Raw genomic sequence first — 130,386 nt, 5'->3', positions numbered from 1 at the left:
TACCTCGTTTGAAGAGGTCCGTAAACACACACCGTACTCCACCCTCTGCCCCAGCTGCGGGCTCTCCACACTTGCCGAGGCCCCCTACTCGGTACAGTCTTGATATTCTCAGCTCAGCCTCATAATCTCACCCTGGCTGCTGCAGGCCTCCTAAGTCCCTGCCCGTCCAGCCGCTCTAAGTCACAGAGTGTGAATGTGGCACGTCCACCCTCTGTGTCCTTGAGCGTGGTGGTCACTGTGTCCTCATCAGGAAGATGGGGATAACATTTACTTGCTGTAAGGCTTAAATAAGATCATCCTTTTAAAGAGTCTTAGCTCAGTCTTTGGTACAGAAAACTCAGCCAATTATTCATTCAGTGGGTACTTATTAGGTACTTTTGTACCTGTTCTAGGTCCCGGGATGCAGCTGCAGATGGAGATCCCGTGCTCTGCAGCTGCAGCTGCCTTTCTAGTTGGGGGAGATGAGTAGGATGGAGAACAGAAAAAGGAAGACAGGAGGGTGCGGGTGCCAGGGTGGGAAGGGAGTGGATGCCCACTTTCGAAGAGCACCAGGGTGAGCCCCTCTGAGAAGGGGACATGTGAGCAAAGACTCGAGGGAGGGAGGGCAGGAGGGAGCCATGCAGAGATCCAGGAGGGCATCACAGGAGAGGGGCAGCAAGTGCAAAGGCCCTGGGGCAAGAGCGTGGCTGGCCTGCTCCAGGACCAGCAAGGATATCAGGATGGCTGGAGCGAGAGTGGGGTTGGTGAATAGGAGGAGGAAAGGCTGCATGGCGGGGCCCTTCTCACTCTGAATGGAATGGGGAGCTTTGTCGGATTTTGAAAGAAAAAGTGACGCAATCTGAAGTTGATTCGGACGGACTCCTCTGGCAGCTGTCTGCGAGCTGTAGGGGCCAGGGCAGAAGCGGGGAGACCAGGTCTGGGAGGCGACAGTAGGGTGGTAAGAGGTAGCAGACTCTGGAGAGCTTTTGTAAGTGGAGTCAACAGGATTTCCTGGTGGCTTAGGTGGAAGCAGCGAGAGGACAGGAGGAGTTGCCCTCAGCTGAGAAGTCGAGGTTGTGGGCATCAGGCATCCATAAATAACGAACATGGGGACTGGCAAGGGGCCCTCGCCTCACAGCCATTGACATCCTTCACAGATCCTGACTAATGTGAACATTTGGATGGAATGGACAAACTTTTAGGAAAACACAACTTACCAAAATGGGCTCAAGAAGAAAGAATCAGAAGAGTTGAAGTCGCTGAACCTTTCATGTCAAACCTGCCCACAAAGAAAGGGTCCCTGTTCCGTTTCTGACCTTTGCCCAGGTTGACATTGATTCTGAGCCTGTCATGTCTTTCTTTCTTTCTTTGTTTCTGACATGTCTTTTTTTTTTTTTTTTTTTTGACGTGGAGTCTTGCTCTGTTGCCCAGGCTGGAGTGCAGTGGCACGATCTTTGCTCACTACAACCTCTGCCTCCCGGGTTCAAGCAATTCTCCTCAGCCTCAGTGTCCTGAGTAGCTGGGACTACAGGCATGCACCACCATGCCCGGCTAATTTTTTCTTTGTATTTTTAGTAGAGACAGGGTTTCACCATGGTGGCTAGGCTGGTCTCGAATTCCTGACCTCAGCTGATCCACCTGCCTTGGCCTCCCAAGGTGCTGGGATTACAGGCGTGAGCCACCACACCCGGCCATTGCCTTGTATTTTTAAATTGGTTTTTCTTCTTTGACTTGAAAAAAGTCTTATTTCCAAATCTGATCCACCTTTACAATCTAGTCCAGAGAATTTCCACTGTAATTAAACTATTTACTGTTTAGTTATAAAGAGCCTTCAAAAAGATATATCCCCCAAAGCCTGTCATAAAAAAAAATAACTGATTCCATTTATATGAGGTTCCTAGAGCAGTGAAATTCAGTGAATAGAAAATCAAAAAGTGTGAGCTAAACTCCAAGCAGGCCCACCAAGTATTTGTTTGGCTTTGAGCCAGTGCCAGTCACGTCTTCTCAACCAAATGGAATTTTTTGTCGTTGCCCACCGGAGGCCCAGATGGACTCTCAGCTGGGAGCAGGTGGGTGGGAGGGGGACTCGCCTTGAACCTCCCATTGAGAGCCTGCCTGCTGGGTCTGTGCTCCCCTCCCCATGGCAGGCTTCTCTTCTCACGTCGTATTATGTTCCAACTGGGTTGTTCATATCGTAGGACAAAGAAAATAAGGAATTTGTGACTGGGCCCAATGGCTCACGACTGTAATTCCAGCACTTTGGGAGGCTAAAGTGGGAGAATTGATTGAGCCCAGATATTGGAGACCAGCCTGGGTAACATAGTGACACCACATCTCTACCAAAAATTTAAAAACTTAGCTGGGCGTGGTGGTGCACACCTGTGGTCCCAGCTACTCAGGAGGCTGAGGCAGGAGGATTGCTGGAGGCCAGGAGGTGGAGGCTGCAGTGAGCCATGATCCTCCAGCCTGGGCCATACAGCAAGACCCTGTCTTGAAAAGAAAAGAAAAGAAGAAAAGAAAAGAAAAGAAAAGAAAAGAAAAGAAAAGAAAAGAAATTCAAATTCACTTCATGGTCCTGATCTTCACTGTAAGCGGAAGGAGAGAGACATAATGGGCCATGTTAATTGAAAACTGCATGCCTAGATTTCTTTATTAAACGCATGTTTCCTAGCACTGTCCAAAAAAAAAAAAAAAAAAAAAGTGTGAGGCGAATCCGGAGCAAGGCTGCGGCTTCGGAAACGGCTGGGCAAATGGCCGTGGGACCCGGAGCCCCAGAACAGCTCCCAGCAGGGAGCTGAACGCCTCTGCGAAGCCCCTGCCTCGGGCCCTGTGCAACGCTTTTTCCGGTGAGCGGCGGCAGCAGCTCGGTCCTCTTGCTCTGTGGGTCGCTTTGCTTTGTCCAGTGCCTTCCGCACTTTGACCTTTGTGGATTCTGGTTCTCACTGTTGACAGGTGGGCGCCTTCTGTCTGCCTTAGCACGGGGACCCCCGGGAACGCGGGAAGGCCGGGGTTTGGCCTCCTGTTCGGCTCCCGGGCGCCCTCTTCTGGCGCCGCCGCGCCGCTCTCGCGTCAGGAAGCCCCCGGCGGCCGCCGCGGGCCCTCGGGAGTTCTCCTGGGGCTCGCATCTGCCCCCATGCGATCCTGAGCGGGCCTGGGCCATGTCCTAAAAGGGTGGATCCTGGTCGGGACCGCTGGGGCCCTTTGTAGTCCCCCTCCCTGCTTTGTCACATCCTAGCGCTTTCTGATGGCACAGGTTCTGGTTTCCTCCAGTATATCAAGGAGGGGGGCTCATTCATTCTTCCTGTGTTTGGACTTCTTTTAGGAGAAGTGGGGGAATTCGGGTTTTCGCTGCCTTCCTAATCCTGCCTGAACCCAGAAATCTTATTAGCCTTTTTTCTTAAAAACTTTTTTTTAATAGTGGTAAAATACCCATAACATACAACTTACCATCTTAACCATTTTTAAGTATACAGTTCGGTGGCATTAGTGCATTCACATTGTCTTCAGTATCATTTTTGTGTTAAAATCATTAATTCAGTGTGTGGTCCAGCCAAGTGTTTGTTTTTTTAATTTTAACTCTTACAGACAGTGGAAATCAGACAAAAGCTTAATTTATACGATACATATGCAATTAAAATACCAAGATTTGCACATACAATGACATGATTCCCTTTAACTGTCTTTCATTGCTAGGGAAGAAATTTCTAACAGAATCTTAGTGCACTATTAGACAGCACTATTTCCTGTCATTCAGGGACCCAGGTGTTTTTCTTCAGCGCATTTCCTGTGTATTTCCTTTATCTGTTATTGTGTGTATTCCGTTGATCTGTCTCACATTTTGTACACAATGCAACAAGAGATATTATTTGCTTCCATTGTTCTAAAAAGCTTTCTACTGCCTTTGAACAGAAAACTTGTCCCCACTCTGACGGCAGCCCCTGTACATCTGGGTAAGGCTGTGACCCTCCAGGTCATCAGTGTAAGCTCTAGCACATTCTCTCCCCTCTCAAGTTCCATCTTTGTTCTGCAAGGCTGGGTGTCTTAGAGTCTTGGATCTGATGATTTGAGCTTTGCATTTACAAGTGACATTTCTGGTGACATTGTACTTACAAACTCGGTGTTTCCAATTATAGCATGGGAGGCAAGAGGACCAACTTGGATTCACTGATGCAAATAACCGCTTTGTTCTGAAGCCAAGCAGCCCGTGGGCAGTGGCACGGCACAGACTTTAGATGTTGGTCACATTCCCTGCCCAGTCATAAACTCACTTGAGGTTAGTCATTGATGTAATCATTTGAACGAATAAAAGTCAAGATGAATATGATCTCAACCCAAACTCCTCTATCAAAGAGAGCTGTGGTTTTCTAAAGCGTAACCTATTTGCTATACAAGCATTTTCTTTTGTTTTTCTTTTCTTTTCTTTTCTTTTTGAGACGGAGCTTCACTCTGTCCCCCAGGCTGGAGTGCAGTGGTGTGATCTCGGCTCACTGCAACCTCCACCTCCTGGGTTCAAGCCATTCTCCTGCCTCAGTCTCCCGAGTAGCTGGACTACAGGCAAGCACCACCATGCCCAGCTAATTTTTGTATTTTTAGTAGAGACGGGGTTTTGTCATGTTGGCCAGGCTGGTCTCGAACTCCTGACCTCAAGTGATCTGCTCGCCTTAGCCTCCCAAAGTGCTGGGATTACAGGCGTGATCCACCTCGCCCAGCCTATACAAGCATTTTTTACATTGTGATACTATCTCTTGCCATGGAGGCATCTAGGATCTAATGTGGTCCTCGATGTCCCAGCTGCACTATCCAGCCTGCACAGACCTAACCTGTTAATTGGAGAAATAGAGAAAGGGCAAGAGGACAAGACGTCATTGTATGACTATTAGAAATAGTACTCTAAGGATGATGCCAAAAAATATTCCTGGACAGATAGAGAACAAGAACTGTCTCTTCCTCATCCATTTCCCTTGTTCCCTGCAAATCCTTTGTCATTATTACTTACTCTGCTGGGGGAATAAGTAGGGGCCAGCAGTCTTCCTCCACGAGTCGAGTCCGCCAGGCTTTTCAGGTTGCGACCTGCTCCCCAGAGCTTACCATACTCTCTCCATTTGGTCTGGATCTCAAGTGTAGAGCTGCCTAACAAGCCCCCCCCAAATTTAGTGGCATAAAATAACAACAATTGATGAGTTCTTATGAGTTTATGTATCGTCTGATCTGTAAGGCACAGTTCTTCTGCTCCACCTCGTGTTGGTTGGGGTCACTCATGCCATGTCTGGCAGTTGGTGCTGGCTGTTAGCTGGCTTGTATTACTCTCCTCCACATGGCATCTCATCCTGCAGGGCCTCTCTCTCCATGCGGCCTCTCAAGCAGGATAGCCCAGACTTCTTCCTATGGTGCTGGCTTCCAAGAGGGCAACGACAGAAACTGCAATGCCTGTTATGGCCTAGGCCTGGAAGTCACCTAATGTTCCATCTGCCACATCCTGGTAGTCAAAACAAGTCACAAGGCCAGCTCTGATTCCAGAGAAGGGGAAAAAGCCTCTGCCTCTTGTTGGGCAGAGTGCCAAGTAATGCTGTAGAAGGACATGCAGAATGGGAGCCATGGGAGCAGCCATCTTTGGAAACAATCTACCTCATCCAGTGAGAGGTGTTCCATCCATTCCCATGTTTAAGAGAAAACCCTAGGCTGGGCACTGTGGCTCACGCCTGTAATCCCAGCACTTTGGGAGGCTGAGGTGGGTGGATCACCTGAGGTCAAGTGTTCGAGACCAGCCTGGCCAACATGGTGAAACCCTGTCTCTACTAAAAATACAAAAATTAGCCGGGTGTGGTGGTGGGTGCCTGTAATCCCAGCTACTCTGGAGGATGAGGCAGGAGAATCGCTTCAACCTGGGAGGCAGAGGTTGCAGTGAGCTGAGTTCGTGCCATTGCACTCCAGCCTGGGTGACAAAAGCGAGACCCTGTCTGCCCAAAAAAAGAAAGAAAAAAAGAGAAAACCCAAGGAACAGGAAGAAGTTGGTACAGCCTTGGCACTGGGATCTCTGATGGGAAAGTGGGGGTCTATGACAGTGGCGCTGCCACTTTCCAAGTATTGGTGTCCACATTGTCACCACATGATAAACCTTGGTGTTGATGCGTTCTAGCCCCTGCATTCACACCAAGGTACAGCTTGGCTGTACACCATGACCCTGTCCTGCTAGGCCACTTGTTTCTAGCTATCTTGGGTCTGGAAATCTCCATTTTGTGAGTCACTAAAACTATTAATGGACAAAGAGATTTTAAAGCTCACAATACAATCTTTCAGAAGGTAAAAAGTCATCGTGCTGAGAGCACTTGTGTTAGCTCTTGCATAAAAAATAAACATTTAAAATTCATCCCGAGAAGTTATGCATTACCAAAATATTTTGTGTTTTTGTTGTTGTTAGAGACAGAGTCTCACTCTGTCACCCAGGCTGGAGTGCAGTGGCACGATCTCCAATCACTGCAGCCTCTGCCTCCTGGTCTCAAGCGATCCACCTCAGCCTCCCAAGTTGCTGGGACTACAGGTGTATGCCACCATACATGGCTAATTTTTTGTGTATTTTTTGTAGAGATGGGGGTTTCACCATGTTGGCCAGGCTGGTCTCGAACTCCTGGGCTCAAATGATACTCCTGCCTTGGCCTCCCAAAGTGCTGGGATTATAGTTGTGAGCCACCACGCCTGGCCAATATGGTAGTTTTTAATTAAAGTGAAAATCACATAACATAAAATTAGTCATCTGAAAGTGTACAGTTTAGTGACATTTAGTGCATTTACTAATGCACGTTGTGCCACCATCACCACTATGTACTTTCAGAATATTTCATCATCCCATACAGAAACCCCGTATCCATTACGTGGCCGCTCCCCATCCCCTAATCCCTCAGCCCCTGGCAACCCCTAATCTGCTGTCTGTATCTATGAATTCCTCTATTCTGGATATTTCACATAAAGTGGATCATCTGATATGTGACTTTTCATGTGTGGCTTCTTTCACTGAGCACAGTGCTTTTGAGGATCTATCTGAATTTCAGCATGTATCGGTACTTCATTCCTTTTTACCGAAACACATTGAAATTAGTGATATTTTTATACATTTACAGGATAGTTTTTGTTTGTTTGTTTGTTTGTTTGTTTGTTTGTTTTGAGACAGGATCTTGCTCTGTGACCCAGGCTGCAGTAGTGGCACGATCACAACTCACTGCAGTCTCGACCTCCTGGGCTCAAGCGATCCTCCTGCCTCAGCCTCTCGAGGTACCTGGGACTACAGCCACACACCACCATACCCAGCTAATTTTTGTATTTTTTCTGTAGAGACAGGGTCTCGCTACATAGCCCAGGCTGGTCTCCAACTCCTAGCTTCAAGCGACTCTCCTGCCTTGGCCTCCCAAAGCACTGGGATTACAGGTGTGAACCACTGCTCCCAGGCTGCAGGGTAGATTTTATAATTCCATTGAGTCACTTTTCATAACTACAAGCCTCATTCTTCTTGGCATCAGCCTTTATTCGTGTGCACCATACAGTGGGTTACCCAAGCCAGGCAAAGGGGCAAACCTGGATGGTCCCAAGCAGCCAGCTACCAAACACGGTGGTCCGAAGACCCTTGTCAGTGTTGTTATTAATTTGAGGACTGATCTTGGAGAAGTCCAGTACCAAAGAGAGTTGCCAGGAGAGACGGGTCAGTTGCTTAAGAAAGGAGCACAGCTGCCCTAGAACAAGAAAGGCCCATGGCCTTGACAGTGTAACCAGAGTCCCAATATTTGATAACACACAGGAGAAAGTAACATGATAAGCAGTGGGAATTTTAGCTCCTCCACAAAGGAAGAGCCTTTGCTCTTTGTTCTGTTCGATTGCTTGTTCTCTTATAATTGGCTGCAGTTATGAAATAACCATGCCAAGGGGCAGCATAAAAGCACCTCTGTTAACAGATTTGCAGTGCTGTGAGCTCCTAGTAGGGTGAGAAAAAAAACCTCTGGCTCTAGATAGGATACTTGAGGTTGAAAATATATTGATTACTTAAAGACCCTTTACTCCCTTGCGCCCAGGCCTCTGCACTCCATCATACAGAAACTTTAAAAAACATTCATTGATGTAATACACCTCTATGTATGTTTATGTAAACATACACTTATATGCAGTCACAGTAAAAGATGTTCACGGCCAGGCGTGGTGGCTCATGCCTATAATCCCAGCACTTTGGGAGGCTGAGGCAGGCAGATCACCTGAGGTCAGAAGTTTGAGGCCAGCCTGGTCAACATGGTGAAACCCCATCTCTACTAAAAATACAGAAATTAGCCAGGCATGGTGGTGTGTGCCTGTAATCCCAGCTACTTGGGAGCCTGAGGCAGGAGAACTGCTTGAACCTGGGAGACAGAGGTTGCAGGGAGCTGAGATCACGCCGCTGCACTCCAGCCTGGGCAACAGAGTGAGACTCCATCACACACACACACACACACACACACACACACACACACACACACAGATGTTCAGGTAGTGGTATTATTTACTGCTTTAAAAGTTTAGGTTTTATAGTAAAAATTTAAAAATCAGGCATAGGTTGGGCATGGGGGCTCATGCCTGTAATCCCAGCACTTTGGGAGGCCAAGGTGGGAGGATTGCTTGGAGGCCAGGTGTTCGAGAGTAGGCTGGGCAACACAGCAAGGCCCCATCTCTACAAAAAGTAAAAATGCAAAAATTAGCCGGGTGTAGTGGCACCCGCATGTGATCCCAGCTACTTGGGAGGCTGAAGTGGGAGGATCACTTGAGCTCAGGAGTTTGAGGCCACAGTGAGCTAGGATTGCACCAGTGCACTCCAGCCTGGGTGACAGAGTGAGACTCGGTCTCTAAAAAAAAAATAAATAAGTAAAAATTCAGGCATAGCACAAAACAATGTTTAGACTACAGTGATTTTCTGATTTATGAGTGTTGTGTGGCACCATTGTGTTTATGCATAGACTAGAATACATATATGTCAGAAATAACTGTGTGTGTTTGCATTTTGTCTTTATGAATTTTCATTCCTTTGGAGATTATCCAGGTAAATATACTTGCTAATTACCTCAATTTATTGTCTACCCCAGGTATCAAAGTCAGTAGATGAGGGAATCTTAGAAATTATACTAGGCTGCCTGGGCGTGTTGGCTCACACCTGTAATCCCAGCACTTTGGGAGGCCAGGTGAGCGGATCACGAGGTCAGGAGTTCAAGACCAGCCTGGCCAACATGGTGAAACCCTGTCTCTACTAAAAATACAAAAATTAGCTGGGCGTGGTGGCGCACGCCTGTAATCTCACCTACTCGACAGACTGAGGCAGGAGAATCGCTTGAACCCAGGAGGCGGAGGTTACAGTCGGCCAAGATCATGCCACTGCACTCCAGCCTGGCAACAGAGCAAGACTCCATCTCAAAAAAAAAAAAAAAAGGAAAAAAAGAAATGATAGTAGGGTGACATCGAAGCACAATATGATCACACTTCATGAATAAAATTTGACAAATATGACACTAAAATTTATTCCCTTTACAAGGTGGAGTAACTTTGTAGGGCTACACAATTACTGCTATTGTTGGAAGTTTAAAAGGTTGATTTTAAAAACAGAGATATTCATTATTATAACTCAGTTTAGCTCAACTCGTGTTTACATTTACAAAACCTTAGATATTTAGTGTAAGAAATGCTGACATACGTGATCTGCAAGGTAAGTATTATGGGTTTAGAAAGGTCAACATAATAAAATTTCTCATGAGAAAATCGTAATGGATACATCTCAAATCTTGCAAAAACCAAAGCACAGTGTTCCCATTGTCACTTTTACATACTTCGTACTGTGATAAAACTGGAGAGAAGACAAAGACGTAGAGCTATTTCTTAAATGAAGAATAAAACAATTTAATCTATTCAAGGATTTTTCTTATAAAGAAATATTGAGGAAACCTGGAGTTTTAGATTATTTTCTTGGCTTTGTTTTTTCTTGATACATTGTAATCATGCACATTTATGGTGTCAATTCATATCACGTTGCACAATGACCCAATCACGGTAGTTAGTGTACCTATCACCTCATGCAAGTATCATTTCTTGACAATGCGAACGTGCAAATACCTCTCTTCTAGCTATTTTATTTTATTTTTTATTTTTTATTTTTTGAGATGGAGTCTTGCTCTCTTGCCCCCAGGCTGGAGTGTAGTGGTGCGATCTCAGCTCACTGCAACCTCTGTCTCCTGGGTTCAAGCGATTCTCCTGCCTTGGCCTCCAGAGTAGCTGGGACTACAGGTGCCCGCCACCACACCCGGCTAATTTTGTATTTTTAGTAGAGATGGGGTTTCATTATGTTTGCCAGGCTGGTCTTGAACTCCTGACTTCAGGTGATCCACCCACCTCGGCCTCCCAAAGTGCTGGGATGACAGGCCTCTTCTAGCTATTTTAACAGTAATATGCAATATCTTACTGTTAACCATCATCATCCCACTGTGCACAGAACACCAGAACTTATTCCTCCCATCTAATTGTTATTTTGTACTGTTGACGAACCTCTCCCTGTGCTTCCTTCTCCAGTCTCTGTGCTTCTAAGATATCAGCCTTTTTTGTTTTGTATGCAGACAGGGTCTCACTCTGTCACTCAGGCTGGAGGGCAGTGGCATGATCCTAGCTCACTGCAGCCTTGAACTCCTGAGCTCAAATGATCCTCCCACCTCAGCTTCCTGAGTAGCTGGGACTACAGGCTCACACCACCATGCCCAGCTAATTAAAAAAAAAAAATATATATATATATATATATTGTAGAGACAGGGTCTCTCTAGGTTACCCAGGCTGGTTTCAAACTCCAGGCCTCAAGGGATCTTCCTGCCTTGGCCTCCTAAATCACTGGGATTACACTTGTGAGCCACTGCAGCTACCCTCAACTCTTTTAAAAAAAATTCCACATATAAGATCACACAGTATTTGTCTTTCTGTGTCCAGCTTATTTCACTTAACATGATGTCTTCCAGGTTTATTCACGTTGTTGCAAATGACAGGATTTCATTCTTTTTATGGTTGAATGGGATTCCGTTGTGTATAGATACCACATTTTCTTTATCCATTCATCCATCAATGGACTCTTGGGTTAATTCCATATCTGGCTACTGTGAATAATGCAATAAACGTGAGGGTGCGGATCTCCTTGACACACCATTTCATTTCCTATGGATATATACCCAGCAGTGGGACTGCTAGATCAGATGGTAGTTAGCTCTATTTTTAATTTCTTTTTTCTTTTTCTTTTTCTTTTTTTTTTTTTGAGACAGGGTCTCACTGTGTCACCCAGGCTGGAGTGCAGTGGCACTATCACGGCTCATGCAGTCTCAACCTTCTGGGCTCAAGCAATCCTCCCACCTCAGCCTCCTGAGTAGTTGGGACTAAATGTGTGCACCACCACGCCTGGCTAAATTTTTTAATTTTTTTTTTTTTTTGAGATTGAGTTTCACTCTTGTTGCCCAGGCTGGAGTGAAATGGCGTGATCTCGGCTCACCACAACCTCCGCCTCCTGGGTTCAAGCAATTCTCCTGTCTCAGCCTCCCTAGTAATTGGGATTACAGGCATGTGCCACCACGCTCGGCTAATTTTGTATTTTTAGTAGAGACCGGATTTCTCCATGTTGATCAGGCTGGTCTTGAACTGATCCGACCTCAGGTGATCCACCCACCTCGGCCTCCCAAAGTGCTGGGATTACAGGTGTGAGCCACCGCGCCCGGCCTTAATTTTTTTTTTTTAATTTTTTGTAGAGATCGGGTCTTGTTATGTTGTCCAGGCTGCTCTCAAACTCCTGGGCTCAAGTGATCCTCCCTCCTGGCCTCCCAAAGTGCTGGGATCACAGGTGTGAGCCACCGTGCCTGGCCGATTTTAAATTTCTTGTGCCTCATATTGTTTTCCACCAACACCAAGTGTTCCCTTTTCTCCACATCCTCATCAACACTTGTTTTCTTTTGTCTTCTAAAAAATAGCTGTTCTAATTAGAGGAAAATGGTATCTCATGGTGGTTTTAATGTGCGTCTTCCTGATGATTAGTGATGTTGAGCATTTTTTCATGTATCTGTTGCCCATTTCTGTGCCTTCTTTTAAGAAATGTCTATTAAGGTCTTTTGCTTTTTTTCTGAGACAGAGTCTCACTCTTGTCACCCAGGCTGGAGTGCAGTGACGCGATCTTGGCTCACTACAACCTCGGCCTCCCGGGTTCAAGCAATTCTCCTGCCTCAGCCTCTGGGAGGCAGGATTACAGGCGCCTGGGATTACAGGCGCCTGCCACCACGCCAGGCTAATATTTGTATTTTTGGTAGAGATGGGGTTTCACCATGTTGGTCAAGCTGGTCTCGAAATCCTGACCTCAGATGATCCTCCTGACTCGGCCTCCCAGAGTCCTGGGATTACAGGCGTGAACCACTGCGCCAGGCCCCATTTTGTTTTGTTTTGTTTTTGAGACAGAATCCCATTCCATCACCCAGGCTGGAGCACAGTGGTACACACATGGCTTACTGCAGCCTCAAACTCTTGGGCTTGACTGATCCTCCCACTTCAGCCTCCCAAGTAGCTGGGACTTAACATGTAACTATGGCCTGTGTTTTTTTATGTACTTACTATTACCACTGAATTTTATACCTTCAAGTGATTTCTTATTGCTCATTAACATCCTTTTCTTTTAGATTGAACTGCTCCCATTAGCATTTCTTGTAGGACAGGTTTGGGACCGATGAAATCCATCAGCTTTTGTTTGTCTGGCAAAGTCTTTATTTCTCTTTTGTGTTTGAAGAATATTTTTGCCAGTTGTACTATTCTAGGGTAAGCTGTTTTTCCTTCAGCACTTTAAATACGTCATGCCACTCTCTCCTGGCCTGTCAGGTTTCCACTGAGAAGTCAGCGGCCTCCATTGCATGTTATTTGTTTCTTTTCTCTTGCTGCTTTTGGGATCCTTTCTTTATCCTTAACCTTTGGGATCTAAGTGTTTGGTCACTGCAGCTGTATCTGCTTTAGGGGGCACCCCAAGCCAAGTAACCCTGTGGTTCTTGCAGGTGGCAAAGGCAGCCAGGCCAGTGTCCTCCCCTCCAGGGTGGCGAGCTCCCCCCAGTCCTGGGCGGATCCAGAGATGCCATTTGGGAGCCAGTGCCTGTAGTTGGGAGTCTTAGGAATCTAGTTGGTGCTGTATTCTACTGTGGCTAAGCTGGCACCCAAGCTGCGAGACACAGGCCTTCCCACTCTTGCCTCCCTTTTCCACAGGCAGAGAACCCTCACCCCACAGCCACCACCGCCCCAGGCCCACGGGGAGTACTGCCAGACTATCGCTCGTGTTCACTCGAGGACCAACGGCCCTCAGTCAGCTTGTGGTGAATATGCTGCCATGCCTGAGCCTCTCTCTTCAGGGCAGTGGGATCCCCTCTAGCCCTAGGGCAGGTCAGGAGCCCAGGCCTGGAACTGGAACTGGGGACCCCAGGAGCCCACTTGGTGCCCTACTCTGCTGTGGTCGAGCTGGTACCCAAGCTGCGAGACAAAGTCCCCTTTACTCTTCCCTCCCTTTTCCTCAAACCGAAGGGGTCTCTGCCTGTGGCCACCGCAGCTGGGGGTGTGCTGGGCCCGCACGGCTCTGAGTGTCAGCCGAGGCCTGCAGCAAGTACGGCCTGGGTATGGCTGCTGGTTCCTCAGTGCCCAAGAGCCCTTCAGTCAGCAGGTGATGAGTCCCGCTAGGACTGGGTCCTTCTCTTCAAGGGAGAGGGTTCCCTTCCGGCCCAGGGTGTCTAGAAATGTCTTCTGGGAGCTAGGGCCTGGAATGGGGTCCTCACGACTCTGACCAGTGCCCTTACTGTGGCTGAGCTGGTATCCAAGACACAAGACAATGTCCTCCCCACTTTTCCCTCTCCTCTCCTCAAGCAAGAGGAAGGAGGGGCTCCTGGAGCTGTGAGCGGCACTGCCTGGCCTTGGGGGAGGGGAGGTGTAAGCATGGCCTGAGCTACCCCGGCTGCTAGCTCACTAAGTCGCTTGTACCCCAAGTCCGCTGGCTCCGAGCCCAGTCCAGCACCAGGACTTGCCCAGGACTTGCCGTCCTTGTTGCCTAGACTGCCTTTCAAGTATATTTCAGGCCCCTGAATACTTTAGGCCGCAGTGGTGAGGCTTTGCTGGAACTCAGGCTCCATCCGCTGAAGATGGGCGATTCCTCTCCGGCTAGGGCTGATGTAAATCCTCCCTTCGTGGGCGACCGCTAACTTCTGCCCCGTGTTGCTTTCTGCTGGGACAGGGCAGCAGCGCTGAGTTCCGACGCAAAGCCCCACAGTCACCGTGCCCTCCCTCCCCCAAGTGTACAGCTTCTCTGTCTGCACCACGAGGCTGCTGCGGGGCGGGGGCTGGGGGTGGGGGGTGCCGGGGCTGAGGCTGGGGCGCGGGGCGGGGAGTGATTCAAGACTGTCCTTCCTGCCCTTGTCAGGGCCTCTTTCAGTGATGTGAAGTTCAACCAGGTCCTGTGATCGCTCACCTGATTTTTGGATCTTAGGAAAGTGCTTTTTTGTGTGGCTAGTTGTTCAATTTGGTGTTCCCGCAGTGCGGATGATCACTGGAGGCTTCCATTTGGCCATGTTGTTCTGCCTCTCTCTCTATCTTCTGTGTTGATAAAGCCCTTTCAATATTAGTAAGTGTATTTAACACAGTAGAGATTCCTGAAGCTTCTTCATGACTGTTCAATTTGGGCCTGATAGCAATATGCGTTTCCTTGTTTCTTATCCTGTGACTGAGCAAGCAGGACATTGTAACAGTGGAGGAAAAATCCCCAGTTTTCCATGTTCTCTCATCCAAAAACTTTTTGAGAGAAAGAGTATATTTAGGAAGCAGGACGACCATTTAGATTTTTACTAATAGCCTGGTTTTATATGGTTGGTTTTATATGGCTATTTATAAATGTTTTGATTTAACTTGTTAAAGTGTAATATCCCAAAATTCTATGATTTATTTTTCTCTTTTCCCATTTCAATATTTATTTATTTATTTATTTATTTTGAGACAGAGTCTTTCTCTGTTGCCCAGGCTGGGGTGCACTGGTGCAATCTCGGCTCACTGCAACCTCCGCCTCCCGGGTTCAAGTGATTCTCTTGCCTCAGCCTCCTGAGTAGCTGGGACTACAGGTGCACCCCACCATGCCCGGATAATTTTTGTATCTTTGGTAGAGACCCAGTTTTGCCATGTTGGCCAGGCTAGTCTCAAACTCCCAACCTCAGATGATCCACCTGCCTCAGCTTCCCAAAGTGCTGGGGTTACAGGCATGAGGCACCACACCCCGCCCCATTTCAGTATTTAAAAACTACTTTTGTGCACAGAAAAGAGATAACATGATGATTTGTTCCCCACAACTTCAACTTATTTAATTAAAATTTCTAAACAGGTTACCATGTATATAGGAAGGAAAACCCACGTTGTATAGAGACCAAAATTTATATAACTTAGGGTTCCTCTTTAAGAATACTAAATCACTTGCAAATGTGTCCATTCATTTAGAAAAAGATAAGAAATCACAACAAATTACAAATTTTAAAAAGCTGACAAATACAACAAAAGGCAGCAAAGTACAATGTTTTTGTTCCTATTATATTTTGTACTGAAGCTACCTGTGTTATCTTTTTCCCCACATTTTGGCTGCATAGTGTTAGATCGCATCTTCATCTGACAATGATATTGTGACATAATTCTCACTAGAGGGAACAGAAAGATAAAGCAGTCTTCCTTCCACTCTGCTTGACTGAAATGTTTTCTGATTGCTATCACACAGTCTTTGTTTGTTTCCTTATCAGTAAAGCTGCACCAGAAACTTCCTCTGTCATTTCCTGCTCAGAGGTGCTCCCTGCCCCAGGACTAGCTCTCTGGGTGTGGCCTGTGGTCTGTGGTGTGGCCTGTGGTGTGGCCCATCAGTCCGCCCAGGGGTCACTCGCCCTCTGTGTGGCCAGTTGCTGGGTTGCTGTTCCTGCAGCAGCTGCCCTACCCTGGCCAGGCCCTTACTGTCCCTGGTTCTCGCCATCCCAGGACCATCCTAATAACCGTTTTTCCTTTTTTCTTTTTCTTTTTTTTTTTTTTTTGGAGACAGAGTCTCTCTCTGTTGCCCAGATTGGAGTGCAGTGGCATGATCTCGGCTCACTGCAAGCTCCGCCTCCCAGGTTCAAGCGATTGTCTTGCCTCAGCCTCCTCAGCCTCCCGAGTAGCTGGGATTACAGGTGCTCACCACCACGCCCGGCTAATGTTTGTATTTTTAGTAGAGAAGCAGTTTCACCATGTTGGCTGGGCTGGTCTCGAACTCCCGACCTCAAGTGATCCGCGCACCTTGGCCTCCCAAAGTGCTGGGATAACAGGTGTGAGCCACCGCGCCCGGCCCATCCTAATAACCTTGAAGCCTGATTGTAGCCTCCCCTCTCCCACCTGTCCTCAACCATGCAGGGAGTGGAGCAGTGCCTCACAGGGTTCCTCCTCCTGGAAATCAAAGAAAAGTCAAGCTTTTGATGAGGTCTGGCAGCCCCTGTGCTACCACTGACCAGGGTGTGAGGGTGGCCCAGGCCTCTAGTGCCCAGCTGGGGTAGCTGCCCAGTCCCCAACTGTGTGGAGAGATTCTCACCGTGGGGAAACTCTAACTTTGAGAGTTTGTCTTAAAAGGCCAGCACTTTTATAATATCAGAGGTTTGGCCCTACATTTTAAAATGTTTTTCTCTGGTGAGTCTTTGAAGCCAATCAGTCAGAATAGTGGTTCCATCAGCTGGGAGAGCCTCAGCATCTTCGTTCATTCATTTCCTTTGCAAATGGGCAAAAGTATCCTTTGGAGGAAACTCCTCCCCTTTACTCTAGTTCTAGCTGTACAGAAAAAAAGCCACCATCACCCAGCAGGATCGTCTTTTTTTTTTTTAATTAAAAAAAAATTTAGGGACAAGGTCTTGCTCTGTCACGCAGGCTGGAGTGTAGTGGCATGATTATAGCTGACTCCAGCCTCAAACTCCTGGGTTTAAGTGATCCTCCCACTTCAGCCTCCCAAAGGGTTGGGGTTTACAGGCGTGAGCCACCACGCCCAGCCACCCAGCAGAAGGATCTCATCAAACCCTCCAGCATGCTGGAGAGTGTCAAGCAGGCCTCCCCTGAGGACATGAGTCCCTCCCCTGTGACTGTGCCCAGACTGAGGGTCTTTGATGGCTACAGAGTTTCACAGTGTCCCTACAGAGTTGGTCAGCTCAGGAACCCCCAGGTAAGGACAGGCAGGCAGAGGGGCTGCTCCCTACTGTGCACAGCACTACAGAAAGTGTGGATGGAGGATGAGCTGCTATTCAGTGCTGAAGCTTGAAGCTCACACTGGCTCCCACAGCTTCTTCTGCCATCCCATCACCTTATTCCATGCAATCCAATGTATGTATTTTCCTGGGATTTCTCTAGTTATTCAGAGCAGAAGGACCAGCCTCAAGGAGTTCAAGTAGAGGTCAGTCTCATGGGGGCCAGACAGGCCGAGCTGGCCACCACTCACTCACTTCCCTCCCAGTACAAGACTCAGACCCCCATGACCATGATTGAGATGTCTCGGGTGCCCTCGAGCCACCCCCCCAGGAGCCAAATTCTTCCCGAGAGTCCATTATCCCGGGGACAGCTGTCTTGTGATCCTGTTCCCTGGAGAACACAGGCACGGAACAAGCCCTGATCCCCTTCGGTGACGACTCAGTAGTGTGCACAGCCAGGAAACCACAGAAGACAGGCAGAACCAGTTCTCCAGCTGTAGCTACAAGTTAACTATTAAAAGACCCCTGGGTCCACAGGGCAGGGCTACTCGGCTGGCTCTGGCCCAGGCTCTTGGGCACAATTCTGGCCACAGACGGGAAGCACAGAGAAGATAACCAATGGTGTCACAAACAGGTTTTCCAAGATTTCAATCTGGGAGACAGGACACTTCATCCAGGCTTCCGGTTTCAAAATTGGAAGACAAATGTCCTAAGGGGTCTTGTCAGTTTTGTATACTGGCACACAGCCATGATTTACAGAAACAGGACTTTTGGTCTCTCACCCTGGAAGACAAGAGGAACTAATCAAAATGGGCCAAAGGACCAGAAACTTCCAGTGGACATCACACTTGGACAGATGAGAGCTTGGAAAGCAGCTCAATTGCTGTGACCAAAGTTTGGCTCCCCCCTCAGTGACAGTCCTCCTGGGAAGGAAGGTAAGAGACTCAAGGAGCCTCTGGGGTCCTGCTGGGACTTCCCAGGCCAGGGCTGTGCTCCAGTGGCAGCTATCCTGAGGCCAGGGACATTGAGGGGAACCTCTAAACAATGGAAACAGCCAAAGAGATGATGAGTGTAGGTCCAAGTGCAGCCAGGCAGCCTGAAAAGAGAAAGGGAAGGCGGAGTTCTCAGGGACAGGCTTCAGAGGAAGAGGAGGGTTTAGATGAGTCTCTTCAGTAGGGCCAAAGCAAGTTCATTTCCCAAGGGCTAAAAGTCTGCCATGTTTTTATGAGTTGTTTGGGTTAAACCTGGGTCATGTTGACCTAGATACATCTCCAAGAAACACCAGATATGGGAATCTTAATAAGAAAGAATGAGCAACATGGTTGTGATCTTCCAACAGAAATACAGTGCAAGAGGCCGGGTGCGGTGGCTCACGCCTGTAATCCCAGCACTTTGGGAGGCCGAGGCAGGTGGATCATGAGGTCAGGAGTTCAAGACCAGCTTGGCCAACATGGTGAAACCCTGTCTCTACTAAAAATACAAAAATTAGCCGGGCGTGATGGTGGGCGCCTGTAATCCCAGCTACTTGGGAGGCTGAGGCAGGAGAATCACTTGAGCCCGGGGGGTGGAGGTTGCAGTGAGCCGAGATCTCACCACTGCACTCCAGCCTAGGTGACAGATTGACACTGTCTGAAAAAAAAAAAAAAAGAGAAAGAAAGAAAGAAAAAGAAACTGTAAAAAAAGGAAAAGGAAGGAAGCTGTACCTCTACTTCACACAATTACAAAAATCAATTTTACATAGATTGAAAACCTAAATATGAAGGGCAAAACGATGAATCTTTAAGAATAAAATGAGAATAGTTCCATTACTAGGGGTAAGCAAATGGTTGCATGAGTGTTCAATTTAGAATTGTTCTTTAAACTGTGCAATATATTTGATGCACTCTATTTCAAACAGCCTTATCAAGGTATAGCCTACATAAAACAAAGTGTGTGTTGCTTAAAGTATACAGAGGCTGGGTGTGGTGGCTCACACCTGCAATCTCAGCACTTTGGGAGGCTGAGGCAGGAGGATTGCTTGAGGCCAGGAGTTTGAGACCAGCCTGGGCAACAAACATAGGGAAGCCTAGTTGCTACAAAAAGTTTAAAAACTCGCCAGGCATTGTGGCATGCACCTGTGGTCCCAGCAACTTGGAAGGCCAAGGCAGGAGGATCACTTGAGCCCAGGAGTTCAAGGTTACGGTAAACTCTGATTGCCACTGTACTCCAGCCTGGGAGACAGAGTGAGACCTATCTCTAAAATAATGATAATAATAAAGTATATGATTTTGCTGGGGGGCACCGTGGCATGTGCCTGTAATCCCAGCTACTCCGGAGGCTGAGGCAGGACGATTGCTTGAGCCCAGGAGTTTAAGACCAGCCTGGGCAACAAACATAGGGAAGAGACCCCCATCTCTAATTTTAAAAAATAAATAACATAAAGTATACCATGTGGTCCATTTTGACACAGGTATGCACCCTTAAAACCACCACAATCAAGGTAATGAACATAGCCATCAGCCCTAAGAGCTTCCTCCTGCATCTCTGTAAATCCTCCCTCCCAACACTCCCCGTATCCCAATCTCCGGGCAACCCCTGATCAGCTTTCTGTCACTATAGATTAGTTTGTATGTTCTAGAGTTCCATATAATCATACAGTATATCCTCTCAATGTGGCCTCTTTCAGTGTAATTATTTTGACATGCATTTAGGTAGTTGCCTGCTTGAATATCATATTCCTTTTGGTTGCTGAATAGTATTCCTTTGCATGGATGTACCACAATTTATCATTCACCCTCTGAAGGACATTTGAGTTGTTTCCAGTCAGAACTACTACAAATAAAGCTGCTATGAATATAAAAATTCACAGAGAGGTTAATTCTGGGTCGACAATGCAGATTGAACAGTAAAGCTGTAGTAAAGCAGCTTTGGGGAGAAAAAAAGGGGCATAACTCGACATGAATGGGAAGGGCAGGGGATGACACAACAGGAACAAGGTTTGGAGAGCCGGACAAACAGCTCTCCGAATGTCAGAGGGCAAGCTGCAGAGAGGGAGCCCAGGGCCCAGGAACTGGAGCTGGGGGCGGAGGGGGCACTAAAATAAAGAGGACTGGGTGAAGGTTGGCCGCAGTGACTCACACCTGTAATCTCAGCACTTTGGGAAGCTGAGGCAGGTGGATCACTTGACCCCAGGAGTTCCAGACCAGCTTGGGCAACATGGCAAAACCCCTTCTCTATCAAAAATACACAAATTAGCCAGGCGTGGTGGCACATGCCTGTAATCCCAGCTACTTTGGAGGCTGAGGCACAATAATTGCTTCAACCCGGGAGGCGGAGGTTGCAATGAGCTGAGATTACGCCACTGCACTTCAGCCTGGGAGACAGAGCAAGACCCTGTCAAAAAAAAAAAAAAAGGAAAAGAAAAGAAAAGAAAAAGGACTGGGTGAAAGCTGGTTACTAATGGTTACTAAGCACTCTGAGCTCCGGGTGCTAGGGTAACCTATTGTCCCAGCCACTTTCAGTGCTACCAGCCCCATGTCCTCTGAATGCCCTCAGTCCCAGGCAAACCTCTCTGCCCGTGTGCCCCTGGGCAACTGTGCCTCCTCCATCCTGACAGAAATGGGGGACTTTATTCTCTAGAGAGGGCAAAGGAGTCAGTGAACTGTGGGACACCAGGTCCAATTGAAGGCAGTGAAATTGTACCCGGAGCAGAGCGATGCTGTGAGCCGGCACTGCCTGCAAGCACTGAGCGACGTCCCCTCCCCTGCTCTGCTCCCAGAACTCTGCAACCAGGTCCCGGCCCTCCAGGCAGCTTGTTACAAGTGTCTTCTCTAGGGAATCTGATGTCCCCAGAGCTTCTTGTCGTTCTCCCAGACTGAAAGGCAGGAGCTGCCAAATGGAAAAGGCCCACAGTATGCCCTGCATGTGGCTGACAACAGAGCCTCCCCCAGGCACATCACCATGACATCTCAGAGCACGGAGGACATGAGGAAGGTTCAACGAGCTTCCAAGGAGAGTTCAGTGTAGAGGCAGGAAGCAGAATGGCCGGCTTATATTTTTGTAATGAAACGGTCAGTCAAGTGAGAAACAGCACAGGCTCAGGAAAAAAGAGTCGATTATCCTCACAGGTCCTAGACATGGGAGACACGGCCCGGCACACGAGGCCCCATGGGGAAGCACCAGGGGGTCGGGAGGCAGAATACAGGGGCGACAGGAAGACTGAGGCCAGAGCCTTTACTGGGGTTTCCACAGCAAAGGCAAGGCCAGCAGTTTAGAGAGCTTAAGGGCACAGGGCTTGTCTCTGGTTGCCTGGCGCCTGGCTCTGGGATGATGAAGGCAGAGGGAGGACGAAAGGGCCTGGGATGCTCAGTCTGCACACCAAAGGCCTGTTAGCAGCAGGGCCCTTCCTTCTCTCTAAGAACTGGCTGGCCCTGGGAGGACAGTCTCTCCAGCCAGAAAGAGGTTTTTTGTTTTCGTTTTTGGAGTTTTTAGAAAAGATGTCTAAACATTATAATATACAGGTAATGTATGTGCACACACACACACACACAGATGCAAACACACACACACAACACACACACTGCAATGGCAACACCTGGAGCTAATGGAGCAATTCCCTCCAAACGCTGGAGGAAAATCATTTCCAGCCTAGAATTCCATATGTAGCCACATCATCAACGGCATCAGTGGACAGAAGGTTGTCAGACATGCACGTTCTCAAACATTTCTCTCCCACACACTCTTTCTCAGTGCGCCAAACTCAGGGGGTAGACAAGAACAAGACGACAAGGGCTACAGGGACACCAGTGCCAACAGACAGGAGACACAAAGGAGACCCCGGGAGGAGGGTTCAGTCTGACCAGCTCCCAGGCTTGAGGGCAGCCAGCCTGGAACGGCAAAGTGTGACTTAGAGACAGAGGTGTGCAGTCTCTGGTTCCCATCCCAGCCCTGTCAGGTGCACGACTGCAGACCCCTGTTTCCCAGGAGTCGCTAACAACCTTGCCCACTGGCTTTCCCAGAAATGAACTGTCAGGGAAGCCGAGGCCAGGCCGTGACCCAGAAACTCCGTCCAGCTTCCTTCTCCTGGGAGCCTTGGCCTAGAGAAAGGGCAAGCGGTTGCCCTTTCCTTACTCACCGCTTGGTTTTCTATGCATCACCTTTCTTGTGCATTTCTACAAAGCGAGACTTCCCTGTCACTCCATCTAAACTCACAACCCTCCCACTGCCTGTCATGCTAGACTCGGGCTAGAACACTGAAGAAATCCGCAAAGATGCCATTTCCTCCTTGACACCGATAACAAAGGCAAGAGAGGTGCGAGTGTGTTTGCGGAAGTTATTCATTCAGTGAACTGACATGTGAGTGCCGAGGATGGGCCAGGCACTTCCAGATGCTGGCTTGAGCCCTGTTCTTGGAGCACGCTCCTTTGAGCGGAGAAGACCAAAGTGAAAACACCTCTAGAATCTGGAATGTTCAGTAGCGATAGGTGCTTGGAAGGAAGGCAGAGCCAAGGCGGAGAGCAGGACCAGGTAGCAGTGGCAGTGGCAGCTGCTGTTCCATATGTGCTGGGTGGAGAGGGTTTCTCAGCGGCCAAGGCCATTTGAGTAATTGATTCTGATTTCCTTTGCGGCATGCTATATTATCCTCCTTTGTAAATTTGTCCTTGGAACTAGATAGCGCACATTCTCTGTAGCGTACACAGTTTGACACATAGTTTTAGCCAGCTTGTTTCCTTCTCTTGGTTTTGCCGCAAGAAAAAGACTGTGTCATACTTCTGCCCATTTCTTCTTCACCTACTTCCAGCAAATTGTGCTTTCTCTAATAAATGCTGCCTGGTTCATAAAGATTCATTACAGTTACCTCTTTATGGCAAAGTGGTCTCCTTATTGACATAAAATTATACTTTTTTGATACCATTTAATGTTCTTTGAGTTCTGCTTTGCCAGACACCATTACTACTTTTTTCATTAATTTACATTTATTCACCCAAACTGAAAGAGGTTGCTGAGAGCAGATGGGTCTCTGAAGAGTTCAGACAGTTGTTCAATTAACTGGCACTTCTGAGGGACAAACCAGTGACCCTTTTCTTGGAATGGCAGGGTCATAGGGCATAAGTCAGTAGCTGGTTCACAGGGAATCATCCCCATTTTCGAAATATGTGATTATCTGGAAGGAAACATTCTGGAACCAAGTCTAGCAAACTCAGATGCAAGGAGCAACAGCGGTCTGAACAGTGGCGGTGAGCAGGAAAGCCACGTAGATGGAGAACTGTGAGAAAGCCAAAATGTCTAAAGCTGTGGGGTAACAACAAGTGAAAAGCTGAACAAACCGAAAAATCAACAGCTTTTCTTAGACCTATAAGAAAAGCTCACTTCCACTGCCCCGGAAGTTGGAGAGACAGACAGGTGGATACAGAGAATCACGACTGGGCAGAAACATCCATGGGAACCACTGCTGGAGGGGAGACCTGAACTGTAATTGACGAATTGCTGGAGGCTAGGTATGGACAAATTTCAGAGCTAAAAACTTCAGGGGTGGCCACTGATGGGGTGAGCACACTTTTGTGAGTTTTACCTCCAGGAGCTTGACCAGGTTCTCACGGTAAATATCAGAGAATAACTTCCTCATGCTTCTGGCAGGGGGAGGGAAAAGGAACCGTTTTGAAATCATTACCTCCAACTTCTCAGAAACCCTGGAAGCAAGGAAGGAGCAGAGTGAAATGTTTCCAGTGTTGAGAGAGACACTGCACCAACCTAGAATTCTGTACTCCCGGAAGTTATCCTTCAAGAGTGATGGAGAATAAAGACTTTCTCAGACAAATAAATACTGAGAAAATGTGTTGCCAGTAGACCTGCATTGTAGGAAATGGTAAAAGAAGTCCTTTAAAGAGAAGGACAATGACATAGGGTAGAAACTTGGATATATGTAAGGAAAGGAGAGCATCAGAGAGGGAATAAATGAAAGTAAAAGAAAAACGTTTATTTTTCTTATTCCTAATTGATCTAACAGCTAACAGTTTCTTCAAAATAATAATAGCAACAATCTATTTGATTATGTAGCCTAATATACAGGTGAAATGAATGACAGCAATGGCACAGGGATGAGAGGGAAGCATTAAGATTATTGTGTTATTATAAGGTACTCACACTACCTGGGAAGTGGTACAGTGTTATTTGGAAGTGGGCTTGGATTAGTTGTAAATGTATATGGCAAACTCTAGGACATCTGCTAAAAAAGGTATTAAAAAAGAAGTATAGCTGATATGCTGAGAAAGGAGAGAAAATAGAATCATATGAAATGCTCAATTAAAACCACAAAAGGAAGAAAAGGAGCAGAAGACAAAAATAGAAACAAAAGCAAAAATTAGAAAACAGCACCAAATATCATTAAATGTCAATAGTTTAAGTACACCAATTAAAAGACAGAGATTGGCTGGGCATGGTGGCTCAGGCCTGTAATCCCAGCACTTTGGGAGGCCAAGGTGGGTGCATCACCTGAGGTCAGGAGTTCGAGAGCAGCCTGGCCAACATGGGGAAACCCCGTCTCTACTAAAAATACAAAAATTAGCCAGGCATGGTGGCAGGCACCTGTAATCCCAGCTACTTGGGACGCTGAGGCAGGAGAATCACTTGAACACGGGAGGCAGAGGTTGCAGTGAGTGAAGATTGCGCCATTGCACTCCAGCCTGGGTGACAGAGTGAGACTCCATCTCAAAAAAATAAATAAATAAATAAATAAAATAATAAAAGACAGAGATTGTCAGAGGAAGTCACAAAACATGACCCAATTATATGTTGTCTACAGGAAACCCATTTGACGTGTAGACACCTGTAGATTAAAGGTAAGTGGATGGAGAAAGATATATCATGCTAACAGATAATCAAAAGAAAGCAAGCAGCAGCTATATTAATTTCAGACAGAGCAGACTTCAAAGCAAGGAAAGTTATCATGGATAAAAAAAGGGCATTACAGGCTGGGAGCGGTGGTTCACGCCTGTAATCCCAACCCTTTGGGAGGCCGAGGAGGGTGGATCACCTGAGGTCGGGAGTTTGAGACCAGCCTGACCAACATGGAGAAACCCCGTCTCTACTAAAAATACAAAAAATTAGCCGAGCGTGGTGGTGGGTGACTGTAGTCCCAGCTACTCAGGAGGCTGAGGCAGGAGAATTGCTTGAACCCGGGAGGTGGAGCTTGCAGTGAGCCCAGATCGTGCCATTGCACTCCACCCTGGGCAACATCTCAAAAAAAAAAAAGGCATTACATAACAATAAAGGGGTCAATTCTCCAAGAATACACAACAATCCTCAATATGTAAGTGCCTAAGAACAAAGTGTTCAAATACGTGAGGCAAAAACTGGTAGAACGACAAGGAGAAATTGATGAGTCCATTGACAAAGTTAGAGACTTCAATACCCCTCTGTCAGAAATTAACAGATCCAGCAGGCAGAAAATCAGGAAGGACATAGTTGAACTCACCAACACCATCAATCAACCTAATATAATTGACATCTATAGAATACTTTATCCAACAGCAGCAGAGTACATGTTCTTCTCAAGCTCCCATGGAACATTCACCAAGATGGACCACATTCTGGGCCATAAAGCACACCTTAACAAATGTAAAAGAATAAAATTACACAGTGTTTTCTCTCAGACCACATTGGAATTAAACAAGAAATGAATAACAGAAAGATAACTGGAAGTCCCCAAATACTTGAAGATTAAACAACATGTGTCTGAATAACACATGGGTAAAAGAAGAAATCTCAAGAGAAATTTATAAGTATTTTGAACTAAATGAAAATGAAAACACAGCTTACTAAAATGTGTGGGATGCTGTGAATGCAGTGCTTAGAGGGAAATTTATAGCATTGACTGCATATATTAGAAAAGAAGAAAGATCTAAAATGAATAATCTAAGCTTCCACCTTAGGAAACTAGAAAAAGAAGAGCAAGTTAAATTCAAAGTAAGCAGAAGAAAAGGAATAATAAAAATTATGGCAGGCCAGGCACTGTGGCTCATGCCTGTAATCTCAGTGCTTTGGGAAGCTGAGGCAGAAGGATTGCTTGAGCTCAGGAGTTTGAGACCAGCCTGGGCAACATAGTGAGACCCTATCTCTACAGAAAATAAAAATAAAATAAAATTTAAAGTAAAAATTATAGCAGAAATCAATAAAATTAAAAACAGTAAATTAATAGAGAAAATCAATGAAATCAAAAGCTGGTTCTTTGAAAAGAATAATACAATTTGTATGGCTCTCGCTAACTAGGAAAAAAATAGAGAACACAAATTATTAGTATCAGAAATGAAAGAGAGAACATCACTGTGGATCCCATGGACATTAACAGGATAATAAAGAAATCCTATGAACAACTCTATGCCCACAAATTTGGAATCTACATAAAATGAATCCATTCCTTGAAAGACACGATCTGCCAAAACTCACACAAGAAGAAATAAACAATCTGAATAGGTCTATATCTTTTTTTTTTTTTTTTCGAGACAGAGTCCCACTCTGTTGCCCAGACTGGAGTGCAGTGGTGCAATCTCCTCTCACTGTAGCCTCCGACTCCCAGGTTCAAGTGATTCTCTTGCCTCAGCCTCCCGAGTAGCTGGGATTGCAGATGCCCACCACCACAGCCGGCTAATTTTTTTTGTATTTTTAGTAGAGATGGGGTTTCGCCATGTTGGCCAGGCTGGTCTTGAACTCCTGAGCTCAGGTGATCTGCCCACTTTGGCCTCCCAAAGTGCTGGGATGACAGGCATGAGCCACTGCGCCCAGCCTGAATAGGCCTATACCTATTAAAGAAATTGAATCAATAATTAATAACCTTCCAAAAAAGAAAGGACCAGGCCCAGATGGGTTCATTGTTGAATTCTACCAAACATTTAAGGAAGAAATTACAGTCATGTGGCACATCAGAGCCTTTCACTCAATGACAGACCACATATATGATGGGGATTACAATGCTTAGGATATGTTTAGATACACAAATACTTACCATTGTGTTACAATTGCCAACAAAATTAGTACATGAACATGCTGTACAGGTTTGTAGACTGGGAGCAATAAGCTAATCCATATAGGTTACAATTTAAGTTTGTATAAGTACACTCTGTGATGTTCACACAATAATGAAATTGCCTAATGATGCATTTCTTGGAACATATCCCCATCATTAAGTGATGCATAACTGTATACCAGCTCTTTATGATCTCTTTCAGAAGAAGCTGAGAGAATACTTCCTAATGCATTCTATGAGGCTAGCATCGCCTTGATGTCGAAACCAGAAGACATACCAAGAAAACTATAGACCAATATCCCTAATGAACATAGATGCAAAAATCTTCAACAAAGGATTAACAAATAGAATTCAACAATGTATACAGAGAATTATGACTATGACCAAGTAGGATTTATCCCAAGTAGGCAAGGCTGGCTCAACATTCAAAAATCAATTAAAGAGGCCGGGCGCGGTGGCTCACGCCTGTCATCCCAGCACTTTGGGAGGCCAAGGCGGGTGGATCACTTGAGGTCAGGAGTTTGAGACCAGCCTGACCAACCTGGCGAACCTCTACTAAAAATACAAAAATTAGCCGGCTGTGGTGGTGGGTGCCTGTGATCCCAACTACTCGGGAGGCCAAGGCAGGAGAATGGCGGAGGTTGCAGTGAGCCGAGATCACGCCATTGCACTCCAGCCTGGGCAATAAGAGCGAAACTCTGTCTCAAAAAAAAAAAAGAAAAAGAAAAAAGAAAAAAGAAAGAAAGAAAAATTTGTCCAAGCGTAGTGGTGTGCTCCTGTAATCCCAGCTACTCGGGAGGCTGAGGCAGAAGAATCGCTTGAATCTTGGAGGCAGAGGTTGCAGTGAGCCGAGACCGCGCCATTGCACTCCAGTCTGGGCGACAGAGTGAGACTCTGTCTCAAATCAAACAAACAAACAAAAAACAAACAAACAAGAAAATTGGGTCGAAAATCTTTAGAGAAACCTCCCCAAAGAAGATAGACAGATGGCAAATAAGCATATCAGAAGATGCTCCATATCATACATTATCAGGGAAATGCAAATTAAAGCAACAATGAGACGCCACTACACACCTACTAGAATGGCCAAAATCCAGAACACTGATAACACCAAATGCTGATGAGGATGTGGAGCAATGGAAACTCATTCCTTGCTGGTGGGAGAGCAAAATGGTATAGCCACCCTAAAAGACAGTCTCTTATAAAACTAAACATACACTTGCCAGATGATCCAGCAATCACACTCCTTGGTATTTACCCAAAGGAGTTGATAAGTTATGTCCACACAAAAACCTGCACATGGATGTTTATAGCAGCTTTATTCATAATTGCTCAAACTTGGGAGTAATCAAGATGCCTTTCAGTAGGTGAATGGATAAATAAACGGTGGTATATCCAGTTGATGGAATATCACTCAGTGCTAAAAAGAAATGAGCTCTCAAGCCATGAAAAAACATTGAAAGAAGCTTAAATGCATGTTACAAAGTGAAAGAAGGCAATCTGAAGAGGCTACAGACTGTAGGATTTCAACTCTATGACATTCTGGAAAAGATAAAACTATGGAAACAGGGAGAATATGGGAATTCTCTGTACCTTCCTCTCAATTTTGCTGTGAACCTAATAGTGCTCCAAAATATAAAGTCTTTAAAAAGAAATCTGGCCTTCCCTCTCCCTCACCCTGCAGGGGCAGGTCCTGTTGCCTGCCTGTCCCAGGATCCAGGCTCAGCTGGTTTCTGGCTGGGTTTGACCATAGGAGACCCGAGCCGGAGACTAGAGGGAAGAAGAAGTGGGGGGAGCAGCTCGGTGGCAGCTGCAGCTCCTACCAAAAGGCCCCTGTGGTTCTAGGCCTTCTCTCTGTGGCCCCCCAACCTCGGGTGGGCTGTGCTGATCCCCTATCAACCTCCAAGTAGTCCTGGGTACCCTTTCCCTGGTATTTAGTGTCCTAAGTCGAAGTGGTTTCTGTTTTCCTGGGGCGACTCTAAACTGATGAAATAGTCACTTGGAGACTGATATGATTTGGATATGTGTCCCCACCCAAATCTCATGTTGAATTGTAATCCCCACTGTTGGAGGTGGGGCCAAGTGGGAGGTGATTGGTTCACGGGGGTGGGTTTCTCATGAATGATTTAGCACCATCCTCTTGGTGCTAGCCCCACAATAGTGAGTGAATTCTCACCAGATCTGGTTGTTTAAGAGTGTGTGGCACCCTGGAGTCCCAGCTACTCAGGAGGCTGAGGCAGGAGAATCACTTGAACCTGGGAGGCATAGGTTGCAGTGAGCCGAGATAGCACCATCGACTGCACTCCAGCCTGGGCAACAGAGTGAAACTCCGTCTCAAACAGAAAAAAAAAAAAAAGTAACCCCGACAATGTAAAATTAAAGTGTAGCTGATGCAAAATGGTCAAAGATAACTTTACTAGTGAAAGCTAATGGAACAAGAGATTTAAATGTATTATTTAAACATACAAAGAACCAAAGATAACAGTGGATGGTGTTACATACATGGTCATATATCAGGTGTGGGGGTCCCCAATACCACCTGCAGGAACACCCAGGCCTGCTGGAGTTAACTCTTGCTACACATAAAGAGGAGAGAAATGTGTCCCATCCAGCAACAAAAACCTGTCCTTCCATGTTTTGTGTATAGGTTGACGCTAAAAGCTGAAAAGCAAAAACAAAAATTCACATTAGAAAGTCTATGTTAATATTTTCAGTGCCAGGTCAAGAAGAGGAATGCTAGGATTATATTTCTTTCTTATACGTCTAATTCGATAGTCCCTGAGTCATTTGAAAAGAGAACTTTCCTAGCACCCAGGTCCCAATGATTCTCTTCTTACCATCAATTAGGAAAATTATGATCTATTTTACTTTACTTCTGGCTTTTTTCTTTTTTCTTTATTTTATTTTTATTTTTTGAAATGGAGCCTCGCTCTATCACCCAGGCTGGAGTGCAGTGGTTCAATCTCGGCTCACTGCAACCTCCACCTCCCAGGTTCAAGCAATTCTTGTGCCTCAGCCTCTTGAGTAGCTGGGATCACAGGTGTGCACCACCACACCCAGCTAATTTTTATATTTTTAGTAGGGACATGTTGGTTTCGCCATGTTGGCCAGGCTGGTCTTGAACTCCTGGCCTCAAGTGATCTGCCCACCTCGGCACCCCAAAGTGCTGGGATTACAGACTTGAGCCACTGTGCCCGGCCTGCTTCTTGTTTTGATCATAACTTTCTTTTCTTTTCTTTTTTTTTTTTTTTTTGAGATGGAGTCTCACTCTGTCGCCCAGGCTGGAGTGCAGTGGCGCTATCTCGGCTCACTGCAACCTCCGCCTCCCGGGTTCACGCCATTCTCCTGCCTCAGCCCCTGAGTAGCTGGGACTACAGGCACCCGCCACCACACCCGGCTAAATGTTTGTATTTTTTAGTAGAGACGGGATTTCACTGCGTTAGCCAGAATGGTCTCGATCTCCTGAACTCGTGATCCGCCCGCCTTGGCCTCCCAAAGTACTGGGATTACAGGCGTGAGCCACTGCTCCTTGCAGATCATAACTTTCTTGTATAGTTCTTTCCTCCTGGTATTTCTAATTGCTCTTCCTTATTTTCTTGTACTATTTGCCATCATCGTATCCAACTTCAAACTCCCAATCACACCATCTAATATGTTGAATTCACATATACACAATTTTTTTTTTTTTTTTTTTTGTTTTGAGACGGAGTCTCACTCTGTCGCCCAGGCTGGAGTGCAGTCGTGCAAGCTCGGCTCACCGCAACCTCTGCCGCCCAGGTTCAGGTGATTCTCCTGCCTCAGCCTCCTGAGTAGCTGGGATTACAGGCACCCGCCACCATGCCCGGCTAATTTTTGTATTCTTAGTAGAGACGGGGTTTCGCCACATTGGCCAGGCTGGTCTCGAGCTCCTGACTTCAGGTGATCCACCCGCCTCAGTCTCCCAAAGTGCTGGGATTACAGGCGTGAGCCACCACACCCGGCTATACATATATATTTAATTCTTGGAGTCCTCTCTCCCAGAGCCTACCATTCTCCTACTCCAACCTGGACTGATTGCCAACCAGGCTTTCTGCCCAGTTGGCATCCCTGGTATTTCCCATCACAGCTCTCCTGGATTAGATCCATTGTCTTATGGATCCCACATTTTCCTTTTTCTTGGCTTGCACCCTTGATTTGCTGCAGAGCAAATCAAGTAGCTTCCCAAGAAAGTACATTTCAGAGGCAAATTTTCTTAGCTCTTGTGTATCTAAAAACATTTTTATTCCATTATCACACGTAATGGATATTTTGGATGGTGTACTTCTATGTGGAAAATCATTTTCCCTTGGAATTTGGAAAGCATTGCCCTATTATCTTTTTCTTTTCTTGTTGTCCTGTGATCTTTTATCATTCAGTGTTGTTATGAACTCTGGTGCTACTCTGATTCCTGTTCCTTTTTCTTTATTTCATTTTTCCATAATTCTTGTTAGTTGCTTGCCGGACTTCCTAGATCACTCCTCAAAGTCCTCATATTTTCTCTCATATCTTTGTCTCTATTGTTTTGTTCTATTTTCTGGGAGACTTCTTCAGTTTTATTTTCCAATATTTCTATTGAAATTTGAATTTCAATAATTCCTTCTTGTTCTCTGATTGCTCTTTTTACATAATATTCTGTTCTTGTTTTATGAATACAGCATTTTCTTTTAGTTCTGTAGATATGTTAATTAAATTAAATTTTTTGATACATTCCCTGAATTTTCTTGAATTCCAAGTTTATATTTTTTCTACAGGTTTATCTTGACTCTTTTTCCTGTTGAAGGCTTTCATCAAATTTCTGATAATATTTACTGACTGGTTTATATTTAATAAGGAAGGACCGGATAAGTATTGTGGATTTAATCTGCTGTTGGGCAAATAGGTCTGTTTTCCTGCTGTGACTCTTCTCTGTGTAGGACAGGGAGGTGAGGAACAGAGTATCCCCCAGATGCTGGAATGAGGAAACAATTGTTCAGGGGTTGTCAGCATCCATGCTGGAAGCCTTAGCTCTCCACCGACATTTCAATCAATTTCTTTACAGAACTGTCAGGTGTTTTCCCTGTAGGTCTGTGCCAGCTCCCAGCTCAGCTGTCTGGTGGGGAGAGGAGGTTCCAACTGGTACAGTCATTCTGTACTGGGGCCTTCAATTAATCCCCATATGTTCAGTCCTATTTAATTCTATCGTTTTCTACCACATGCCTACTTATTCTGATTGTCTGGTGTTATATCTAGCAAACTCACTCCCACTTCCTCTGTGGCTCCCTTGTCAAATATTCTCACCTGGATTTTTACTGCCTATTTTATTCATCAATCAATTCCCATATGCTTTATATAAAGTTGTTGTCCTTTGATGATAACCTCTCATCCTCACCACATTCTCTTCACTCTGGTGGGTTTATTCCTTTCCTTTTTTGTTTTTGTTTTTTTTTCAGACGGAGTTTTGCTGTGTCGCCCAGGCTGGAGTGCAATGGCACGATCTCGGCTCACTGCAACCTCTGCCTCCTGGGTTCAAGCGATTCTCCTGCCTCAGCCTCCCAAGTAGCTGGGATTACAGGTGCGTGCCACCAGGCCTGGCTAATTGTTTGTATTTTTAGCAGAGGCAGGGTTTCACCATGTTGGCCAAGCTGGTCTCGAACTCCTGACCTCAAGCAATTCACCCTCCTTGGCCTCCCAAAGTGCTGGGATTACAGGCATGAGCCACCACACCCTGCCTCCTTTCTGTTTCTTGACATTCTTCTTTTAGTGCACTTCTATGAGTAAAGAAGGAAAACTGTGTGTGTGTGTGTGTGTCTGTGTCTGTGTGTCTGTGTGTATGTGTGTCTGTGTATGTGACTGTGTGTGTGTGTCTGTGTGTCTGGGTGTGTGTGTGTTCATGCACATCTGTGCCTGCTCATAGTGTTTTATATCAGAATTTATTCATTTCTTATCTATTTTCTAACAAATATGGTTAAGGCTATTAATTTTTCTAGGTGACCTCTGTAGCCTTATCTCCTAGGTTTTAATATGTAGGGCTCTCAATGTTGGTCATTTCTTTTGTTTTTAGAGACAGGGTCTTGCTCTTTCTCCCAGGCTGGAGTGCAGTGGCATGATCCCACCTCAGCCTGCTGAGTAGCTAGGACTACAGGTGCACATGTGCCCAGCTAATTTATTTCATTTTTGGGAAAAACGGGGTCTCACTTTGTTGCCCAGGCTGATCTTGAACTCCTGGGCTCAAGCGATCCTCCTGCCTTGGCCTCCCAAAGTGCTGGGATTACAGGCATGAGCCAGTGCTCCTGGCCTGGATTAGCTCTTCTGAAATATATATATTTTCTATCAGTTTAAGAGATTTTTAGACAAATGGAGTAAAAGTTTGTGTTGTTTGTCATATTGATAAAATCCTTCTGGTTGTGGGCTTTCTGTCAATTACCATCTGTACTAGATTTTCCTGGTTTTTATCTTCTACAGTCCTGTTTTTAAGAGGACCTTAAACTATTACAGTCCCATTTTTTAAATGACCGATTTTTAATTCCAATAGTAAATAATTTTGATTATAGTATATTTTTCTTTTTTTTCTTTTTTCTGAGATGGAGTCTTGCTCTGTTACCCGGGCTGGAGTGCAGTGGCACGATCTCGGCTCACTGCAAGCTCCGCCTCCTGGGTTCACCCCATTCTCCTGCCTCAGCCTCACAAGTAGCTGGGACTACAGGCGCCCACCACCATGCCCGGCTAATTTTTTGTATTTTTAGTAGAGACGGGGTTTCACCTTGTTAGCCAGAATGGTCTCGATCTCCTGACCTCGTGATCCGCCCGCCTCGGCCTCTCAAAGTGCTGGGATTACAGACGTGAGCCACCACGCCCAGCCGATTATAGTATATTTTTCTACTTTTCAATGGCAAGTGTGAAACTGTATAACTTAAGTCCCTTCTATTCAATCTAAGGAATTTAGCAAGATTCTCTTCATTATTTTTTAATATTTCAAAAACTTCTTGAGTTCTAGTCTTGTACATTACTCTTTCCAATCTAGATTTAACTTGTTATAGCCCATGAAACTTCTTGACTTTTGATTGAGGCAAAGAATTTCCAGAGTTATTGATGAAGAATTAACATTTCTATAATGTTAATGCTTCCCTTCTAGGAATACGGTAGCGTCTGTTTTTGTTTTTGTTTTCTTCAGGTCTTCTTTTAGATTTTTCAGTAAAGTTTTATAGCTTTTTGATGCAGGTTTTGACATTTCTTATTAAGTTTATTCCCAGCTGTTTTATAATTTTTGTAGTGAGAGTGAGTTGAATCTTTTTTCTCTCATTTCATTTTCCAGCTTTTTATTACTGGTCGTGTTTATATGCCTGCATCCTAGCACCGGGGAACTGACTTGAAATGGGCCTTTCTCCCCGCAGTGACGCACCAAGAATGAGGTTTAAAAGAGAATGGAAGAAGGATGTATGTGGGGCTTTTTATTTTTGTTTTTTAATTGACACATATTTAGGGAGTACAATTTGATATTTCAATATATATTTATGTTGCACAATGGTCCAAGCAGGGTAGATAATATATCCATCAGCTCATGCATGTACCATTTCTTTGTTGTGGGAACTTTCAAAAGTCTCTCTTCTAGGTATTTTGTAACATACAATATATTGCTGTCAACCATAGTCACCCTGCTGTGCAATAGAACAACATAATTTTTTTTTTGAGACAGAATCTCGCTGTGTCACCCAGGCTGGAGTGCAGTGGTGTGATCTCAGCTCACTGCAACCTCTGCCTCCTGGGTTCGAGCGATTCTCCTGCCTCAGCCTCCCAAGCAGCTGGGACTATAGGCACCCGCCGCCATGCCCAGCTAATTTTTGTATTTTTAGTAGAAATGGGGTTTCACCATGTCGGCCAGACTGCACTCAAGTTCCTGACCTCAAGTGAGTCACCCACCTCAGTCTCCCAAAGTGCTGGGATTACAAGCGTGAGCCACTGCACCTGGTCAAAACACCAGAATTTATTCATCTTATCTAATAATAACTTTGTACCTGTTGACCAACCTCTGCCCATCCTCCTCTCCCCGATCCTCTCCCCAGTTTCTGGTAACTACTGTTCTACTCTCTGCTTCTATGATATCAACTCTTTTTTGTTTTTGAGATTCCACATATGACTGAGATCATGTGGTATTTGTCTTTCTGTTTCTGGTTTATTTCCCTTAACATTATGTCCTCCAGGTTCATTCATGTTGTCTTAAGTGACAGGATTTCATTCCTTTTTATGGCCGAATAGTATTCCATTGCATATATGTACCACATTTTCTTTATCCATTCACCTGTTGGTGGACACCTAAGTTGATTCTGTATCTGGCTATTGTGAATAGTCCTTCAATAAAAATGGGAGTGCAGATAACTCTTCCACATACTGATTTCATTTCCTTTGGATATATACCGGTAGTAGGATTGCTGGTAGTTCCATTTTCAATTTATTGGGAAACCTCCATACTGTTCTCCATAGTGACTATACTAACTTACTACCCCACCAACAGTATGAAAGTATTCCCTTTTCTCCACATCTTTGCCAACTTGTCTTCTTTTGTCTTTTTGATTAAAGCCATTCTAACTGAATTGAAGGGGTATCTCATTGGGCTTTTGATTTGTATTTCCCTGATGATGAGTGATGTTGAATTTTTTTCCCCTCCCTCCCTCCCTCCCTTCCTTCTCTTTCTTTTTTCGAGACAGGGTCTCACTCTGTCACCCAGGCCAAAGTGCAATGGCACGATCCTGGCTCATTGCAGCCTCAAACTCCTGGGCTCAAGTGATCCTCCCACCCCAGCCTCCCAAGAAGCTGAGATGACAAGTGTGCACAACCATGCCTGGCTAATTTTTTGTTTTTTTAGAGACAGTGGTCTTGCCATGTTAACCAGGCTGGCCTTGAACTCCTGGACTCAAGTGATCTTCCCACCTCGGCCTACCAAAATGCTGGGATTACAGGTGTGAGCCAAGGTGCCTGGCGAGATTTTTCCCATATACCTGTTGGTCATTTGAATGTTTTCTTTTGAGAAATGTCTATTCAGGTCTTTTGCCCTCTCCTAACCTTTTATTTTATCTATCTATCTATATCTATCTATCTATCTATCTATCTATCTATCTATCTATCTATCTATCTATCTATCCATCCATCCATCCATCTATCTATCTGTCCATCCATCCATCCATCTATCTATTTCGAGATGGAGTCTCGCTCTGTCACCCAGGCTGTAGTGCAGTGGCACGATCTCGGCTTACTGCAACCTCCACCTCCCAGGTTCAAGCGATTCTCCTGCCTCAGCTCCAGAGTAGCTGGGACTACAGGTGCGTGCCACCACGCCCGGCTAATTTTTTTTTTGTATTTTTAGTAGAGATGGGGTTTCACCATTTTAGCCAGAATCATCTCAATCCCCTGATCTCGTGATCCGCCTGCCTCGGCCTCCCAAAGTGCTGAGATTACAGGCGTGAGCCGTCGTGCCTGGTCACCTTTTTTTTTAAAGACAGGGTCTTGCTTTGTTGCCCAGGCTAGAGTGCAATGTGCAATCATAGCTCACTGCAGCCTCAAACTCCTGCGCTCAAGTGATCCTTCCACCTCAGCTTTCCAGGGAGCTGGGACTACAGGTGTGTGCCACCACGTCTGTCTAATTTTTAAATTTTTTTTGTAAAGACGGGGTCTTGCTTCTTACTATGTTGCCCAGGCTTGTCTCGAACTCCAGTTCTCTGATTTTTAAAAAAAATCATAAGTAGATGTTGAATTTTATCAAATGCTTTTTCTGCATCTATTGAAATAATTATGTAGTGTTTTTCCCCTTAAGTTTGTTAAGGTTGGGTTTCTAATTTTAAACAATATTTGCATTCTTAGGATAAAACTCAACTCGGTTGTGATAGATCATATACTGCAGGATTCAGTTTATTTGTCTAGAATTTTAAAACTTATTTCCACATCTTGTGTCATACTTTTCTTGGCTCATCATAGTAGATATATTAGTCTAGTAAAATAAGTTTGGAGACATTTATTTCTTTTCTGTGTATGATTGGAATTGCCTACTCATTAAAGATATGGTAGAAGTCATCCATAAAGCCCTCTTGGTCTGTTTTTTTTTCTCTCTCTCTCTCTCTCTCTGTGTGCGTGTGTGTCTGTGTGTGTCTGTGTGTGTCTGTGTGTGTCTGCGTGTCTGTGTCTGTGTGTAGGAGGATGAGTAGCTTTTTAAATACATAGTCAATTTCATTGTAGTTACAGGGATTTTCTGTTTCTAAAGTCGGTTTTGGTAAGCTGTACTTTCCTAGGAATGTATTCCTTTTGCTTATGTTTTCAAATTTACTGACACACAGTTCATAATAAAACCTTTTCATGAGTAACATAATTTACTTTTCTCTTTTCTCTTTATATCCAGCTTGTTAGAGGGTTGGCTTTTGTTTTTCAGCTTTTCAAAGAAGCAGGTTTAAAATTTTCTCAATCCTCTCCATCATTTGTTTCTATTTCATTAAGTTTTATTCATCCTTATTTTTCTTTCTTCTACTTTTGCAGGCTTACTCTGTCATTTCTTTATGGCTTCTTGAATTGGATGTTCAGCGTGATGACTTTTGGACTGCTTTAGCCGCATCTCTATACTTCAGCATCGCACACCCAATGGCTTACTCAACATCTCCACTTTCACACCACTGGGCACCCCAAGCTTAATACAGCCAAAGCAGAACTCTTGATCTGCACCTCTGAAAATGTACTTTTCCTGTAGTTCTCCCCACTATGGTGAAAAGCACCCTTACTTCCCCAGTTGCTCAGGCCCCAATCTCAGGAATCATCCTTGTTTCTTCCCTTGCTCTACGCCCTACATCCAATCCTTTTGTTCAGTTCTGAAAACATATCTTGAATCTCACAGCTTCTCAGAGCTGCACTGCTGCCACCCTAGTTAAAGCTACCATCAACTCTTTCTCCTAGACTGTTCCAGGGCCTTGCAACTAGCCTTGTGCTGTAGTTTTGTTTCATCACGTCCAGTTCTCCACTCTACACCTGCAACATAGATCAGACAGCTCCTGGCTCAAAATCCTCTGAGGGCTTCTCATCTTAGAATAAACTCTCGGTTCTGGCCGGGTGCGGTGGCTCACACCTGTAGTCCCAGCACTTTGGGAGTCCGAGGCGGGCGGATCACTTGAACTCAGGAGTTTGAGACCAGCCTGGGCAACATGGTGAACCCCCATCTCTATCAAAAATACAAAAACTTAGCCAGGCGTGGTGTGCGCATCTGTGGTCCCAGCTACTTAGGACGCTGAGGAGGGAGGATCGCTTGAGCTCAGGGTGGACGTTGCAGTGAGCCAAGATTGCGCCACTGCACTGCAGCCTGGGTGACAGAATGAGACCCCATCCCCCCCCCCAAAAAAAGAATGAACTCCCAGTTCTCATAGTGGCCCCAGCTGCCTTTCCAATCACATTCCCTACCACTCTCCAGCAACACTGACTTCCTCGTTAGTCCCCAACATGCCAGGCATAGTCTCTCCTCATGTCCTTTGAACTTGCCTGGAATGTTCTTTCCCCAGATATTCATATGAGGGAGTAAAATGAGGGTGAAAACCAGCAGATATCTAAATAGCACCCCCTTCACTTAGTTTATCTTTCTCAAAGCCCTTATCACTATGTGAAATGATATATTATACTTATTTGTGTGCTAGTATGAATCTTCCCGGCAAGAATGTTAGTTTGCTGTCTGTTCAGTACCGTGCATCCAGAGCCTGGAAGAGTGCCTGGCACATAGCAGGTAGTCAATAAATGAATGGGGGCAAGCAGCCAAATCAGAATCAGGTTTTCTTGCTAAGCATAGAACTAACAGAAGGATCATTGAATGGATTGGATAATGACTGGCATCAGGGTAAGGTCCCCTTAACAAACACTCCTGTCCTGAACACCTGGTTAGCTAACAGTTTTCTCATACTCTCATTTTCCCAAAACACAATTGCTGGATCTCAGCTCCAAATCAACTCTTCTAGGAAAGTGAAAAATTGCTGGATCTCAGCTCCCAAATCATATCTTCCAGGCAGAGCTAACATTGCCCCTTATTCACACCTCCACCAAACCATCTGATCCAACAATGACAGGTGTCACGAGGCCTTGGCATGCACTCTCTTCCCCCGCCAGAGTTCTGCGAAGGCCAGGGTTGGGATTTGTTGTCAGTTTATTCCCCGCCTCTATGAGAGCGTGAGCACTGGGCAGGCTCGGATGAAATAATGCATTGAGTAGGCCTCTGAAACCAAGGCCCCTCAGCTGGGGCAACGTCAGGCTCCAGGGTGGGCAACTTCGCTGCTTCTGCTGAAGATAGTGATATTGAGAAAATGTGGGTGCAATGAAACGCTTATTGCAGCGCACTCGGTGCATCTGTGGACAGAGGGTCAATCGCCCCTCAGAGCCGCGCAAACACGCGTCCCAAGCCTAGGCCTTCACTTGCCCCAGCATCCGCAAGGGTCCATTAATCCTTAACATTCAAATTCCGCCCACTAAACCAGTCCCTCCGCGCCCAAGCCGCCTCTTTTCCCCAAACGACGGCCGAAAGCAGCCAATCAACAGCTGGAGGGGTCCGCCCCCTTTTCCCTGGCCGAAATGGACAGGAAATCTCGCCAATTGACTGCATCGCCGCTGAGACTCCCCCCCTCCCCCGTCTTCCCCGTCCCAGCCCGGCCATCACAGCCAATGACGGGCGGGCTCGCAGCGGCGCCGAGGGCGGGGCGCGGGCGCGCAGGTGCAGCAGCGCGCGGGCCGGCCAAGAGGGCGGGGCGCGACGTCGACCGTGCGGGGTCCCGGCGTCGGCGGCGCGCGCGCTCCCTCCTCTCGGAGAGAGGGCTGTGGTAAAAGCCGTCCGGAAAATGGCCGCCGCCGCCGCCGCCGCGCCGAGCGGAGGAGGAGGAGGAGGCGAGGAGGAGAGACTGTGAGTGGGACCGCCGTGGCCGCGGGCGGGGACCCTTGCCGGGGGGCGGGGGTCAGGGGCGGGACGTGGCGCGGGAGGGGCCCGCGGGGTCGGACGACACGGCTGGCGGATGGCGTCCCTCCTCTCTACCCTCCCCCTCCCGCCGCCGCCGGTGGCGACTCTCCCCTCGGCCCGTCACCCGTGCTCGCGGGTGACCGTCCTCGGCGCGGCCTCCCTGGAGCCGCCTTCGCCTGACGCCCCTCTTTCTCCCGCCCTCGACGCGCATCCCGGCCCCCGGCCCCGCGGGCGCCCCTGTCGCCGGGGCTTCGCCTGTCGGGGCTGCGCGCGCTCCTGCCCTTCTCGGGGCTTTGGGCCGCGGCGCCGTCGCGCGCCCGCGGCCCCGGCCTCTCCCTGGATCGCGCTCTCCCCTCTCCCTCCCTCGCGCGCCCCCTCTCCCGTTACTCGGCCCCCCCCACCGGCGCGCGTGCGCACTTCGCCTCCCGTCGGGAGAGTGCGCCACAAGGGCTCCTGAGCTCTCACCCCCATCTCTGGGCTTTGCCTCCCCCTCCTTCTCGCCCATTCCATGAATTTCTGCCCCCCGCTACCCCCACGCGAGCGAGTAGGTCCACCGGCTCCTTTCCCCATCTAGCAGGAACAAGTAGGTGGGGATTCTTATCCACAAAAGGGACTAGACGTTGTGTTCTGGGTCCCACAACTCATCATAAAGAGGTGGTTATAGTTCCCATCAGGAGCCGTGGGTAGGGGACTGTGCGTCCAGCAGCACCCGAGGCTCTTCGGCGCCAGAGGCTCTAAGGTGCGAGCGAACATGTCCCCAGGGTGCTCAGAGGTTCTTTGGAGTGCTGTGGCCTCGGAATGTGAGCACCCTCCCATCCTACCCTCCCCTTCGCCGGCGATCTTCCAGTTACATAAGTGGAGTGGGACATAGTAGGTAACGGGCTCTCATCGCCCTGGAGCGCTCGGGATCACCGGTACCAGATGGGGCAAGTTCATCGCGACGCTGTGGCTCCTGTTCGTTGTGCCTGAAAGGTTATTCTCTGTTCAGTTTGGTCATGACCGAATCACCCAAACTGAAACTCAGATGACTTTTATATGGCAGTGGCAATGTTTCTGTGGTTTTGCACTGAAGACTTAAGGTCATTATGAAGAGTGTAAAAGGATTGCTCTCGCAGGGGAGACCGTTTATGACATTGCTAAGTACGGACCCCGAGGGGGAAAAAGCTCATTCTGGAATTGCTCTGTGGCGGTTGCTTCTGTTGCGAGTGTGTTCGGGTGTGGGTTGGTCACAGCAGAAATGGGCTCCACCACAAAATTGATATTCCTGACTCATGGTCAGGCAGATGTGTGCTTCTGGTTATTTTTCCAGGAACAGGAATGGGCTCTGCCGAGCCTTTCACACGTTGTGTCTCTGCTGTGCGGGATCAGTACCCCAGACTGTGAGATAACAGGATCGAATTCAGGGGTTGGTTGGTGATCCAGGAACCATACCTACTTGGATGTGATACTGAGTGGCCTAGACGTTGTAGGACTCTCATAAGTTTTAGACATTTTGTTATACTGTAAAAATGAAGCATATACGGCCTCAGTAGTAACATTGCACTAATAGGTAATTATTACTCTAGAGAATTTTGGGTTCCATGGTTGGAATGTTCATCAGTATCTCAGCAATTTCAGTTAATAACCAGATTAAGCTGACCTCTTGAGTCTTTTGAAATCTGCTGGGTCCCTATAATAAGACAGGGTCTGGATTTTTTAATCTTTTGGGAATTTCCACCAAGGATTTAGGGAAATAGGCTTTTATGGGCTTTTCAGGATTTCTATTTCAAATCCCAATGAGGAAGTCTAGGAAACACTTGCTTTTATTTTCTTCCCTGAATATGTCAGAACCTTAAATCACCCAATCAATCTAGAAGTACTACAGTTGATTAAAGTAAGTCACCACAGGTCACCCATTCGTGGCAGGTCAGCTAGGTGGCTGATCACTGGAATACAGTCATATCCCCAGGCAGACACACGAGCCTCACTTGACGATCCCAAAGTTTGTACATCTGAGCTTGAGACGTGACAAGTTGAGGTCTCTGCTTTGTTCTTCATAGTTGGCAGTTTGTCTCCTCGGGTGCCCCTCCGGTTAGCTGTTTATCATACGTCTAGCCCTATCAACAGTGCAGGCAGCTTCCAGAGTATAGTTTTCTCTGCAAAGTGCCTGGTGGAGGGGTACCTCCTTTTCCATTGTCCTAGTGGCTCCGCTGGGCTTCCATACCAGCCCTTTCCAGTGTCTTAACAGCTCAAAGAAACCCATCTGTGGCTTTCTTGTTAGCACTGGCCTATCACACCTTCCTATTGCCTGTTAACTAAAATTTTGCCTGGAATGCTTTAAGCTTAGAGTACTGGGTCTTTGTTTTACCCGATTGATAGGAGAGTGTCATGCAGTCAGCCGAACTCCGACTTCTGTGCTGTTTAAATCCTTAGGTAGGTCTGGGGCAAGGCACAAACCACTGTGTGTTCAAAGGGTTATGGTGCTTGCATTCTGTGTGTGTATGTTTGTAATTTCCAACCAGAGTCGTTTCCCGTGCCTGCCCTGCCTCTGTGCAATCTAGTCTAGTAGGGTAGAGAGGCAAGCTGTGGAGTTTGAAAAAAAAAAAAAAAAAAAAAGCTAGATGAGTTTAATAGGCTGTTACCCCCTCCAGAACATTCCTCCCATGTGGAGATGAAACGAGAAGTTCATTTCTTTAACCTAAAATAAAGAACAACAGAGATAAAATTGTTAGTTCCTTATTGGAGCCTGGTTTCCATTGCTAATGTACCTGCTTGGGACTCTGCATGATAAATGACGTGTCCTGGAACCTGAAATCTTTTATAAAGGTTAATATCAGCAGAAATCTTTTAATTAGCTAAGAGCAGCTTGTTCTGAAGCTGCCCGAGTTATCTTGGAGGAGGAGAGAATCACAGGAAATGTTTGATATTTCTAGTAACCAGTGTTTTCAGTGCGTGGGGTAAAGCACACTCCTAGACTGGCCAGTTCCAAAGAGTGTGGCAGGACACCTGCTTGTTTTCCCTGCCCTCTGCTATGGTGACATCCTTGCAGACCAGTCTTGCGTGGCTGGCAGACGCAATCTTTTTTTCTTGGGTAGGGCATTATCACCGCTGCGATGGAAGGACCTTGTCCTCGGTGCCTCCATACCAGCCCTTTCCAGTGAAACTACTGCTGTCCCGGCAAGCCCCTGTGCGTGTGCATCATTCCGGGTAGGACAAGATGTGAACAGGTCCCTCTTCTTTGGGCTTAAGTAGAAGTTGTGCTCTTCTGCTTTTACCTGTTCTCTTCTGCCTTTCTCTTGCAAGAAACCTTCTCCTGTCGAAAGCTTGGTTTGCATGCCATTGCTTAAATACTTTGATGGTATGTATGGTATGTGGGATAACTGAGTGGGAGCCGGAATTGGGGGGTGGGCAGGGCATCCCCACCCCCACATCAAAGGGGGAATGACCATTTCGTTAGAGAATAAAGCCTGAGTCTTATAACTTCTTCAAGCACATGTATGCTGGGTCTCCTGGCGTGTGAATGTGTTCCCGCTGTGCTGTGTGGCTGTTTTGCAGTTACTGTAGACACTGTAGTCTGGGCTCTCATTATTGCCTCTGAAGTTGACAGGACCAAGCCTTAGTAAGGATGCACTTGTCTTCCTTGCCCAAGAGCTAGGGGTGTTTTTTATATATATTAACTTTCTTTTTTAGATTTCACAAACTGCTCTCATTTTCTGGCTCTTTTTCTTTTTTTTTTTTTTTTTTTTTTTTTTTGAGACAGTCTCACTCTGTCACCCATGCTGGAGTGCAGTGGCACGATCTCAGCTCACTGCAACCTCTGCCTCCCGGGCTCAAGCAGTTCTCTGCCTCAGCCTCCCAAGTAGCTGGGATTACAGGCACCTGCCACCACGCCTGGCTAATTTTTGTATTTTTTTTTTTTTTTTTTTTTTTAGTCGAGACGGGGTTTCACCATCTTGGCCACGCTGGTCTTGAACTCCTGACCTCGTGATCCACCCGCCTCAGCCTCCCAAAGTGCAGGGATTACAGGCGTGAGCCACCGCACCCAGCCTCTGGCTCTTTTCTTTTTGACATGAAATCTTAAGTTAATTATCTTAAACTTTAAGAACTAGAAGGATTCTTAGTCCAGCACCATCAGTTTACAAACAAACTTGTGTCCCTGAGAAGTTGTGACTTTTCCAGGGCCTCCTAGCCAGGATACCAGTTTGGTTTTTATTATATAGCTAGCCGAGTAATACTATTAACTTGACTTCTGGGATTTCAAAGTATTCTGTGACTTGACTGTTTAAGGGAATTATGAGGCCTCACTGAACCTCAAAAGATAATTTTAGGTACCATCCTGGTAGCTGTAGAGCAGCAACAGACCAGTAAAAGACTTGGTTGGTGTTGCCCTTCTTCTGGGTTTGATTACGTGAGTAATTGTGTGAATAGTCTCTAAGTTGTATGCTCTGAGCTTTTGTTTTTAGCTTATAAAAATGCTACTCTTGGGCCAGCATAGTATCAGAAATTAGCTAATTCATATGGGGCAGTTTAGGCTTTAACTAGGAAATGATGGTTATCTTAATGACAAAAAAGGTACTGACAAAAGTCCTTTTTTGAACATGTGTTCAAAAGAAAAAGAGAAACTATCAAACTAATAACTGAGTTTGTTGAGCATCGAGATTGACTGATCTGAGAGGCTTAAAACTGATTGCCCTGAAATAGACTTGCATGTTTTGGATGATGGCTTTGGGTCTCCCAGAGCACTTGGTTTCCCTTGGTGCTGATTTTTTCTCTCAGGATTAAAGCCCCTTTACGTGATGTTGTTACAGCAGCTTATTGCAACTTCATTCAGCTGCTTGAAAAAGAAGGGAGACTGCCTCTAGGTTCCATGTGTTCTTTCAGGGATGGTATTTTGGTGTTGCATATTCTCTTGAACATGTATTCTTCCCTGAGAATTTCTGTGTGCCGTGGTAGAAGAAATACTTGCCAGAAATCACCACTCATGGTATGCTTTTGTAGTGTCGAAGTGTCCCCTAGAGGTGACAAGGCTTGTGATAGTGTTGATTCTAACAAGCATGAATCTTTCCTTTATTTTAGCACTGTGTGTTACGTGCCAGTAATTTGCAGCTTATCCTTTGTTTCTAGCTAGGTAAGCTGGGAAATAGCCTAGTACTTTGTCTATGTGTTTATCTTCAAAATGTCCCAAATAGCCCTGGGAAAAAGGTCGTGCAGCTCAATGGGGGCTTTCAACTTACAATTTTCTTTGTTTTAGGCTCCATAAAAATACAGACTCACCAGTTCCTGCTTTGATGTGACATGTGACTCCCCAGAATACACCTTGCTTCTGTAGACCAGCTCCAACAGGATTCCATGGTAGCTGGGATGTTAGGGCTCAGGTAAGTAACCTTCCTTTTTTTTTTTTTAGTATATGTCCTGGTTTGGCCATCTGTTTTTTTTTTTTTAAAAAAAAAAAAAAGGAAAAGAGGAAAAAAATATACTACTCTTGGACAGTATAAAAGTACCCCAAAGACTAAAGACATAACTGTGCCAAACTGTGCCATATAATAAAAAAAAGTCACTTCCCTGAGCCCTGAAAGGTCAGTGTGTGTAGGGTTACTTGGTCGCCACAGCGTGATCTGGGGGCGGGCGTCAGATTAGAGCCGGAACTGGTGATCTGCAACTTCAGTTCACCTTGAAGCAGGTCAGCTGAGCTGAGAGCGCTTGCACTGAGCCCTTTTGCGCTGCTGCTGTTGCCTTAGCGGTCTTCAGCATGTGTTTGCTTTGGTTTGGGGTAAATGGCTTAGTGGTCAACATTAGTGAGCAGTGGTAATGCATTTTCAGATATGGGAACTGGTGTATGGTTGGTTCCCTAGAAGGACACCCTCCTGAAAGCTGTCTCAGAACACCGGGGGCCATGGCTAATGTCATGTGCTTGCTACACTCCTCCCATGGTAACTAAAGAGAGTACCCAGATATACATCTGGTTCTTGGGACTCTAGAGGAGGATGAGTACTTTGTAAAAACCTGGGGGCCCGAGTCATTCTAGGTCTGACACTCAGGTGCTGTATCAGCTGCAGTTTGAACTACTTGGCACCATTGTGTGGACTTTAGTTTTGTAAAAATGAATGGTTCCTTAATTTCTCAACCTTCAGGCTCAACATCTCAAGCTGTTTGTTGTTGTTGTCGTTGTTTTGTTTTGTCTTTTTGATTAGTGGTCACTCCGCATTTGATGTTTTGACATGTGGATTTCAGAACTTCTGTGTGGTAAAGCAGAATGTTCCAATTGAATTTTCCCATTTTTTTTTCCCCTAAGCAAAAATGTGAATTTTCACTTATGCGGCCATTGTGATTCCAACTGAGACCCTAAGTCGTTCTTTGTTGTCTCTCTAGTGGTTTCTGACACCTCAGTGTGAAGCTGTTTTAGACATCCATAAGAAATAGCCTGCTTAGGGATTATGTGAGGGCAAGGTTTGGCTGAAGGAGAATAGAAGGTGTGGAAGGAAGCGGAAGACCAGAAGAGCATCACACTGCCTCAAGTCCCAAATTTGATTCTGCTCCTGATCCTGTGACTCAAATTGTCATTCTCTTTTACTGCTGTGGGGTGTGCTCTGGGCCCAGCTGACAGGACATTCTTTGTACTCCACGTATTTATGCTGGTGGGAGTTGTATGGCTAGTGCTTTGTGCTTTGTCTCAGAAATTGTGTGGACTAAATGTAATATGGGCAGTGAATGGGTTTCTTCTGGAAGATGTTAGGCCTGGAGGGTGGTTTGGGTTTTTACGAGTCTTTTTCTCAGATTACAGATTACGAATGGATGTTATAAAACAGCCAGTGTTGACACCATACAGTTTCTCCTAAGAAATGTACAGAGAGTTCAACCTGAGGAAGCTAATTGAAAATAAACTTTTAAAAAGAAATGTAGAAAGAGGAAATTTAAAAAATATCTTATTACTTATGAATGGGAAAGATGTAGCTATTTGAGCTTCAAAGAACTTTTGAGGGAATTCTCAAAGGACAGTACCTGTCTTTAGTAGATAAATGCTTGATATCTATTTTTCTTCTTTTACTTTTTAAAGAATTACTAAAATAATACATGGATTTATAGAAAAATCAAACCACTTAAAAATTGATCAGGTGGCTGGGCAAGGTGGCTCATGCCTGTAATCACAGCGCTTTGGGAGGCCTAGGCGGGTGGATCACCTGAAGTCAGGAGTTCGAGACCAGCCTGGCTAACACGGCGAAACCCCATCTCTATTAAAAATACAAAAATTAGCTGGCTATGGTGGCTTGAGCGTGTAGTCCCAGCTACTCGGAAGGCTGAGGCAGGAGAATCACTTGAACCTGGGAGGCGGAGGTTGCAGTGAGCCAAGGTCACACCACTGCACTCCTGCCTGGGTGACAGAGTGAGACTCGGTCTCAAAAAAAAAAAAAAAAAAAGTATCAGGTGAAAAAATGAGCTCCCCGCTTAATCTCTGCTCCCACTACCCAGAATAACTGCTGTTAATAGCTTAATGTAGATCCTTCTAAGTCTTCTAAGACTAAACTGTGTACTTTTTGTGTTGTAATTAACAGGAGGGTTTTTGTTTTGTTTTGTTTTGTTTTTTCTTTTTTTGAGATGGAGTCTTGCTCTGTCATCCAGGCTGGAGTACAGTGGCACAATCTTGGCTCACTGCAACCTCCACCTCCTGGGTTCAAGTGATTCTCCTGCCTCAGCCTCCTGAGTAGCTGGGATTACAGGCGCCTGCCACCACACCCAGCTAATTTTTGTATTTTTAGTAGAGACTGGGTTTCACCATGTTGGCCAGGCTGGTGTCGAACTCCTGACCTCAGGTGATCCACCTGCCTTGGCCTCCCAAAGTGCTGGGATTACAGGCATGAGCCACCGTGCCTGGCCTCAGGATGGTGTTATATATACATATTCTGCATTTATCCATCTCATATATTCATCTCTGCCTCATTTCTTTTAAATAGCAGTGTAGTCCAGAGCTGACTTACCGTCATGCATTTCGTTGTCTCTCTATGTTATTAAAAATGCTACAGGATTGAAATTCCTCATGTGCCAGTCATTTTGAAGAATGGCTGCCTAGACTTGGAATTTCTGGTGGATACCACCACATCACTGTCCAAAATGGCTATCCCAGTTCCCACAATAGTCTGAGAAAGTGCCATTTTCCCATATCGTCCCAGAATTGGATATACATCTTTTAAATTGGTGCCGCTTGGATTATTAATGAGGCTAAACCTCAATAATCATTGTCATAGCTCTTAATGTATTAAAGATGTTAACTCTTTGTCATGCAGATATTTTCCTATTTTGTCTTACGTCTTGATTCTTGTCTTTCTGATATATAAAATTTATGTTATGATTTATTCTTTTGCTTTCATACTTAGGAAATCCTTTTTTACTCTTTTTTTTTTGAGACGGAGTCTCGCTCTGTCGCCCAGGTTGGAGTGCAATGGCGTGATCTTGGCTCACTGCAAGCTCCGTCTCCCGGGTTCATTCCATTCTCCTGCCTCAGCCTCCCGAGTAGCTGGGACTACAGGCGCCCGCCACCACGCCTGGCTAAATTTTTTGTATTTTTAGTAGAGACAGGGTTTCACCATGTTAGCCAGGCTGGTCTCGATCTCCTGACCTTGTGATCCGCCCACCTCTGCCTCCCAAAGTGCTGGGATTACAGGCGTGAGCCACCGCGCCCCGCCAGGAAATCCTTTCCTACTCTTAACAACAGATCAATAGTCATCTATATTTTCTTCCTAAAAAACCTGATGATGTATTAAATTCATACATACGTATTTAATATATACAAAAGGGCCAGATGCGGTGGCTCATGCCTGTAATCCCAGCACTTTGGGAGGCTGAGGCGGGTGGATCACCTGAGGTCAAGAGTTCAAGACCAGCCTAGCCAAGATGGTGAAATCCCGTCTCTACTAAAAATACAAAAATTAGCCAGGCGTGGTGGCGGGCGCCTGTAATCTCAACTACTGGGGTGACTGAGGCAGGAGAATCGCTTGAACCCAGGAGGCAGAAGTTTCGGTGAGCCAAGATCACACCACTGCACTCCTGCCTGGGCGATAGAGTGAGGCTCTGTCTCAAAAATAAAAAATAAAAATAATGATTTTATAGTTAAGTTGCCCTGTGTTTTTTTTGTGATTAAAAAAAAAATACCTGTTTTGTATTTAACTTTGGGGTGGGATAAGGTATAGCCCACTTAGTCAGTTGTGTCTAAGCCACTTGATGAACCAGTCAATCCAGTCTTCACCTTTAACACATGCTGATTTCTTCAAGTGAGCAAAATATCTCTTAAACTTTTTCCTATTTTCTCTATAAAGTTGCTTTTTTCTGAATTTTTTCTTTATGAGGCTTGATGGCAGCCCTATCAGCAGACAATCGTTCATTCACCCAACAAATATTTGAGTATCTGCTTCAAGCCAGGGGCAGTGCTAAGCCCTGGAAGTGGTATCTTCTCCTTATCCGGGAGTGGGGCTACAGTGTTCATTCCAGAAGACGCAAGAAAATAGCAGATCATCACAAAAGTAGGTTTTACATAAATGAGGAGGAATCCACAGGGTTGTGTATATGTGTGTGTATTTTAAATTCTGACATAAGTTGGAGCTTTAGGGTAGACTGTGACATAAGAGTAGTTTGTTTTCCAACTCATGTAATTGCCGGCTGATTTTTGTCTTGAATTATGATAATGGTAACTTCTGTTGAAACAATTCTGTATTCATCTTAGCTTGGTTGGGATGCAATAAAAGTTTTGTACTGGTAAAAATGATAATTTTCTTCCATGATGATTTTGAAGCTTTTCTGTAACACCTGATAAAAATAGAGGGGCCAGGCATGGTGGCTCATGCCTGTAGTCCCAGCTACTCGGGAGGATGAGGTGAGAGGATCCCATGAGCCCAGGAGTTTTAGGCTACAGTGAGCCATCATCACACCACTGTACTCGTGTACTCTAGCCTGGGCAGCCTCGTTCTTTAGAGTAAGACACTGTCTCTTTTAAAAAAAAAAAAAAAAAGAAAGAAAAAAAGAAAAGGCTTTTAGTGAATATATTTTTAGGGTAGCAAGTGTAATTTTTGTAAATTGCATTATTTGAATCTAATAAATACCCTCAAAGCTGAAGTCGAATTCTGATTTTGATTGAAAATATTTCTTACTTAAAGGAAGAGGGATAGAATAAATGACACGATTAAGGAAAAGACTTCTTGTATAAGGCCGGGGTTTTTTAAATGATTTTTTGAATAGTTAGATGGACAATACGGAATTAAAAAGGTGGTGTAAAAAGTTATACGGGGCTAGGCACAGTGACTCATGCCTGCAATCCCAGTACTTTGGGAGGCCGAGGTGGGTGGATCACCTGAGGTCAGGAGTTCGAGACCAGCCTAGCCAACATGACGAAACATCATTTCTACTAAAAATACAAAAATTAGCTGGGCGTGGTGGTATGCACCTGTAATCCAGCTACTCGGGAGGCTGAGGCAGAAGAATCGTTTGAACCCAGGAGGCAGAGGTTGCAGTGAGCCAAGATCGTGCCATTGCACTCCAGCCTGGACGACAGAGCGAGACTCCGTCTCAGAAAAATAATAATAGAAAAAAGTTATATGGGGCTGGGCATGGTGGCTCATGCCTGTAATCCCAGCAGTTTGGGAGGCTGAGGCAGGTGGATCACTTGAGGTCAGAATTCGAGACTAGCCTGGCCAACATGGTGAAACTCCGTCTCCACTAAAAATACAAAAATTAGCCAGGCGTGGTGGTGCGTGCCTGTAGTCCCAGCTACTTGGGAAGCTGAGGCAGGAGAATCGCCTGAACCTGGGAGGCAGAGGTTGCAGTGAGCCAAGATCATGCCGTTGCACTCCAGCCTGGACGACAAGAGCGGAACTCCGTCTCAAAAAAAAAAAAAAAGAGTTATATTGTAAAGTATCTCTGCTACCCTGCCCCAAACATTCATTTCTTTCCCTGGAGGCAGCCACTATTACCTGTGTCTTTAAAAAAAAAAAAAAAAAATGTGGCCGGGCACGGTATCTCACACCTGTAATCCTAGCACTTTGGGAGGTGGAGGTGGGTGGATCATGAGGTCAAGAGATCGAGACCATCTTGGCCAACATGGTAAAACCCCATCTCTACTAAAAATACAAAAAATTAGCCGGGCACGGTGGCGGGCACCTGTAGTCCCAGCTACTCAGGAGGCTGAGGCAGGAGAATCGCTTGAACCTGGGAGGCAGAGGTTGCAGCGAACTGAGATCGCGCCACTGCACTCCAGCCTGGCGACAGAATGAGACTCCATCTCAAAAAAAAAAGCATGTGTGTACCCGTGTGTTAAATTTTAATTATAAAATATATATAACAGGCCGGGCGTGGTGGCTCACGCTTGTAATCCCAGCACTTTGGGAGGCCGAGGCAGGCTGATCACGAGGTCAGGAGATCGAGACCATCCTGGCGAACATGGTGAAACCCCGTCTCTACTAAAAATACAAAAAATTAGCCGGGCGTGGTGGCGGGCGCCTGTAGTCCCGGCTACTCGGAGAGCCTGAGGCAGGAGAATGGCGTGAACCCGGGAGGCGGAGCTTGCAGTGAGCCGAGATCGCGTCACTGCACTCCAGCCTAGGCGACAGAGCGAGACTCCGTCTCAAAAAATATATATATCGATATATATAACAATTTACAGTTTTAATCATCTTAACTGTACAGTTCAGTGGCACTGAGTACATTCACATTGTTGTACAGCCATTACTACCATCCATCTCTACAACCTTTCGTCTTGCAAAACTGAAATTTCATACCTATTAAACACTAACTCCCACTTCTCCCCTTTCCCCCACCCCACCCTCTGGCAACTACTATTCTACTCTTTGTCTCTATTGGACATATTTTTGTGTGTTTAGGTTTGTGTATATATTTTACGTGTGTATAAATACACAAGGGTATGTGGGCGTTGTGTTTTTACACATACTATAAAATATTGTGCACATTTGTTTATTTTAATGTATCCTGTAGATTATTTAGAATCGGTTCATACAGAGCCGTATCATTCTTTTTAAGGGTTGGGTTTAAATAGTCTATTATGGATGTACCACAATTTATTTAACCAGTTTTTAAATTTTTTACTTATTTTTTTTAATTTTTTTTTTAGAGACGGGATCCCACTCCATCACCCAGGCTGGAGTGCAACAGCATGATCATAGCTTACTGCAGCCTTGAACTCCGGGGCTGATGTGATCCTCCCACCTCAGGCTCTCATGTAGCTGGGACTACAGGGATGTGCCGCCATGCCTGGCTAAATTTTTTATTTTTATTTTTGGTAGACACGGGGTTTCACTGTGTTGCCCAGGATGGTCTTGAACTCCTTGGGCTTGAGTAATCCTCCTGCCTTGGCCTCCCAAAGTGCTGAGATTACAACCATGAGCCATGGAGCCTGACAAGAGTAACCTTTTAATTGCAGACCATTAAAGAAAAAGTTGCATATAAGTAGATAAGCATACAAATTTATCACTGCAATACTATTTGTAGAGATCACAGAGCTGTTAGGCTAGGAAGACGTTTTTAGCAGTTAGCACTAGAAAGCAAAACTTTGGAAACTTCCATTTCGTCAAAAGTGACCTCATCTGAGTAGGGCATGTGAGGGAAGGACCTTTTTACTTGACAAGGGGAACTTCAGCCAGTTCTTGTTTGTGAACCTTGAAGAAAGTGGAGCATTTGGGACCATTCTAGGTTGTGGTAGTTCCTTGGTACTCGGGGTTGGAGAATCTCCCTCTGCTGCTGGACCTTCTGCCTCCTCGTGCTGTAATATGCATAAGAGGTATCCTAGAAGTATTCAGGAACAGGCTGTGGTTGCTTTGTTGTTCTGTGACTGTTGAACTCTTTATATAGCAGTACTTTTTTAAGCTGTACTAATTGAGCATTTATTATGTGTCAGTTACTGTGCTAGCTGCTGGAAACTATCCTACCCTCAGCAGTCTTCTGGTCTAATGGGAGGTACAGACAGGCAAATGGGCTATGACTTTACAAGAGGCTAACTTCTGTGATGGAGAGAAGTTCCAGCCACTAAGGGAGCACATAAAAATCAGAGGAGATCCTACCAAGAATTGGGAGGTAGGTCAGGGAGGAGACTTCTTTGAAAAATGGCATCTAAGACCTGAACAACAAGGAAACATTAGCTAGGTCAAGGACAAAGCATCAGTGGGGAGAGATGCATGAGTCTTTTGGAAGGACCAGCATGTGTAGAGGCTCTGACAGGAGAGAATCTCTCAGGCCCATTCAGAGAGTCCACTGTGTGAAGACGAGGCATGAACAACCAGCCAGGACATGTGGAGAGGAGCATTTTTCTTTTTTCTTTTTCTTTTTTTTTTTTTGAGACGTCTTTCTCTGTCACCCAGGCTGGAGTGCAATGGCATGATCTCGGCTCACTGCAACCCCCACCTCCAGGGTTCAAGCGATTCTTCTGCCTTAGCCTCCCAAGCAGCTGGGATTACAGGCACCCGCCACCATGCCCGGTTAATTTTTGTATTTTTAGTAGAGACGGAGTTTCACCACGTTGGCCTCAAACTCCTGACCTTAGGTGATCCACCCGTCTCGGCCTCCCAAAGTGCTGGGATTACAGGTGAGAGCCCCCGTGCCCGGCCAGGCTCAGCTTTGTTTCCAGGCCCCGTCACACTCTTAGATGTTCCCTGGGCCCCAGAAGGCAGCGTGAGGTGCTCCGCCCATCTATGCTGTCCTTTTCCACCCCACCCTATCCACTGGGCCCCTGGGGCTCCCACTCCACTCCAGGTCTCTTCATGGAACCTTCTTTCCCTTCACTTCTGTCCCAGGAGACCTGGGAGACTCATGGGAACAGGCATCATCTTCTCCAGCACAGTTCATTGTCTAATGCACGAAAGTGCTGGGCTGTGAGAAGGTCAGGAGCTTACATGGAATGGGAGTCAGCTGTGGTACAAAGTATGCTGCTTAGTTCTACTGATTTTTTATTTTTTATTTTTACGTAAGACTTTGATGGTAGAGGAAGCAGTGTGTGAGCAAGCTGACTCCTGTCTTGTCAAGTACCAGGTCCACTCTGATGAGCCCCTGTGGACAGCACTGCTGTAACTCCCCAAGCCTGGGCTCAGGAGGTGGGCCCTAAGCACTGTTCCCAGCTCTTCCCCCATGCTGTCAGCTCTTCCACCATTCTTCCTGGCGTCATTCTAAGGTCCTGTCTTCCCCCGCCCTCTTCCTTCCTGGCTTCTACGCTCAGCTCAAGTAGTAGCTATTTGGGTACTTTTCACCCAGACTTAGGAAATGTTATCAGTTGGTCGTATTCCTGTCAGCCCTCTTACTATGGAACTCAAATAGGACAGATTCAGCTGAATTCCCAGCCCTGTGGTTGCACTCTTTGTCTGCCCTGCTTCCCCAAGGTAGCCTGTTCCCTAAAGGTCACCGAGATACTCCCCATGCAAGGTTTTTGTTGTATTACACATGACAACATGGAATAAAGTGTTTTGCAAATTTACTGGATGATATCCTACTATGTGGAACATCCTACAACTTACTCTTTTCACTCAACATTTGACTTTTGAACTTGTTCTGTGTTGCTCCGTGCAGACCAGTGTTCATTCATTTGATATGTCTCCTTGTGCCATAGAAATAGTTTTACAATAGAAGCCTGTCCAGAGCCATGAGGGAGAAGGGGATTGTAGAGAAACAAGGATTGGCATCTGGTTTATGTTTACATCCTTTAGTCCTGTTAACCGAGAAGAAGATATTTTTATTTCCATGTTTGCGAAAGCTTTCCACAAAAAAAGCATCCATTTTCTAGACTTATTAATAGGGCAGTCCAAAGGTTTTATTTTTAGATTTGAAAGAAAGCAAAGTAGGCTTCTGAGATATGCACATTTCCCTGTGTCCCTGTCTCTTTTGCAACATTCCACATTGCTGCTAAAACTTGAACATGAGCACTTTTAAGCATGTGCTTACTTTCTATGTATGACTCATTTTTTAAAACATTAAAGCATTTTCGGCCGGGTGTGGTGGCTCACGCCTATATTCCTAGCACTTTAGAAGGCCGAGGTGGGTGGATCACTTGAGGTCAGGAGTTCAAGACCAGCCTAGCCAATATAGTGAAACCCCATCTCCACTAAAAATACAAAAATTAGCCGGGCGTGGTGGCATGCGCCTGTAATCCCAGCTACTCGGGAGGCTGAGGCAGGAGAATTGCTTGAACCCAGGAGGTGGAGGTTGCAGTGAGCAGAGATCGAGCCACTGCACTCTAGCCTAGGTGACAGAGCGAGACTCTGTCTCAAAAAAATAAATATAAAGCATTAAAGCACTTTGTCTGGTGGTATGTAAGTTTTGGCATTACTTAGATAAGTTGTACTTTAAGTCTTTCTACACACAATCACTTATTTTTAAAATACAAGTTTCTGTGTGCTTCTGGGTTTTGTGTTTTTGTAAACAGCAGAAGGTATTAGTCCATATTAAGTACTAATTTGTTCTAATATTTTCAGCTGTTTTTGGAATTACACTTGGCAAAAAAATAGACAAATGTCTGCAGTTGTGACAGTTTGTTTTTTTGTTCTTTTTAACTCCAGAATAAATAATTCTAGTGAGTTTTTTTCTTGGCTTGTAAGAACATGGGAATGATTAGAGTCATCATAACACTTAAGTAGTTATAGAAGGTTGAACATCTGTAGTGAGTTGTATAAAATTTACTAGTCATCCTTCCAGGTTGTTTAAGACAAACAAATACATAGTATTCATTAAGCTCTTATAAATTTTAATTGTAAAACATCATTATAGAAAACTTTGAAAATGCGTATAGGTACAAAGATAAAAAATTAGGCCAGGCATGCCGTGGCTCACGCCTGTAATCCCAGCACTTTGGGAGGCCAAGGTGGGAGGATCTTTTGAGCCCAGGAGTTCAAGACCAGCCTAAGCAACATATTGAGACCCTATCTCTACAAAAATATCATAAAACAAAATAGAATCACTCTGGCGATTCCACTATCCAAAAAAAAAAACTGCTGTTAATATTTGGTGTGTATCTTTCTAGACCAAGGCCTCCAACTTTGGTTGAGAATTCAGCGGGGTCTGTGACCTTGGATGGGAAAAACATTCAGTCTTTATTTTCACTAATGTCTCTGAAAACCCAGATTTTTAGCTGGGCATGGTGGCTCGTGCCTGTAATCCCAGTGCTTTGGAAGCCCGTGGAGGGCAGATCACTTGAGCCCAGGAGTTTGAGACCAGCCTGGGCAACATAGCAAGACCCTGTCTTTTAAAAAAAAAATCCAGCTGGGTGTGGTGGCTCATGCCTGTAATCCCAGCACTTTGAGAGGCTGAGGCAGGCAGGTCACCTGAGGTCAGGAGTTTGAGACCAGCCTGACCAACATGGTGAAATCCTGTCTCTACTAAAAATACAAAAATCAGCCGGGCATAGTGGTGGGCGCCTGTAATCCCAGCTACTCCGGAGGCTGAGGCAGGAGAATCACTTGAACCCGGAAGGTAGAGGTTGCAGTGAGCCAAGATCACGCCATTGCACTCCAGCCTGGGCGACAGAGCGAGACTCTGTCTCAAAAAAAAAAAAAAAAAAAAAAAAAAAATCCACATTTTCTTCAATGACAATTGTAAGCAACAGATCATGGTAGTATTAGAATAGCAGTGACTGTCACCAGTAGAGATCAAAGATACTTTCATATCATATTATAGTTGTTACAGATATTTTGAAATATATATGTTCATCACTGCTTCAAACTTAGGGTAATTATTAGACCCATCTCTAGATCTGGTTATTTAATGATTTACTGAAGAAGCACATATTATTTGAGCACGAACTCTTGAAATATGTTGTTAATCAATTTCTGTGCATTTTACACATTTCAAAACATTCTTCTGAGGAGGGGTCCAGAAGGCCAAAAGGGTCCATGGCAGAAAAAGGTTAAGAACACCTGTTCTGTACTTTGTACCATGTGGCTACAAATATAAAAACAGACGTTAAGCCAGGTATGGTGATGCACACCTGTAGTTCCACCTACTTGGGAGGCTGAGGTGGGAAAATCACTTGAGCCCAGGAGTTTGAGGCCAGCCTGGGCAACAGAGCAAGACCCCATCTCTTAAAAACCAGTCAGCACTTGACTAGTCAGTTAGTGGGGGAAAACACAGGTACAGTAAAAGGAGTCAAAATTACACTTAAACTTAGGTCATCTTATTATATCAAACATTTATTAACATGTTTAGTGTTTTGTGTATATTATGCAAAGTGTAATGCAACTAAAACTGTTTAACACTTCTCGGTATCACATAAATTTGTTGGTGCATAATAGCCTAAAAGTTACTTTTGCTGTTGGCATTTTATTTTATTACTTATTTATTTATTTATTTATTTTTTTTGAGACAGAGTCTCACTGTCGCCAGGCTGGAGTGCGGTGGTGCGATCTCAGCTCACTGCAACCTCTGCCTCCCTGGTTCAAGCGATTCTCCCGCCTCAGCCTCCCGAGTAGCTGGGACTACAGGTGCGCGCCACCATGCCCAGCTAATTTTTGTATTTTTAGTAGAGATAGGGTTTCGCCATGTTGGCCAGGATGGTCTTCATCTCTTGACCTTGTGATCTGCCCACCTCGGCCTCCCAAAGTGCTGGGATTACAGGCATGAGCCACCACGCTGGGCCTGCTGTTGGCATTTTAAACATCCTTCTAGAGTCTTTCTTATTTGCCTGTAAGCACGTACACATGTTGTTGTTGTTTTGAGACAAGGTCTGTCGCCCAAGCTGGAGCGCAGTGGTGCGATCACAGCTCATTACAGCTTCGACCTCTTGGGTGCAAGTGATCCTCCCACTCAGCCTCCCAAGTAGGTGGGACTACAGGTGTCCGCTACCATGCCCAGCTAATTTTTGTATTTTTTTTGTAGAGACGGAGTTTCACCATGTTGCCCAGACTGGTCTCAAACTCCTTTGCTCAAACGATCCTTCCGCCTCAGCCTCCCAAAGTGCCGGGATTACAAGTGTGCACCTCTGTGCCTGGCCCACATATTGTTTTAGATGAATGAGATCATATATGTACTTTTGTAACTTGCTGCCTTTCCTCAACAAAATGTTGTAAATATCCATGTCCATAAAAATAGACGTATATCTTCACTTTTCCCTAAAATGAAAATAACTTACTTGCATTCTCTTTTTTGTTTTTGTTTTTGTTTTGAGACAGGCTCTTGCTCTGTTGCTCAGGCTGGAGTGCAGTGATGTCACAGCTCACTACAGCCTCCACCTCCAGTTTCAAGTATTCCTCCTACCTCAGCCTCCAAGATAGCTAAGACTACAGGCACATGTCACCACGCCTGGCTAATTTTTAAAAAATTTTTTGCAGAAATGGGATTTCACTATGTTGCCCAGGCTGGCCTCAGACTGCTGGCCTCAAGTGATCTTCCTGCCTTGGCCTCCCAAAGTGCTGGGATTACAGTCGTGAGCCACTGTGCCCAGCCTGCATTTTCTTATTATAAAAGTAATACATGTTCAATGGACAAAAAATTTTCAGAAAATATGCAAAGATGAAAAGTAAAAATTGTCCATAAATCTGTCATCTACAGATAAAGATAACTTCTGGATAATGTTTTTCTACCATCATTTTTAGTAACCACATAACATTTCGTTGTATGTCTATGCCTTCATTTAATTAACAGGCATTTCCATTATTTCTGCATGTTCATGACTCTGAATGATGATATGTCTGCCTGCTGATGGCTACAACCCTGTTCCTGCATTTCAAACCTCTCTCTTGAGCTCCAGATTTGATGGCCTCGTCAGCATTTACTTGAGTTGCTCATAAGTATCTCAAATTTAACAAGTCCCAGTCTTGATTTTTTTCCCCCTTCGAACCTATTCCTCATGTTGTCTCTATTTCAGTAAACAATATCAACATCCACCCAGTTACTCAGTCCAAAATTCTAGGAGTCATCCTTGATTCTGCTCTTTCTTTTTTTTTTTTTTTTTGATACGGAGTCTCATTCTCGTCATCCAGGCTGGAGTGCAGTGGTGCAATCTTGGCTCACTGCAACCTCCGCCTCCCGGGTTCAAGCAATTCTTCTGCCCCAACCTCCTGAGTAGCTGGGCCTGGCTAATTTTTTGTATTTTTAGTAGAGATGGGGTTTCACCATTTTGGCCAGGCTGGTCCCGAACTCCTGACCTTGTGATCCGCCCACCTCAGCCTCCCAAAGTGCTGGGATTACAGGAGTGAGCCGTGCTGGGATTACAGGCGTGAGCCACTGCACCTGCCCTGATTCTGCTCTTTCTCTCATCATCCCTGATCTGTCAGCAAGTCCTGTTAGGCCAACCACTTCTCAGCATCTGCACTGCCAGTATGCTAGTCCAAGCCACAAAACACCTCTCAGAGGTACGCAACAGGACTTTGTTGTTGTTGTGTGTGTTTTTTTTTTTTAACGGTAGAATTATTTTATAACTTGAAGTGTAGGGATGACCTTCCTTTTAAAATTTTATTTATTTTCTTAATTTTTTATTCCCATAGGTTTTAGGGGAACAGGTGGCATTTGGTGACATGAGTAAGTTCTTTAGTGGTGATTTCTGAGATTTTGGTGCACCCATCACCCGAGCAGTTTACACTGAACCCAATTTGTAGTCTTTTATCTCTCACCCCCTCCCACCCTTTCCCTCAAGTCCCCAAAGTCCATTGTATCATTCTGATGCCTTTGCATCCTCATAGCTTAGCTCCCACTTGTGAGTGAGAACATACGGTGTTTGGTTTTCCATTCCTGAGTTACTTCACTTAGAATAATAGTCTCTAGTTCCATCCAGGTTGCTGTGAATGCCATTAAGTCATTCCTTTTTATGGCTGAGTAGTATTCCTTTGTATATATATGCCACAATTTCTCTATTCACTTTCTGATTGATGGGCATTTGGGCTGCTTCTTTATTTTTGTGATTGTGAATTGTGCTGCTATAAGCATGCGTGTGCAAGTATCATTATGCAACGGGACTTTGGATGACATATTGAACAACTTCCTCACTGATATCCTTGTGAAACGCTACATATTTCATGGGTCTGTTTGTTATACCAACACTCAATTCTGAATGATGGAATTATTTCACATTTAGTCTCTTTTTCATCTAGCCATTATAGTTTAGTTTAAACACCAAGTTCCAGTCCTGCTCCATGCTGAAGGATTTGCAGTACATCAGGCTATAGTCCATCGATTCATTCCACAATTGAGTAAGTAAGGTATCTATAGTACCTCAGGCCCTGTGTTAGGCAGGGGTGGGGTAACCTAGACAGATTTGGTACCTGTCCTCATGGAGCTTGACTTTAGCAGCATAGACAGATCTTAGATAATTGTACCAGTACTTAAGTGTTCAGAAGGACAAGTATGGAGGTGGGAGCCACTCCAATCCTCTACAGTCACGTGCTGCACAACAACGTTTCAACCGACAACAGAGCACACATACAGTGGTGGTCCCATAAGATTAGAATGCCATATTTTTACTGTACCTTTTCTATGTTTAGATATACAAATACTTACCATTGTGTTCCAGTGATCTACAGTATTCAGTATAGTACCGTGCTGTACAGTTTTATAGCCCAGGAGCAATACGCTATATACCGTATAGCCTAGGTGTGTAGTATGCTACACCATCTAGATTTGTGTAAGAACACTCTCTGATGTTAGCACAAATAAATCGCCCAATGACACATTTCTCAGAACATATCCCTGTTGTTGAGCAACTCATGACTGTACAATGGGGGAACAGCTCAGCCTGCCTTCCCCAAGGAGGCAGCGCCGATGCAGGGAACCGAGGGTTGAACAGAAGTGGGCAAGGTGCAGAGAGGAAAAAGGCTTTCCAGTTGGAGAAGAGCATGTGTGAAGGCCCTCAGTCTGGCAAGAGCTTAGTCCTGTGTGGCAGGAACTGAACGAGGGGTTAGGGGAGAGTGGCAAAGGGTCCGGGCCATCAGAGAGGTCAACAGGGGCTGGATCATGCAGGATTTTGAATGTTAACATCAGAGCGATAGAAAACATGAAGGGTAAGGTGGTTTGGGTTTTGAATTTTTATCAAAATATTGCAACTACTCGGCAACAAGTTAGATATAACAAGAGGTCATCGTAAAAACAGCAGTCTACCCCTTCCCCTTCCCTTCCCTGACTCAGACATGACAGCTTTTAACTGTTTCTGATTTTAGTTCCTTTGATGGTTACCTCCAAAATTAAATCATATGCTTATACATCTTTCTTGATTTGCCAACTTTGGGGAACTGTGTTAACTCCCTGAAATGAAAGAGAATGACTTAGCTTACGTTACCTCCCCATGTTGAAATTCATATTCACATTTCTCTGTAATTTTTTTTTTTAGGATGGAGTCTCACTCTGTCGCCCAGGCTGGAGTGCAGTGATGTGATCTCGGCTCACTGAAACCTCTGCCTCCAGGGTTCAAGCAATTCTCGTGCCTCAGCCTCCTGAGTAGCTGGGACTACAGGCGCACACCAGTGCACTGGGCTAATTTTTGTATTTTTAGTAGAGGCGGGGTTTCACCATGTTGGCCAGGCTGGTCTTAAACTCCTGACCTCAGGTGATCTGCCTGCCTTGGCCTCCCAAAGTGCTGGGATTACAGGTGTGAGCTACCATGCCCAGCCCACATTTCTCTGTAAATTTTAAACAGTATTTTAGTCCATATGTCAGTTCCCCTCTGTTTAAGATAAGGATATTAATAACCCTACTTTTCCTTCCACTTTCCCTCCTCAACTTCTGCGTCCTAAAAGCTATACTTGACCATACCCATTCTTGCATTTGTTAACATGTGTGTTCTGCCCTGCAACCACAGCCAAGTTGTAGCTTAATTCTAAAGTTGAAAATAACATTATTTACATTATTACACATGTGAGTACTGTTCTTGGCGAGACCAAATAATGAATGTGCCAGGATTACATTTTCTTCTTTACAGGTCTGGACCACTCAAAGGAGAATGACCAATCAAGGTCAAATGGATTCCCTTTTCTTAGACTCTGTCACCTGCTTAAAATCCTTGCTAGGATTTAATCTACTTCATATTCAAACCTTGGCTTGCTTATATAGCTCTTTGTTTTGCCCACCATTTCTAGTTGCCTTTTTATTTTGTTTACTATTCCTCCTTGATTATGTTGTAAAATGCTATTAGCAGTGCTGTTTATTTCGTACGATTCGGCTTTTTCCCCACGGAAGACCTTTCTCTTGGAAGGCCTCTGCCCTTCTGCAATCTGGGCAAGTATCTGCTCTTTGATTTAAGGTTGCATATACAGCTGTACCTGGACCTTCTCCTCACTGGGCTCTTGGGTTGGAGCCCGTGTCTTAAAACCCATATCTTCCTTTTACATGGTTTACTCCCTCGTTTTCTGGACTGCATCCTTAAATAATGTGCTCAGATAGAGTGCATGGGGAGTAAACTGTAGTGGATACCGTTGTCACCTACCCCATATCCATTTCTTCTTTGCCCGTTCCTAACAGAATCCTGATATTACTCACCTTTCTACCTTATTCCCAACTTCAGAAAGGATCCTTAAGTCATTCCACACATTGCATTCCTTTGGCAACTGTTACTGGTCAAGGATGGACACACGATCTAAGTTGGTTCACTCAGACTGAAGGGAAGGACTTCCATGGCACGTTCAGGGAAGACTTTCTCTTTTTCTCTCACTGGAGTAAGTGAGAAAGGTGTTGCTGGGGGCTCTTCTGTAACCTCAGACTGAGGGACAAAGCCTGAGGATAAAGCCTGCTCACCAAGGAAGGCGGAGCAGAGAAACGGGAAGAACCTGGGTCTTGATGCCGTTGCTTAGCTGGTGATTGCACTGTGGCTGGGGCCTGTCCTACCTGAGCTAGGGACTCAGATAGGATGGACTTTCTTACTGAATGAGCCAGCTTCAGTTTTCTTTTCTGTTACTTGTAACCAAAAGCATTGTAACAGATAGGTCTTCTGAGTCACTGCATGCCTGAAATACCTTTCTTCTACTCTTACACTTTATTGGCTGAGTATAGGGTTCCAAGTTGAAAATCATTTTTTCTCCTAACTTTGGAGGCATCTCTTCTAGTATGCAGAGTAACAAATGCAACAAATGCCTGATGCCAATCTTATTATGGTTCTTTTGTAGGTGCCCTTCTTTTCTCTTCCTTCCCTGGAAGTTTTTAGGATTTCGTCTCCTTATTTTTAGTGTCCTGAAATCTCATGAGAATATGTCTAGAGTTGTGTCTTGTTCACTCGTTGTACTGTGGTCATTCAATCTGAATACTTTTGTCAACTCTTTTTTTTAAAAAAAATTACTAATTTACATGCTTTCATTTTCTCTATGGGGACTACTGTTTAACTTTGGACCTCTTATATTGGTCCTCTGTCTTCTCTCATATTTTTCATTTATTGGGCGGTGGGGGGTGCTCTGAAGTTTGGAAGATCTCCTGCATTTATTTTCTTTTTCCTTTTTTCTTTTTTTTTGAGGCAGAGTCTTGCTCTGTCACCCAGGCTGGAGTGCAGTAGCCTGATCTCGGCTCACTGCAACCTCTGCCTTCCAGGTTCAAGCAATTCTGCCTCTGCCTCCCACGTAGCTGGGATTACAGACCTGCACCACCACGCCCGGCTAATTTTTGTATTTTTAGTAGAGATGGGGTTTCACCATGTTGCCAGGCTGGTCTCCAACTCCTGACCTCAAGTGATCCGCCCGCCTCAGCCTCCCAAAGTGGTGTGAGCCACCGCACCCAGCCTCCTGACTTTATTTTCTATCCCTTCTGTTAAATTCTTTATTTCAGCCAAACCTTTTTTTTTTTTTTTTTTAACTTACTGTGAAGCCTGTGTGCCTACTGCCTAGATTAGACAATTGTTAACATTTTGGCGTATTTTCCTGGTCTGTATAGATAGGGTGCATTTTTATACCTTTTTGCTCACCATTTAAAAGGAACTCACAGATGTCACGACATTTCACCCCTAAGTACTTCAGTATACATCTCCTAAAAATAAGGACATTTTCCAATATAAGCACAATACCCCGATCACATCTTTAAAAGTTAACAATAATTCTCTAATGTTATCAGGCACCCACTTTAAATTCAGATTTCCTCCAAATGTCTCTTATCGCTGTTGAGGGGCTCCAAAGCAATTAAGATTTATACATTGCATTTGAATATGCTTCCTTTGTCTCTTATTTATTTATTTATTTTATTTTGAGACAGAGTCTCGCTGTCTCCCAGGCTGGAGTGCAGTGGTGTGATCTCAGCTCACTGCAACCTCCGCCTTCCAGGTTCAAGCGATTCTCCTGCCTCAGCCTCCCAAATAGCTGGGATTACAGGTACGCACCACCACGCCCAGCTAACTTTTTTGTATTTTTAGTAGAGACAGGGTTTCTACTAAACCACGTTGGCCAGGCTGGTTTTGAACTCCTGACGTCAAGTGATCTGCCCGCCTCGGCCTCCCAAAGTTCTAGGATTATAGGCGTGAGCCACCAAGCCCAGCCCCTTTGTCTCTTTTAACAAGAACAGCCTACCCACCTCTCCTTCACTTGTGATACTGACTTTTTGAAGCAGTCAGCCCAATTGTCATCTAGAAGGGCCAACATTTTAAGATACATATTTTTAGAGACGGCGTGTCACTATGTTGCCTAGGCTGGCCTTGAACTCCTGGCCTCAAGTAATCCTCCTGCCTCAGCCTCCCAGATAGCTGGGACTGCAGGCTTGTGCCACCACGACTAGCTGGCCCACATTTTAGATGTCTCTCTTTTCTTGTGATATAATTTAACTTGTTTGTCCATATATATTACTTGTAAACAAGAAGTTAGGTCTACAGGCATGTTCAGGTTAAACATTTTGGGCAAGAATATTTCATAGGCAGTACTGTGTACTTCATATAGCATCAGCTCACCAGGCACTTAATGGTTGGTTACCCTGTGGTTTGTGATGCTATGTTTTAACACTTGATTAAAGAAGGAGGTGACTGCCAAATCTCCCCATTGTAGACATACAGTTTTCCTGTGGTAATTGATATATAATCTGTGATGTGATGCTTTGGCACCATACAAATATCCTATTGCCCAACAGCCATTTGCATAATGATTTTAGCATTCATTGATCCTTGCCTGAAACCATTATTACATTGGGGGTTGCAAAATGATAGTTTTTTTAATTGTCACCTCTTCTACATTTAGTACTGTCATTCCTCTATAATGAATTTTTCCTCATCAAATAAGGGGGCATTATATTTCCTCCTAAAAAGACAGTATAGATGCTTAATCTTTGCCTTTATTACATTTCAGAGTAAGGAGTTGGTAGAATAATCACCTCAAATGGTGGGGCAAAATATTTGCTGTTGTGTTTCCTTTTCTCTTTCATGTCAATATGGACTCATAGGGATTTATTTATTAAATGTTTTACAATTCAAATTGGGTCAACAAGAGTCCCTTCATGTTGGTTCCTATATTCTCCTGGCATACCCTCATTAATTAGTCTTTGAGCAATTTCTTGTTTTCTGGCACAAGATATTCCATCCCAATATGTGCTTTTCCTGTCCTAGAACTGATTCCAAGGAGCTCTGGTTCCTTTTAGTGGCAACGGTATTTAGAATCCAACATGTGGGTACTAAATGTGCTGATTCTTACTGGGGTAACATTATATCTAGGCACTTTCAGAGGACATCGCTAGAAAATATATTCAGTTTTTATTTTTTATTTTTAATTTTTTTGTAGAGACAAGGTCTCACTATGTTGCCCAAGCTGGTTTCGAACTGAGCTCAAGCGATCCTCCCACCTCAGCCTCCCAAAGTGCTGGGATTACATCTGTCAGGGCAAACTGCTGGTAAATATTTTCACAAAAGAAAAATAAAAAAAACCAAAGTGCTGGGATTACAGATGTGAGCCACTGTGCCCTCAATTTTTTTTTAAGTCATGAATACATAATGATGTCTTCTATGGCAATTTAACATTACAGGGTTCTTCCTTAACTTTTTTTTTTTTTTTTTTTTTTGAGGCAGGGTCTTGCTCTATTGCCCAGGCTGGAGTGGTGCAGTGGTACAATCCTAATTCACTGCAGCTTCAAATGCCTAGGCTTCAAACAATCCTCCTCCCTCAGCCTCCCGAGTAGCTAAGACTACAGGTGCATATCACCATGCCCAGCTAATTTTTAAAAATTTTTTGTAGAGATGGGGGTCTCGTTGCGTTGCCCAGGCTGGTCTCGAACTCCTGGCCTCAAGTGATCCTCCCATCTCGATTTCCCAAAGTGCTGGGATTACAGGTGTGAGCCACCACGCCTGGCCAACTTTTATTTGATCTGTATATATCTTTTCCTTACACTGAAAATGTTGGGTCTTACTAATGTTAACATAGTTACTTATTTGCTTTATCTTGTAATAGACATAAAATTACAAAATTATAATACCAATATTACGATAAGTAGCTGGGCATGGCGGCGCTCGCCTGTAGTCCCAGCTACTCAGGAAGCTGAGGTGGAGGGACTGCTTGAACCTAAGAGTTTGAAGCTGCAGTGAGCTGTGGTTGTGCCACTGTACTCCTACCTGGACAACAGAGTGAGTGGGGGGAAAAAAAAGGAATAATGGAAGACCCAGAGAAAGCCCCAAATATTTAAAAATTAAACAATACACTTTGCAGCTTCCTCACTCTCAGCCTTCATAGAATTGAAGAGAGTTAGGGCCTTGCACTAGATTAGGCTTTGCCTTAAGGAAATGTTGTGTTTGATTTGATCTTTTATCCAGCCCATTAAAACTTTCTTAACGTTTATTAGTAATAAGGCTATTTCACTTTCATATCATTTGTGTGTTCACTAGAGTAGCACTTTTAGTTTCCTTCAAGAACTTTGATTCACAACTTGGCTAACTTTGGTACAAGAGGCCTAGCTTTTGGCTTCTCGGCTTTCAACATGCCTTCCTCACTAAGCAGTGAGGAAGGTTTTGGTTTTCGGTTTAAAGAGAAAGACATATGACTCTTCCTTTTACTTGAATGCTTAGAGGCCATTGTAGGGTTATTAATTGGCCTAATTTCAGTATTGTCTTGTCCAAGGGAATAGGGAGGCCCAAGGAGAGAGAGAGAGATGGGGGAACAGCTAATTGGTGGAGTAGTCAGAATATACACATTTATCACTTAAGTTTGCCATCTTTTCTTTTTCTTTTTTTTTTTTTTTTGAGACAGTCTTGCTCTGTCACCCAGGCTGGCATGCAGTGGCATGATCTCAGTTCACTGCAACCTCTGCCTCCCGGGCTCAAGCAGTTCTCCTGCCTCAGCCTCCCGAGTAGCTGGTATTACAAGCGTGCGCCACCATACCCAGCTAATTTTTATATTTTTTAGTAGAGACAGGGTTTGCCATGTTGGCCAGGCTGGTCTCGAATTCCTGACCTCAAGTGATCCACCTGCCTCGGCCTCCCAAAGTGCGGGGATTACAGGCGTAAGCCACTGCGCCTGGCCAAGTTTGCCACCTTTTTTATTTTTTTTATTTTTTGAGACGGAGTCTCACTCCATCACCCAGGCTGGAGTGCAGTGATGCAATCTCGGCTCACTGCAGTCTCTGCCTCCTGGATTCAAGCGATTCTCCTGCTTCAGCCTCCCGAGTAGCTGGGACTACAGGCATGTGCCAGCACGCCCAGCTTGTTTTTTGTGTTTTTAGTAGAGACGGGGTTTCACCATGTTGGCCAGGCTGGTCTCCAACTCCTGATCTCAGGTGATCTGCCTGGCTCAGCCTCCCAAAGTGCTGGGATTACAGGCGTGAGCCACCCCGCCCGGCCAAGTTTGCCATCTTCTATGGGTGCAGTTTGGGGTGCCGCAAAATGATGATAGTAGTAACATCAGAGAGCATTGATCACAGATCACCATAACAAATATAATAATGAGAAATTTGAAACATTGTGAAAATTACCAAAATGTGACAGAGACGTGAAGTAAGCACATGCTATTGGAAAAATGGCACTGGTAAACTTGCTTGATGCAGGGTTGCCACACACCTGTAATTTGTTAAAAACTCAGTATCTGCGAAGTACAGTAAAGCAAAGCACAATCAAATGAGGTGCGCCTGCATATTACAACCAAGAGGCTTTTCGCAGAAACACGAGTGTGCTTCAACATTCAAAAATCAGTTGGTGTAATTCACCACATTAAGATAATAAAGGAGGCCGGGTGCGGTGGCTCACACCTGTAATCCCAGCACTTTCAGAAGCCGAGGTGGACAGATCACTTGAGGCCGGGAGTTTGAGAGCAGCCTGGCCAACACAGTGAAATCCTGTCTCTACTAAAAATAGAAAAATTAGCCGGGCAGGGTGGCACGCACTTTTAGTCCCAGCTATTCGGGAGGCTGAGGCAGGAGAATCCTTGAAACCAAGAGGCGGAGGTTGCAGTAAGCTGAGATCACGCCAATGCATTCTAGCCTGGGCAACAGTGAGACCCAGTATCAAAAAAAAAAAAAAAGATAATAAAGGAGAAAAACCATATAGTCTATTCAATAAATACAGAAAAAGCATCTGACAAAATTCAGTGCCCTTTCATGATAAAAATTCAGCAGATTAGAAATAGAGGAAGTGCATGTATGAAAGAGCTACAGGTAGATTGTACTTAATTGTGAAATATTGAACATGTTACTTCGAAAATCAGGAAAAAGGCAAAGATGTCCACTCTAACCACTTCTATTCAACATTATACTAGAGGTCATAGCCAGTATAATGAGGCAAGAAAAAAGATAAGAGGCGTTAATATTTAAAGGAAGTAAAACTGTTTCTATTTGTAGGTAATGTAGAAAATGTGAAAGAAACTATCAGAACCTGCTAGAACTAAAAAGTGAATTCAGCAAGGTCTCAGGGTACGAGATCATTATTCAAAAACTAATCAGAAATGAAATTTCAAATGCAATATCGTTAGGAATAATTTAATAAGAAATGTACAAGATTTACACGCTGAAACTGAAAATGTTGCTGAAAGAAATTAAAGACCTAAATAAATGGAATGTTGTACCATGTTCATCAGCTGAAAGACTAAGTGTCTTTACAATGTCAGTTCTCCCTTCATTGAACTGTAGATTCATAACCCCAGTCATAACTGCAGGGGTTTTTTTGTAGAAATTGATTCTAAAATGTATATGGAAGCTGGGCACGGTGGCTTATGCCTGTAAACCAGCACTTTGGGAGGCTGAGGCAGACAGATGACTTGAGGTCAGGAATTTGAGACCAGCCTGGCCAACATGGTGAAACCCCGTCTCTACAAAAAATACAAAAATTAGCCAGACATGGTGGCACACACCTGTAATCCCAGCTACTTGGGAGGCTGAGGCATGAGAATCACTTGAACCCGAAGGTGGAGGTTGCAGTGAGCCAAGATCATGCCACTGCACGCCCGCCTGGGCAACAGAGTGAGACTTTGCCTCAAATAAATAAATAAATAAAACATATATGGAAATGCAAAGGACCTAGAACATCCAAAGTAAACTTGAAAGAGAACAAAATTAAGGGGCTTATGTGATGTGACTTTATAGTCATTTGATTTTTAACAGAGGCACCAGAACAGTCCGGTGCGGGAAAGAAAAGTCTTTTAGCACGTGCTGGATGATAGCAAATGACATCCATACCAGACAAAAATGAACTTTGACCTTACCCTAAATATTAGTTTCTTAGAGTTGCCACAAACTAGGTGGCTTAAAACCACAGAAATTTGGCTGGGTGTGGTGGCTGACGCCTGTAATCCTGGCCTTTGGGAGGCCGAGTCGGGCAGATCACCTGAGGTCAGGAGTTCAAGACTAGCCTGGCCAACGTGGTGAAACTTTGTCTCTACTAAAAATACAAAAAACTTAGTCAGGTGTAGTGGTGCACACATATAATCCCAGCTAGCCAGGAGGCTGAGGCAGGAGAATTGCATGAACCTGGGAGGTTGCACTGAGCCAAGATTGCACCACTGCACTCCAGCCTGGGTGACAGAGTGAGACTCCGTCTCAAAACAAAGCCACAGAAATTTGCTGTCTCATAATTCCAGAGTCTAGAAGTCCAAAATCAACTGTCAGCACGGCCATGGTCTCTGTGAAACCTGTAGGGGAGTCCTTCCTTGCCTCTTCCTAGCTTCCAGTGGTTGGCAACCTTTGGCATTCTTTGATTTGCAGCTGCATTTCTTCAATATCTGTCTTCCTCATCACACAGCATTCTCCATGTATGTCTCTGTCTTTACATGGCCTCCTTCTTGTAAGAACAACAGTAATATTGGATTGGGGCCTGCCCTACTCCAGTGTGACCTCACCTTAACTAATTACACCTGCAACAACGCTGTTTCCAACTAAGGTCTCAGTGTGAGGTACTGAGGGTTAGGACTTCAACATATCTTTTTTGGGGGACATAGTCCAACCCATGACACTACCTCACACCATACATAAAAATTAATTCATGAGAGATTATAGACCTAAATGTTTTAAAAGCTAAAAATATAAAGCTTCTGCAAGAAAAGATAGGAGAAGATCTGTGCAGTCCAAAGAATAAGATTTTTTTTAAACACAATTTCACTCTGTTGCCCAGGCTGGAGTGCAGTGGTGCGATCTCAGCTCACTGCAACCTCTGCCTCCCGAGTTCAAGCAATTCCCATGCCTCAGCCTTCCAAGTAGCTGGGATTACAGGTGTGCGCCACCATGCCTGGCTAATTTTTGTATTTTTAGTAGAGGCAGGGTTTTGCCGTGTTGGCCAGGCTGGTCTCAAACTCCTGACCTCAAGTGGTCTGCCTGCCTCGGCCTCCCAAAGTGCTGGGATTACAGGTATGAGCCACCGTGCCAGGCCAAAAAAAGATTTATTAGGATACATGAAGCAATAACTATTAAAAGAAAAAATAAATTGGACTTCATTAAAATTTAAAACTTTTGGTCCTCAAAAGATACCATTAAGAAAATGAAAAGACAGAGCTGGGCGTGGTGAGGCTTGCCTGTAGTCACTACTGGGTACTTGAGAGGCTGAGGCAGGAGGATCACTTGAGCCCAGGAGTTCTAGGCCAACATAGGCAATATAGTGAGACAGTGTCTCTTAAAAAAAAAAAAAAGAAAGAAAAAACAAAAGAAAATAGGCTGAGAGCTGTGGCTCATGCTTGTAATCCCAGCACTTTGGGAGTACAAGGCAGATGGATTGCTTGAGCTCAGGAGTTCAAGACCAGCCTGGGCAACATAGCGAAATCCCGTCTCTACAAAAGATACAAAAAATTAGCCAACCATGGTGGCATGCACCCGTAGTCTATAGTCCCAGCTACTCGGGAAGCAGAGGCAGGAGGATTGCTTGATCCCAAGGAGGTCAAGGCTGCAGTGAGCTGAGGTCGCGCCACCGCACCCCAGCCTGGGTGACTGAGTGAGACCCTGTCTCAAAGAAAATGAAAAGACAAGTCCACCAAGAAAACAGTTGAGACCAGTCATAGAAAAAATAGAAAGTCATATATCTGACAAAGGATTTGTATTCAGAAGAATTCCTACAACTCAGTAATAAAAAGACAACCTGATTTTTAAAGGGTGAAAATATTTTAATGGATACTTTTTTTTTTTTTTGAGACAGTCTCACTGTGTCACCTAGGCTGGAGTGCAGTGGTGCCATCATACATAGCTCACTGCAGACTCGAACTCCTGGGCTCAAGTGGTCTTCCTGCCTCAGCCTCCTGCGTAGCTAGGACTGCAAGCATGTGCCACTATGCCTGGCTAATTTTTAAATTTTTTGTAGACATGGGCTGGTGTCTCTGTGTTGTCTAGGCTGGTCTCGAACTCCTGGACTCAAGTGATCCTCCCACCTCTGCCCCCCAAAGTGCTGGGCCACCACGCCTGGTGTGGTGTCACCAGACATGAGCCACCATGCCCTGCCTGATACTTTTCTTTTATCATCTGTTTATTTCTTGTTTATGGGTGTTTCTGTTCTGATTTTATGACTATTCTATATTCTAAGATTTCTCTGAGAATATTATTTGTTTCCTCTAAGGACAGACTTGGTCTCTCTTCCATGGGGCTGGTTCTTGAGCCGCCAGGGATGGGGAGAGGACCTGGGTAGCTGCCGCGCTGCCCCTTCTCTGCTGTGGTGGAGTGTCCCGTTGCCTGCGGGGTCTCTCTCTGAAGGGTGGTTTGGAGAAGTTCTGTGGAGGCGAGGCAGGGGTCAGCTCTTGCCCCATGGACCCTCAGAGACTGGGAAAAGGTAGGCATCACCTGGGCTGCTGCCAGCCACATCAAGAGCCTTTGGGTGGGGGTGGGGGGGGCCGGGGAAGGGAAGGTTCTAGCTGTTGATTTAGAAAAGACCCATTGATTTCTTGCCTGAGGGAAGAAGTGGCACCTTGCCACTCCAAGTTTGCTCTGCTCACCAGCCCCAACAGCATCAGCCTCACCTGGGAGCTTATTGAAGGTGCCCTGCCCCAAAGCTTGTGGGTCGGGATCTGGCAGTCAGCGGCCCCCAGGTGTTGCACACATGACAGCACTGCTTGCCCCTCCTCTCGTCTGGTCTGGTCTGGTCTGGTCTGGTCTGGTCTGGTCTGAGAGCTTCTTTGGGGCTCTGACAGGTATACAGGCTCTCATCTGTTCTACGGCTCTCTTGTAGTACATTCCTCTCTGTTCCATTAGTCAACATGTTCCTGCCTACTTCCAGCATCTAGAAATTTGCTGAGTGTATCTTATCCGTTCAGAGGTCCTCTCCTGCTATTGCCTCTGTTAGAAATTTCTTCCCTTTCATATGTCTGTACTTCGGTTTCTTTGAGGTTTGAAGGGTCAAGTGGCAATTACATGTAGGCAGTTGGCCATCCTCTGGTGAAGGCTTTAAAGCCCAGGAATAACAAGATCCATTATGTCTAAAACTAGCAAAAACCCTACCTGTCACATGGTGAACTGAATTAGAGGTGATGGGGACAGAAGCCAGATTGGAGTGAGTGGAAGGTGAGGGAGTGGAGATTGGGTATAGACAACTCTCTTTAAGAAGTTTTGTTGTGATGGTGACCAGAAAAATAGGAGTGGGGTAGAGGGGGATAAGGGTGTTTTTCACGTGGGTGAATAGTAGAGCATGTTTACATCCTTCTGGGAATGGGTCAGGAGAGAGGGGAGCATGAGAAGGAGGAAATGGGGACCTGGAGGAGCAGACTCCTTGTGTGGAGGGGGGAAGCGGCATCTAGAGCTGTTGCAGGAGGCGGGCTTTGAGTAAATGCTTCCTCTTTGGTAAAGACGGGGAACGGGAATGGTAGAAGTTGCATGGACCCTTTGTTAAAGCTCAGAAGCTGAGCGAGAATTAGAGCTTAAGTTTATAGAGTAGTCAGAATAAAGTACCCCTAACTGTATTCTTGCACAGTGCAGGAAGCCAGGGGTCTGAAATCAAGATGTTGCGGGGCTCCATTCCCCCCAGAGCCTCTAGCATGGGATCCTTCCTTGCCTCTTCCAGCTTTTGGTGGCTGCCTGGCAGTCCTAGACTTTCCTTGGCTTGCAGTTGCATTGCTCCATTCTCTGCTTGTGTCTTCACATGGCCTTCTCTGTGTCCCCGTATTCTTCTCTGGATGCTTGTCACTGTATTAGGCCCACCCTAAATCCAGGATGATCTCATATCAAGATCCTTCGCTTAATTACAGAAGCAAAGACCTTCCAAATAAGGTCAGAGCCACAGGGTCTGGGGGTTAAGACGTACACCTAACTATTCGGGGCTACCATTGAACCCCTGTAGAAGCCTGTCCATTTCCAGGGTAGCAGAGCCCAAGGAAGGGCCAGAAGTCCCCCCAAAACAGTTGTTTGCATTCACCAGATTCTAAGCTATAAGCAGATGGGCAGTGGCAGTCAGTCCTAATCCATATACCATTGGCAACAATAGTTTAGTTCACTGTAGACATAATGAGATGCTTATCTTCTGCTAAGTAGTCCTCATGGTAACAGCCATATTACTCCTGGCTTTGAGTGACAGCGCTGTGCTCTTGTCTGGTGCCCATATACTTCAGCAGCTGGAAACAAGACAGTGCTCATGATTCCCCGGAAAGTTTCTGTAGTTAAAATCAAGTGATCTCTTGAGTCTATTCTAATATTTGTCTGTACCATGTTCTGTGACGAGACATGGAAACAAAACATTAAGAAGTGAAAGTATCTTTGATTATGCTCTTGAAGACAACTTTTTGTTTGTTTGTTTTGTTTGAGACGGAGTTTCACTCTTGTTGCCCAGGCTGGAGTGCAATGGTGTGATCTCGGCTCACTGCAACCTCCGCATTCCCGGGTTCAAGCGATTCTCCTGCCTCAGCCTCCCAAGTAGCCAGGATTACAGGCATGCACCACCACGCCTGGCTAATTTTTTTTATTTTAGTAGAGACGGGGTTTCACCATGCTAGTCAGACTGGTCTCGAACTCCTGACCTCAGGTGATCCGCCTGCCTCTGCCTCCCAAAGTGCTGGGATTACAGGCGTGAGCCACCGTGCCTGGCCGAAGACAACTTTTTAAAGATGCATATGCTCTGGGCTGGGTGCGGTGGCTCACACCTGTAATCCCAGCACTTTGGGAGGCCGAGGCGGGCGGATCACCTGAGGTCAGGGGTTCAAGACCAGCCTGGCCAACATGGTGAAACACCGTCTCTACTAAAAGTATAAAAATTAGCCGGGTGTGGTGGCGGGTGCCTGTAATCACAGCTACTCAGGAGGCTGAGGCAGGAGAATCGCTTGAACCCCAGAGGCGGAGGTTGCAGTGAATTGAGACTGTGCCACTGCACTCCAGCCTGGGCGACAGAGTGAGACTTGGTCTCAATAAATAAAATAAAATAAAGATGCATATATGCTCTGAAGGCTGGCTACATTTTATTCTTTCTCAAACAACTTTTACAGTGGATGGTGCTGTAAAAGTTGTTTAGCTCTGGTCATTTTATCTTTTTTTGTAATTTGCAAAAGGAGAGATCCTTTTCCTTTTCACTGCCTCTAATACCCAACTCCAATACTCCTTTGACCTCACAGGCACTTAGAATCCATCAGTGGCTCCATCTTTTCTCAGACTTCACCTCCTTCGTATCCTTATTCCTCTCCTTTGTAGCTTCAGTGCCAGGCAGACGTCGTTACTCCCTGGCACACTACCTCAGCCCTTCAGCACTTTCTTGTTTTGTTATATTCAGTCGACAAAGCCCCAGCCTCATGAAATTCAGTCATGTCTGCCCCATGCCTGCTCCGTCCTGAAGCTGAATGTGACTCCTTCATTGATTCCCCCTTTAAGTTCACGTCTACCCCAGGTAAACTTCTTGCCGCCAAGCCCACCTGCATACTGCAGTTCCCCGGTCTCTCCTAGCCCCTCCCACCCTCCTCATCAGCTGTCACACCTCCTTGCAGCTGATATCTTAGTTCCTAGAGAGCACAGAAGCAAGCTCAAGAGAGTGTCTACAGGCCAGCGTCTACTCCTTCGCTCTGCCTCCCTCATGCTGTCAACGGAGCGCCTGTCCCAGGCCCTCGCTCCTGTTCTAAGGCATCTCTCCAGTCCTCTACTGCACTCTCCCCCATCAGAGATTCCTCCCTCGCCTGCCCTAGAAACTTGTTGCTACTTCTCCCACCTTGACAAAAGCTGCTCCCAACCCCCCACCTGTCTAGCATCTCTGTTTTCCTTTACCAGCAAGACTCCAGTCCCTGTCTCCACACCCTCTTCAACCTTCTCCAGTTGTTCCTTTGCTGCCACAGCTCTGCCAAGCTGCTCCATGAGGTCTCCAGTGATGACCTTCATGTTGTTAAATCTGGGAGCTGCTTGTCACTTCTTTTCCCAGAGCTGTCGTCATCAGTTAACCCTAATACCCATACGAGGCAGTCCTTTCCCTGCCTTGAGTCTCTGCACTGATGTGCACCTTCTCAGTGCAAACCACAGCTTTTGTCTGTTTCTAGCTGAATACATGACTGACTGTGCTTATCTTAGCTGTCACCCCTGCTGGAGCAGAAGCTCCACAGGACAGGATTGTCTCCTTGATTCACAGATGTAGCTCAAGCTCCTAGAACAGTGCCTGGTGTCTATGGGTCCTCAGGAAGTCCTGGGTGAGTGTGTGAATGTCTGTCCTCCTCGGTCTTTTCTGTTTCGCATGTGATGTTGGAAGGCCTCAGGTTCAGGCTTTTCTTCTCCACCCTCACTCCCGAAGTGATTCCGTTCAGCCTCATGGCTCCCAAATTTATGTCTCCAGGCTGACTGGGTCACGGGAACTCCTTATCCTCCCTAGACCTTCTCTTTCCCTGGTCTTCTCCTTTCCAGTATACAGCAACTCCAACTCCTGCTCCTCAGGCCAGAAACCTGGCGCTGGTTACCTCATTTGTTCACAAATACTGTTACTCCACCTGCAAGATGGATACAAAATGTCATGAGTTCCCCTGCCTCCCTGCCCCCACCCTGGTCCAGGTGTCCAGCTTCCCTGCCTCTGCCCTTGCCCCCTGGTTCTTTGTTTAGTCCTGCAATATTGTGCTCTTCTGTTCAGAACCCTCCAGTGGGTCCCTGCTCTCTCAGAGTCACAGCCCAACAGGATCACCTCTCTTGCCACTCTCCCACCACTCATGCACTGCGGCCTCACTGGCCTCCTGCTTCCTCCCTGGACTCTCCAAGTACGCCCCTGCCTCAAGGCCTTCACCTCTCCTCTGCCCTCTGTCCCCGGTATCACACATGTCTGCTCAAGTGTCACCTTCCCAGTGTGGCCTTCCCCGAGCACACCCGTGTCTGTAAATCAGGCAGCCTGCCTCTGCCCCACCAGTTCCCCCTGCCTAGCATAGGACTTGTCACCATCTGCCACAAGCTGTGTTACTGCTTGGTTTTGTTTGTGCTCTCCCACTCCCCTCCCCTCCCTCCCTCTCCCCACCCCTATAGAATCTGAGTCCCATGAGGACAGAGATTTTTTTTTTTTGCCTCTTCCTCAATATATCCCCAGTGCCTAGAATCATGCATATTTTAATTTATTGAGTGAATTAACAAATAAATTCTGCAGTGGGACATTGCCCTAAGGTTTTGTCTTATAAGAGGGACAGAAGAACATGCAGCCTGCTCTGCTGTTGGCTCCTTAGCTTCTCCATGGCTAACAGGAACAATATTGTTTATGAGATAATCAAAGCCATAGTCATGAGTTAGAAGGTACATATAAAGGCAAATATGTGGAGATTGAGTTACTTTGGCGGGGGCGGAGGGGTGTGTAGTTATCTGAAAACATGGAACAAATCAATGAGAGTCTAAAGAGCACCCACATATTTGCCCCTCTTTTAAAACATACCTCCTTTATGAGTGTAGAATTTAACAGCACAGTTTCCCAGTGCAGCTTTGCGAAACAAGAGAAATGAATTTTAAAGGCTGTCAGGTGCCTTTGCAATCTGTGGCTTAGTATTTGTGTAACAACATTTGTGTTTTGCCAACAGATGTACTGCTTAAAGTACCCATGAGAATGGCCTCTGTGGTTTTCTACTTTCTCAGATGGAACCTTGGGAACTGATTATTGAGAAGAGGCTGACACTGCCCACCTCAGCTCCCAGGCAGGCTTCAGGGCCTTGGTTACTACTCCTTTGGGCCCTCACTGACCCTTGCAGACGTCTTTTGCAACCTCTGTAGCCAGAAGGGACAACCGCTTTCTGGCATGTTGCTCTTTCCCTAATGGCTTTATGAGCTTCTTGAACACCAAAGCATGTGTGACTTCCTCACGCCTTCCCCTGTATAGTATAGCACCCCTAACTGTATGTGTAAGGAGAAGGAGTGAGCAATTGATGGCGTCCCCCTGGATCTCCAAGGGAATGGGAAGGGGCAGGGTTTCTGGATTCAGTCATGTGGAATCTGGTTGTTGGTGTCTAAATGTGCCTGTTACTTGTGCTCAATGTCCAGGTTCACCAGGAGGCTTAGCCTGCTCATTTCCCTGCTAGTAGCTATATTTTGGGAGAGCATTTTTTATGCTCTAATTGAACTTTGTGGGTCTCAGCAATTTGAACAATGTTTTGTTTTTCTTCTGGTCAGGTTACAAAGGAAAGAAAAGGAATCTGGTGTTGTAGGAGGTGGTGTGTTGTGTAATTACTTGTTTTTTTTTTAAGTTTTTTTTTATATTTTTGCAAGAAGGCAAGTTTTCTTTGAATAAATAATGCTGGGAGCTTATCACATAGAAGGCATATGTGTTGTACTCAGTACATTCTGAATTATCTGGGTTTATTTTTATCTCTTGAATTCACTTATAAACAATTCAAAGGCTGCTTTTTTAGCTAACAGAAATAGGAAGAGAATCTCAGAATCTGTTTTGTCATTTTTTCAATGGGTTGAGTTATAGTGATTATGCTAACTCGGTGGAAAAGCAGTGTAGTGAGTAAACCCCACATACGGCATATCATGAACATTTTGTTGCGTTTTTGGCTTCTGACCATCTTCATACCTTTTTTTGTGTTAAAAGTCTCCCCATTGTGTATATCTTAGTAAGAGGCAGGTGGACCCTAGTTTCTACCTAAGAAAACCTGAAGATGGGGTTGGGGGCCTGTGGTGTACTTCCTTCTCATGCCGTCCATGACCACTGCAGTGGCTTTGTAAGGATCCAGGACCCAGGGCCCCCTCAGTGGGTGTCTTCCATTTCTCAAGATTGCCTCTTGGTTGTGAGATGACGGTTGCTGCTCTAGTCATTGCATCCACTCCTCCAGGTAGGAAGAAAGAGGTCATAGGGGAAAGGCAAAATGGCACTTGACATCTTAACTTCTAGGCCCATTCAATATTTCCATTTCCATCTTCACACCCATCATCTTGTCCTAGGGAACAAACAGCACCAGCAGCTCAGTAGCTATAACAGCAATTATTTATTTCTCACACATGGGTCTGGGTCAGCTGCAAGATGGGATTCAGATCTGTTCTCAAGCCTGTCGTTCCAGGACCCAGGAGGGAGAAGCAGCTGCCAGGGGAAGTCTCTTCGTAGGCGGAGGTCAGGAGTCCAAGAGGAGTGAGCAGAGTCACAGAAGCCTCTTAAAGCCTCTTCTTCCCCCATCCCATCAACACGTGAGCAAGCCCAGAGTCAGTGGGTGGGAGGTGTGCTCCGCCCATAGTCAGTAGAACAAGAGCAAGCTTGAAAGAGAACGATGAACAGGAGTGCGCTCGGCCACTGTCTCCTTAGCCATAACGTAGTCCCATGGTCTGCTGGGAAGCGGGGAATAACTCTCCTTAGCTGAGCACAGGGTCTCATTAGTAAGGCAGATGGAGAACATGGATGTTGGGGGACAACTGGCAGTGCCTGCCACAGGGGAATGGATATATTCCCTCCCCTTCCTCTCTGGAAACTAGGGGATGGCGATGAAGCCTAGGTTTGGCCAAACCCATTCTGCCTTCAGGGACTTTGACTCTTGAGGGACAGTGAGGGATTAGTCATGGTGGTGGCAGTTGAGTCACAAAACCAGCAATGGTGGCTAATGTCCAGTGATGACATGCAACAGCGCCCAGGGTGGGTGTCCCAACCAGCAGGTCCCTGCAGTATAACCTTGGCTGTGTTTGCAGTGGTGCAGCCTCTATTCCTGCTGCTTTTCTGAGCCTAGTTCTCTAGTTCTCTCTCCATTTCCAGATCTGCTGCCCAAGAACTCCTTTGTGATTGAATTTAACCAGAGTTGATTTCTGTTGCTTGAAACTCAGGACCTTGATGCAGTGTGCAGGGTCTGGGCAAGGTAAAAACACACTTTCATGATTTTGCCTCAAGTATAGTAGATGAGCTTAGGCTTTTTGAGCCAGGTAGCCTTGGGATTAATTCTCAGCTCTTGCACCTAGCAGGTGACCTCAGCAATCAAGTCACTTGCCCTCCTTGAGCCTCAGTGTTGCCCTCAGTTAAACATTGCTCTCGTGTGTTGCTGAGCATTCAATGAGATTGTATATAAAGTGATCATTGTGAAGGTATTGGGACATAATATGGGAAAGTGTCCTGGTCTAAGCTTTTGATTGGCTCTCCATCATTTGGGTAATGGGATAGTGATTTAGCAGTACCATAGCAGCTCAAGGGGCCCTTCTGGAAAGGGTATGAGGAAGGTCAGGGACAAGTCTGAAATGAATCATCCTGGGCTTAATGCCTGTGACTGGGCAGTGGGTACAATTATCTCAGGCTAGTCAGTAGTCATTTATTGTGAGAATACATGGGCAGATTTTTTCATTTCCTTCTCAGTCTAGACTTGAATGCAAACAGTTCTTATTGCTAACTTACCACTAGTCACCACTAATGAACAAAGACTATGAACAGGAAATTCATAAAAGAAGAGATACAGATGGCCAATGAAGATAGGAAAAGAGTTCTGCCTGCTGGTAATCAAAGAGATGCAAACGAAAACAAAAATGATGCCTTTTCACCTACCAAATTTGTCAAGATTAAAAAGAAAGCAAAGAGCCAGCGTCAGCTGATGTTCATACCTGCACCTGCTCGGTAGCTTGCTAATGTTCTGCCTGCTCCACACGCCAGGCCAGCCTCCACGGCGCAGCCAGGTGAGGCCTTTCCTTGTATACAGGCACGTTTGGATTCACTGTTGCATAAGTGACACATGTGCATGCTTCACAATTCAGGAAGTGCAAACTCCAGAGTGATGCAAGGTCTGAGTGTCCCTGCTGCCCTGGTCTCCCAGCTGCCTAGGCCTCTCTTCAGGGAACGGCTGCATCCAGGGTCTTGTCTGTGTCTTTTGAGGTGTTCTATGTACACGCAGACACATCTAAACCTATTTTTATTTTCCCTGCACCTGCTTGGGCTACTGTAAGCTGTTAATTTTTTTTTTTTGTAGGAATTTGTCCATTTTGTCTGACTAGCATAAAGTTGTTCATGTTATAGTTTATACATTTGCAACATCTGTAATTGTGTCTGCTTTTTCATTCCTAGTGTTTGTTGTTTACTTGTACCTTCTCCCTTTTTTCCTTGTCTTGGTAAAAGTTCATTAGGTTCGTTGGTCTTACAAGAAGCAGACATGTAGGCATTATTGCCCTGTATTACTCTGTGTCTCTTTTCTAGTTCATTAAATTCTGCTTTTGCTTTTATCTTTATTATTTTTTCTATGGTCTTAGAGTACATTCTCTGTTTTTTGTTGTTGTTGTTGTTGTTTGTTTTTTGTTTTGAGAGAGAGAGTCTTGCTCTGTCGCCCAGGCTGGAGTGCAGTAGTGCAATCTCAGCTCACTGCAACCTCCACCTCCCGGGTTCAAGTGATTCTCGTGCCTCAACCTCCCGAGTAGCTGGGATTTACAGGCATTTGCCCCACACCCGGCAAATTTTTTATATTTTTAGTAGAGATGGGGTTTTGGCATGTTGACCAGGCGGGTCTCGAACTGCTGACGCCAGGTGCTCCACCCGCCTTGGCCTCCGAAAGTGTTGGGATTACAGGCATGAGCCACCACGCCTGGCCCTAACTTCTTAAGTTATAAATTTGGTTCATTGATTTTTCTACCCTTTTTTCAAATGTAAACATTTAAGGCTAACCCTCTGGAACTACTTCAACTGTATCTAGCAAGTTCTGATAGTATTGTCACTTTAAGTTAGCCCAAAGATATTTTAAATTTTCTTTGTTTCTTCCTTTGACTCACATATTATTTTAAAATGTGTTTTTCAATTTCCAAGCACATGGCTTTGGGTTTTTGGTTTTTTTTTTTTTTTCCTAGTTGCTCTAGAAAAAAAAATTGACTGCATGAGGTGGCTCACGCCTGTAATCCCAGCACTTTGGGAGGCCGAGGCGGGCAGATCACCTGAGGTCAGGAGTTCGAGACCAGCCTGGCCAATATGCCAAAACCTCGTCTCTACTAAAAATACAAAATTAGCCGGGCATGGTGGCACACACCTGTAGTTCCAGCTACTCGGGAGGCTGAGGCAGGAGAATCACTTGAACCGGGAGGCAGTGGTCACAGTGAGCCAAGATTGTGCCAGTGTACTCCAGCCTGGGCAACAGGAGCAAGACTTCGTCTCAAAAAAAAAAAGAAAAAATCAACTTCTAACTAAATGGCACTGTGATCAAAGAACTTGGTCTGTGTGACACCAGTTCTTGCAGTTGGTTGAGAAGTGCTCCATGACACATTATCCACAACCAGTGGACAGAATATGTCACCACCAAGCATGGGTGCAGGATTCTACATATATTCATTACCTCTGTCTTATCCGTTTGTTGTGAAAGTATTTTCTCTTCTTACTGTCATTTTGTTTACTTGATTTATCAACTGATGGAATACGTGTTAAAACCTACTGTGGTGATGGACACATCAGTTTCTCCACAGAGTTTGGTCATTTTCATTTTATTATTTATTTTGAGGCCACATTTTCAGTTTTAGATACAGTTTCACATTCCTGGTGTATTGAACCCTTTGGTATTATGAAGCGACCATACTAATATTTTATTATTTTTTTAATTATTATTTATTTTATTTATTTTTCTTTTTTTTTTTTTTGAGACAGGGTCTCCCTCTGTCACCCAGTCTGGAGTGCAGTGGTGCAATCTCAGCTCACTGCAACCTCCGCCTCCTGGGCTCAAGTGGTCCTCCCACCTCAGCCTCCTGAGTAGCTGGGATTACAGGCTTGCACCAGCGCGCCTGGCTAAGTTTTTGTATTTTTAGTAGAGACAGGGTTTTGCCATGTTGCCCAGACTGGTCTCAAACTCCTGGGCTCAAGCAGTTCACCAGCCTTGGCCTCTAAAAGTGATGGGATTACAGGTGTGAGCCACCACGCCCAGCCATCCCAGTTTTTTATTTTCCTCCTTTCTGTGTCTTTATGCATCGGTGAGGTGGAGCTTTTGAAAATGTCAGATAGCTAGATTTTTTTTTTTTTTTTTTTTTTGAGACGGAGTTTTGCTCTTGTTGCCCAGGCTGGAGTGCAATGGCATGATCTTGGCTCACTGCAACCTCCACCTCCCAGGTTCAAAACAATTCTCCTGCCGCAGCCTCCTGAGTAGCTGGGACTACGGGCACGTGCCACCACTCCCGGCTAATTTTGTATTTTTAGTAGAGATGTGGTTTCACCATGTTGGCCAGGCTGGTCTCAAACTCCTCACCTCAGGTGATCACCCACCTCAGCCTCCCAAAGTGTTGGAATTACAGACATGAGCCACCATGCCCAGCTGATAGCTAGATTTTTTTTTTTTTTTTTTTGAGACGGAGTCTTGCTCTGTTGCCCAGGCTGGAGTACAGTGGCGCGATCTTGGCTCACTGCAAGCTCCGCCCCCCAGGTTCATGCCATTCTCCTGCTTCAGCCTCCAGAGTAGCTGGGACTACAGGTGCCCACCACCACGCGTGGCTGATTTTTTTTTTTTTTTTGTATTTTTAGTAGAGACGGGGTTTCACTGTGTCAGCCAGGATGGTCTCGATCTCCTGACCTCGTGATCCACCCGCCTCAGCCTCCCAAAGTGCTGGGATTACAGGTGTGAGCCACCGCACCCGGCCTCGAGATTTTTTAAAAAATCCATTGTCTGTTTCGTCCTTTAACATCTATTTGATTTCTGATGTATTTAGATTCATTTATAGCGTATTTGTGCATTCTATTTTTCCATATTTTCTGTTCTTTTAAATTTTCCTTCTCCTTTCTTGCCTTCTCTTAGACTTTTAAAAAAATTGTAGTAAAATACACATCACCTAAAATTTACCATTTTTAAATGTACAGTTCAGTGGCATTAAATACAAATTGGAGGCCAGGCATGGTGGCTCATGCCTGGAATCCCAGCACTTTGAGAGGCTGAAGTGGGAGGATTGCTTGAACCTGGAGGTCGAGGTTGCAGTGAGGTGTGATCACGCTACTGCTATAGCCCAGGCAACAGAGTGAGACCCTATCTAAACAAACAAACAAACAGAAAAACAGATTGGCATCACACAGTGTGTGTGCTGCTGTGCTGTGCTGTATCATTTAACATTAAAACATAAACATCAGCACTGTTATGGACTGAAGGTTTGTGTCCCCCAAAATTCCAATGTTGAAGCTCAAACCTCCAATGTGATGTTATTTGGAGATGGGGTATTTGAGAGGTGGTTAAGTTTAGATGAAATCAGGAGGGAGGGTGGGTTTCCCATGATAAGATTAGTGTCCTTATAACAAGAGACAGCAGAGAGCTTGCTTTCTCCACCATGTGAGTATGCAATGAGAAGGCAGCCATCTCCAAGCCAGAAAGAGAGCCCTCACCCTGAATGTGCTGACACCTTGATCTTGGACTTCTAGCCTCCAGAACTGTGAGAAATTTCAGTTGAATAGGCCCCCCAGTCTGTACTATTTTATTATAGCCTGAGCAGACTAATACACCCATGTTATGAAAAGCTATAAACATCCCTTTAAAGGCCACCTAACCCGTCGTATTACCTCATGCATCTTCTCTGCTGAGCTTTCCAAAAGAGTGGCTTAGGCTGGGCATGGTGGCTCATGCCTGTAATCCCAGCACTTTGGGAGGCCAAGGCGAGTGGATCACCTGAGGTCAGGAGTTCGAGACCAGCCTGACCAACATGGAGAAATCCCGTCCCTACTAAAAATACAAAATTAGCTGGGCGTGGTGGCGCATGCCTGTAATCCCAGCTACTTGGGAGGCTGAGCCAGGAGAATCACTTGAACCTGGGAGATGGAGGGTGCAGTAAGCCGAGATCGTGCCATTGCATTCCAGCCCGGCCAACAAGAGCGAAACTCCATCTCAAAAAAAAAGAGTGGCTGGCCGGGCGCAGTGGCTCACACCTGTAATCCCCGCACTGTGGGAGGCCGAGGTGGGTGGATCACGAGGTCAGGAGTTCAAAACCAGCCTGGCCGAGATGGTGAAACCCCGTCTCTACTAAAAATAGAAAAACTAGCCAGGCACAGTGGCAGGCGCCTGTAATCCCAGCTACTTGGGAGGCTGAGGCAGGAGAATCGCTTGAACCTGGGGGGCGGAGGTTGCAGTGAGCCGAGATGGTGCCACTGCACTCCAGCCTGGGTGACACAGCGAGACCCCGTCTCAAAAAAAAAAAAAAAAAGAGTGGCGTATGTTCCCGGTCTCCACCTCTCATTCGCCAGCCCCTGTGACCAAACCCCTGGGATTAGATCTCCATCGGGTCCCTCCCGTCACCCTAACCTCACATGCAGTGGTTCCTGAGAAGCTGCTGTTTATCTGATCATGGGATCCAGCAGGATCTGAGGGCTCATTCACTGAATCTGTACTACCCAACAAGGCAGGCTTGTCCTTACCCACACTTTTCAGGTGAAAACTTAATCAGATTCAAGCGTTTATCTTAGTGGCCTCTTCGTGGTGTGTGATTTCCTTCTTGCAGCTCTTTACTGGCTAAAACTCTTCACTGGGAGTTAAACCAGGTGTGGTCCTTGACCCTCATCATTTTGTCCCATCTCCTATGCTGGGCTCTGTATCCTTGTCTCCAAGCAGTCTCGTGTGACAGGGAAGTTACCTATTATTGTATGGTCCCCTCTTCTTGTCACCTCTGGTGTGGCACTTGTTCCATTTCTTGTTCAATGAATGTGATTTGTGAATGTGCCACATCTGTGGGAGGAAGGCAGTTCGCAGCAAGAGTTGTAGTTCCCTTGCTTTGCCCTGAGGGCCAGGACTTTACACTAGATGTTTTTGTTGCATTCCTGCACTCATAAAGTACACGTAAACTCAGAGGTGGTGTGTTAAATGCTAGAACTTAATGAATTTCATGAATATCTACAGATTGTTCCCTCAATATGCCTCAATATTGAGGCATATTGATTTGGGGGAGCACAGACAAGTCAAGGTTGATGTGCATCTGCTGAACACGATCTTAAGTTGTTGAAGTAGGTATTATTAATGAACGAACGTCTATTTTAGCTCCAAGAGCCCCTGGTCTTCCAGAAGAGACTCCCAATGATCTTCCAGAAGCAGCTGGGCTTCTTTTGGTCCTCCCCCACCCAGGTGCAGTCCCGTTCTCCCTGCCTGGGTGAGTTTGATTCCTCTGCCATGGGATAGGCTAGGCTGCTACCTCTTGAGCCTCTTCCACCAGGCCATCCATTAGGTGGCGACAGAGAGCACTAAAAGGAACTACTATGGAAATAAAACTTGTTTTGCTTCTTGGGGGGGAAAAAAAAAGAAAAAGGCTTGTGGGGCGTGTGTGCATTTTAGTCAGATTTTACTGTGCAAAATATTTGAGAGATTTCTGCCCTCTTTTCTCCCTTCCATTCTTCTCAACCCACTGCCTGCCCTACCACCCCTGTCTCCTTCAAGATAAGGTAGATCAGAAGACCAAATAGACAAATGCCGTGTCCACTGTTTTCTGTCACAGTTGATAGCCATACCAGTCACCCAAGCTGGAAACCCAACAGGCCCCTGCCCTTCACTGCCCACATCCAAGGGAGCCACCAAGCCCCACAAATTGTTCCTTTAACTGTTTGTCCCTCTTTTGTCTTCTGTCATCCCTTCTACCACTGTCCTGGTTCAATCCCTCATCTTGCTCTGGGACTCCCATGATAACTTATGATCTTTCCTCCACCTCTCTATCTTCCACACAATCCGTATCATCAATCTCATTCCCCTGCTTTAAACCCAACAGTAGCACCTGGTGTTTGAGTGACATCAGGGCCCCTCATGTGGCTCCTGCTTCTCTTTGTGGCCCCTTCTGTTGCTGCTGCTTTTCTCATGGACATAGCCCTCAGCAGTCCAGGACTGCTTGTAGTTCCTCCCAGGTACCATGTTTCTTGCACTCCTGGCCTTTGTCATTGGCTCCCCTGCCCAAGTCCCCTTCTCTTCTCCTTTCCTTCCCCTGTGGCCTTGCCTTGTCCTGCTTATCCTTGAAGACCCTGTCAGGTATCTCTTCCCCAAAGAGCCCTGCCTAACCACCGCCCCCCTCCCCCCCCCCGCGACACACACACCTGGGTTAGGCCCTGCCTCTCCACGCCTGTGCCTCCTGCCAAGTCCTCAGCGGTCTCTGATCCCATGTGCCTCCAGGCATGGCATAGGGGGGCTGTGACACAGCCTCTCGGCCCACAGACCCCTGATTGTGGGCTTGCTCACTGCCCCAGTCAGTCCTCTTATTGAGGATTCCATGCCAGTTCCTGACTCCAGCACACACACGCATGTAGACCGCCCTCCTAGTGCCTGGCTCCTTCCCTGTCTCTTCTGCCACTCATTCCCATGGTCGTATCCTGGAGTTGGTCATCACTGGAACTCCACCCACGGAGTTCTAACTTAGCTCTGCCTATGATGAGGACTTACTGTCTTCCCAGCTTGCAGTGTCAACCACTGTTTGATGCCCCTGGGACTCCGTTGGTCTTCCCTCCTCTTGTGAACTGTGCCCATCACCAGACGAACTTGTTTTAGAATTTACCATCGTAACTGAGCTCCCTTCAGCTCATACCTCCTCGGCTCCTGCTCAGTCTCTGTTTCTCCTTTTAGCCAAACTCTCTAAGAGTTCTCTCCACTCATGGGCCCTCTTCTTGCCTGCTGCTCCTTGCTCAGCTTGCTCCATGAACACTTGCTTTTCCACATTCCATGAAATAATCTTAACAGTCATCAGTGGCTGTCACTCCTTCTCAGCCCTTTCCTTGTGTCTCTTCTGGTACCTCATACTCTCCAGGTGGCCATCTCACCTCACATCTTGAACCCCCTCTGGGTTTGGGAGAATTCTCACCTCACGAGTTGATGGGAGGCCAGGCGACCTCTGATTGTAGTCACTGCAAATGCCAAATGCTTATTTGCCTAGCTTCCCTTTCGGTCAGGGCAGCAGTTGGCAAACGGTATCTCAAGGGCCAAGTCCGGCCCACTGCCTGTTTTCGTAAATGAAGCTTTACCAGGACCCAGTTCCACCCTGCCCTTTGTGCATTGTCCAAGACTGCTCTCCTGTACAACAGCAGGTGGGCTGGTTGTGACAGATACTGTCTGGCCCACAAGGTGGAAAATACTATCTGGCCCTTTACAGAAAGAAATTACCTGAGTTCTACACGAGGGTGTAGGTATGTACCCTGGCCTCTGCCAGTCAGACTCACATGCTAGGAGGAGCAGGGCCAGGCAGGAGAGCCGTGTCTCCTGGCATTGGGGCTGCAGGAAAGACGAGCTCCTAGGCCACAGTGCCAGTGGCCAGTGCTGCTGCCTTGCAGGGTCGCACAGGCAGTGCTGGCTGTTTGGACTGGCTTGGCAGAAGGATTTGAAGTATTGTTCCTAGCCAACTGGACTCAAACCTGTTCCTCCAACCGTCTAGGGATTCTCTTATCATCCAGTAGCCTTTTCCCCCTAGTTTTAAAAATTGCAGTAAAATACACATAAAATGTACTGCCTTAACCATTTTTAAGTGTACAATTCTGTGGTATTGAGCACATTTATATTGTGCAACCATCACCACATGCATCTTCAATAGCTTTTCATCAGTCCTTGTCTGCATAAATCAGCTAGAGTTGGTTTCTATTGATTGCCACCAATAATCTTGACAGATATGTCTGATCTTCCTTCTCTGCACTGACTCCTCTTTTTCTGTCTCCTCTGCTGATTCTTTCTCCTCTTCACAACTCCAAATAGCAGGGGGAGGGTTGTTTACACTTACATTCAGCACGCCCTCACCCGCTTGCCTGGCTCTTCAGACCTCTCCCCTGAACTCCAGATTCATACATCCAGCTGCCCTTTAGGCCTCTAGAAAGCTAAATACCTCAGTATCAAAAACATGAGAAACAGAAGTCAGAGTCTTGGATCTCTCGCCCTTTCCCTGTCCCAGTACCCTTGCCCTTCAGGGATGGCACCTAGACCAGCTCCCTGCGTCCCTGCCTAGACTCTGCAGTAGTCTCACGTGGCAGACCCGGAGGTCACTCTCCTCTCTGGATGCCCTGCGGACACTCCGGTTAGCAGGCAGTGTCCAGCTGTTCCTTCAGCTGGCCTCAGCTGCAAGAGCCTCCTCACCCAAGGTCACGCCATTTCCAGGACAGCACCCTGGTGACTGAGCGAGGTGAGGGTACAAGGCCCTTATAGGGCCTTCTCTTTGACTTCTTCCCACCTCCCTTTATGGATGTCAGTTCCTGATGAACATCTTACACCCCAAACCGTGACCCAACATCTGCTTCTGCAGAGCCCCCCTGTGGCATCTTGTGCCCTCCTGCCCCACTCCCTCTACTCTATATCTTCCCATAGTTAGAATGGGCTTTTTTTTTTTTTTTTTTTTGAGATAAGGTCTCCCTTTGTCACCCAGGCTGGAATGCAATGGCACAGTCACGACTCACTGCAGCCTCAACCTCCTGGGCTCAAGCAGTCCTCCCACCTCAGCCTCCCAAGTAGCTGAGACTACAGGTATGCACCACCACACCTGGCTAATTTTTATATTTTTTGTAGAGACGGGTCTCCCTATGTTGCCTGGGCTGGTCTCGAACTCCTGGGCTCAAGCAATCCTCCCGCCTTGGCCTCCCAAAATGCAGGATTACAGGTGTGCACCAGTGTGCCCAGCCTCAGATGGGCTCTTTGAAAAATGTTTATTAGATCAGGTTACTCCCTTGAGAAAAACCCTCTCAGATTAAAACCCGAAGTCCATTACTTAAAAGCAGAGCCAGCTTCATGGGCCTTTGTAACTGCCCATGGGCTTGCTGGAACCCAGGCTTGGTTTAATACTCTACTCTCACCATCTTAAAATTCTTAATTTTTGAACAAGAGGCCCTGCATTTTCATTTTGCACCAGGCTCCACAAATTGTGTAACTGGGCCTGCCTCAGCAGCCACATGGAACATGATCCCTCCTTGCCTATTTGAGCTCATTCTCTACCATTCTCTCCCTTGCTCACCTGGCTCCCACTGCTCCTGCTCTTCCTGGAACTTGCCAAAATGTTGCTAGAGTCAGAGCCTTGGCTCTTGCTGCTCCTCATTGGCTGGACCCCTCTTTACTTGACCTGCTCCCTCACCACTCACTTCCTTCAGATCTGTGTTCAGATTTCGTCTTCTCAGAGAGGCTTTTGGCCCCTGTCCATCTCTCTGAATTTACCTCTGACCTCTCCCCCACCACCACTGCGCTAAGCTGCCTCAGAACTTTGTCGACATTATGTCTGGTCTTCTGATGTTTCCCCCTTGGAAGAATCCCAAGGTGCTTGGAGAATGCTTTCTTTATCCTTGAAGTTGAGTAGGTTGACTAGAGTCTGGCTTGCTATTGAGCATTCTTTATCAAATTGTCCTGGGAACATGGTGTATTCTTTCAGTCTGCAGATGTAGTCGTTGCTGTTTCAGGTCAGCTCTCTTATGGATCTTTGACAGCATCTTATGTTCCATTTGTTGAGTTCTGTACTTCAGGGACACAAATTCCTTATGTTGGATTGTCTTTGTCTCTCTTCCAATGCTATTAGCTTTGCCGTAATTGGTTTAGCTTTTGTCTTTTTCATCTGCATTCACTTTGTCTAATTTGATTTTCAGCTATGTATATTCTGTTTCTGGCTGTTTTTCAATGTATTTATTAGTTTCATAATGATGTGTTTTGGTCTGCAGTTTGTTTCTCTAGGTTGGAAATTTGTCTTTTCATCTTATTCTGTTTTATCATCCCATCTTTGAACTCTTTTATTGGGAACATGTTCTTATGAAGTTGTGGGGAATTTTTTTCCCTTCCTTGTGTATTCTCTTCTTGGTGGGAGACTTTGCCTTTCTCGTGCCATCTCCCTCCCTGGGCCTCTTTTTTTTCTTCTGGCCATAATATGTTTGCCTAGTTACCATGTCGCTTCTTTTCATCTTGGCTCAGGCTTGGATGGCTCTGCATAGTCGTTCTGTTTGCTTTGAGACAGTGGAGGAATTCTTGGCTCTCTCTTCCCAGTTTCTTGGCATCTTCTCTTGCTGTTTTCCCCTCTGAGCTATCGCGTGCAGGCTTGTTATCTTGTATTCGGAGAGAATTTGCACGCTGGAGGGAGCTGCAGCCATGTAGTCTTCAGTCCTATCTGGATTCTTCTCTTTGTTCTAAGAACTGTGTTGGATGTCTTACTAAGGCTCACTCTAGCTGCACGAGGGATGTGTGTGCCATTTCCATGGGGATAGGGGGCACCTCAGTCTCTGGGTGGTTCCATAATCTGTGTATACCTAAGAGCAGTTGCTTCCCACAGAGCTGGGCTGGCTCACTGGGCACTTTGCCATTTCTCCTGCACCTCCCAGCTGGAGTTTCTGGGTCTAAAAGGAAAAAGTGAAGGACTCCCACTTGGTTGCTTCTCTCCAGCTTACTGACTGCAAATTCCCAGGGCGTTGCCCGCTCCCTAGGGTGGTTTCTGGGGACGGGGCAGGAGCCTGGCTTTGCTGCTGCTTTGTCCTCTGGAGTCTTTTCTCAGACTGCTTTGAATTACACCCCTTTCCTTTGTGTGCTGAAATCTTCCCTTCACACTCTCCTTCCCCGCCTTTCTTTTGTGTCTTATCTTACTAGGACTGGAAGAGGGCAGTTGTGCAGGAGGTCTGCATCTAATTCCCTAATCCATGTGAGAGTGCTCCTGTTGTGTGCTTTGTGACATTATGGTGAGAAATACTCCCTAGAGCAGTGGCTACCAGAAGGAAGCCATCCCCCCCCTGCTCACACACACACACACACACACACTCCTTCTGGCTGTCCTCAGATGCCTATTCTAGGTAAATGTCAGATTCCAAAGAAAATCCAGTTGAGATCTTTTTTCTTTTTTTCGAGACGAGAGTCTTGCTGTGTTGCCCAGGCTGGAGTGCAGTGGCACAATCTCGGCTCACTGTAACCTCCGCCTCCTGGGTTCAAGTGATTCTCCTGCCTCAGCCTCCCAAGTAGCTGGGACTACAGGCGCGCACCACCACACCCGGCTAAAATTTTTTTGTATTTTTAGTAGAGACAGGGTTTCACTGTGTTGGCCAGGCTGGTCTCGAACTCCTGACCTCGTGTTCTGCCTGCCTCAGCCTCCCAGAGTGCTGGGATTACAGGCTTGAGCCATCGTGCCCGGCCTCCAGTTGGGATCTTGACTGGAATGACTGGTGTTCAATCATTATAGTTTCCACCTAATTTGTATTTGTACACAGGACAGTTACTAATTTGTGGGTACTTGTTTGATCCCCAGTCCCTAGAGTTGTTTATGGGGTGGAGCTTCAGTCCCTGCTGCTTCCCCTGTGGCAGCAGCTGGAGTCAGGGTGGGGACCCAGGGTGCTGCTGGCAGATTCTTGAGACAGGTAGAATCTCCTCTATATCGGTGTCTCTCTCTGTCCCAGCAGTGCCCAGGAAAACCTGGCCAGCCTGTCACTGACCTCTCCACCTAGGGCACTGGTGGTTCAGGTCCTTCTGTTTGCCACCGGCAAACCGTACTTCTGCCAGTCTGGCTCTTAGGCCCGGTTTCTCTGATCTTGCAGATTTTCTCGGGCTCTGCTACGGAATCCTCATACCTCCGGCAGGTCCCTCTTTTGCCCATGTGTTTAACTGTGGTGGAATCGTGTGAGAGCTGCTTCTCTCGCGTGGATCCCAGCCACACCACATTCTACAGCGGTTCCTCTGAAGGCATTGATAGAGATATTTCCTCCTGTTTTGCATTTCGTTGGTCATTTCAGTAGAATCAGGGTGAAATAAACATGGGGGCTCAGATGTCAGCATTACGAACCAAGTACGTCAGGCAGGCTGATGTGGACTGACCTACACTAGTGAGACGCAAGATGACGAAAACAAGGGCACTCACTCCAAGTTACTGATGAGATGTTTGGATCAAATGAGCCAGTCCTTAAGCAGAGTTCTCTAGTAAAAGAGATCTCCTTTCTGCCCTTTCTTGTTCCCCAAAATGTGTTGCCTTCATGGTGAAAATTTATTTTGGCAGATTTTCTCTTCTTCGATAAAAGCAGCCAACACTTTGTTAAAAGTCTGTGAAACTTATTTACATGAAGTATGCAAAGGTAAGAAAAAAACATTATCAACAAGAAATGGAGAAAGCCAGCAGCTGAGGACAGAAAAGTCATGCACAGTGTCAGTGTCTATGGAAACAGGCCACTTGGACCTTGAGGACTAGGTATTTGGAATTGGAGGCGAGCTTGGCCTGGTGAGTCTCTAACCACTTGTGTGTAGGATCAGTGTGAGAACTCTGCTAGAATATAGAGGCAAAGATGCAAGGGGAAATCATTGGAGAAGTTACCAGGGAATGATGAGCTAATCTGAAAAAAATACATGTTTCTAAGTTGGGCGTGGTAGCGCATCTGTAGTCCCAGCTACTTGAGAGCCTGAGGCAGGAGGATCGCTTGAGCCCAGCCTGGGCAGCACAGCGAGACCCTGTCTCCCTAAAAAAAACTTTTTCGTTGTTTTGTTTTGGGATTTTTTTTTTTCCTGGTCTTTTTTCCCCCTTTTTGTGAATAACGGGATCTCACTATGTTGCCCAGGCAGATCTCGAACTCCTGGGCTCAAGCAATCCTCCTGCCTCTGCCTTCCTAAGATTACAGGTATGAGCCACTGTGTTAAGCAAAAAAACTTTTTTAAATGAAAATCATTTTTTAAAAGACAGGCTTTCCAGGGGAGGGTATTATTCCACTTATATGAAGTGTCAACAGTAGGCAGATTTGTGGAGACAAATAGATTAGTGGTTACCAGGGGCTGAGAGGAATGGGAGTGGGGAGCAACTGCTTAATGGGTAAAGGGTTGTCTTTGGAACTAGAGAGTGGTGATGGTTGCATGACATTGTGAATGTACTAAATGCTATTAATGATAAATTTTATGTTATGTGTATTTTACCACAATTAAAAAAAAATGATCAAATGCCCTCAGAATAGCCAACAACCTTCCACTTGGCTAAATGCCTACTCATTAAACTTCTTGAACTAAATTCCTTTCTGATTGTCATGGTTATTGTGTCCTGGGCTTCAGAGTTTCACATTCAGGTCGGCTTGGTCCAGTCTGTCATGTATCACTATAGGTCCCCACATTGGCCTCTTCCTCAGACGGACAGCCCATCTATCTGCCAGGGCTCTGTGCCACAGCCAGATAGACTTGCTCTGAGACAGCTGTGTGGGCTCTGAGCACTGGCCAGGCATCACAAAACCTACCTTTATGATTTAGAATAATTGGTGGTCAGCTGCTGTTTTAATGTTTTTTTTTTAATTTAGATATAATTCACATACCATGAAATTTACTCATTTAAAGTGTACAATTCATTCTTCAGTATAATTCATAGGCTCACAGAAAAAATTGTTTAAAAATAAAATGTGCGATTCAGTGTCTTTTAGTACATTCACAGAGTTGTGCAACCATCGCCTCTGTGTCATTCCAGAACACTTTCAGCACCCAAAAGAAACCCCAGACACAGTAGCAGTCACCTCTTATTACCCGCAGCCCCTGGCAACAACTCATCCACTTCCTGTCTCTATGGATTTGCCTATTCTGGACATTTCCTATAAATGGAATTATGCACTATTTGGCCTTTTGTGTCTGGCCTCTTTCACTGAGCGTAATGTCCTCAAGGTTCATCTGCATTGTAGCATGTGTCAGAATTTCTTTCCTTTTTGAGGCTGAATGATATTATATCCTATAGATAATGAGGTTTTGATTATCCACCCATCCCTTGGGATTGTATATTTGGGTTGCCCCCACCATTTGGCTGTTGTAAACTGTGCTGCCATGAACACTGGTGTACGGATATCTGTTTGGTTACTGGTTTTGGTTTTTTGTTTGTTTGTTTTGGTTTTTTGAGACAAGGTCTTGCTCTGTCGCCCAGGCTGGATTACAGTGGCACGATCTCTGCTCACTGCAACCTCCACCTCCCAGGTTCAAGCAATTCTCCTGCCTCAGTCTCCTGAGTAGCTGGGACTACAGGTAGCACTCACCACCATGCCCGGCTAAATTTTTTTGTATTTTTAGTAGAGACAAGGTTTCGCCATATTGGCCAGGCTGGTCTCAAACTCCTGACCTCAGGTGATCCACCCACCTCAGCCTCCCAAAGTGCTGGGATTACAGACGTGAGCCACCGCACCCGGCATAGTTGTGGCTTTTTGAGAGTGTATGGCTAGGAGTAAAATTGCCAGGTCATATGGTAACTCCATGTTTAACATTTGAGAAACTGCCAAACTGTTCTCCACAGCAGGAATTTTTTAACCTGTATGTGGTGGGCTTGTGTTTCGGTTTTCATTTTACACATCTATAAAGATGAGATTTGCTGTATGGCACTGGTTGCCTGTATTTGGGGAGGGTTCTGCTTTTGGTTGGCAAGAACTGCATTTTATTTAAGCTTTGCAAAACATAACTGGTTTCTCGCATCTTCTCAAAAGTGGAGGATTAAGAAATGGACTGCGAATTCAGAGCAGGGCAGCTGAACCTCAGGCTCCACCCTTGTAGCCTTCAAGCTGAACCTCATTCTCTCTTGCTCCCTGGAGACCACTGAGACACTCTGCCTGTGCCAGTTTGATTTCTCACATTTTTAAAGGGCCGAAGCTTGTGTCTCAAAGTGCTATAGCCTTTATTGATTCATGCAGAGAAGCCTCCTTGATTCCGTGATTCTGCAGCTAATACTGGAAGTAGAAAGAATTGGAAACACCATCTGGATGACACTTTAGGGTGGAAGCAGCCAGTACAAGGGGGGGCTAATTATTTCCTCTGGTCCCAGACTGTTCACCTGGAGCTGTAGCCACCACCCTGCCCTTAGGTTAACTGCCTCGAGTGGTAGTTTAGCTCTTTGTGCTGTGCCGAGGGAAGTGAAAGGTGCTGAGAAATGCCATCTCCTGAAAGTGGCGAGCATGAGTGAATTTACGAAAGGTTGGGATATTGCTGGGGCTCTGGAAGTTTCTCTGGAGCTCACTTCAGGGGACAGGGAGGGGGCTGGATTCCAATTCAAGTGAAAAATACCTTTCATTTGCCTTGTTCACCTGGCTTTTTTGCCTTTTTGTAAAATCTGAAAACCTCAGGGATTGAGTAGTCTTTCCTTAACTGCAGTTGCCTGGCTGGCCACACCTGCCAGCTGTTGCTTGTACCCCTGTAATTTGCACGGCCTTCCGGGCCTTTCTCACAAGATCACTGCAGGTCACATTCATGAGGAAAATGCAGGCAGTTCCTGCCATCAGACCCCTCAGGATGTCATGGTTTGGCCTGAAAACAAGATTCCTGCAACTCTAATTTTCCTTTGCTAGATCAAATGAAGGATTTGATCTAATGTTTGCATTCTAGCAGCAAAATCATTGAATATTTTATTTCTTAAGAGCCTTACTTCATATTTTGTAGGTATTTTAAGATTTTGTAAAGGCCTTTCTGCTTCAACGTGTGATGTGTGCATTCTTAGAAAAAAATCTTGTGTTCTGTAAATCACACAATAAAAACATGAGTTCGTGCAGGAAAAACTGGGGTGGGGTGGATCACTCCAAACTTGTGTGGTGTGGTAACTGGAGCTCACTGATGAAACCATGAACAGTTCTGGCTGAAAGAACCCCACAGTACACTGAGGTCTGTTGGCATCGCCGCCAGCACCGCCCCGGTCCCTTTGTGCGCGCCACCACACCTGGCTAATTTTTTATTTTTAGTAGAGACGGGGTTTCACCATGTTGGTCAGGATGGCCTCGAACTGACCTCGTGATCCGCCCACCTCAGCCTCCCAAAGTGCTGGGATTACAAGCGTGAGCCTCCGTGCCCAGCCTTCAGCTTTTTTTCTTAATGTCTTTGTGTAATATGAAGGCATTCTCTTTAATTGTTAAAAAGCTTGCCTACCACTGCTTCAAAATATTACTGTCAGTTGGCACAGCTTCCGATTATATTGATGTCATCTCCCTCCTTTTAAACATGTTACCATATTGGCACTGTATTTCCCCTAGCCCATTGATCACTTGAGAGTTAGTCATAGTCCTCGTGCTGTTTCACTCCTAAACGTTTAAGCATGCCTTTCCTAAGAGCAGACAGTACAGTTAAGACACTCAGGAAGTTTAGCAATGAGCTAACACAGAACCTTACATTTCTCCACATACCCCATAAATGCCTTTTTTAGAGCCTTTGAGCCTGGAATGCAGAGTCCAGGACTGTGTGTTGTATTCGATTGTGTCATCCCTTCAGTCTCCTTTATCAGAAATGTTCCCCCACTCCCTTGTTTTCTCTCATCATCTTGAGGAGTCCAGACCGTGGTTGCATGGCACGCCCTCTCTGGACTCTTCCTGCTGTCTCCTCATGGTAAGCTTCAGTCTCCTACTCGTGATGCTGGTTCATCTCAGCAGCACTGAGGGGCCTGAGCTCAGTTTGGTCGTGTGTTAAGGTGGTGCCTGCCAGATTTCTCCACAGAAAAGGGCCCCGTACTTTTATTTGCTCTTCAGTCTGTGTATTCCTTCCTTTCTTGCCAGCTTGTGGGTGGCTTCTCTAGCAGCTTCTGTAAGATACTCAGTTTGGCAGTTGTAGTTGTTTCAGCAGGAGAGGTGTCTGCATACCTGACCACCACATGGCTAGAAGTCGATCCATCCTCTGGCGTAACCATCCTCCATGCTACTGTCCCTGGGGCACTGAGGCCGTCCTCAGTGACTTCCTCCACCTCATCTTCCGCCATCTCCAAGCCACCAGTGTCCAACGGACTACTGATATGTCCCAAACTCATCATTTGTTTATTCACCAATTCAGAGCCCACCTTTTTTTCAGCACTGAGCTAGCCTCTCGTTGCTAGAAGCTTACGGTCGAAGGTCTCCAGCCATCAGAAGAAGCACGTGGAGCGCTGCGTCCGTGTTGTGGTTATTCATCCAGCATGTGTTGAGTAAGGGTTGCACCTGTGCCTGGCATTATGCACTGAGCGGGGAGATGGGGGTTGGCACGCACAGTGGGGTGTTGTAAGTACACTGAGGGCTCGGGTGCCCTGGCTTATAGAGCAGGGAGGGAGGCAGGAGCAGGGAAGGTGTCTCAGAAGTGCCATCTTTTTTTTTTTTTTTTTTGGGAAATGGAATCTTGTTCCATCGCCTGGTCTGGAGTGCAATGGCACGATCTCAACTCACTGCAGCCTCCGCCTCCCAGGTTCAAGCGATTCTCATGCCTCAGTCCCCGAGTAGCTGGGACCACAGGCGCACACCACCACGCCCGGCAAATATTTTGTATTTTTAGTAGAGGCGGAGTTCTGCCATGTTGGCCAGGCTGGTCTTAAACTCCTGGCCTCAAGTGATCTGCTCACCTTGGCCTCCTAAGGTGTTGGGATTACAGGCATGAGCCACTGCGCCCGGTCTCGAAGTGCCATCTTAAGTGAACCTGAAAGATGAAAGTTCTCCAGATGAACCTGAAAGTTCTCCAAATGAAAAGGTGGGAGGGGGTGACAGGGTTAGGCCCAGAGCCTCTGGTGACACAGGGTGGGCATCATTGGTCACTTTTTCCTCGAGGGAGGGGCGTCACACGGGTGATAGGGTGGGAGCTATAACCATGTTGATAGTGCCGCCTCTGCCCATCTGGCCTGGCATGCCCTGAGCCCTCTGTCCCACCTGTGGAACTCAAGCCCTGACAGCCCACTCACTCCTGATTCATTATCCACACCCCTGTGCTTCCGCTGTGCCTGGAGCAAGCTTTCTTCAGGGGGAAGGGAGGCTGGAACTACGTTGTAGTTACCTATTTGTCCTCCCTTCCAAACTGTGAGTTCTTGGAGGTGGAAGGATGCTGCAGGATCTGGCTCAGGACGAAGGCAGTTGGTGAACAGACACGTGTGTTTTTGACTCACAGTGATCTCAGACAAGTTCCTCTGTCTAGTCGAACTTCTTTTTTTTCCATCTGTAACACTCAGGAGTTGAATAGGTGGTTTTTCTGAGGATACTTCAACTGTAAAATGTATGAACTTGTGAACTAGCTATTTAGTTCTCCTCGTAATCAAGATTGTGTGTGGGGGGGGGGGTTCTGATTAGAGGGAGGATGAAGAGAGGTGTATGGGGTTTTTTTTTTTGTTTTTTGTTTGTTTGTTTGTTTTTGAGATGGAGTCTCACTCTGTCACCCAGGCTGGAGTGCAGTGGCACGATTTCGGCTCACTGCAACCTCTGCCTCCTGGGTTCAAGTGATTCTCCCGCCTCAGCCTCCTGAGTAACTGGGATTACAGGCATGCACCACCATGCCCAGCTAATTTTTATATTTTTAATAGAGATGGGGTTTTCGCCATGTTGGCCAGGCTGGTCTCGACCTCCTGACCTCAGGTGATCCACCTGCCTCGGCCTCCCAAAGTGCTGGGATTATAGGCATGAGCCACCATACCTGGCAGGTTTCTTTGAAAAAGTTTGTGTTTCGGCAAACACCATAAACCCCCTGGGGGACAGCCGTGGGGAGTCACCTGGCACCCTAGCCCAGCCTCCCTCCCTTGGGTCCTGCAGTGAAGGCTTAGTGAGGGTGTGCAAATGCCCAGGTCACCCTGGGACTGGGCAGGCCCTCTGGGCTAAGGGTAAACTCATTTGGAATACCTGTTTTCTATCATTGTTTTTTATTTGTTAAATTTAAAGGGTACAAGTGCAGTTTTGTTGCGTGGATATATTGTATAGTAGTGAAGTCTGAGCTTTCAGTGTAACCATCACCTGAATAGTGGACATTGTACCTGTTAAGTACAATGTCTCATCCCTCACCCCCTCCCACCCTTCCCAGTCTCTCCAGTGTCTGCCATTCCTCACTCCGTCCGTGTGCACATGCTATTCAGCTCCTGCTTCTAAGTGAGAACGTACGGTATTTGACTTTCTGTGTCTGAGCTGTGTCACTGAAGACAATGGACTCCAGCTCCATCCACGTTTTTTATCATTTTTACCTGCACTCCACACCCAGCACAATCCAGGCTTCTTTGTGGGTTTTTTGAAATTTGTCTTTAATTATAAAAGTAGCAGCCAGCAAATTAACAAACACCCATGTGCCTTTCATTGCACAGAATTGAAAATCATCATACTATATTTGCTTCAAGTAATTTCCATTAGAAAGAACTAGAATATTACAGTAGAGTTAAAGACCCTTTATTTCCCATCTTCAGTGCTCTTAAAAGTTCATTTAGGGCCAGGCATGGTGGCTCACACCTATAATCCCAGCACTTTGAGAGGCCCAGGTGGGTGGATCACCTGAGGTCAGGAGTTCAAGACCAGCCTGGCCAACATGGCAAAACCCCGTCTCTACTGAAAATACAAAAATTAGCTGGGCGTGGTGGCGCGCATCTGTAATCTCAGCTACTCGGGAGGCTGAGGCAGGAGAATCGCTTGAACTCAGGAGGGAGGCAGAGTCTGTATGCAGTAAGCCGAGATTGCGCCACCACACTCCAGCATGGGTGACAGAGCAAGACTTCGTCTCAAAAAAAAAAAAAAAAAAAAAGTTCATTCATTGTACACTTAGAAATAGTTAAAAAGGTAAACTTTGTTTTGTGTGTATATATATGTGTGTGTGTGTGTGTGTATTTTTTTTTGAGACATACATGTGTCTGGTTCGTTCGCCCAGGCAGGAGTGCAGTGGCATGATCAACGGCTCACTGCAGCCTCAACTTCCTAGGCTCAAGTGATCCTCCTGCCTCAGCCTCCCGAGTAGCTAGGATTACAGGCACACACCACCACGCCCAGCTAATTTTTTTTTTTTTTTTTTTTTTGGTAGAGACAGGGTTTTGCTATGTTGCCCAGGCTGGTCTCAAACTCCTGAGCTCAAGCGATCCACCTACCTCACCTCCCAAAGTGCTGGGATTACAAGTGTAAGCCACCACACCTGACCTGTTTTGTATATTTTACCACAATAAAAAGCCTTTAAAACCCCAAGCAGACAGTTCATTTTCATTCAGGCCCAACTCAGAATCTGATCACAGCGGGGTTTCCCCCCTTTCTAGCGAGTAGCTGAAGAACTGTTTTCTCTCCTTGATGGTATAACTGTCGCTGTGGGTGTTGCTCCCCCGCTGCTCCAGTGGTTTTGTTTTTGTTTTTGTTTTTTGAGACGGAGTCTTGCGATCTCAGCTCACTGCGACCTCTGCCTCCTGGGTTCAGGCGATTCTTCTCCCTCAGCCTTCCACGTAGCTGGGACTTACAGGCACCTGCCACCACGCCCGGCTCATTTTTGTATTTTTAGTAGAGACGGAGTTTCACCATGTTGGCCAGGTTGGGCTCGAACTCCAGACCTCAGGTGATCCACCTGCCTCAGCCTCCCAAAGTGCTGGGATTACAGGTGAGAGCCACTGCACCCAGCCGGCCCCTCAGTCTTTTCCTTCTCAATCAGTGGCACCACCATCTTCCCAGGCTTTGGACATGGTCCCTGACTCACCCCTGCCCCTCACCCCACACTAATCCACCAGCGAGCTCTGTTGCTTCACCACCTAGACCAGCCCCAAATCCTCAACTGCCCCCACCCTGGGCCACACCTGGACCACTGCTAGAGGCCTCTCATGGGCCCTCCCTGTTTTTCTCTTGCACTCCCCGGGCTTTCTGGCACAAGATGCCCCAGAAGCAGAATCACATATCTCTCCTGGGAGCCAATCTAGTGTGTTTACTGCCCCTGGAGTGTTATCGTTGGCCTTAGAATATGTCCCACTACAGGTTTCCAGAGCACTGTAGTCAAAAGTTATTTGAAATAAATCTTTTCTCTGTGGTATATTGTCAATTTGATATAGAATTAAATTTGTTTCTTTTCTTTTTTCTTTTCTTTTTTTTTTTAAGAGACAGGGTCTCGGCCAGGCGTGGTGGCTCATGCCTGTAATCCCAGCACTTTGGGAAGCCAAGGTGGGTGGATCGCCTGAGGTCAGGAATTCAAGACCAACCTGGCCATCATGGTGAAACCCCGTCTCTGCTAAAAATACAAAAATTAGCCGGGCGTGATGGCAGGTACCTGTAATCCCAGCTACTCGGGAAGCTGAGGCAGGAGAACGCTTGAACTCAGGAGTCGGAGGTTGCAGTGAGCCGAGATCACGCCATGGCACTCTAGCAAGACTCTGTCTCAAAAAAAAAAAAAGAGAGAGAGAGAGAGAGACAGGGTCTTGCTCTGTCGCTCAGGCTGGAGTGCAGTGATGTAGTCATGGCTCACTGCAGCCTCAGACTCCTGGGCTCAAGTAATCCTCCCGCCTCAGCATCCCAAAGTGCTGGGATTGTAGGCTGAAGCCACCATGCCTGGCCCAAACTCATTTGTTTTTATTTGCATTAAGTGTAATAAGGTTTTGTTACTTTTAGTTTGAATTTTATTTTGGGTAATATAAACATTTACATGATTCAGAAGTCAGAATTACACTGAGGCATGTTCAGCTAGGCCTCACTCCTGTGCCTGTACCCTCACCTTTTTCCCCCTACCCCATGCAGGGAATCAATTTCATTAGTTCCTGGTGTGTCCTTCCTTAATACCCCCTTCTTTCTTTGGTAGAATGCAGTAGATATGTTTGCGCTTTGCTCCCTTTGCTTCACAGTGGATCCTGGAAATCACTCCATCGCAGTTCTTAGAGCTCTTGTTTAGTCCCTTTGGATCTGCACAGTACTCCAGTGTGTGGGCGCACCATAAGTTTATTCAGCAAGTGCCCTGATGATAGGGATCGGGGGTATTGGAAGCCTTTGGCTAGTAAAAATAATGTTGTAGCAAATAACATCATGCATATGTTCTTTGAGATTTCTGGAGGTGTCTGTTTAGCATAGATTTCTAGAAGGCATTCCTTATGTCATGTTTAGGTTTATAGTTTGACCTCATGGTGATTAAGGTATTTGGGAAATGCAAATGAGAGTTTCGAAGAAGCCAGATCTTTCCCATTAGTTCACTGTTTTTCTCTGACATTAGGACCGTCCGGGTTCCAGGGAGCAGCCCTGGCATTAGGCAGTGCCATGATGGATTGTGTAGAAGTAGCGATTCCCATCTGTCTGCTTTCTCGGCCCACTCTGCTGGTGGCTCCCCTTCCCTCCCTCCTTTATGGGGAGCTGGGGAGCTGCCTAGGGGTCCATTCTCAAAGGCTGATCTCTGGTGGGCAACAGGCCACACCTAGCTTTCCAGGGTTCTTCGTCATTTTCCATTGAGAGCTGTAAGACTCGGAGACTTGAAAAGGAAGCTCTGGCTGGGCACGGTGGCTCACGCCTGTAATCCCAGCACTTTGGGAGGCTGAGGCGGGTCAATCACCTGAGGTCAGGAGTTCGAGACCAGCCTGCCCAACATGGTGAAACCCCGTCTCCACTAAACATACAAAAATTAGCCTGGCGTGGTAGCACACGCCTGTAATCCCAGCTACTCCGGAGGCTGAGGCAGGAGAATAACTTGAACCCGGCAGGCGGAGGTTGCGATGAGCCGATATCATGCCATCGGCAACAGAGCGAAACTCCATCTCAAAAAAAAAAAAAAAAAGGCGAGCTCTGTGCTGGGACAGATTAGGGACCCCTCTTTACAGCAAGAAAGACTGCCCTGTGGGTTGTAGGATGCCTTTGTGTATGCAGTGGCTCTAGGTGACTCTGGCAGCCACACTCTGGGCCCTAAACTTCTGGAGGAAGATACAGGATAGGGAGGAACTCAGGGGTGAGTCATGGTGGGAACAAGACATTCCCTCACTCTAAGACCTTGTCACTAGATTGGAACATCTCTTGCCTCCCTACACCTGACCTGATGGTTCTGGAGAGATATGTCCTTGCAGCTTCTGAGTCCCAGCAGTAACCAGCCTTCGGTAACTTCCCTACATCATTTGAGTTCTGGTTTCCTAAGGATGCTTGCCAGTGAGTGCCATGGTGCCCTCATTGCACAGTCTGTGCAGTGTAGACAAGAGGGGAAGTCTCTTGGGATAGACCAGCCGCAAGGCGGTGACTAGCAGTGATGTGAACCACATGGGACAGGGGAGTTGTGGGGCTGAGAACACGGAGGGTGGGAGTAGTCATGCTCTTTTCCAGAATGAACTGCTAACGAAGGGACTCGCAGGTGGCTGCTGCTTCTTTCCAAGCTGCCCCTGTTGTTGCAGAGGCTCTGGAGTCCTAGGAGGTTTCACGGTGGCATACTCGACAGAGTACTAGAGCATCATGGCCAGATACTGATGCTGGGGCGTGGGGCCTCACGGTGGCCATTTCTGACGAGACCCCACCAGGCCAAAGTGATGTGTAGAGAAGGAGCTGCTTTGGTCACCAGAAAAGAATGGGGAAGCCTCCCACGCTAGAATAGGTAGGGTGCTCTTCTGCACCGGCAGGAAGGGGATGTATGGCTCTGCCTGGACCACACCTTTTTCCTTGCTCTTCCCTCCGCATCTGCTGTGGCCGAGGCCATTCCTCATCAGGGAACATGTTGTGTTAAAGGCTCACCTGGGGCCACTTGTCTTATCACCCCCAGGACCCTAGGCGGTAGTTCCCTGTGGCCTGAGTTAGCTGATATTTATATAGTGCCATTGTGCCTTTTCTCCTGTGATGCTCACAGTAAGGATGCCTAGATGGGGTTACCTGTTGTCAAGATAAGGAAACTGAAGCACAGAATGCTGAGGTCATTTGCTGGGTTCATGTTTGGAAAGCGGCAAAGGATTTCAGTGCAGGTTGGCTGGCTCTAAACCTGTGTGTGCTTTCCATGACACTGTACTGAGTGCCTCATTGAGCATTCATTCTAGAAAACCAAAAAGACACCCAAGCCCCGGCCTTCACAAAGGAGACCCCCTCCCCCATTTGGCTCCCTTTCCAGCAGTCGACGGCCTCTTGTCAGCCATCAAGCCCAGAGTCCCTTGAAGTGCGACTCATGCTGGGGTGGTATGCTCAGGAGCCACAGTGTTTCCGCTCAGAGGAAAGGGCTCTGATTCTCCTGCAGTGCTAGGAGACTTGTGGGTGGCCACAGTGCAGGTCAGGCACACCGGCCAGCACCACCCACAGCCCAAATTCCTAAAGAAATATTTGGGTCCCAGCTTGGCCCGAGTCTCTGTTGTCCTGGGGAAGGACATCACGATCTGAGTGTATGATGGCCTGGGGCCTTGCATGTGGTGGGGGTCCAAGCCTGCCTCTGCTCACTTGTTCTGCAGACTGGCATGTTCTCTGTGATACTTACATACTTGTTTAACACTTCAGGGAAGAAAAGTCAGAAGACCAGGACCTCCAGGGCCTCAAGGACAAACCTCTCAAGTTTAAAAAGGTGAAGAAAGATAAGAAAGAAGAGAAAGAGGGCAAGCATGAGCCCGTGCAGCCATCAGCCCACCACTCTGCTGAGCCCGCAGAGGCAGGCAAAGCAGAGACATCAGAAGGGTCGGGCTCCGCCCCGGCTGTGCCAGAAGCTTCTGCCTCCCCCAAACAGCGGCGCTCCATCATCCGTGACCGGGGACCCATGTATGATGACCCCACCCTGCCTGAAGGCTGGACACGGAAGCTTAAGCAAAGGAAATCTGGCCGCTCTGCTGGGAAGTATGATGTGTATTTGATCAAGTAAGTAAGAGCAACTCCTGTCTCTACAGGGCAGGGAGGGCAGGGACAGGGATCCCTCATGGAGTAGGAAAATGTATGTGCCCAGGGCGGGGGCAGGGGGAACATAAACAATGAACACTGAGACCAGGTGTGCTTGAAATGACCGTGTACAGAGGTCGCTGCCCTGAGTGGGAAGTTCTCAAGGTAGCAGGCCCTCTATCCTCTCCACACCTCAAGTCCTTATCTGGGGATGGAATAGCTGCGGAAGCAGAGGAACTTGCAGAGCCAGGGGTTCAGAGGGGTGAAGAAGCATGTTTCAGTTCTGCCTCTTAAATGATCCCAAAAAGGTTAGCAGTTTTCAAATGACATTTGCAGACAGCCTCATTTAATTCCATAACCCTGAGAAGGGTGAGCAAAGGATTATCTTGTTGAAACTGATTCCTGGAGAGACTGAGCACCGTACCTGAGTTCAAAATTGGGAATGTTCTACATGGTGACTCAGGCCCAGGCGCCAACCAGCAGAATGGGCCTCAGCCCGACAACCCTTCTGTACCAGGCCTGACTCTTTGGTTGCTGAACTTTGGAGAGGCCTGGGGGGTCAGCGGCAGGCAGACGAGTGAGTGGCTTTGGTGACAGGTCCTCAGGGGCAGCCAGGCAGTGTGACTCTTGTTCAATAGTAACGTTTATCAGAGCGTTGTCACCACCATCCACTCTGCCCTATCTCTGACATTGCTATGGAGAGCCTCTAATTGTTCCTTATGTCTTTCTGTTTGTCCCCACAGTCCCCAGGGAAAAGCCTTTCGCTCTAAAGTGGAGTTGATTGCATACTTCGAAAAGGTAGGCGACACATCCCTGGACCCTAATGATTTTGACTTCACGGTAACTGGGAGAGGGAGCCCCTCCCGGCGAGAGCAGAAACCACCTAAGAAGCCCAAATCTCCCAAAGCTCCAGGAACTGGCAGAGGCCGGGGACGCCCCAAAGGGAGCGGCACCACGAGACCCAAGGCGGCCACGTCAGAGGGTGTGCAGGTGAAAAGGGTCCTGGAGAAAAGTCCTGGGAAGCTCCTTGTCAAGATGCCTTTTCAAACTTCGCCAGGGGGCAAGGCTGAGGGGGGTGGGGCCACCACATCCACCCAGGTCATGGTGATCAAACGCCCCGGCAGGAAGCGAAAAGCCGAGGCCGACCCTCAGGCCATTCCCAAGAAACGGGGCCGAAAGCCGGGGAGTGTGGTGGCAGCCGCTGCCGCCGAGGCCAAAAAGAAAGCCGTGAAGGAGTCTTCTATCCGATCTGTGCAGGAGACCGTACTCCCCATCAAGAAGCGCAAGACCCGGGAGACGGTCAGCATCGAGGTCAAGGAAGTGGTGAAGCCCCTGCTGGTGTCCACCCTCGGTGAGAAGAGCGGGAAAGGACTGAAGACCTGTAAGAGCCCTGGGCGGAAAAGCAAGGAGAGCAGCCCCAAGGGGCGCAGCAGCAGCGCCTCCTCGCCCCCCAAGAAGGAGCACCACCACCATCACCACCACTCAGAGTCCCCAAAGGCCCCCGTGCCACTGCTCCCACCCCTGCCCCCACCTCCACCTGAGCCCGAGAGCTCCGAGGACCCCACCAGCCCCCCTGAGCCCCAGGACTTGAGCAGCAGCGTCTGCAAAGAGGAGAAGATGCCCAGAGGAGGCTCACTGGAGAGCGACGGCTGCCCCAAGGAGCCAGCTAAGACTCAGCCCGCGGTTGCCACCGCCGCCACGGCCGCAGAAAAGTACAAACACCGAGGGGAGGGAGAGCGCAAAGACATTGTTTCATCCTCCATGCCAAGGCCAAACAGAGAGGAGCCTGTGGACAGCCGGACGCCCGTGACCGAGAGAGTTAGCTGACTTTACACAGAGCGGATTGCAAAGCAAACCAACAAGAATAAAGGCAGCTGTTGTCTCTTCTCCTTATGGGTAGGGCTCTGACAAAGCTTCCCGATTAACTGAAATAAAAAATATTTTTTTTTCTTTCAGTAAACTTAGAGTTTCGTGGCTTCAGGGTGGGAGTAGTTGGAGCATTGGGGATGTTTTTCTTACCGACAAGCACAGTCAGGTTGAAGACCTAACCAGGGCCAGAAGTAGCTTTGCACTTTTCTAAACTAGGCTCCTTCAACAAGGCTTGCTGCAGATACTACTGACCAGACAAGCTGTTGACCAGGCACCTCCCCTCCCGCCCAAACCTTTCCCCCATGTGGTCGTTAGAGACAGAGCGACAGAGCAGTTGAGAGGACACTCCCGTTTTCGGTGCCATCAGTGCCCCGTCTACAGCTCCCCCAGCTCCCCCCACCTCCCCCACTCCCAACCACGTTGGGACAGGGAGGTGTGAGGCAGGAGAGACAGTTGGATTCTTTAGAGAAGATGGATATGACCAGTGGCTATGGCCTGTGCGATCCCACCCGTGGTGGCTCAAGTCTGGCCCCACACCAGCCCCAATCCAAAACTGGCAAGGACGCTTCACAGGACAGGAAAGTGGCACCTGTCTGCTCCAGCTCTGGCATGGCTAGGAGGGAGTCGTCCCTTGAACTACTGGGTGTAGACTGGCCTGAACCACAGGAGAGGATGGCCCAGGGTGAGGTGGCATGGTCCATTCTCAAGGGACGTCCTCCAACGGGTGGCGCTAGAGGCCATGGAGGCAGTAGGACAAGGCGCAGGCAGGCAGGCTGGCCCGGGGTCAGGCCGGGCAGAGCACAGCGGGGTGAGAGGGATTCCTAATCACTCAGAGCAGTGTGTGACTTAGTGGACAGGGGAGGGGGCAAAGGGGGAGGAGAAGAAAATGTTCTTCCAGTTACTTTCCAGTTCTCCTTTAGGGACAGCTTAGAATTATTTGCACTATTGAGTCTTCATGTTCCCACTTCAAAACAAACAGATGCTCTGAGAGCAAACTGGCTTGAATTGGTGACATTTAGTCCCTCAAGCCACCAGATGTGACAGTGTTGAGAACTACCTGGATTTGTATATATACCTGCGCTTGTTTTAAAGTGGGCTCAGCACATAGGGTTCCCACGAAGCTCCGAAACTCTAAGTGTTTGCTGCAATTTTATAAGGACTTCCTGATTGGTTTCTCTTCTCCCCTTCCATTTCTGCCTTTTGTTCATTTCATCCTTTCACTTCTTTCCCTTCCTCCGTCCTCCTTCTTCCTAGTTCATCCCTTCTCTTCCAGGCAGCCGCGGTGCCCAACCACACTTGTCGGCTCCAGTCCCTAGAACTCTGCCTGCCCTTTGTCCTCCTGCTGCCAGTACCAGCCCCACCCTGTTTTGAGCCCTGAGGAGGCCTTGGGCTCTGCTGAGTCCGACCTGGCCTGTCTGTGAAGAGCAAGAGAGCAGCAAGGTCTTGCTCTCCTAGGTAGCCCCCTCTTCCCTGGTAAGAAAAAGCAAAAGGCATTTCCCACCCTGAACAACGAGCCTTTTCACCCTTCTACTCTAGAGAAGTGGACTGGAGGAGCTGGGCCCGATTTGGTAGTTGAGGAAAGCACAGAGGCCTCCTGTGGCCTGCCAGTCATCGAGTGGCCCAACAGGGGCTCCATGCCACCCGACCTTGACCTCACTCGGAAGTCCAGAGTCTAGCGTAGTGCAGCAGGGCAGTAGCGGTACCAATGCAGAACTCCCAAGACCCGAGCCGGGACCAGTACCTGGGTCCCCAGCCCTTCCTCTGCTCCCCCTTTTCCCTCGGAGTTATTCTTGAATGGAAATGTTTTGCTTTTGCTCGATGCAGACAGGGGGCCAGAACACCACACATTTCACTGTCTATCTGGTCCATAGCTGTGGTGTAGGGGCTTAGAGGCATGGGCTTGCTGTGGGTTTTTAATTGATCAGTTTTCATTTGGGATCCCATCTTTTTAACCTCTGTTCAGGAAGTCCTTATCTAGCTGCATATCTTCATCATATTGGTATATCCTTTTCTGTGTTTACAGAGATGTCTCTTATATCTAAATCTGTCCAACTGAGAAGTACCTTATCAAAGTAGCAAATGAGACAGCAGTCTTATGCTTCCAGAAACACCCACAGGCATGTCCCATGTGAGCTGCTGCCATGAACTGTCAAGTGTGTGTTGTCTTGTGTATTTCAGTTATTGTCCCTGGCTTCCTTACTATGGTGTAATCATGAAGGAGTGAAACATCATAGAAACTGTCTAGCACTTCCTTGCCAGTCTTTAGTGATCAGGAACCATAGTTGACAGTTCCAATCAGTAGCTTAAGAAAAAACCGTGTTTGTCTCTTCTGGAATGGTTAGAAGTGAGGGAGTTTGCCCCATTCTGTTTGTAGAGTCTCATAGTTGGACTTTCTAGCATATATGTGTCCATTTCCTTATGCTGTAAAAGCAAGTCCTGCAACCAAACTCCCATCAGCCCAATCCCTGATCCCTGATCCCTTCCACCTGCTCTGCTGATGACCCCCCCCCCCCACCCAGCTTCACTTCTGACTCTTCCCCAGGAAGGGAAGGGGGGTCAGAAGAGAGGGTGAGTCCTCCAGAACTCTTCCTCCAAGGACAGAAGGCTCCTGCCCCCATAGTGGCCTCGAACTCCTGGCACTACCAAAGGACACTTATCCACGAGAGCACAGCATCCGACCAGGTTGTCACTGAGAAGATGTTTATTTTGGTCACTTGGGTTTTTATGTATTATACTTAGTCAAATGTAATGTGGTTTCTGGAATCATTGTCCAGAGCTGCTTCCCCATCACCTGGGTGTCATCTGGTCCTGGTAAGAGGAGTGCGTGGCCCACCAGGCCCCCCTGTCACCCATGACAGTTCATTCAGGGCCGATTGGGCAGTCGTGGTTGGGAACACAGCATTTCAAGCGTCACTTTATTTCATTCGGGCCCCACCTGCAGCTCCCTCAAAGAGGCAGTTCCCCAGCCTCTTTCCCTTCCAGTTTATTCCAGAGCTGCCAGTGGGGCCTGAGGCTCCTTAGGGTTTTCTCTCTGTTTCCCCCTTTCTTCCTCATTCCCTCTTCTTTCCCAAAGGCATCACGAGTCAGTCGCCTTTCAGCAGGCAGCCTTGGTGGTTTATCGCCCTGGCAGGCAGGGGCCCTGCAGCTCTCATGCTGCCCCTGCCTTGGGGTCAGGTTGACAGGAGGTTGGAGGGAAAGCCTTAAGCTGCAGGATTCTCACCAGCTGTGTCCGGCCCAGTTTTGGGGTGTGACCTCAATTTCAATTTTGTCTGTACTTGAACATTATGAAGATGGGGGCCTCTTTCAGTGAATTTGTGAACAGTAGAATTGACCGACAGCTTTCCAGTACCCATGGGGCTAGGTCATTAAGGCCACATCCACAGTCTCCCCCACCCTTGTTCCAGTTGTTAGTTACTGCCTCCTCTCCTGACAATACTGTATGTCGTCGAGCTCCCCCCAGGTCTACCCCTCCCGGCCCTGCCTGGTGGTGGGCTTGTCATAGCCAGTGGGATCGCCGGCCTTGACAGCTCAGTGAGCTGGAGATACTTGGTCACAGCCAGGCGCTAGCACAGCTTCCTTCTGTTGATGCTGTATTCCCATATCAAAAGGCACAGGGGACACCCAGAAACGCCACATCCCCCAATCCATCAGTGCCAAACTAGCCAACGGCCCCAGCTTCTCAGCTCGCTGGATGGCGGAAGCTGCTACTTGTGAGCACCAATGCGGGTGCAGACAATCTTCTGTTGGGTTGCATCATTCCAGGCCCGAAGCATGAACAGTGCACCTGGGACAGGGAGCAGCCCCAAATTGTCACCTGCTTCTCTGCCCAGCTTTTCATTGCTGTGACAGTGATGGCGAAAGAGGGTAATAACCAGACACAAACTGCCAAGTTTGGTGGAGAAAGGAGTTTCTTTAGCTGACAGAATCTCTGAATTTTAAATCACTTAGTAAGCGGCTCAAGCCCAGGAGGGAGCAGAGGGATACGAGCGGAGTCCCCTGTGCGGGACCATCTGGAATTGGTTTAGCCCAAGTGGAGCCTGACAGCCAGAACTCTTGTGTCCCCCCTCTAACCACAGCTCCTTTTCCAGAGCATTCCAGTCAGGCTCTCTGGGCTGACTGGGCCAGGGGAGGTTACAGGTAACCAGTTCTTTAAGAAGACCTTTGAGCATATACATTTTTAGCCTGTGTCATTGCCCCAGATGGATTCCTGTTTCAAGTTCACACCTGCAGATTCTAGGACCTGTGTCCTAGACTTCAGGGAGTCAGCTGTTTCTAGAGTTCCTACCATGGAGTGGGTCTGGAGGACCTGCCCGGTGGGGGGGGCAGAGCCCTGCTCCCTCCGGGTCTTCCTACTCTTCTCTCTGCTCTGACGGGATTTGTTGATTCTCTCCATTTTGGTGTCTTTCTCTTTTAGATATTGTATCAATCTTTAGAAAAGGCATAGTCTACTTGTTATAAATCGCTAGGATACTGCCTCCCCCAGGGTCTAAAATTACATATTAGAGGGGAAAAGCTGAACACTGAAGTCAGTTCTCAACAATTTAGAAGGAAAACCTAGAAAACATTTGGCAGAAAATTACATTTCGATGTTTTTGAATGAATAAGAGCAAGCTTTTACAACAGTGCTGATCTAAAAATACTTAGCACTTGGCCTGAGATGCCTGGTGAGCATTACAGGCAAGGGGAATCTGGAGGTAGCCGACCTGAGGACATGGCTTCTGACCCTGTCTTTTGGGAGTGGTATGGAAGGTGGAGCGTTCACCAGTGACCTGGAAGGCCCAGCACCACCCTACTTCCCACTCTTCTCATCTTGACAGAGCCTGCCCCAGCGCTGACGTGTCAGGAAAACACCCAGGGAACTAGGAAGGCACTTCTGCCTGAGGGGCAGCCTGCCTTGCCCACTCCTGCTCTGCTCGCCTCGGATCAGCTGAGTCTTCTGAGCTGGCCTCTCACTGCCTCCCCAAGGCCCCCTGCCTGCCCTGTCAGGAGGCAGAAGGAAGCAGGTGTGAGGGCAGTGCAAGGAGGGAGCACAACCCCCAGCTCCCGCTCCGGGCTCCGACTTGTGCACAGGCAGAGCCCAGACCCTGGAGGAAATCCTACCTTTGAATTCAAGAACATTTGGGGAATTTGGAAATCTCTTTGCCCCCAAACCCCCATTCTGTCCTACCTTTAATCAGGTCCTGCTCAGCAGTGAGAGCAGATGAGGTGAAAAGGCCAAGAGGTTTGGCTCCTGCCCACTGATAGCCCCTCTCCCTGCAGTGTTTGTGTGTCAAGTGGCAAAGCTGTTCTTCCTGGTGACCCTGATTATATCCAGTAACGCATAGACTGTGCGCATAGGCCTGCTTTGTCTCCTCTATCCTGGGCTTTTGTTTTGCTTTTTAGTTTTGCTTTTAGTTTTTCTGTCCCTTTTATTTAACGCACCGACTAGACACACAAAGCAGTTGAATTTTTATATATATATCTGTATATTGCACAATTATAAACTCATTTTGCTTGTGGCTCCACACACACAAAAAGACCTGTTAAAATTATACCTGTTGCTTAATTACAGTATTTCTGATAACCATAGCATAGGACAAGGGAAAATAAAAAAAGAAAAAAAAAGAAAAAAAAACGACAAATCTGTCTGCTGGTCACTTCTTCTGTCCAAGCAGATTCGTGGTCTTTTCCTCGCTTCTTTCAAGGGCTTTCCTGTGCCAGGTGAAGGAGGCTCCAGGCAGCACCCAGGTTTTGCAGTCTTGTCTCTCCCGTGCTTGTGAAAGAGGTCCCAAGGTTCTGGGTGCAGGAGCGCTCCCTTGACCTGCTGAAGTCCGGAACGTAGTCGGCACAGCCTGGTCTCCTTCCACCTCTGGGAGCTGGAGTCCACTGGGGTGGCCTGACTCCCCCAGTCCCCTTCCCGTGACCTGGTCAGGGTGAGCCCATGTGGAGTCAGCCTCGCAGGCCTCCCTGCCAGTAGGGTCTGAGTGTGTTTCATCCTTCCCACTCTGTCGAGCCTGGGGGCTGGAGCGGAGACAGGAGGCCTGGCCTGTCTCGGAACCTGTGAGCTGCACCAGGTAGAACGCCAGGGACCCCAGAATCATGTGCGTCAGTCCAAGGGGTCCCCTCCAGGAAGTAGTGAAGACTCCAGAAATGTCCCTTTCTTCTCCCCCATCCTACGAGTAATTGCATTTGCTTTTGTAATTCTTAATGAGCAATATCTGCTAGAGAGTTTAGCTGTAACAGTTCTTTTTGATCATCTTTTTTTAATAATTAGAAACACCAAAAAAATCCAGAAACTTGTTCTTCCAAAGCAGAGAGCATTATAATCACCAGGGCCAAAAGCTTCCCTCCCTGCTGTCATTGCTTCTTCTGAGGCCTGAATCCAAAAGAAAAACAGCCATAGGCCCTTTCAGTGGCCGGGCTACCCGCGAGCCCCTCGGAGGACCAGGGCTGGGGCAGCCTCTGGGCCCACATCCCGGGCCAGCTCCGGCGTGTGTTCAGTGTTAGCAGTGGGTCATGATGCTCTTTCCCACCCAGCCTGGGATAGGGGCAGAGGAGGCGAGGAGGCCGTTGCCGCTGATGTTTGGCCGTGAACAGGTGGGTGTCTGCGTGCGTCCACGTGCGTGTTTTCTGACTGACATGAAATCGACGCCCGAGTTAGCCTCACCCGGTGACCTCTAGCCCTGCCCGGATGGAGCGGGGCCCACCCGGTTCAGTGTTTCTGGGGAGCTGGACAGTGGAGTGCAAAAGGCTTGCAGAACTTGAAGCCTGCTCCTTCCCTTGCTACCACGGCCTCCTTTCCGTTTGATTTGTCACTGCTTCAATCAATAACAGCCGCTCCAGAGTCAGTAGTCAATGAATATATGACCAAATATCACCAGGACTGTTACTCAATGTGTGCCGAGCCCTTGCCCATGCTGGGCTCCCGTGTATCTGGACACTGTAACGTGTGCTGTGTTTGCTCTCCTTCCCCTTCCTTCTTTGCCCTTTACTTGTCTTTCTGGGGTTTTTCTGTTTGGGTTTGGTTTGGTTTTTATTTCTCCTTTTGTGTTCCAAACATGAGGTTCTCTCTACTGGTCCTCTTAACTGTGGTGTTGAGGCTTATATTTGTGTAATTTTTGGTGGGTGAAAGGAATTTTGCTAAGTAAATCTCTTCTGTGTTTGAACTGAAGTCTGTATTGTAACTATGTTTAAAGTAATTGTTCCAGAGACAAATATTTCTAGACACTTTTTCTTTACAAACGCATTCGGAGGGAGGGGGATGGTGACTGAGATGAGAGGGGAGAGCTGAACAGATGACCCCTGCCCAGATCAGCCGGAAGCCACCCAAAGCAGTGGAGCCCAGGAGTCCCACTCCAAGCCAGCAAGCCGAATAGCTGATGTGTTGCCACTTTCCAAGTCACTGCAAAACCAGGTTTTGTTCCGCCCAGTGGATTCTTGTTTTGCTTCCCCTCCCCCCCGAGATTATTACCACCATCCCGTGCTTTTAAGGAAAGGCAAGATTGATGTTTCCTTGAGGGGAGCCAGGAGGGGATGTGTGTGCGCAGAGCTGAAGAGCTGGGGAGAACGGGGCTGGGCCCACCCAAGCAGGAGGCTGGGACGCTCTGCTGTGGGCACAGGTCAGGCTAATGTTGGCAGATGCAGCTCTTCCTGGACAGGCCAGGTGGTGGGCATTCTCTCTCCAAGGTGTGCCCCATGGGCATTACTGTTTAAGACACTTCCGTCACATCCCACCCCCATCCTCCAGGGCTCAACACTGTGACATCTCTATTCCCCACCCTCCCCTTCCCAGGGCAATAAAATGACCATGGAGGGGGCTTGCACTCTCTTGGCTGTCACCCGATCGCCAGCAAAACTTAGATGTGAGAAAACCCCTTCCCATTCCATGGCAAAAACATCTCCTTAGAAAAGCCATTACCCTCATTAGGCATGGTTTTGGGCTCCCGAAACACCTGACAGCCCCTCCCTCCTCTGAGAGGCGGAGATAGTGCTGACTGTAGTGACCATTGCATGCCGGGTGCAGCATCTGGAAGAGCTAGGCAGGGTGTCTGCCCCCTCCTGAGTTGAAGTCATGCTCCCCTGTGCCAGCCCAGAGGCCGAGAGCTATGGACAGCATTGCCAGTAACACAGGCCACCCTGTGCAGAAGGGAGCTGGCTCCAGCCTGGAAACCTGTCTGAGGTTGGGAGAGGTGCACTTGGGGCACGGGGAGAGGCCGGGACACACTTAGCTGGAGATGTCTCTAAAAGCCCTGTATCGTATTCACCTTCAGTTTTTGTGTTTTGGGACAATTACTTTAGAAAATAAGTAGGTCGTTTTAAAAACAAAAATTATTGATTGCTTTTTTGTAGTGTTCAGAAAAAAGGTTCTTTGTGTATAGCCAAATGACTGAAAGCACTGATATATTTAAAAACAAAAGGCAATTTATTAAGGAAATTTGTACCATTTCAGTAAACCTGTCTGAATGTACCTGTATACGTTTCAAAAACACCCCCCCCCACTGAATCCCTGTAACCTATTTATTATATAAAGAGTTTGCCTTATAAATTTACATAAAAATGTCCGTTTGTGTCTTTTGTTGTAAAAATCAAGTGATTTTTTCATAAGGTTCTTTTACTATTGGAAAAGATGGGCAGCACGCAGTTTTATTTTATTTTTGTAAGTTTTTTAATACATGTGAAAGCAAAGAATACTCAGCATGCCTTTCTAAGTGACGCGTTTGCACCTTTTGTTGGGAAGTACTGTATCCTGTGCTGTTAGCATTCTCGATAAATCTCTCTGTGAAAGTGACTCAAGGTCTGGGCTTTCATTATAAGACAGAAGTCCCCCTCCAGCTCACATGACAGCATGGTGCTGCGTTTCCTCATTGGATCTGGCTGTCCCTGGACACAGGTAGCTGCCTTCAGGCCTGCCACGAGCGGCCAAGGGAAGCCTCCTCCATATGCTGGCCTCGCTGGCCCCTCAGCTTCTTCCAAGCCAGTGCTCTCCAGGCACACTGCTCCAGCGTGTGACGGGAAGGGCCTGGCATGAGTCAGCCTGCAGCACAACCTCCCTGCTCCAGACCCGTATGGTAGGGGCACCCCCTAGGTCTGGATGTGCTGTGGTGCTTTTGGACACACCCACCCCCGCAGGCTGTGGTTCCTCCTGTGTCTCATTCTGGCCAGGACCCTCACGTGCCCTCTGTTGACTGCTAACCTGGTTCTCTGACCAGGCAAGGGCAGGCTGAGGGGTTTGCCCAAAGGGGGCCCCCTTGTTACTGGCTTCTTTGGCTCTCAGGAGCAGCCTCACCAGGTTGGTAAGGGGCTGGAGGAGACAACTGCTCAAAGGAGTCCAGCTTCACGTGCACATGCTAGAAGGTATCCTCGGAAGGCCTGGCCTTGAAAGGTAGATCCCAGGGTTGAAAAGTCAACTTGTATGCATTGAGCATCTCGTATGCCAGCCCTGTTCCGTGAGCTGATGGGCCTTTGTGTGTAAGTAGGACCAAGTCCCCCCGTGGAGGTTAGCATGGGTGTGCATAGTCATTTCAGATACTTGAGTTGGTACATCTCAGTAAAGTCTGTCCCGTGAGAAGCCATGGGTTTCATGGTATGGTTGGCATCTTCCTTGGGAGTGGCCACAGTGGTGGTGGCTTCAGGAAAGAGACTCCAACAGGGGCCAGCTGTGGGCCTTGGGCACTTCTCGTTTCTAGGAAAAGTCCTAAGTCTGTAGGGCTAGGGGTGGGGAACCCCTTCGCTGTCAGGATCGAGAAGGCAAGGGGAACTGTCGCTGGAGGAGACATCCAGCTGGAGAAACAAAAGAGTAAGTCTGCGTTGCTGCTTGTGGGGTCTTCCCCATCTCAGGGCGGGGACCGGGGGTGGCGGTCCAGACAAGTAATCAAGGACGATGCCCAGGAGGGGACAGGTACGGGGTGGCAGGAGCTCTGCCGGCGGGCTCAGGAAGCCTTCACCACAGCTGCCTGAGCTCACCCTTGCCAAATGAGGGCTGGGGCAGCAGCAACGCATACACTCACGGCTGTGGCGGGCAGCGTTCTTGGCACATTTCAGGACACCTAAGGAGACTGAATGGCTCAAGGCTGCTGCCGTGTGCAGGGGGCTAGACGTGGGGCGGGCAGGCAGGGCTCCTGGTAACAGCCCTGCAGGCCGCAGTGGAGAGCAGGGCTCCGGCAGGGCCGCCCAGGAGCTTTCGGCAGGCCCGGCCCCGGCCCCTTTCCGAGCAGCCCGGGCCTCCGCCCTGCCCTCTGTCCCCAACGCCGGGAGCCGCCGTTCGTCCTCCAGAGCCCCGCCCGGGCGAGCCCGGGAGGCCGATTGCCGCTCGCGTAACCCGCCGGCACCCGGGCCCTCCCCGGCGCGGGGCGCCCCCGTGTGGCCCAGCGCGCGGCCGCGGCGCGCAAGATGGCGGCGGGCCCGGGCACCGCCCCTTCCGCCCCGCCGGGCGTCGCACGAGGCCGGCTCGAAGGGGAAGTGAGTCAGTGTCCGCGGACCCGGCCGGCCCAGGCCCGCGCCCGCCGCGGCCCTGAGAGGCCCCGACAGGTCCCGGCCCGGCGGCGGCGGCCATGGCCGGGGGGCCGGGCCCGGGGGAGTCCGCAGCCCCCGGCGCCCAGCACTTCTTGTACGAGGTGCCGCCCTGGGTCATGTGCCGCTTCTACAAAGTGATGGACGCCCTGGAGCCCGCCGACTGGTGCCAGTTCGGTGGGTGGCGGCGGGCTGCCGGGGGGCGGGAGGCGCGCGGGCTCCTGGCGCCGACGCCTGACGCCCCCCGCCCCGCAGCCGCCCTGATCGTGCGCGACCAGACCGAGCTGCGGCTGTGCGAGCGCTCCGGGCAGCGCACGGCCAGCGTCCTGTGGCCCTGGATCAACCGCAACGCCCGTGTGGCCGACCTCGTGCACATCCTCACGCACCTGCAGCTGCTCCGTGCGCGGGACATCATCACAGCCTGTGAGCGTGGGACTCCGGGCACCCCACGGCTGGGAGGCCGGCGGGCCCCACGGGGCTCCCCCACCCGGGCCTCAACCTTCCTTTCCTTCCTTGGCGTCCCAGGGCACCCTCCCGCCCCGCTTCCGTCCCCAAGCACCACTGCCCCGAGGCCCAGCAGCATCCCTGCACCCGCCGAGGCCGAGGCCTGGAGCCCCCGGAAGTTGCCATCCTTAGCCTCCACCCTCCTCTCCCCAGGTAAGAGGGCCCGGTTCTTAGGCTCGGTGGACCCAAAGAAGAGCCCACCTTGACCGTGGCCACGGCTGTAGACCCTGCTGCTGGTCTCTGCCTGCCTCTCACTGGTGTCTTTATGAAGCTTTTCCAGGCTCCCAGACCCATTCAGGGCCTGAGCTCGGCCTGGTCCCAAGCCCTGCTTCCCTGTGGCCTCCACCGCCATCTCCAGCCCCTTCCTCTACCAAGGTAGGTGTCCCCTGCCCCCCAGGGAAGATTCGAGACAAGGAGGAAGGAATTCAGCCTTTGATGTACCGCAGAGCCCCAGTCAGCCAAGCTGGGTCAGCTGGGAGGCAGCTGTGGTGGGGAGAGCCTGGAGCCTTGGGCAGAAGGGAAGAGACAGGGACCCCACCTGATCCAGGCTCTCTTCCCACAGCCAGGCCCAGAGAGCTCAGTGTCCCTCCTGCAGGGAGCCCGCCCCTCTCCGTTTTGCTGGCCCCTCTGTGAGATTTCCCGGGGCACCCACAACTTCTCAGAGGAGCTCAAGATCGGGGAGGGTGGCTTTGGGTGCGTGTACCGGGCGGTGATGAGGAACACGGTGTATGCTGTGAAGAGGCTGAAGGAGGTGAGTGTCGCACCCTGGCAGGGACCCTGGAAGGCCATCGGATAACCCTCACCACTTCTCCAGCCTTTCCCCCTCGCTTCCCCACACAACTCCTTCAGCCCTCATTCTGGCGTAGGGTCCCTGGCCCCTTGGTGGTTCTGGGCCTCGGGTAGGTGGCACTGGTGGCCCGAAGGCCTTCGCTTCCAGAGCCTCACGCTGCCCGTCTTCCCTGCCCCTTCCCCCACCGCACCCTGGGGGCTGCAGGACGCTGACCTGGAGTGGACTGCAGTGAAGCAGAGCTTCCTGACCGAGGTGGAGCAGCTGTCCAGGTGAGGCCAGAGGGGGAGCCACACCAGGTCCCGTGGGGCTTCAGACCGCGCACCACAGGACCTGGCTCCCTTGGGCACCTGAGGTCTGGCAGGCCCGGGCGAGCTGAGGCCCCAGCCAGGGCTGCCCACCCAGTCTGGCCTGATGGAAAGTGCTCCCCTTTTTCAAACAGGTTTCGTCACCCAAACATTGTGGACTTTGCTGGCTACTGTGCTCAGAACGGCTTCTACTGCCTGGTGTACGGCTTCCTGCCCAACGGCTCCCTGGAGGACCGTCTCCACTGCCAGGTAGGCTCACCTGGCCCGGCACGCTTCCCAGGACCCAAAGCACTCCTGACACCTGGCTGGAGCCGGGCGCGGGGCCTAGGGCTTTCAGCCTGTGTGAGTGGGTCCTGCCGGCAGGTCAGGCCTGCACTTCCAGCTCCCCAGCAGCACCCGGCTCAGGATTTGGCCCACGGTGGGGTCACTTTTTTTTTTTTTTTTTTGAGGTGGAGTCTTGCTCTGTCACCCAGGCTGGAGTGCAGTGGTGTGATCTCAGCTTACCACAACCTCCACCTCCCGGGTTCAGGCGATCCTCCTGCCGCAGCCTCCCGAGTAGCTGGGACTACAGGCATGCACCACCACACCTGCCTAATTTTTGTATTTTTAGTAGAGATGAGGTTTTGCCACATTGGCCAGGCTAGTCTCGAACTCCTGACCCCAGGTGGTCTGCGCGCCTCAGCCTCCCAAAGTGCTGGGATTACAGGCGTGAGCCACCACGCCTGGCCCGACCCAACGTTTTCTATAGAGCTCTTTCCCAGGCCTCTCCCCTTTGCAAGCAGCGTAGCTGGAGGGTCTCATCAGCAAGCCCCGGAGGCGAGGGGGTCTGGGGCTACCAGCTGGACCACCTACAGCTGAGGGAGGGCCCCCTTGCCTCCTCCTGCATGCTGCGTTTGGGGAGAGCGGGAAGAATGCCTTCAAGGACTTCCCGACCACCAGGGACAAAAGGATGAGCCCTGGGAGCCGAAGCCCAGCAGATTCTATTGAATGTGTCCCCAGCCATTGCTTAAGAAGTGCAGGTCACGGAGACTTTGCTCCTCGTTTTCCAGAAGGGGGAAACTGAGGCCTAGAGAGGGAAGTGGCTGTTCCAGGCTGCACGGTGACAGGTAGAAGGATGGTTGGGATCAAGGAACGGCCATCCAGCAACCTCCCCTGTCCCGCTTTGCCACCCCAGACTCAGGCCTGCCCGCCTCTCTCCTGGCCTCAGCGACTGGACATCCTTCTGGGTACAGCCCGGGCAATTCAGTTTCTACATCAGGACAGCCCCAGCCTCATCCATGGAGACATCAAGAGGTGAGGAGGGGCCCTTGAGAACTGCCGGGGCAGGGCCTGCAGCAAGGGGGGCCCCGTCCTATCAATGTGGGGATCAGGCACGGCCTGGGACCTCAACACCCCGGCATCGCACAGGTGTGGGAACAGGCCAAGGATGGGCCCTACTGATGAGCAGAGGCCCCCAGGCAGCTGGAGCGCTCGGGGCAGTGCCAGCGCTTTCTGTGGGCAAGGCACCGGGCTGGCAGCCTCGAGTCCAGCCTTATCTAAGCAGGGCAGGTGTAGGAGCTAGGACCGGGCTGACGCCACTCTCTTCCCTCCCCAAGTTCCAACGTCCTTCTGGATGAGAGGCTGACACCCAAGCTGGGAGACTTTGGCCTGGCCCGGTTCAGCCGCTTTGCCGGGTCCAGCCCCAGCCAGAGCAGCATGGTGGCCCGGACACAGACAGTGCGGGGCACCCTGGCCTACCTGCCCGAGGAGTACATCAAGACGGGAAGGCTGGCTGTGGACACGGACACCTTCAGCTTTGGGGTGGTGAGCCACTGACCCCTCTGCTGGCTCAGAGGAGGAGAAGCCACAGGCAGGCAGAGGCGGGGGCTGCAGAGTGCACTGCAGGCCGGGGGCCATCTGCCAAGACCCCAAGAGGCTGCAGCTCCAGGGTCCGCCTCCCTCCGAGGCTCTCCTCCTCACCCTGCACCTAACTGTGTGTTTGTAATTTGTCTTCAAGTGGGCTCTCCGAGTTGCCCGAGCTTCAGTCCCATAACATCTGGCTCTGCCTTTCTCCACACCCTTGTCAGGCCCAATCCATGTCCACACCAGAGGCCTCTTCCCTGCCAAGGCCACTGCCATGCTCTCCCTCTTCCCTCTCTCCAGGTAGTGCTAGAGACCTTGACTGGTCAGAGGGCTGTGAAGACGCACGGTGCCAGGACCAAGTATCTGGTGAGCCCCTTGAGGCAGGGCCAGGAGGGACACACAGCTGCTGGCAGCCAGCAGGCACAGCCCCAGTGGCGGGGATAACTGGGGCGCAGTGCCCATGGATGCCTCTGCTGCCACAGTGGCCTCATTTTTGAAAGTAGGCAGGCCCCCAAACAACTTCGTTTACCTTGGCGAGGACAAACCTGTCTGTCCTGCAGACACTATGGGCCTTGTACAGACCCCACCTGGGCTGGGGGCAGGGGGAAGGGCAGTCCCAGGGCACTGAGACCCAAGCTGCAGTGGAACTCAGAGGACTCTGGCCGGAGAAAGGCGGTGGTAGAGAAGAAGCAGGCCCCGAGGAACCTCCTGGGCCCCAGCAGGCTGCAGCTGAGCTCTCCGCACCGTGCAGGGCAGCCTGAGCTGCCTCACGGTCTTACTCCGCTCGGTCTGCCTCACCGTGGACTGTGGTGGGGCCAGGAGACTAGAGACCTGGGTTTTAGCCCCAGCCTGACAGTGGCCTTCCAGCAAATTCCTGCTCCCCTGTGGGCCTGTTTTCCCATATGCAAAACAGACTTCACAGAATGTGCTCAGCCAGTAATTGCTTCACTGCTTCTCCTCTTGTTTGGGGCGGTTCCTGTGTGCTGTGGGGTCTCCGTCAGGATTCAGCCCCGCTGAGAACCCAGGAGCCGGGCTTGAGCCCTCCTTCCTTTCCCTTCCCCGTCCGTCCGTCCATGCATCCTGCTGAAGAAGCGCACCAGGCTCCTTGGGGGTCCTTGGACTTCCCCACTTGCTCCCCACCCTGCAGCCAAAGTGCTCTTTTCAAAGGCCCCTTTGCCTTTTCTCTGCTCTTGGGGTGAAGGCCCAGTCCCTTATGTGGTTGACCCCCCAACGCCCCAGGTCCCTGGGACTCGGGGCGCTCCCTGCTGCCTGCTTCACAGCCTTAGTATGTGCCATTCGCTCTGCGAGAAAAGCCACCGCCCACCCAGGTGGTTCCTCCTGGTCTCTCTGATTTCAGAACTGGAGATGGCCTCCGGTCCTGTTTCCACCCCGGGGGCGCCTCTCTGCGGGGCACCTCTCTCTCTGGGGTACCTCTTTGTCTGTGGGGCACCTCTCTGTGGGGCGCTTTCCTTCTCGGCTCTGCCCTCTCAGGCTACTTCCTGCCTTCAGACCCCAGCTCCGTGGGGCTCTCCCCCACCAGGAAGTCAGCTCTGTCAAACCAGGGCCCAGGGTTCTGTTTGTTCCTGTATCCCTAGGGCCCAGAGCACCACTGGCCCACAGTAGGTGTTTAATAAATCTCTAGAAGCTACTCGGGAATCTGAGGCAGGAGGATCGCTTGAGCCTGGGAGTTGGAGACCAGCCTGGGCAACATAGCAAGATAGGCATGGTGGTACACACCTGTAATCCCAGCTGCTCGGGAGGCCGAGGTGGGAGGATCACTTGAGCCTGGGAGGTTGAGGCTGCACTGAGCCATGATTGCACCACTGCACTCCAGCCTGGGTGACAGAATGAGTCCCTGTCTCAAAAAAAAGTAAGTTGTAGAAAGACCAAGAGCTGTGGCACAGTGTCTCACACCTGTAACCCCAGCACTTTGGGAGGCTGAGGCGGGAGGATCACTTGGGCCTACTTGGAGACCAGCCAGGCCAACAAAGCGAGACCCCATCTCTTTTTTTTTTTTTTTTTTTTTTTTTTTTTTATCAAAAACCATACGATTGAGTGACAAGGACCTGAGGACTGCAGCTGCAGGTGTGGCCACCTGGTAGCCATACTGACAGTATCTATCCCACAGAAAGATCTGGTGGAAGAGGAGGCTGAGGAGGCTGGAGTGGCTTTGAGAAGCACCCAGAGTACACTGCAAGCAGGTGTGGCTGCAGATGCCTGGGCTGCTCCCATCGCCATGCAGATCTACAAGAAGCACCTGGACCCCAGGCCCGGGCCCTGCCCACCTGAGCTGGGCCTGGGCCTGGGCCAGCTGGCCTGCTGCTGCCTGCACCGCCGGGCCAAAAGGAGGCCTCCTATGACCCAGGTAGCCAGCTGCCCACTGGGACGGGGTGGCCAGATAGAAAGCCCGCATTCCAGGCCTTGCTCTGTAGTGACCCCATCTCAGCACCTGCTAGGTCTCTCTGGAGTCTCCACACATTTCTTGCTTGCCCTTTGGTTCTGTTTGGGGCAGCGCCCCTCTGAACTGAGGGGCCCCGGGCAGTCCTGCTTTGCGGAGCCCAGCTCCGACCCCCTTCACATAGAGAGAAGGAAAGAGCTTCTGCCGCGCCCCCTGCTGGGCGCACTGCACTACTGCATCTGCCTTTTTCTGTCCCCTCCCTAGTACCCCACCTCTTCTCCTCTGGTGACAGTTGAAAATGGAGAGGCCCCGTTTGAGGGCAGCGGGGCAGTGAGATTCATTTTGTAGAAAAGAAAGAGACCATTCTCAGTCCTTGCTTTTGGCAGCCGCGCTTCTCAGCACTCCCTGTGATGGGAACAGAGGGGCGAGGGGCAGAGCGTTCCCAGCTGCAGGGTATGTCATTTTAGAGCCCCGGGGCAGGTCACGGACGGCCTGGAGTAGCCCTGTGGTTTGCCCACGGGGTGACCGGCCAGGGCTGCCATCTCACCCTGAGAGTCCCTCTTTTCCACTTGCAGGTGTACGAGAGGCTAGAGAAGCTGCAGGCAGTGGTGGCGGGGGTGCCCGGGCATTCGGAGGCCGCCAGCTGCATCCCCCCTTCCCCGCAGGAGAACTCCTACGTGTCCAGCACTGGCAGTGCCCACAGTGGGGCTGCCCCATGGCAGCCCCTGGCAGCGCCATCAGGAGCCAGTGCCCAGGCAGCAGAGCAGCTCCAGAGAGGCCCCAACCAGCCCGTGGAGAGTGACGAGAGCCTCGGCGGCCTCTCTGCTGCCCTGCGCTCCTGGCACTTGACTCCAAGCTGCCCTCTGGACCCAGCACCCCTCAGGGAGGCCGGCTGTCCTCAGGGGGCCACGGCGGGAGAATCGAGCTGGGGGAGTGGCCCAGGATCCCGGCCCACAGCCGTGGAAGGTAGCTGGGGAGACGGGTTCCCAGGAGAGGGACCAAGGCCTCTTTGGGCCAAAGACCCTGTAAGTCCCCACCCCAGCCTTCTAGAAGAGAACCAGGGCCAAATGTTCAGCTCACTGTGTCCTTAGCAACCCTGGTTTCCCCTCCCCAGGCCACATCCTTCCCAGGTGGAGCTTGCTCTCCAGCCCTCCCCCCACCCCATTCCTGAAGGCTGGGAACAAGGAGGGCTCTGTCTGGTAGCCTGAGAGTTGGGCCCTGCCCTTGGACTTCTCTGAGGAATTCAGGCCTGAGGCCAGGGAGGCAGGGTGCTAGGCTGGGGGCTGGGGAGACGCAGCATGAGGCTAAGGGAGTGCCATCTCCACCCCAGGACTGGCCCTTGGCAGCTCTGCATCATCATCGTCAGAGCCACCGCAGATTATCATCAACCCTGCCCGACAGAAGATGGTCCAGAAGCTGGCCCTGTACGAGGATGGGGCCCTGGACAGCCTGCAGCTGCTGTCGTCCAGCTCCCTCCCAGGTGCTGCCGCCCAGGCTGGCCTCTGGCGTGCTCAGGCGCATCCGTGTCAGCCCCAAAGAGCAGAGTGTCTGTCCCGACTGCGCTGAGGGCGTGGGGCAGCTGGGCAGGCCACTGGCTCTGGCGACCTCTAGAAGCCCAGCTGGCCCCACATGCTTCCCTTAGCAAGACTCTGGCCCACTCCCTCCCTCGCCTCCTGACAGTAGCACCTCCTTTAGCCCGAGGGTGCCTGCCCCACTCTGTGCTTTCAGGAAATAGGAAGTCCCAGCAGGAATTTTTCATCCCAGGTACTATTTGAAGAACCACTGCTTAGGAACCCTCAGCTGGGTGAGGTGGCTCATGCCTATAATACCAGCACTTTTGGAGGCCAAGATGGGAGGATCACTTGAGCCCAGGAGGTGGAGGCTACAGTGAGCTGTGATCAAGCCACTGCACTCCAGCCTGGGAGACAGAGTTAGACCCTGTCTCAAAAACAAACGAACAAACAAACAAAAACCCTCAATTCCCACGAACGCCCCAGGAGATAAGGGAGCATGGCCCAGGCCTTGAGCCAGGGCTTCTGGCAGTAGGGGAGCCTCCCCCATTTGCTAAGCGGACTTTCCTCTTCCTTCTGTAGGCTTGGGCCTGGAACAGGACAGGCAGGGGCCCGAAGAAAGTGATGAATTTCAGAGCTGATGTGTTCACCTGGGCAGATCCCCCAAATCCGGAAGTCAAAGTTCTCATGGTCAGAAGTTCTCATGGTGCACGAGTCCTCAGCACTCTGCAGGCAGTGGGGGTGGGGGCCCATGCCCACGGGGGAGAGAAGGCGGTGGCCCTGCTGTTCTAGGCTCTGTGGGCATAGGCAGGCAGAGTGGAACCCTGCCTCCATGCCAGCATCTGGGGGCAAGGAAGGCTGGCATCATCCAGTGAGGAGGCTGGCGCATGTTGGGAGGCTGCTGGCTGCACAGACCCGTGAGGGGAGGAGAGGGGCTGCTGCGCAGGGGTGTGAAGTAGGGAGCTGGCTCCCCTGAGAGCCATGCAGGGCGTCTGCAGCCCAGGCCTCTGGCAGCAGCTCTTTGCCCATCTCTTTGGACAGTGGCCACCCTGCACAATGGGGCCGATGAGACCTAGGGCCCTCCTACCTGCTTACAATTTGGAAAAGTGTGGCCAGGTGCGGTGGCTCACACCTGTAATCCCAGCACTTTGGGAGGCCAAGGCAGGAGGATCGCTGGAGCCCAGTAGGTCAAGACCAGCCAGGGCAACATCTCTGCAAAAAAATTTTTTAAACAATTAGCCTGGTGTGGTAGCGCACGCCTGTGGTCCCAGCTGCTGGGGAGGCTGAAGTAGGAGGATCATTTATGCTTGGGAGGTCGAGGCTGCAGTGAGTCATGATTGTATGACTGCACTCCAGCCTGGGTGACAGAGCAAGACCCTGTTTCAAAAAGAAAAACCCTGGGAAAAGTGAAGTATGGCTGTAAGTCTCATGGTTCAGTCCTAGCAAGAAGCGAGAACTCTGAGATCCTCCAGAAAGTCGAGCAGCACCCACCTCCAACCTCGGGCCAGTGTCTTCAGGCTTTACCGGGGACCTGGGAGCTGGCCTAATGTGGTGGCCTGCAAGCCAGGCCATCCCTGGGCGCCACAGACGAGCTCCGAGCCAGGTCAGGCTTCGGAGGCCACAAGCTCAGCCTCAGGCCCAGGTACTGATTGTGGCAGAGGGGCCACTACCCAAGGTCTAGCTAGGCCCAAGACCTAGTTACCCAGACAGTGAGAAGCCCCAGGAAGGCAGAAAAGTTGGGAGCATGGCAGACAGGGAAGGGAAACATTTTCAGGGAAAAGACATGTATCACATGTCTTCAGAAGCAAGTCAGGTTTCATGTAACCGAGTGTCCTCTTGCGTGTCCAAAAGTAGCCCAGGGCTGTAGCACAGGCTTCACAGTGATTTTGTGTTCAGCCATGAGTCACACTACATGCCCCCGTGAAGCTGGGCATTGGTGAAGTCCAGGTTGTCCTTGAGTAATAAAAACGTATGTTGCAATCTCGGGCTCTACTTGTGGACTTTGTTGCACCGAAAGCCTTGAGCTTTCCTGATGCCTTACACTTCAGGGTTCTTGAGCGTCCAGGGTCTTGTTACTACTCTGGGCTGGCCACACCCAGCACTTCCCGTGTCAGGTTTTTCCTGATGTAGTCCATGTTTTTTATGCTATTCTAAATGGTATCTTTGATTTTCTAGTTCATCATGATATTATACAGAAATGCAATTGATGCTGGGCACGGTGGCTCACGCCTGCGATTCCAGCGCTTTGGGAAGCTAAGGCAGGCAGATCACTTGAGCCCAGGAGTTTGAGACCAGCCTGGGCAACATGGCGAAACCCCGTCTCTACAAAAAGTACAAAAATTAGCCAGGCATGGTGGTGCATGCCTGTAGTTTGAGCTACTCAAGAGGCTGACCCAGGAGGATAGTTTGAGCCCAGGACATTGAGGCTGCAGTGAGCCATGATTCTACCACTGCACTCCAGCCCGGGCAACAGAGGGAGACTTTGCCTCAAAAAAAAAAAAAAAAAACCAAAAAAAAAAAACGGTTGAGTTTTGCATATGAACCGTATATTCTGTGACCTTGTTTAAATTCTTTTTTTTTTTTTTTTCTTTTTTTGAGATGGAGTTTTGCTCTTGTTGCCCAGGCTGCAGTGCAATGGCGCTATCTCAGCTCACTGCAACCTCCGCCTCCTAGGTTCAAGTGATTCTCCTGCCTCAGCCTCCCGAGTAGCTGGGATTACAGGCACCCGCCACCACACCCAGCTAAATTGTTTTTGTATTTTTAGTAGAGATGCGGTTTCATCATGTTGGCCAGGCTGGTCTCAAACTCTTGAACTCAGGTGATCACCCACCTCAGCCTCCCAAAGTGCAGGGATTACAAGCGTGAGCCACCACACCTGGCCCTTCTTTTTCTTGATCAGCCTAGATAGAGGCTTATCAATTTTTATTGTTAATTTCAAAGGAGCAATTTTTGCTTTTACTGATTTTTCTCTATTGGTTTATTTTCCATTTTGTTGATTTCCACTTTTTGTTGTTTCTTTCCTTTTGCTTATTTTGGATTTAACCTGTTTGTCTTTTTCCAGCTTCCTAAGGCATAACTTTAAATCACTGATTTTTAAGCCTTTTTTTTTTTTTTTTTTTTTTTTGAAACGAAGTCTCACTCTGTCACCCAAGCTGGAGTGGAGTAGCGCGATCTCTGCTCACTGCAACCTGCGCCTCCTGGGTTCATGCCATTCTCCTGCCTCAGCCTCCCGAGTAGCTGGGATTACAGGTGCCCACCACCACACCCGGCTAATTTCTTTGTATTTTTAGTAGAGACAGGGTTTCCACATGTTGGCCAGGCTGGTCTCGAACTCCTGACCTCCAGTGATCCGCCCACCTCGGCCTCCCAAAGTGCTAGATTACAGGTGTGAGCCACTGCACCTGTCCCTGGCTGTCTGTATATTTACTTTTTTTTTTTTTTTTTTTGAGATGGAGTTTCGCTCTTGTCACCCAGGCTGCAGTGCAATGGTGCGATCTCGGCTCATTGTAACCTCTGCCTCCCAGGTTCAGGTGATTCTCCTGCCTCAGTCTCCCGAGTAGCTGGGATTACAGGCGTCCGCTACCACGCCTGACTGATTTTTCTATTTTTAGTAGAGACGGGGTTTCAACATGTTGGCCAGTCTGATCTCGAACTCCTGACCTCAGGTGATTCACCCACCTCAGCCTCCCAAAGTGCTGGGATTACAGGTATGAGGCACTGTGCCCGGCTTTTTTTTTTTCTTCTTCTTCTTCAGACGAGTCTTACTCTGTCACCCAGGCTGAAGTGCAGTGGTGCAATCTTGGCTCACTGCAACCTCCGCCTCCCAGGTTCAAGCGATTCTTCTGCCTCAGCCTCCATAGTAGCTGGGACTACAGGTGTGTGCCACCACGCCCAGCTAATTTTTATATTTTTATTTAGTAGAGACAAGGTTTCACCATGTTGGCCGAGCTGGTCTCGAACTCCTGACCTCAAGTGATCTGCCCGCCTCAGCCTCCCAAAGTGCTGGGATTACAGGTGTGAGCCATGGCACCCAGCCCAGCCTTATTCTTTTAAACAATCTGACAATCTCCGCCTTTAGTTGGTCTGTTTAATCCATTTCCATTTAATGGTTGGAGTTAAGTCTATCATCTTGTTATTTGTTTTCTATTACACCATCTGTTTTGACTTTTGGATTAATTACATATTTCTGGGATTCTGTTTTTTCTCTGCTATTGGCTTGGTTGCTCTAGTAATTCAGTGAGACCGCTGGTTCCGCTTAGGCCCCTTTGCTGAACCATGGTGTGAAAGTGCCTCCAGGCAGAAACTCAGGGTACTTGTAAGGCTCACCTTCTTTATTTTCTCTCTGGTCACAGCCCTGCACAGCCTATTGTCCGATATCTAAAAATAGTTGCCCAGTGTTTTAGGTGTTTACAACTGGCATCAGTTATTCCACTGTGGCCAGAATTGCAAGTTTTTCCTCTTTTCTGAGGACTTCTTCACTCATAATGTCACCCGACATGATCAATTTCTTGACCTTGCTTCTGGATCTATTTCTTTTCTTTTCTTTTTTTTTTTTTTTTTTTTTTTTTTTTGAGACAGAGTCACTCTGTCACCCAGGCTGGAGTGCAGCAGCATGATCTCAGCTCCCTGCAACCTCTGCCTCCCGGGTTCAAGCAATTCTCCTGCCTCAGCCTCCTGAGTAGCTGGAACTACAGGCATGTGTCACCAAGCCCAGCTAATTTTTGTATTTTTAGTAGAGACGGGGTTTCCCCATGTTGGCCAGGCTGGTCTCGAACTCCTGACCTCAGGTGATCCGCTCACCTCGGCCTCCCAAAGTGCTGGGATTACAGGCGTGAGCCACTGCGCCCGGCCTCTGGATCTATTTGCATCAAACATGTCCTGGTAGCTTCCGTTCTTGAAGAATAAAAATAAAAACTCATTTGACCCAACACCCCCTCCAACCACAACCCTAATTCTCTGTTCCTCTTTGTAGCTAAACTTTTCAGAATCCTTGTCTGTTTTCTCACTTGCCCATTCCCTGTGCAGTCCCTCTTCCTCTGCTTCTACCCCTGCCACTCCATCCAGTCAGCATTCATCCAGAACACCAGGGATCTCCGTGTTGTCAAATCCATCCAGTCCTCTTGGACTTTCTCTCACCGGTGCCCACTCCCCCACCAACCGCTTGTCTCTTGTGACCTCTGTGACACTGAAGTCTGTGTTCTTTCTCAGCATGCGTGGGCTCTCTCTACCCAGCCTCTACAAGGTGTGAGTCCCTCCAGACAACGCCTCTGCGCCCTCTTAGCTGCCTGCACTCATTCCGACGGTGATCTTCCTTATTCTCACGGCTCTATCATGTCCATTCCCAAACGGCAGCGCCTCCGTCATGCTCTCTCTCCTGAGGTTTTGGCCTTCTGATTTTTCTCACAGGCACCGTAAACTTAGATGGCCAAGCAGACTTGGGATTCCCTTTCACCATGAGCTTCCCACCTCAGCGTGTGGGACTAGTTCCAGCGCCCACCCAGCTGCCCACACCAGAGCCTCAGGAGTTAGGCTTTTCTGAAAGACTTTGTTAGGGAGGTACAAG

At 47.9% G+C, this 130,386-nt stretch overlaps 2 protein-coding genes across 9 annotated transcripts; both read left to right on the top strand.

Annotated features, from left to right (window-relative positions):
• The first annotated feature begins 39,984 nt into the window (after positions 1 to 39,984).
• On the top strand, positions 39,985 to 115,752 carry MECP2 (methyl-CpG binding protein 2). Of its 4 annotated transcripts, XM_019019334.4 has the most exons (6): positions 45,458 to 45,549; positions 78,886 to 79,009; positions 79,566 to 79,665; positions 80,154 to 80,467; positions 104,748 to 105,098; positions 105,860 to 115,752. In XM_019019334.4, the coding sequence occupies exons 5-6, from the start codon at positions 105,001 to 105,003 to the stop codon at positions 106,941 to 106,943; spliced, it is 1,182 nt and encodes a 393-aa protein (XP_018874879.1). In that variant the 5' UTR covers positions 45,458 to 45,549; positions 78,886 to 79,009; positions 79,566 to 79,665; positions 80,154 to 80,467; positions 104,748 to 105,000; the 3' UTR covers positions 106,944 to 115,752. The 4 variants fall into 4 exon arrangements, with proteins under 4 accessions (XP_055231868.1, XP_055231869.1, XP_018874879.1 ...); XM_063703008.1 differs by having other exon boundaries at positions 78,886 to 79,665; XM_055375894.2 differs by lacking the exons at positions 78,886 to 79,009; positions 79,566 to 79,665; positions 80,154 to 80,467 and adding an exon at positions 40,255 to 43,381 and having other exon boundaries at positions 45,426 to 45,549.
• Positions 115,753 to 117,342: 1,590 nt separating this feature from the next.
• Positions 117,343 to 126,803, top strand: IRAK1 (interleukin 1 receptor associated kinase 1). 5 transcript variants are annotated; one of them, XM_063703006.1, is made up of 15 exons: positions 117,403 to 117,650; positions 117,729 to 117,896; positions 117,999 to 118,130; positions 118,249 to 118,352; positions 118,540 to 118,728; positions 118,972 to 119,036; positions 119,207 to 119,321; positions 120,247 to 120,365; positions 120,668 to 120,875; positions 121,215 to 121,280; positions 123,043 to 123,171; positions 123,211 to 123,279; positions 123,888 to 124,278; positions 124,643 to 124,792; positions 125,406 to 126,803. In XM_063703006.1, exons 1-15 carry the CDS (start codon positions 117,515 to 117,517, stop codon positions 125,462 to 125,464), a joined length of 2,100 nt encoding a protein of 699 aa, XP_063559076.1. In that variant the 5' UTR covers positions 117,403 to 117,514; the 3' UTR covers positions 125,465 to 126,803. The 5 variants fall into 5 exon arrangements, with proteins under 5 accessions (XP_030861589.2, XP_063559076.1, XP_030861590.2 ...); XM_063703007.1 differs by having other exon boundaries at positions 117,404 to 117,650; positions 123,217 to 123,279; XM_031005730.3 differs by having other exon boundaries at positions 123,043 to 123,279; positions 123,978 to 124,278.
• Positions 126,804 to 130,386: the final 3,583 nt, after the last annotated feature.

Source organism: Gorilla gorilla, chromosome X (assembly GCF_029281585.2).
Source record: "Gorilla gorilla gorilla isolate KB3781 chromosome X, NHGRI_mGorGor1-v2.1_pri, whole genome shotgun sequence".
NCBI lineage: Eukaryota > Metazoa > Chordata > Mammalia > Primates > Hominidae > Gorilla > Gorilla gorilla.
Note: the sequence above shows the minus strand (reverse complement) of the source record. Positions and strands in the feature narration are given on the sequence as shown.

What these genes read in the sequence shown, in the direction of transcription:
- MECP2 (XM_055375893.2), top strand. Translation starts at nt 40,080, where the DNA reads ATGGCCGCCGCCGCCGCCGCCGCGCCGAGCGGAGGAGGAGGAGGAGGC. An exon ending in GGAGGCGAGGAGGAGAGACT is followed by an intron (nt 40,142 to 104,747) that starts GTGAGTGGGACC and finishes TTAACACTTCAG; the next exon opens with GGAAGAAAAGTCAGAAGACC. An exon ending in TATGATGTGTATTTGATCAA is followed by an intron (nt 105,099 to 105,859) that starts GTAAGTAAGAGC and finishes TTGTCCCCACAG; the next exon opens with TCCCCAGGGAAAAGCCTTTC.
- IRAK1 (XM_031005728.3), top strand. Translation starts at nt 117,515, where the DNA reads ATGGCCGGGGGGCCGGGCCCGGGGGAGTCCGCAGCCCCCGGCGCCCAG. An exon ending in GCGGGACATCATCACAGCCT is followed by an intron (nt 117,897 to 117,998) that starts GTGAGCGTGGGA and finishes TTGGCGTCCCAG; the next exon opens with GGCACCCTCCCGCCCCGCTT. An exon ending in ATCCATGGAGACATCAAGAG is followed by an intron (nt 120,366 to 120,667) that starts GTGAGGAGGGGC and finishes TCCCTCCCCAAG; the next exon opens with TTCCAACGTCCTTCTGGATG.